This window comes from Electrophorus electricus, chromosome 12 (genome assembly GCF_013358815.1).
Source record: "Electrophorus electricus isolate fEleEle1 chromosome 12, fEleEle1.pri, whole genome shotgun sequence".
NCBI lineage: Eukaryota > Metazoa > Chordata > Actinopteri > Gymnotiformes > Gymnotidae > Electrophorus > Electrophorus electricus.
The window spans coordinates 16000475-16144653 of NC_049546.1; the positions used below are offsets into that span (position 1 = coordinate 16000475).

At 46.1% G+C, this 144179-nt stretch overlaps 3 protein-coding genes across 4 annotated transcripts; 1 reads left to right on the forward strand and 2 right to left on the reverse strand.

Annotated features, from left to right (window-relative positions):
- Nucleotides 1-22214: 22214 nt before the first annotated feature.
- LOC113581450 (GPI ethanolamine phosphate transferase 2-like) lies at nt 22215-56754 on the reverse strand. The gene is made up of 6 exons (XM_035532013.1): nt 56169-56754; nt 50474-50892; nt 42580-42771; nt 28257-28572; nt 26394-26557; nt 22215-22434 (listed from the first exon to the last, which is right to left on the reverse strand). Exons 1-6 carry the CDS (start codon nt 56427-56429, stop codon nt 22215-22217), a joined length of 1572 nt encoding a protein of 523 aa, XP_035387906.1. The 5' UTR covers nt 56430-56754.
- Nucleotides 56755-56762: 8 nt separating this feature from the next.
- On the reverse strand, nt 56763-89140 carry LOC113581496 (GPI ethanolamine phosphate transferase 2-like). Its single transcript, XM_027016675.2, has 7 exons — nt 88441-89140; nt 88070-88275; nt 79308-79517; nt 78700-78888; nt 72521-72659; nt 70907-71119; nt 56763-59630 (listed from the first exon to the last, which is right to left on the reverse strand). Exons 1-7 carry the CDS (start codon nt 88592-88594, stop codon nt 59380-59382), a joined length of 1362 nt encoding a protein of 453 aa, XP_026872476.2. The 5' UTR covers nt 88595-89140; the 3' UTR covers nt 56763-59379.
- Nucleotides 88443-99014, forward strand: hmmr (hyaluronan-mediated motility receptor (RHAMM)). Of its 2 annotated transcripts, none has more exons than XM_035532012.1 (19): nt 88443-88525; nt 91417-91512; nt 91641-91720; nt 91852-91929; nt 92939-93127; nt 93280-93366; nt 93656-93767; nt 94117-94182; nt 94254-94327; nt 94417-94487; nt 94582-94949; nt 95053-95201; nt 95736-95950; nt 96090-96206; nt 96289-96447; nt 96560-96820; nt 97659-97731; nt 97850-98026; nt 98165-99014. In XM_035532012.1, the coding sequence occupies exons 1-19, from the start codon at nt 88483-88485 to the stop codon at nt 98354-98356; spliced, it is 2607 nt and encodes an 868-aa protein (XP_035387905.1). In that variant the 5' UTR covers nt 88443-88482; the 3' UTR covers nt 98357-99014. The 2 variants fall into 2 exon arrangements, with proteins under 2 accessions (XP_035387905.1, XP_035387904.1); XM_035532011.1 differs by lacking the exon at nt 88443-88525 and adding an exon at nt 90664-90797.
- Nucleotides 99015-144179: the final 45165 nt, after the last annotated feature.

Below are 144179 nucleotides of genomic sequence, written 5' to 3' on the forward strand. Positions count from 1 at the left end.
TGTTGTACTGGAAAGCAGATGAAAATATCTTTCCATTTTGAATGCAAATTAGTAAATACTGACTGCCCCTCCTATTTTGCTAAGTTGGATCTTGGGTGAAATGTTTTTCCAATACCTGCTAGCTGCGTTAACCTTGTAGCTACAGTGCAAAGCAAAGAAAGGAAGACTAGACTCTACATTTGTGGTAGCTGTAAAATTGTAATTTTTTTCCCACCAGCTTTTTTGGAACAATTACTTTCAAGCAGTAAATAATCTCCCCTTGTATAGTTACTAGGTAGTAATGTATTAGATAAGAAGATTAACTTATTTTAATACTAAGGGAGAAGCACTTTGAAACTAACGCAAGGAATTTGTTTACTTCTTTAATGTAACCGAACTAGCTAAATAAGTTGCTTGCAAGGACAGTGGTACTCTTTAAAGGATGCATTTTTGCTTCTGTGTAAAATGCATGGCTGAACAAGGTTGTCTGCTAGCTAGCGTTAAGTGGTTATAACAGGAGCCTATTCACAGTAGTAGCGTATGCAAATAATACACTGATCCAGCTCTCAAGCAATGTCAAAAAAAAAGTGACACTCAGAGGCTTATAAAAACAGAGAATGTTTTAGGTAGAGATTCCACATTTTCTCAGATTTGCTGCAGTATATTGATGGTATAAAATAATTCAAAATACTGGAAAAAGCCATTTCACAATCTAGTCCTTTTAACATGTATTAAGACTCGCTTTGTAAAATGTAAAATCCTCACTACAAACTAAGTTCCATGCAACAATCTATTTACCAAGGAGTATTTTTTTTTCTGAAAACAAGCAAAAAGGCAAATAAATGAAAAGGAGTCTTCTGATTTTTAAAAAATATCTATGACTGCCAGGTCTTCAAAAGCTTCAAAACACATCGAAGTACTACAAGGACATTACTTTCCTAACCGATACCCATATGTAACCCTCACAGTATGAAACAATTTATGCCTTTCCATGCGCACATACAAAAAATTAGATCATCATCAGATTAAGACAGTAACCCGATTACTGAATTTTTCATGTAAACACCCTAATTGGGTTGTCTTAGTTGAAATTAACATACACAGCTCTGGAAAATATTAAGAGACAACTCCAGATTTCCATATCTACATGGAGGGCATCCATTCAGTTCCAGTGTATGTTGAATTCCAACACAGGCTCCCCTCATTCAACTTAATGAGGTAATGATTAGGTGATCAACACTTGATCTCAAACACTTGTAAATACTTAAACCAGAGAAAATGATTTAGCTGTGGGCCCTTAATTTTTTCTAGAGCTGTATTAATCCCAGAAACAGGCCTGCATTTCTTGTAATTATTTCCAATTCACTGTGACTTAATACTTTAAGGACGTTCCTTTGGTACTGTCCATTTAATGTTGCCACCCATCCAGTTTTCACCGGGACAGTCCGGTTTTTATGCTGTATGTGTGTCACTTCCTCCTCCCACTGGCAAGTTTAGGCCAATCAAAAGTCGATGTCAAATACAAAGTACGTATGGAAGACACATTAGTGGTGTACCATTTTGGTTTGTTGAAAAGGTGGCAACCCTATGCTTTATTATTATTATTATTATGTTACATTTATATAGTGCCTTTCTCAAACTCAAGGACACTTTACAGTCCGATATCAGCTTTTACAATCACTCACACACCAGTGAGAAGCGGCAACCAATTTGCGCACACAGCGTACTCTCAACTGGAAACCACCAGGCCCCTGGGGGACTGCACTGGTTGCAGGGTACGGGGAGGACGTCAAGACCAGGACAGAACACCAACAATCACTGGACACACACACACACAGACACACACACATATCTATATATACTTACACATAGGTTGCATTCATACAGGACAATTTAGAGCATCCGATCAACTTAACCTCATTGCCAGGATCTGACCCAGAACCAGCTGTTACACTGAACAAACAGGATAAGCACAGGACAGCAGAGTGAGTGAATTTCCCTGCTTCACTAGGAATTCTGTTATTTAGCATACCCATTTCATTTAACTTCCTTCCCAAAACCAAACTATTAAAAACGCTGTTTAAAGTGGGATTACTCAAAGAATTTGCAAACAAATATAAACACCGAAACTGAACTATCATCTAAATTTGTTCTTTTGTCAGTCAGATAATCATGTATCTATATAAACCTACTGATTTTCACTGTCTGAAGCACTATCTGAAGGCAGCAGTGAGTCGACTCAGAGATCGCAAGCCCAAAACGCAGCGAGTGTAGTTTGTTGTGTTGCGGTAGGAGCAAAATGAAGAGAAGAAATTTATTTATGTCAAAATGTATTCTTGTACTCTCATATCGGATTCGAGGTCTTTGAGATGAGAAGCAATTCTGGTTAATGATAGACAGCTGTGAGGAGACAATAGGTTGCTAGGCGACAGCATGTCGAACAGGTACGTCAGGCCGGTATGAATGAGTAGAGAAGTCGTGGCACTGAAGAGATAGATGGAGAAAGAGAGTGAACGAGAGCAAGGGAGAGGGAGAGAGGGAGAGACAGAGAGAACATCCAGACCCTACCTATTCACTGTTCGAATAGCAATGTAGCAGGGAAGGGAAAATGGTGTTTGGGCTGTGAGTTGAAGGGGTCAGGAAGACAGCTTCATGAGAGCTAATGACAGGCAATTTCACACAGTTCCCTGCAGACTGATGGTGACTTGGAGCTCACCAATGCTCAAGATGCTAAGAGCAGCTTTCAGACATTTTTCTACTTATGTATTAAGAAGAGACTTTAAAAATAACTACTGGAGTCAATAAGGCCCAAATAAATAAGTAAACACCCCCCCCCCCCCACCCACCCACCAATGCATTTTGATCCCAGACACAGCGCGGTTTTTGGAGCTGTGCTGCGACCCAGACATCTGTCACGAGGGGGACGTTTTCTGCTTCCTGCTATTACACCGCGTTCCAGGCTGCCTTGGGTCAAAATGCATCCATCAACCCAACCTCTTAAAGCTGCTAAAGATAATGCTAATGCGCACCATACGTACCGACAATCCCAACGTTCCAAGCCCTTACTTCCCAAGGCAGGGCCCTGTCCTACCGAGATGGAGGTGACGCCAAGCCTGTGCCTGATAACCTCCTTGGCCTCTGTTCACGTATTACGTGCGTTATGCGCAATGTTCACGCCTGCTCTTATGTAGGTTATTATGCGCTCGGTAGCAGGGGTTATGCAGGCCATGGATTGTGCTGCGAGATGTCACACAGGTTACTTGCTGGGCCGTCCAATGGAGGATGGGATCCCCAAGGTTTCTTCCTCAGCTCTGCCCAGGGAGTTTTCCCTTGCCATTATCACCTCTGGCTTGCTCATTAGTGATCTGGACCCATACATTTATAAAGCTGCTTTGTGACAGCGTATGTTGATAAAAGCACTATATAAATAAATCTGCCTTTGACTTTAGAATTTCGGGGGAATTTAGTCCACCTGAAAAGGATTTAAACCACAGCTGAGTGTACTATAGTTACAGTAGACAAGATTTCATCAAAGTTCTTAAAACTGCACACATTTAAGTGCATTAGTTGAGATGCCAGGATTTCAGCTTGCTCATTCTGTAGTACAGCTAGTGTCAAAAAGAAATCTCACCATTGCGCAAAGTCATATAATACATAAGTGTGTTGTCAGCAGGCTGTTGCATGTTAAGCAACGCAGCACACCGGTTTGATCCCACTCTCATCGGCAGCAACGACGGAGTTATTTATTCTGAGAAAGCCAGCGCGTTCGCGCAGTTTTATAGCGAAACCAGGTCCGTTAAAAGCAGTACGTAAGCGATTACTAAATCGGTGTCAATAGCGGCCTGATTGGACTCGCCAAAAGTAAATGTGTCTGTACATTAGCACGACTAATTGTATGAGTTTTGAAATGAGCCGTTGACGGTAAAGTGTTTTGGAAAATGAATTTACGTGAAACGTAGCATAGGTAATGTTACACGAAAACTAAAAGATGCAGTGAAAAGGAACAAATTGTGGGTATGATCAGCTGCTTAAAATGGATAGGCATATTATGTTGATGCATGAAAAGACACATTGCTTGCGTCTGGGCAAACAGACACGCAACTCATTCTGCATTTAGGAAATCCATCATCTCTACTCAAGGTTAGGCTATATACTGTGGTGGGCAGTAAGGCAGTGGCAATTTTCAGCTTTTCAGTGGCAATTTGAATCGTTACGTATGAAATCACCTCAAAGAATTCTATAAAGAAAATGGCCCTGCAATTTAATTCCCACAAAGGTTATGGCCAATCAAAATCTACAGAAACCCCCACAACTTGATGGTTGTGATGATTTTACTCGTCCTTCCCCATTCTCATCGTCATCAATAGCATCATCATCATCATCATCATCATCATTATAATTCTCATTAAAACAACCATGCTTATGATTCTGTAATACCACTAAATTGTAACTACATACATAAACCTAGTTGTTGCTATACTGTGATCTTAATTTTTGGTACATACAATGAATACCAAGAGATCTGTGATGAACAGTACCAGAGCTCAACAGTGCCCATACTGAAATATCTTATTTTAAACATGCAACAGTAACATAGCATAAACCTGTGTAAATCCTGGCCTGCGTAAAATGGAGCTCCATAGTCAGGAATCCACTCTAATACAAATGCAAGCAAAGCTTTCTGTTGCAGTGCGAAACGTACACGTTCACGGAAGGGATAAAACGCCTCTGCAAGGTTGGTACTGTATATACAGTAAATGCATGCCATGCATACATAAGATGCTGCAGGTATAGTGGGGCTGGCAACGTGCCAAAGAAGCCTGACTCTGTCTGGGAGGGGCGTGGAACAAAGGCACCACCGTCCTTCAGCGTGGGAGAGTGGAACGTAAAGGAGGCTCCGGTTTTTAAAGAGCAAGACTGCGCAACTGACACTGTAGCGCTCTGTTCCTTTCCCCTAGATGCTGTGTTATGCACTAGGGGTCATGACATTTGATGACCTCTCACACCAACCCTGTAGCTGCCCAGGGAAACACCAGGGTCATGGGTTCAGTTCACAGAGTGTGCACTTACTGTCAAGATGATAAAAATATACAGAGGAGGCCACTCTGGAGAAGAGTGTCACCTGTATGCTGGAAAGGTGAGAGTCAAAGCTGGTGAGCCATCATGTGTTTTCACCTTCATTATTTTTGCATTTAAATGAATTTCTATGAAGATTAAAACAATAGCTTTTCTTTTTGCATATAAAAGTACATTAATCCTTGTAGACCAGTGTAAAAAGAGAAAAAAACAAAAAAACAAAAAACCCCCAGCTTTTTATCTGTGTGGGTCCTGGGAGAATAGCCCTGGAAACCGGGGTCATGGGCCCACTTTGAGTGCCTTCCCCTGGTGACGCAGTATGAAGTGTGATGCCAAAGAAACGAGGGCTCCGGGTATCAGTACACAATGCACAGCACTGGGCCAGAGCGTTCTCTTCACAGCAGAATAAATCCCAACTCTCTCTTGCTCAATTTATCTTAGGGGGCTTCACCTCAACTGGAACGAAGGCTCCTGACATCAGTGTGTGGAGCGCCCTACATTCGGGCCCCTACGGACCCCTCTTCACCTCGCCACCTGCTGTATCCCGGACCAAAGTTCAGCCCGTAATCCCTTGCGATTATGGGAGGCCGAGTTATAATGACAAAGCGCTCTTTAGATCCTGTTTAGTGTGGTAATTCCCTCCTCTGTTTGGCTGCTGTACAAGCTTCAATGCCCCACGGGAAGGAGAGGGGTTATCACAGACTTGTATGAGAGGAAACCCATTCAATTATTCCTGTCCGCTGGACAGAGGCGAGCGTGTGCGTGCGTGCTTGCAAAAGCGTGCGCGCACACGCACGCGCACACACACACACACACACGCGCGCACACACACACACTTCAATATTCCTCTAATTTAGAATAAACCCCAGTCTGCCTTGTCAACCTTTTATTAGTAATACCTTAATCTGGATGTTCAACAGAACATGCGGGTTTACAGACTGAACAATGTAATCAGGTGTGCACTAGGGGTCATGACATTTGGTGACCTTTACACAAGTGCATATATACACACATGCATGCATGTAGATGCATTCTTTTTTTATGAATACATAGATGTAAGGACACTGATGACCACACTATAAAACACAATGACCAACAGACAAAAGCTTTAGTAAAGAGATTTAAGAAACAATAACGACAAACAGTAAAGCATAAATACTAAAATAGACTAGATCTAGTCTATACGTATATAGTCATCTAGCACAACAAACTACACTTATTAAATTTATTAACAAAAATGGCAAACATAACTCCATCAGACCCCATTATGTCTACAAGCCACTAATTACATTAAAAGCAGCAAAAAGACATTTAACTGTTCTGTGCTTTGATATAGAAAACATCTGAGTATTACAGAGTTAAATGTCAGTAAATTGGCCATTAATCAATGAACAACCCATCACTCAGCCTTTTTTGCTGTAACACACACACACACACACACACTTGCTCATTCTTAGAATTTCTTATTACTATCAAAATGTCATTTAGTTAACACAGATAAACTACAAATATAAATACTATGAGACAGTTTGAGCAGCCTCCTGCCAACCTATAAGTACTCCTTTACCATTTCAGAGCATCAGTTCTAAGTATTTTAGCAGAAACTAGTCACATCATACATCTTACTTCAATAAATGAAGCCATGTTAAACTCTGAAGAATAATCACTGAAGAAATGAATACAGAATATGATACAAAAAAATAAGTGAATAATAAATAATTAATGTACAAATCGTAAAAGGTGAGATCAATATCTTGACATGCAGGACTGGGGAAACGGTTTTCTTTGGCGGTTGGCATGACCTTTTCTTTAAGAGCAGCTTGGGAAATCATGGCCATTTTGGTCATAAAAGGCCCCGTTTATCACAATTTAATTGAAAAGGAAATTGGGCTGGAAATGAAGCCCACTTTTGCTGAAACGCTCTATTCGAGTAAAAGTTGAGTGAGATTTGTATGTGTGAGTGAGAGACACAGGGGAGAAGGACAATGAGAGAAAAGTGAGAGGCAAAGAAAGAGAGTCATACACACAGAGAGAGAGAGAGAGAGAGAGAGAGAGAGAGAGAAGTAAAAGGTGACTTGAGAATTCAACGGAGGACCCTTATGTAGGTACAGGCTTTCCAACAGGTGCAGTGAGGCAGTGCGAACAATCAGAATCACTGGCACCTGTAGACCTGTGATGACAGGTCAAAGTAAAACGCAAAACAACACCACCACCAACGACGACAACAACGACAACAACAAAACACCTGTGAGAACAATAAACTTTGTTCATTGTGAGTGGTGTCTGGTGGTCTCTCCTGAGGGGAGAGATCTCTTTCAGAAGAGAAGGACAGTAGGGGAGTGGATGATTGGCTCTGTGTAATGGAGTGCCAGGGTACTAAATGCTTCCGTTTTGCATGTGAATGATGGCCTGTCAGACAGCCCTCTTTAAAAAGGTTAAAGCCATCTTTCCTTATCGAGAAGACTGAGGCAGTTGACTGCCAGAATATGCAGAATGATTATAATGTTGGTTTTTGTCAGCCTGACATTTCTATACACACGCGCGCGCACACACGCACGCACGCACACACACGCACACACACACACACAAATGGCAAATACTGCGCCTACTGCACTTGACAGTGTGTTTTTGTTCACCGAGGACAGCTCTCGTAACAAAGGAGAATGTGTTATCTAACTGCATTCACGTTTCTTCCCCTATTCCTCTCACCAACGCTATTCTCTGGAACTGTAGTCTTATCAGCAAATGACTGCTCACTCCTCTAAATATGTCTCAGCTCATGACTTATGCATACCTACTCGAGGTTATGATGCGAATAAATCCGACTGTTGTCAGGCACTGGGGCATGCCATAAATTAAATATGAACTTACCAATAGTTGGGGGTAATTTGTTTATCATGAAGGTCTGTGGAAGGATTCTCGAACTTTAGTGCTGTGCATTCGCCATGTCTGGATCCCATGTGCAAACAGCGCATAAAGCCCCACTCAGATATTTCTGTTAAACTGCCTGCAGACCAAGGGGTTAGGATGCTTAGTCTAGCGCAAAGGGAGGAGGAGGTGAACTCGAGCTTTTCTGGCAACACGTCTGATTCAACATTTTAAAAGTTCCAGTGGAATCCTGCTTGCTCTGAAATGAACTTGAAACAATAACTCCACAGGTGCCATATCCTAATGTTGGAAGGGAATTTGCTGTAGCATAACCAGTGCAACTAAAAAAAAGATGCCAGCAGCCTTCTAAACAGTAGACCTGCATCTACTTACCCCTTTAATGGGAAAGAAACCCATTACTAATCTAAAGAGAAATTAAATAATCTGCAGTAAGCAAATCTATTTAGGTTTGGGGGATATGAAGCATTTCCTCTGGAAATAAAAGAAAAAGCACATTATTCTTGCATGTAATGTGCCAGGCTGTTTGCCTGTTGCACACTAAATCAGTGTTTCCATGGAACCGATTGTATGTGTTTACATGGACGGTCTGATGATAGAGTCAACACAGCAATCCCCAAGTAAATCCTGCTATCAGCTCCTCCATCACAGAGGTTGAAGTAAATCCCCCTATCGGCGCCTCCGTCACTGCGGGTGAAGTAAATCCCCATCAGCTCCTCCGTCACTGCGGCGGGTCCACCGACCCCCAACGTTCACTTGGCACTCTCGCCCACCCGTAGCTGGTGGGACGACCCTGCCAAAATGTCTCCAAATGAGAAACAAAATGAACAATTAGCATGGCGGGTTCCTCGGGCTCTCTCAGAATCAGCCTACAGAGTGACTGCTACTTGACGCCTTACATGGCTTGATCAATGAGGGATCAAGTCTACACAAAAAGGTTTCTGCTACTTATCTAGAAACTGTATTTTTCTTCAACTCCTGTTAAAAAAAAAAATAAAAAAATCAGCTGAGGTGAGAGTTGCTACCGGAGCAGGTAATAATACTTTGAGAGGTTTGGTAAATTCAGGGCATATAACCGTGACAGCATTATCGAGACGCCCCTACTGGGGGTGGATTTTGTAAGACGACAGCAACGTGCCATTGGTCCCGCCAGCTCCTGCCCTTTTCAAGTAGCTAGTAAAGAGCGAACGGTTGGCATGTTGTGGTCCTCACATCCAGCTGCCCGAAGAGGCTGAATCCACACCGGCGAGAGAGTGTTCTTCATATCCTCGGCTTCGATCGCGGTCTCATAAGCAGCGCGCTCGAACTGCCAAGCCGATTTTCCACGCCGCTGTGAAATCTTTCGGACGCCATCGCACACCGCCGATCTCGGGCTTCTCTGGTGCCGCTTGAATCTAAAACACTATATTGCCAGCGTCGACCTGCTTGAAAGAGACGTCCGAGCGAAATTGGACGTGTACCATGGGCAGGAAGGAGAGCAGGACGCTGCAGTAAAGGCGCAATCTCTCAGGCCTGGTGAAGCACCCTGACATGTAATCAACCCCAACGCCCTGCACAGTGCTGATGCAGGATGCCTGTGGATGGAAGGGCTAGGTCCCCTCATTGCTCCAACTACAAAGGCCTTTTGGTCTCAAAGTGGGAAAAGGGAAGATAAAAAAAAAACCCCCAGTAGGCTTATATTAACGGATCACTCAGACCCAAGGGCCAAGTCCCCCAATTACACACAGTCACAGTCAGGGGAGTAATAAGCTACGCCATTCCCCTGTGCTGACACCTTCTTACAGAGAGGGGCCCGGTGGAAATGACCGGGCTTCATGCAATGCTGCCGCTTAGGCCGGGTGACCGGAACCTCTGCAAAAGGGTGCAGAATCCTCACTCTGGATTTGATCCAGAGCTAGTCTGCTCTGGATTTACACAGAACTGGTCTAGTCTGGATCTATCCAGAGCCGGTCTGCCCTGTGTCTTCCTGTCACCTCAGTGTTACTTACTGCAGTGCAATGGTTTAAGGGGGGCTGATGGTGAGTCAACCTTCAGCAAAGAACCGCTGGAGCAGTAACAAATGGAAATGGAGAGAGGAAGGAGGAAAGAGAGTTGGACTGATGAACGATATCACAGAGAGACAGAGAGAATGAGAGAGAGCAAGAAACCCACCAACACAGCAGGTGGGTTCTGATTGGAAGACAGATACAGCATGTCTCATTTTCAGATCACCCCCCCCGATATACTCAGGCACTGCCGTCAGCCAATGAGACATGGGAACAGGCGAGGCCAATCCAGAAGAGACGGAACATATAATCCCAAAGACAATCAAAGGGTTTCAGGCAAATCGGGTGCATGACATCCGTCGGCTCTCCGGACGCAGACGCTCTGCCGTCTCGCCTTCCATGGTATGGTGGAGGAAGGAGAGTCCATTGGTAAAGACTTCCCACCGCAACTTAGCCCCAGCAAAACCGGGGTGTGGCAGCAAGGGGAGCAAGAAGGCCAGGCTACTCCTTGGGGTCGGCAGGCGAGTTCTGCGCACAGAGAGCATTTCGTATCGTCTCGCGTGGGTGAGCCAGGCCTCGTTTGAGTGCTTCAGGAAGGAGGAGACTTTTTTTTCTCCCGCCCCTCTGTGGTTAGAAGGTGGAAGTGGGAGAACATTCTAGAGGGGCATTAAAAGTGGCACTTGAGATGGCGCATACCAGCGGATTGGCCACCTGTGGAAATCGGCAGCCTCTTGCCATCACAGTGGATGTCCTGTGGAACCGCAGGTGGGGCTCTGCTCCTCTCGAGACCTTGAGTGTGTAGGTGGCTGGCAGTGCGTATTGGACCTTAGTGCGCCCTTAGCAGGACTTCAGCACTATAAATCATATTACAAAACTCAACAAGATCATTTATTCACAGAGCGCACGGAATATAAAAGCAGAGTTTCACCTACTCATATTCATTACACACACAGAGATGGAGAGAGAGAGAGAGAGAGAGAGAGAGAGAGAGAGAGAGAGAGAGAGAGAGAGTAAGTAGTACAAAGATATCCAATACCAGAAGTTGCACAGTGCCTTTCCCATCGTAATCTGTCGTCTAAGGTGTTTCGCTGGTTGTTTGGTTCCGTCTGTCTATTGATTTCGGTTCCTTCCCTTTGAAGAGTTGCTCATCTACCTAGGAGAGTGAGAGAGTGAGTGAGAAACAAAAAAGGGAATAAGACAGAGAGAAGAAAAGCTTGTCCCATTAAGCAGGGAGAGAAAGGGAGACAGACAAGGACTTTGAAACGGGAAGCTGTCTGGAGGGACACTGTGTAATCACATTCCTGTAACGCCGAGAAGTGTCCAGACGTTCTGTCTCTTTAAGGCCCCTGCACATAACAAACTTACATTCACCACATCTTTTAGGGGCCCTTTAATGTCCATGACTTAAAGGAACCCTTCAACTGCAAAAAACTTCAGCAACAAAAACAAGTCATTGCAGCTAACGGGAAGTAGGCCGAACCTGCAGAAAGCAAGAGCCTGTTCACAAGTCAGCTGCCCCTAATCACCTTTCAGCACAGCGCAGGTTGTGAAGTGACACCAGGTCATCTGCCATGAGCAAATGGGCTTCCAAAGACACCCCCCCCCCCCTTTGCACAATGAAACTGGGCTAATGAGGTCTTTTCCCATTAATATTTGGTTTTGAAAGTGTAGGCAGTTCAAAGAGAACATTGAGCAAACAGCCCCTCAAGTGTCCGCAAACGTGCCACAGCCTCAACACACACGAGGGTAAACCAATAACAGCCGTCGTCTTCTGTGGAAAGGACAACTCATTCTTACCTCGGGAGAAGGTAAGGTGTGTGTGAGAGGGAGCGAGAGAGAGAGAGAGAGCCACAAGCAAAGTATGTTGCAGCTCTGCATATTTAAAAAAAGGGTACTAAAGAAATGACTTCCTTTCTATGACACTGTTAGACACACTATGCTGGCAGGATTCTCTGTTGGTTTATTCATTTATTTCTATAAATCTTTAAGTGTTTTCCTTTTTTTAAAGTTTTGCTTTCTTTTTACATATATCTTTACTTTTGTGTTGCTTTGGCTAAATTGTTCCAATTCACAATCATGCCAATAAAGCATTCTAAAACAAATTGAAATGTCGATCAGGACCCCTGGCACAACACAAGCACAAGACGGCTGCCGAGAACGCACATGCCTGTTTGCGAGGTGTGTGTGTGTGTGTGTGTGGTACATTTGCGAGGCTCATGCGGTGCCACAGCGGATGGGTACAGCGGATCTTCAGCAGGTCCACCGTGACGGGCGTTTCCTGTCTGGTGCAGGGGCCAACCATTGCGCAGGTCAAAATATGACAAAATATGAATGACTTTCCCTCAGTGAAAACACTCACCGTGCGTGTGCTGCCAGTGCTCAAGGAGGACCTGCCACAACGTAATGGTACCGATGGTAAGACTGCTAGTCATTAAAAATATAAGTACTTAAAAAAGCTAGAAAAACCACACCAGTGTTGTAGTCACACACAAACACACGCGTGCACACACTGCACATGCATATACACACACACACACGTGATGTCTTGAGTGTGTTAAACACACTCTTCTCTACAGTACAGCAGCTGGTCCATGGGGCCAGCGAGGGACACAGATGTTTGTTTTGGGCTGCATGACCGTAAGCAACTCTCAGTCCTGTATCTGCAGTAATAAGCCTTTAGAGCACAAGAGACAGTCTCTGTTTGTTTGGGTGTGTGTGAACAGGAACTGGATGGGCAGGCCTTCTATGTGTGTATGTATGTGTGTCGTGTGTGTGTTGGGGGGCTACTGGATGGCAGAGTCCAAGAGCACTGGTAAATAAGACGACTAAACGCAGGTGGATTACACTGCAAACAAGCAATAGGCAGGAGACTCTGTCCACAGAGGCCGTGAATGTCTGAACCAGGAGTGTGGCGAGCTGTGTCGAACTTGAACTTTCAAACCCAAGCCAGACGCCTCAACAGGGGGCTCTCAACAACAAACAGGGAGGTGGCCGTGATTCTCAAAGCCAAGCAGAAACAAAAAAAACCCCGAAAAAGAAAAAGAGGCCCGCTCTATTAAGCAGCGCAGAGAGAACGAGGGAGGGGCAGAGGGGCAGCTTGGAGAGAGCGCAGTGAAAGGTAGAGGATCCCTACAACTCCCCTACTGCGTCGCCCATTAATCAATATCAACCGCAGCCTCCTGTATTTTTAGAACACGATGAGTGTGATTCTCTCTCTCTCTCTCTCGCTCTCTCTCTCTCCCCCTCTCTCCCCCCCTCTCTCTCTCTCCCTCTCTCTCTCTCTCTCTCTCTCTCAGCAGCTTCACTGCGTTCCAGCTGGCATTTGGCTGGCTGCAGCCCCTCACCCCTCTCCTGAAGCCAGGAGGAGGTGGAGGCAGGTGGGGTGCATAGACGAGAGAGAGGGAAGGAGAGAAAGAAAGGGGGATGCGCAGAGGGAGCCGGAGGGATGGAGATGGAGAGGAAGGGAGCGAGAGGGAGAGAAAAAGGGATGGCCAAAGGGAAGGATGGAGAGAACAAAGGATAGAGAGAAAGAGCTGGGCAGAGAGAAAGAAATAGGGATGAGAAGAGTGTGGTATGAAACAAACTCAGCTGGTTTCACAGGCCAGTGCGGCAGAATCCCTCCTCGTGGACCGTGTCGCTCTCTGGCAGGATGGAGCCGGGACGGCGGAGGGAGCCGAGCGTGCCTGCCACGCCTGACGGAGGTCCTCACACGCGAGACGGCGCCGGGCGGCGAGGACAGGGCTATTTTCAGGTTTCGCCGGAGCAGCACTGTCCTGATGCAGCCTCGCCTCTCACTTTGATTGCTTGTCAAGTAAGCGCCCGGACGGGACTACCGCATGGTACGAGAGCGGCTGAGCTCTTCCGGCTGATACGAATCAAGGGACCCGATTTAGGTTTGAATTTGGGAGCAGATTGGGCCTGACACAAAATAATGAGAGAAGGAAAATGGAGGTGAGAGGAAGACACGGCGCACGCACGCACGCACGCAGAACGAGAACGAGAACCGTGTGGAGAGCTTATACTGATGTCTCCTAACAAGCTGCCACTGGCAGACAGGAAGGTGCCGTATGCAGGAAACTGTGTGAACATGCAATGCGCGTGTTTCTAAACACACATTGTACACGTACATACACACAAACACACACAGCCACCTTCAAGCATGCTGTATAACAATGGACCTGGCCTGAGGCACTGTGCCAGCACAACACAATGGTCTCTCTTGTGTCACACCTGTCCTCCCGGGCCAGAGGAATAACTCCATTATACATGCTTGGAGTCCCCGTGCCCTGGCTGTCTCCCACAGCCATCACCTAGGCAAATCACACCCGGCACTACCATCCAAGCCGGACAGATTAGAACTGCGATATCATTTTCATTTTTCAATTCTCCTCCACACTCCATCATACTGGACGTAAAAGGAAATTCTGATGTTACAACTAAGTACAGAATGTCGTCTACGATTTTCAGGCATTTAAATGTATTCTAGGTGAATGCTCTGTTACGCCAGGCACAAGGGAGCTAGCAGATGGTCTGGAGCAGCTCGTACATCAGGCATTTGAATGGGGAGGCTGTCGCTGTTGACTCTGAGAATGTCAAAGGTGAACGCCAGTACAGTGGCGCATCGGAATACGTGATCCGACGATCCAGTGTCTGTTCGGTACATTATTAAGAAGCAATAGCACACTGATGAGCTTAGTGATGTACAGCGATCGAACCAACAACCTGCAGGACCACGCCATCCACCACTGAAGCAGCTGGGTGAATGAATATTATCAATCACGATGTAAATGGCGGTTGAGGGGAACAAGAAGACCATGTGCAGTCAGAGATAAAAAACTGCACGGAACGGTCGTACGGGCAGATGACGAGATGAAGAAGCTGCCTGAGGGTGATGGAACGAGGAAAATGCAGTGATGAAGCAACAGCATCTCTGTTGGGAGACAGAGTGGTATGGACTTGCTTCAGCTTCCATGCTGATGGGACCGCGGGACGGCGACAGCAGGGCGCGTCGGGAAGCAGAAGCATGCTTGCTGCCTGTATTCCGAGCAAGTGCCTAGGAATTCTGCAAGTAGCACTTCACCTTGGGGCAAGATAATGAGTCTCGAGTCAACTGTGGAGCTTTCCGGCAGCAATAAACGTTAGCCGAGTCAATCCACCAGTGTGGAGGGCACAGAGTGTTGTCCCACTTACAGAAGGCCGAAAAACAGGCATCTGCCTTTCAGGGCCTGGCACCGTGCCACCGCAGAAGATTCTCCACTGGGGAAGATTCCCTGGCATGTGGTGATATCGATGGCTTGCAGGCTTCAGGAAGGATCGGCAACCGTTATAATTAAATCACATAGGCTACTAAACATGGTTTTGTTTAGGATTACATTAATTGGTCCAACCATCCTGAAACGGGGAGTGTGTGTTTAAATGAAAGGTCGTGATTCCTGGTTCATCCATCATAGACGCAGAGAGTCAAATCACAGCGGATGTTCTGCTCTAACTGGACCGCTAAGTCAAAACCGCAAAAAGTCGCACCGGTGCCCAAGTACCGGGCTGGGAGTGCACCATATCTGCTTGAAACACCACACCTGCAAACCTGCTCTTTGGTTGCTCCAACAAAACAGGAAGTTTAAAGCTTAGCAGTGCCTCCGAAAAGAGGCATTAAATTCCCATGAAGCACTCCTCAATGCAACACCCCGCTGAGGTCCGTGCTGTTGTACACCAGATGCCAATATCTCTTTTTACTATGTGAGCAGCCAACAAAGCACTTCTGTAAGTCACTTTGGATAAGAGCACACGGCCATAAAGGCAAACATAAACTAACGTGTGGGTGTGATCTTTCATTCACATCTAAATGAATGAAATAACATCCCAACGTCCTACATGGGTTCTTAACAGTGTATAGACAGACAACCGGTCGGGCATACATCACTCTAATGATTAAGGACAGATTATTAGTTGAATTTATCTTTGGAAATAGCATGGGTCAACATATGAAGAAACATAAGTCATTATTAAGAGAGCACGTGCTTCAAGCAGCAGTTTGAAGTGTGTCGGTCTCACTCAACTGTCCTCGCCCACACGGACGCCTCAGCACTGCACCTCGTTAATATGCAGCTGGGAGCGGGTCAGCCCTCGTGTGCACACACGTGCAAGAGCAAGACCTTCACAGGTGCAAATTACTATGGCAGCGCAGGTGGGCAAATCCCAGAGATATAATAAAACATATTTCAGCAAGGGCTATTAAACACGCCGGCCCACAGACGTCGTTACTAAACCCTCCGACATCTCAGCGCATTAACGGCGGAGGAGCTTCACGGTCGGTCGAGAGCTCGCTTTACTGTCAGGAAGAGGAAACGCGAGGCAGGATCAGAAGCGAAGGCCGTAGGTGTGTGTGTGTGTGTGTGTGGGGGGGGGGGGGACCTATGAGAAGCACGTTAGCCGGGCACCTCTCTGCCCAAGGTCAAGGTCAATCGACACATTAGGACGAGGGGCTGCTGTCTTCATGTGGGTGCCGTGGCTCTCGGCCAACAGCGGAGCCACTCGACTCGTTAAAATGGTCAAGAGCACTCCATGCAGAAGAGGACACGGACCCCCTCCCTGCACTCTTCTGCTCTCATTCTACCTGTGAATTACAATGACCACGTCGGTCAGGTCCCTCTTGGCCCGACCGAATGGGAGCTCTTCCGATCCGTCTCTGCTGCCGTCTGGGCCGCCGTTAACCCACCCTGCTGTATGGACGGGGCCGGCAGCACCGGTGCCTCTAGCCGCAGCTCGCGAGGTCCCCCGTTTTAAAACGGATTGTGGGAACACACAGGAAGTCCAACGTGGAGCCATATAACGTCTGAATGAAGCACTTCTTCTCGAGGGCAATTAAGGGTTTGGAAACTGTACTGTTAAACCACTCTGAAGAAATGTTAAACTAAAATATAGCAATTCCATAGGGAGCGTCGCCTTGTTGCAGAATAATTGTCGAATAGAAAGGTAACGCTGTTCTTATGGAGGTCAGTTAATCCACAGGGCTTTCACCTGCTGTCTACGTCTGATTGTCTCTGTAAATGATTGAAAACGACAAAGACGCAGACGTTTGCTGGGGTGGGCGAAACTTCAATCTCAGGAAGTAATAACACATCTCTCTAAGGGAAAAGACCTTATAACAGTGTGACGTGCAGCTTGGGTACTTCAGGCTACACTTTGATGGGGGAAGAAAAAAAAAAAAACTTTCATTCAGGGACAGAAATATGAGACTTGAGTTTCTCGAATAACGAAACTTATGTTTTGATTTGCTTTATTTAAAAGGAGACTACTGCACTGGTTTAGTTTTAAACATTTGATGTATTTATGTCAGGCCATAATAAAAATGTGTTTTAATTAAGCACATGATTGTTAAACTAATGACAAGACATGGGCGAATTTAAGTGCAAGTATATAATCATCTTTGCAATTCAAGAAAGACCTTAAAGATGTGACCTGAACATTCTTACCATTAATAGCCCACTTAGCTGTTTTGTACTTGAAATAGATTTGAAAAAGTGCGATTTAATCACATGCACAGCCGTTCCATGGATCTGCATTGCTCCTGTTGACTGACCTGCACTGCACAAACTACTGTAAGCCCGTCGTCAGCTGGGGTTACCTCATCCGTCTTGGTCGTTAAATGGCTCCACAGAGTAAATGGCTCCGTCCTACGGACGGCCCTCTGAGCGGACGGTCTCGCGCACCGACCCTGATTCTCCTGCTGTGGTCTTTTCGTGCTCCCTCAATCTCCCACCGACTCTTCATTTCTGGTAATTAGAGAACAAAAGCCACACTCGGGTGGAGGCGGTTACTGTATTTGCAGGTCGGAGAGCTGGTGGCCATGAACAGGACCCGGTCGGGAGAAGGGAGAGAACACTAAAGGAGGTCGTATTTTTCTTGCGGTGGCAGATTCATGTGGGAGCAGTTTTCTGCAGGAGCACTCAAATCTTTAACTGCTTCAAAGGGACGAAAGCTAAAGCACTCCCAAAACTTACAAATGTGAGATCAGTCATTTTGAACACGGAGAAATGGAAAAACAACAAACAACCCCCACAACAAAGCACAAAGTAGGATGAAAACAAAAGATCAAATAAAAGTTTAATTAAGACGAAGACTGACAAATAGAAACGCAATATTTTGGAACTATGAGTGGTAACAGAGTAAACAGCAAAGGAATTCAGGTTTGCAATTTAACTCTACGTGTTGTGTCTAGCTAATCATTTGGGTCTGTCTTTTCATTTGCGTCTAGCTGTTATTTCACCTGAGGTATATCATTTCCAACATAAAAGGTTTTTACAGCATTACTCATTGTGAACAGCGCCGGGAGCAGACGAGAGCAGGTGTTTGTAACGCTGCAGACGTTAAAGTAGAAGCAGCAGGACGGGCTCGGAAGTGGAAGCGGGAAGGTTCCGCAGCGCTGGAAACGCCTTCCAGTACTGAACATCATTACGGGACATGACCTCTCCCACAAGACCATGCTGAACGTGGGTGGAAAAACCGGAGCACGAGAGCAGGGTTTGAATGCCGAAATGTCCAGGCAGACCGACCACCTCGCGTCTCCCGCCGCTATGATGGCGGCCCCGCATGCGAGCAAACCGCTAAACGTAGAGACCGGGCCGGGAGGGAGGCCCCCGTGTCAGAGGGAAGAAAGAACACGGGCCCCGCGGCTTCTAAACGAGGCCACGTCTGGCTGCTGGATGCTCCGTTCAGCCGAGCTGCGTCGCAGCCGGCCAATTTGCACGGTAAACTCGGCTAAACGGAAGGATTAAGGCGGGCTGGCTCGGCTGGGTGTGTGTGCGCGCGCGCTCTCCATTCTCCATCCATAGCTGCCCGAGAGTGAAACTTTCGCAATTGGAATCATTTCGAGAAGAAGAAGAAGAAAAAAAGACGTTGCGGCTTTGCCGCACTGACAGTCAGCACTAATACTTTTCTAACCGCCCACACCTTTGCCTCTCAGCTACTCAATCCAAGACGTCACGGGGAGGATGGCAGCTTGTGCACATTAAGCCCCTGAGAATGTCACCTGCTGGCATGAGGAGAAAATGTCTATCTTCAGTAGTGCCATATCTCTCTCTCTCTCTCTCTCTCTCTCTCTCTCCCTCTCTCTCCCCGATCCTGAAGCGAGTGAACAGTAACGAGAGGAGGAGATGGCAGAGGTGGGGGCAGAGATGTGCGTGGGCTTTCAAAATGGAACCAAAAGGTGGATATGCAGCTGAGCGGGACTTCTAAGAACAGGAGCGCGAGAGAGAGAGGGAGGGAGAGAGAGAGAGAGGGAGGGAGAGAGAGAGAGAGAGAGGGCCAAAGACTGATAAGTGAAAAGGGGAGAGGGCCTAAGCAAGCAGTAGGGAAGAGAGACACGGGCCCAGCACCCAGAGAGGAGAAGCAGCTGAGGGAGGAATAAAGCAGCAGAGCACGGAGGCGGGGCAGAGGGAGAAGAAAGGCAGGGAGAGGCGGGAGGTAGTGCGCAGGGGCAGGAGGGGCCCTGGGAGTGCACGCCCGGCGCTAGGTGAGGTGCCACTCTGCTCCAGAGCTGATAAGAGGCTCAGAGAGGCAGTCGGGTCAGGGGTAGGCCCTCCAAGAGGCCGCCCACGGGAGGGGAGGAGTGGGGGCACACAACCAACCATCCACAAACCTGTCTGCACTTAACACTCCCCGAATGTAATGGAGAACCAGGGGGAGGGGGAGGGATGAGCCGATGATGAGAAGAAAAGAGGAGGGAGGGAGTTCACGATCATACGGAGTGAGGGAGCTGGCTCGGCTCGCCTTGCAGGCACCTCTGGCCTTCCTGGCTAGATCAGTGTCGACCTGCAAAGGTGTTCACCTTTCGGTTATGTAAGCGGATACGGAAAGCCAGACAGCGCGTGGGATGGCTTGGCTCCAGCTGGCACACTCCAGGGCATGGTGCACGCCTGCAATTTTTACACTCGTGGTGCTAAATTAATTCAGTTGAAACGGATTTCCAGACAGGAAAGCACAATGGAAACAAACAAGGCAAAAAATAACATGCAAACACCTGTAATAAAGAATGAATTTAAAATCAGAATAATTATAAACAAATAGAAATAAACAGAAACACAACCTCCCTCCATATTAAAACAACAACAACAACAACAACCACCAAAACAAATGTGATCGCATGGTGCAAAGGATAGCTCTTGGTCCTGTCATCTGCAGACTGGTGTGTTTAAGGAACACAAAATCAATGTCAGTGTATCAAGACCACTCTTGGTGAGTGGGCACTTTCTGCGAGTAATAAAACCATAGGTTCATTGGCCCTGAGAGCACATTGCTCTGTGCCACGTAAGACAACCCTGAAAGTTACTTTCAGAAAATCAGTACAGAGCACTCCTTTAATCCTCAGCACAGATAGGGGTTTGGCCTAACCCCATGAACTCATTAGTTCTTTAAAGTGAGACAGACTTACAGGTCACATGAGGCACAACTCTCAAGTACAGTGTGTGTGTGTGTGTGTGTGTGTGTGTGTGTGTATACGCGCACCTAGACGCCCTGTTCCCCGATTCCTCGGGGAGAGCAGTCCATTTGGCAGGGCAGTCGATCAGAAAATCAACCTCTCTCAGCCACTGAAAATGGCTGATAAGCAAAAGAGTGGCCCCCACACACTCCCCCTTCAATCAGCGTTGCAGGGGGGAGACCGGCAGGGGCAGTGTGGTTTCAGGAGTCAGCATGTAATGAACCCCCACACGGTGCACTACTCACACCTCCATGGGTTTAGTAATATAATCAAAAAATGGGAAATATAAATGAATACCCGGCCTGCAGGATCAGTTCCTTTCAGTATGTTCTTTGGTAAAACCACCACAAGGAATCGACAAGACGAACAAAACCATGAAGACATTCAGCATATTTTGAGGAATTTAAGGACAGGCAGTGTAACATTTTGGACAGTCACTGTAGAAACAGCAGATTAAATGTTTACAAGGGATTACTGATCTAAAAAAAAGAAAAAAAAAAAAGCCAAACAGATAAGTTATGAAAGCAATACATATCCCTCGTCACACTCACTGACTGATAATTATTGACATGAGATGGCCCGATACTTGAATACAGCTCCAATTCAAAGATTCAGTCCAAAAAGGCAAGACTTATGAAAATGTACCATTTTACTTTTATAAATAAAACTCAATGAGAAAGAAAAAAAACAAAAACAAAACTTGCTACTAACCCACCCCACCTACTTCGTAAGTAATCACAACTAGATGCTAATTATAAGGAAAATAGTCCCCATTTCATTCTAAGCAATCAGCACTCAGACTGTCAAAGGGCTGATTTTAACCTATTTTAAATGCATAGCTTTAGGCGGAGAAGATTTATCTGCTGTGACGCATTCGCTCTCCAAGTTCTCTGGAGATCTTGCCTTGGCTCGAGAGTTCAGGAGAATGGGAACGCCACGAAGACAGATCAATACCAAGATGCATCACTTAAGCTCTGAGGGTTAGAATGATGTACCAAGGATCTTCACTATAATTCTATCCTCATTCTCTCTTATATCTTTGAAGTATAAGAGAAAAGTAATCAAAGAAACTAAATGCAGTACTAAAGGGCAAATGTTTTTTCTACATGGTCTACCTGCATTGTTGATAAGTCAAACCACCTCTGCATAGATAGTCCAGGAAAAATAAAAGTGAGAAAACAGATTGCTGGTGATCGAGGTTTGGAAACTGATTTAGGAACAATCCATGTTTTCCGCTGATTTTATTTATATTAAAGCATCGCTGGAATTTGTGAACTTCAGTAAGAAATTCAGTGAGTTTCTGATTCCCTCAAGATTTTACCCCAATAAAATATCCCATACTCCTGCAGTACAAAAACAACTCATGAATAGACCTTCTTTATCTTCCCAGAATCTAGCCTGGAGAACTTCCAGAGTCTTCAGTGTTTCATAGTGCAGGATCACATCTCCCTTTTGAGTCTCAAATGTTCGCAGCTTTTAATTTGCAACACGGAGTTCATCATTTGGTGTCTGATTCCCTCATCTCTTTCACTGCTTCATCCATCACTCTCTGTCTCTCTCTCTCTCTCTCTCTCTCTCTCTCTGCCCTTCACTCTCTGTTGAACTGCTCATCACCCCACCCCTCCCCAGTCAACTCTCCATGCTCAGCCTCTTTAACCAGTGTTGATGTCATGTCTTTGCCTGCAATGGCATCTCCGTTGACTCCTGTCCTCTGTACCATGCGTGCTATTGCCCTGTTCCTGGGGCGAGGGGTGGTGGGGTTAGGGTGGGGCTGAGGGTGTTGCATCATTGGGGGGGGGGGGGGGGGGGGGTCACAGGCTACACGCGTGGTCGTGGTCCACAGCGGTGAAGATGAGACACGCCGCCGCGGCGATGAGCACGTGCGTGGCCTCGTACAGTAGCTTGGGCGAGAAGACGCTCCAGATGAAGAGGTGGTAGCGCAGGGCCGTGGTCAGCGCTACATAGAGAGCGGCGGGCACTGAGCGCAGCACGGCCAGGCAGTAGCAGCCGTGAGACAGAGCGCCAGCAGCCCTGGGGCAGGGAGAGGGAGAGAGAGAGAGGTAGGACAGGGAAAGATGGAAGAGACAAAAATGTGGATGTGGAGACATGGGAAAGAAACGAGAAGAGGGAGAGAGATGGAGGAAAAGGAGAAAAACAGCACTTTCATAAATACAGTGTGCGTATACATACTGCAGCTATTACCCACGTTAACCCTGTGTCAGTCACCCCATTTTTTCAAACCGACAACTCCGTTTTTCCTCGCAATAAACGCCATCATCCTGTCCAGACAATGACCCAAGACCTTATTGAGCCCCAGCAGCAGAACACAGGAAGACGGCACCTATCCCAAGAGCCTGCCCCTGTGAGCAAAGCCTGCACCATCACAAGATCGGTCGCTCAAGGCCGAGGGACGGCTTCCACAGGAGCTCAAACTGTGCCCTGCAAAATCACTGCTGTGGCAGATCAACGTTTTATTATTTTTGTCGCATCATCACACTGGGAAACTGATAATGTGGCAGTGGAAATAACCCCAGCATGAAGTTCCTGATGCAATGGACAAGGAATATGCGGCATGCCTACATGCGTGCGGGGGTCCTGGCAGGGTGCGTCTCACGATGGACACGAGCTGCCTGAAAGGCCTCACGTGTCTGAACGGCTCGGTCTTTGAACATGCATTTGTTTGCCCCTGAGACATGTGCCCTGTGGTCAGTACCCCAGAGGGGGATTCCTTCTCGCACAGTGCGGAGGTACCCCGCTTCCCGCCGTTAAGACTTCCGTCACCTTGACTCGACCGACGGCCCAAGTGGGGTTCCGAAGGCCTGCTGAAATATTAGCCTCGACGGCAATTTAAGCACATTTTGAGCTACCAGACTGTTAACTATACACTTAAACTGAGGTTTTACAAGAGCAATGAAACATTTTATTTTGCAAATGTAAATGGTATGGAGGAAGCCCGTGAGTGCCTAAAGGTTTAAGGGTTTATAGTATGTTGTGGACGAGTCCTGGGGCAAGCCACAGAATAGATTACGCCCTTGGTTTAAGATGCACCTAACACACCTGGAGATGTGAGAAGGAAAGGAATCACAAGGTTTGCAGGAATTGAGAGACGGGGGGGGGGGGGGGGGGGGGGGGTTTAGACTTTCTATTTTGCCTCAAACCCCCTTCCAATTGATTGTATTGCCCTGTTGGTTGGTCTGAAAGCTAACTACTATATCAGAATTCTCAGAGTCTGTTCCATCCGCCCTTTCTCTCGTTTGATTGGCAGGAGGCGGACGTGGGTTGTTACAGCTCCTAATTAACCTGTTGCCAAGGCAGCGGTGGCTGCTGGCTCCGCGTGAAGCTGTTCTTCTGCTCCGTGTTGTTTGTGTATGTGCACAGCTGTGACGACCTGCCTCAAACCCTTGCAAATGGTGAAACAGGGCATGGTACGTTCTCCTAGCACCATGTCAACCCCTCTCACCCAGCAGTGCCTCACCTGAAAGGCAGTGACTCACTCCGGAGTGGAGGTACAGCATTCACTGCAGGTTCTGGTAACTGGAACATTACTGTATCTGTTGCCCTATAACTGACCCCCCCCCCAAAAAAAAGCCTCTGCTTGCAAATCTCGCCACCTCTCTCCAATTCTCTCCTGGATAACGGTGGAAACGTTCCTCCCAGATGTGGGAAGGGACCTGTCCCTCTGGGGTTCCAAAAAAAGGAGCGTATCGATCGAAGGCCATTTCCTGGATCTTGTGCATGCACGTGTGCTGGTTGCAAGATGTCTCCTAAAGAACAGGGTACACCGCTGCACTGGCCAGCCTGCCTGCCGCAATGGCGCACAGGGAACCTCTACCGCTTAATGTTTCCAACATCTCCCTCAGGAGGTTTAAAAAAAAAAAAAAAAAAAAATCCAGTAGAGCAAGGTCAAGGGAGTACTTACACATGGTCAAACCCAGTGACTTCTGACGTGATCGGAGTACTTTTTTTAAAAACTGCCAACGGCATCTTCAGACTAGTTATACATTTTCACAGATGTCTATTTTTAAACCGCAGAATAACAGAATGCTCAGATGAGCTCACGTGAACTTCAAGCTACCACTTCTTGTTCCCTGATTAGGACTCCAATTGTCTCAAATTGTTCTCATTAATAGGCACAAAGTGCAGTAGCCTGGATACTAATGACATCACCAATACCAGCAAAAACAATAAAAACAAGTCTCCGTGTTACTGGTTGGTAGATCATTTTCATGATCTAGAAATGGTCATGAAATGTATGACATTCATAGCACATAATGAAGAGATCTCAGAACAAATCAGTGAGAGCTAATAGTCAAATAAGCACGTTTTATTTTATTTTAGCTTACTCTGTAGACGTTTTGTGTGTGTGTGTGTGTGTGTGTGTGTGTGTGTGTGTGTGTGTGTGTGTCTTTAATGGGGTAATCAGCAAGTCCTCCTTCCAAAGCGACATGATGTCCAGCATTTTGTATGACTGGCTGCAGCATCTCTTCTAAGTCCCAGAGGTCAGGACTTCCTTGCCCACAGAACACAATGCACTCAGACTGCATGTCAGAACATTACAGAGCTTTATCCTATAATTACACCATGGAGTGAGACAGTCTGAGACCCGGGAAGGGTTTCCCTATTAGCCATATATTCATATGAAAAGAGAGTGTGTTTGTTTTGAATGAGCTGAAAGGCTGGAGAAGCCCATCTTTGAGGCTCTGATTGGCTGTTTGTATATTTGAAGAGAGCTAATCCCTCACCCCTATTTCCTGGGCACTCAGCTAAATGTCAGATGAGCAGATTTTAACACACAGTTGACCTGTATGATTAAAGAGAAAGAAAACCAAAAAAGTATGTGTGTGCGTGTGTGTGGACGTTATCTAGGCTATTTTGTTATTAAGATATTTCGGTTTCGCCGTTGGCCATACATGTTTATATAGTCAGTGCTTTCCACCACTGACATGCTACAGGATTACATAAACATGCCAGAAAACACAGGTTGAGTGAAACCCAGGCCATTAAATAATTACACAGGCTCCACCGGAATCTGCTGCGGAATTCACAGAGGTTTTGTTCTCAAGCTGGATTTCTCAGTTGCATTTGGAAGGTAAATGATGCGGAAGCATGGCGCCGAGGTCTCATTAGTGAGCCCATCACTACGCTGCATCTCACAGGCATGTTTGGAAAGGCCTGGAATTAAATGCCTACCAGTAATACACCTCCACACGGAAGCTCACCAATCCCTGCTGCAGTCCCAGACTTTAGCGGAGAGCTCATTAATCTTCTTTATCTTTGGGTTTGTGTTGAGTGTATTTGTGGGGCGGTAGGGGGCTGGCTTAATATTCTAATAAGTGTGTGTCTGCGTGTGTGTGTGTGTGTGTGTGTGTGTGTGTGTGTGTGTGTGTGTGTGTGTGTGTGTGTGTGTGTGTGTGAGAGTGTGTGTGTATTTGCAGGGTGGTAGGAGGCTGGTTTAATATTCTGAGTGTGTGTGTGTTTGTGTGTGTGGGGTTGATGCTACTGGCACTACATACCAAAAGTATGGAAGCAAGAAGTGAATGTCTGGACTGAGAACAATGACGTCCCAACTAATCAGTCAGGCAAAAGCAAGGCGTGCTACAGTGAAAGGCCCTGCATGCTCAGTCCCAGATTAGCCACCGATCGCGTACTGGGTTGAGCTTGACCGCACACTCAAAGGCACGATGTCCCCAGCAGTCGCAGAAGAACTTGGAGTGGCAAACCGGTAACAAACCTGCCGCGTCTTCATGTCGGGCTGTCGCAAGCTACACGAGGAGATTGTTATGAAATTTTTTTTTTAATTTAATACAAACAGTCGAGAATCAGAAAGTAGCAGTCAGAAGCTGTGCAGGTTAGTGTTGCTTCCAAACTTTTTTGCCTGGAGTTCGTCTCTCGCACTCGAGGAGCGACACAGTCACACATGCTTCAGTCCGTGTGTGTGTGTGAGTGTGAGACAGCGAGAGAGCGAGCAAGCGCATGTGTGTGTGTTGTACCTGTCCCTCTCGGAGCTGAGGTAGCACATCAGATGGCAGGCCCAAAGTACTGGGCCTGCATACGTGCAGAAGGCAGTGAGGATGACTGCAGGAACCTCCACATAGCTCTCCAGACCCACGAACCCCACCGATATATCCACCGTTGCTATGTTATTGGAATTCCCCTGAGAGCAGATCAAAAAGAGGAAACAGTCGAATATAAGCCTCAAAAACGCCCAAATGTAAGCCTTAGCAAAGGCAGCAAACTGGCAGAAAAGCCACAAAAATTAGGAACTTGGTTAAACTCTGTTCCTCTCCTACATTCCGAGCCGAGGAATGAACGCACTGAAGGAATGTTACACAGGGAGACGATAAGCCTCACAAAAAATGCATAATGCATGTCCCATGCCATTGGGAAGAGCTTGATGTCTGTGAAGAGACTGAAGTGAGTGACAGATTTGTGTGCTTGTTAAAGCGAGGAGAAACCGAAGAAAAAGCGACTTTACCCTTCACTGAATCTCTGTGAAACCGTGTGAAGGAAGACGGATTTCCAGAAGGCATGGCACTGACGGACTGACTGCGAGGTGGCCAGAATTTTTTTTTCACCGCAATCTGTCTTCCACAGCTATCTACAGGAGGACGTATCTGTCACGTCTGTCACGAGTGCCCGTGTTGAGGCAAACAAGATAAAAATGTTAAGGTGCCACACTCACATGCACGCATACAGACACACAGAGAGGTGCTCGTGTGACAAATCCCTGCCCCTCTGTTTTCTTTGTGGTGATTGGCACAGTGATTGATGGACAGGGCCTGGCCCAGCTGAGCTGGGTGAATTTACTCAGTCGACCTCTGCTGACCCTAACCAGGGCTGGACAGCGTGTCTGACAAACGCCGGGAGCAGTGGAACAGATATTTTCACCTCACCTCAGACAAGTGGAGATGGAATGTATAAAGCAATAAAGAAACGCAGAGAGAGAGAGAGAGAGAGAGAGAGAGACAGAGAGACACAGAGAGAGTGTGTGAGACAGAGAGGCCTGTCCTAGGGACACACAGGCCGAGTGGGCGACCTTGTTGGGAGCAGAGTTCCATTCTCCAGACCTGTAATTTCATGCATGGGAAGCCGAAATGATAATTGGCCAGGGCTGCCGCATTCATGGCCCTTATTTAAAGAGCCTGAGCAGAACCCCACGTGACGGGCAGTTGCACGGCCACCACCGTAGCTAGCAGCCTCACACCGGCCACTGTGTCGGAACGAGGGCATCTTCACGCATGACGTGAAGGCTTCCAAGCATGCGCCCCACCTGCATCCCCCACACTGGCCTACGAGATGGAAGTGTTTTAAAGAGGTATGGCTACAAAAGGCGTAACCAGCCACCAAAACAATCCCGATAACACATTTCGGCACATAAAGTGTCTTGCCAGGCATACAGCTGGAGTTACCTGCAGTGCTCTCCGCATGGGCACAATGCTCCATTAGGGCACCACAACTTTGAAGCCAGAGTGTCCCAAGGAGATGCTGCAACACTGTAAATATTGGCTGGCCAGGTCTATGGTTCCACGAAATGGGATTAGTGGTAAGTGGGGGGAAAGTGCATTTGTGGTGTATTTACATGAATAAAGCAACCAAGTAGAGAGCGGGGTCTCTGTGTTGTGGTCTATTCAGAGTGTAACCTGGATTCCTGCTGGTGTGCCTTGGCAAAGTGTCAAATGTCAAGAGAGAGACTCTGCACATCCAGCAGGTCTGCACAGCCTCTAGAATTGACCACAACTCCCGAGGATCTGGGCCTACACGCGGAAATACATAATCTGTACCTGCAGCCACACCCATACACACCCATCCAGACGTAGACATACATGCAGACACACACACACACTTATTCTCACCTGAAAATAGAAGAAGGCCTGCCCGAACCAGTAGTGCATGATGGTGATCTGGGCGGCGTCATAGCGCAGCCTCTCCCAGACAAACTGGACCATGAGCGTCTGCACGAGTAGGCAGCAAGCCAGCGTGGGCAGGTTGTGTGGCCGTAGGAGCAGAGCCACCAGGAGCACCATGCCACTGTACACCTCCCACAACCCCCTGCTCCGCAGGTGCCCGCCGCCACCCGCTGCCGTCACCTGAGAGCACAGTAGGTCCTTCACGCCGGTGAAGAGGATCCCGAGGACGAAGACATAGACGAAGCGTGCCTCGCCTGTTCCTCTTGGGGGGGGAGAAAATGTGGAATTTGCAGTTTTTGAATGTTACTTTTGCTGATCATCATGTAACTACAGTAATGGCTAACAATGGCTTGGGAATTGATTCAGGCAGTTTTCCAATCTCTGACAATGGAAATGATTAAGCAGGGAAAACTCTTGCAAACACACACCCACCCATCAGGCATTCGTGCTGACAGTGCCCTTTTGTCTGAAGGTGTGTCTGGAATGTACCCCTTCAGACCCGTGGGAGTTTGGGGGCAAGCCGGAGCTGACAGCGGCAAGGATGCGCGGTGGTAGAGAGGTCAGCTCAGGCCACACAGGTCAACCACAGAGCACGGACGAACGCATGCGACACATTTACTCAAACACACTGACCCTCCCTATGGTAATGACATGGTACTCCAGCACACTGGACATTAATCAACAGAATAAGGTTAAACGGCAACGGGGGTGGGGGTTCTTTCTACCCTGGGTGAAACGTAGAGAATCCATAGCCCTTTTATGATAGCCCTACATGAGTCAAAGCATATGACATCTGTTAAACGTGTCAGCTGGGGGGTGAGAGATGCTGAAAAACACAGACGCGTCTTCTCTCGGGTTCAACCAAAGCCAGCCATTTGCTCGCCGGAGACTAAGGAAGGTCTGGAATGGAGCAAGTGGAAATGACTGCATTACAGGTGGAGCAGAGCGCTGAGCGTGATCCCCGACATGTGGTGCTGTCCTTGGGATGCAGCTCAGGCACCCCATGGAGGTAAAACGCATTTGCCATCAAGTACTCAACATGTCAATTTTGTAGAAGATTATGTTAATTTCTCCAATTACCTCAAAATGGGGGGTAATGCGTATACAAAAAAATGTCTACGATGCTTTTATGGTACAGCTGGTGTATAAATCCTAAAATAAAAGCTTTCATTCTGCTCAAGTGCTGCACTTTGGCCTTAGAGTCACTGCTCGGTTCCAAACCCGCTGAGCTGCAATGCAGAGGCAAAACAACCACAGCTGTCACTGTCTAATCACGTATAGACTGCAGTGTGAAACACTCAAACACTCAAATTAGTAACTCAAGCATTTCATGAGTTACTCTAAATTGTTATGGCGAAACCAGCATATAGGGCTTTTTTAAAAAACAACAACAAAAAAACCCCCCAAAAAACAGGTTTATGATTCCCCTAATTGCAGTTGTTAATGCTGGGATGAGCAGTTACTGATATAGCATTTATTTAAGCTGCCAGTTCATCCCACCTGATTAATAGCAGTATTAAACATGCAGCATCAGAATACGTTGGTTTTTTCCCCACAGTATAAGTCTTCTGTGACCACAGAAAGAACTCTTCCCCTCTCTCATCCTCCCCTCCATCTCTGTGTGTGCTGTTGGTGTGCCATTAGGTACTACTCTACATCTGCACTAAACTAAACACTCGCTCGGCAACATGTTACCATGACAACACAGCCCCAGCAACAGCTTGGTACCAGGCAGGTGCGCGCAAGGGCTGAAGGGATGAGGTTACGGCGAGTTGAAGGGGCAACACACGGCAACAGAGCAGCAAAAGACAGCAGCACCAAAACAAGCAACGAATGCAAACTTGGTGGGGATGTGGAGCAGGGTACACGATATGGGGATCTCGTACAGGAAATGTACCGGGAAGGACGTGGATCTGATGTCAGAACCGTTTAAGATACATCAAAGACGGGAGACAGCATAGAATTTCTGGTTCAGCATCAGCACTTGGCGTCTTAACCGAGAGGATCGTATGTCGGATCGTGTCTACTCGGGAGTGTGCGGGTCTCTTTATGCCAAAAGTAATTGGACACGGCCGGCCCCACAGGGTCAGGGGTGCTGGCACGGCAACTGCTAAGGAGGCAGCCAGGCACCGGCACAAGGATTTACGGGCTGTGTGATGAAACGCCAAGGTATGCTTTCTCTTCCTGAGCCGGGGGAGCCGGCTGGCGCACTGGTAGGAGCTGAACGGCGCTCGCGCCCTCGCGTGCACATTGGAAAGCAGGTGTTCCGTCATGTTTTATTAATCTGCTCTCACTGCAACTTACTCCCACAGCGACAGGAGGGGGGTGGGGGTGGGGGGCAGAAAGGAGGGGTTGGAGCAGAGATGAAGCAAGAGAAGCAAACAAAATCGGGGGGGGGGTGTAATTTCTCATTGAAAGAAAGTGAAGGAGAGAAAAAGAAAGGCCGCATAGGAGCGGCCCGCTGGGAGATGTTGCGTGACAGCAGGTGTCTGGTGCTCGTTCCAGTGGACTGCTTCAAAGCGCAACGACCTGCCTGTGCCCAGATGAGGTCCTCCGAGGGGTGAAGGGGGCACCGCCTGTGGCATCCAGGGGTACGGAAATGCCACCATGCCATTTCGAGAGGCCTTGGGTTCGGCACGTCAACCGCCCATGCTGGACTCTGCTGAAGTGGACGAGCCGTGGAGGCAGACCTGGGCCTACAACACGTGCCTTGGCTGAAGCGATCGTGGCATGCCTCCTCTAAGGGCCGGGCAGTATAACTTTATTTTACATCGTCACGCCATCTTCAAATAATCTAATGGTGTACAGTACTATGGCGGGAGGGGGTTACTTTCAGTAACAAACGTTTTATTTGAAAAATGGTTCAGAATGTTACAAATGTTTTTGATTTAATTTCTGCTGCTTGCACATCACAATGTGGCAACAGCTGAAATTAAACTTTACAGCTTTAAACAGATAGCCTATACTATTTAGCCATTAGCTACTATAGGTTTAATCTTTCACTGAACAATGTCCACACAGAACAGAAGGAAAAAATTATAGGCCTCAATAGTGAATAAGACAAAGCCTGTGCTAACACGAAATGGCACGAACACAAACAGAAAAATGCTGAAAAATTTAAAAAATGCTGTCCTAGCAGCACAAAAAAACCCAAAACAAAACAAACAAAAAAATCTTATTTTTACACAATTCAAGGTTTTTTCGCCTGAAAAACTAACTGGCTTTGTCAGGCTTGGGCAAGTTCCGCATAACATTTCCTGCTGTGCTGAACAGCCGCTCTGATGGCGAGCTCTTGGCACAAGTTCATGGCCAACTAAGATGTCGCTGAGAAGGGTGTTTCATTTGTTTCCTGCCAGATGAGTAAGCCTAAATGTCTGATGCACTTGAATGTTTTACATGTACTTCCTTTTGTCACTAATTGTGTAGTTTCTGTTGAATTTGTTTGTGTGTTGATTGCAACGTGCCCTTCAGCATGGGAAAGAAGCTACATAAATGTAAGTGTGATGATGATGCTGAAGACGATGCTGATGCTGCTGCTGTTGCTGCTGCTTGGTCCTCTGTGGACATTACAGCTATGCTGGCAGCTGCTTTTTTTCTGGCCAAAGTTGGTTTCTTTTCAGGCGGTCTACATTGCTCCTGCACTCTGAGAGCCACTGCACCCGTCACTGGTTTTGATCGCATATCCAGCATTACCATGCCTGCTTCTAACCAAGCCTTCGTTTTAGCCAAAGAGGTGTGACCAGACTCATAGCCACCAGGGTGTCAAGGGCCGAGAACGAAAGCCTTATGCGGCAATTTCTGCATGTCATCAACACTCTATTTTGCCTCCAGCGTGCCCAGGAGCCCAACGTTTATGGCTTTGTTTGGCGGGACATCATCCGAGGCAGCCAAAAGATCTCCAGTACACAGCTTAAGTATGGAGAGTATAGAGGAGCTGGATATGTGCAGATGTCATATCTGTAAATGCTTTCAGCGCAACACCGATAGTCTGCAGAACATCCGTCTTGTCCTGTCAGGAAGACAGCGCTCCGTCTTTCGTCAGCCAGAACGTGTCGGAGAGCTTGTGTCTGTTTAAGAAACTGCTCCATCATTGCCTGCTTGGAGCTTTATATATATATTAAATGGATCATCAAGAAGCAACAGCCTAAAGAAATCAAGAAGCAAAAAGTAAAGGCTTTTGCCATTGCAGTCCACTCAAGAACGCCAAACAGATTATGGCTGAAACAACTTAACCATGGCCAATGCAGAGGTTCGACAGCAGCTACAACATTGGGTCCATGATTTGTAGTTACAGCTGACAGTTTTCTGTCATCCAGTTACCGTTCTCAGAGTGCATCTCAGTGTTGGCAGCTTTGTGGCTTTCTGGGAAAAAGGTTGCTATTGATACATTTAGAGTGTAATTTCCAGTTGGGTGTGATGAAATGGATGGTCAAAGACCTGTATGGTGTCACGTACACGGACGACCACGTCATTGTCATGAAATTGTCGTCTGTCCTCAAAAAGTATTTTCTTCTAGGCAGCTTGTAATGAAAAACGTGTTTGGATCATGGCTTTTAATAGTGTTTTTTTGTCGTGGTGGAATGATGCCATTTCTTTAGTGAGATATTTTGTAACCGCTAACGTGCACACCTATCCTGCTTTGTCTGTTATAAATTTTGTGGGTCTGATGAAAGCACCCATTAAAAGGTTATTGTGACAATCGTTTTGTGGCTTTTCCAGTGGTGTCTATGTGGCTTTTTGAGGTCAACGGCATCTGTGATTACTTTCTAGATACATGTTTGATATGTTTCCATATTTAACAATGACTGCTTTTAGGCAAATATTACATTTGATGGCTCTCCATTTTCATTTAGAACAAACTGAAAATGGCAGCAATAGCATTTTTTGTTGCTAGCCATTTTGGTTTTCACATTTTTCTTTAAATGTATGATCTCAACAGTGAGCTCCATCCTTCTGTGCTAATGTGGCAGTTTACAAGGTAGATGGAGAACAGAAATTTGGCACTAAAATACCACCAGTTTAAAATACAGAGATACACTGCATTACCTCAATCCCACCTCCTCTATTCTATATAAAGCGCCAGCAAAAGCCATCATTTCAGACATTCCCAAAGGACTGAATCTTTCCAACAGAAAGATTTCACGGTAGTCACCTGAAGAACACAAGCATTATCCTCTCGAAAGGTTAGCCTGTAGATGTTGCTTTAAGCGTAAAAGCCAAATAGTATTATTTTATTTGAACCTTTTTGGTATATTTCTGTATATTATTTTATTCAGACACTAGACAGTAACTACATGAAAGATGGCAATTTATATCTACTTTGTCATTCATCAGTGCTTTCTACTACTGACTAATTCATTCTGATGGATCTCAAGCACTGTCTGCTAGTCTGGTCTCATGTATTACTGTCTGCTGCTGTAGGTGTGCAAAGCCTACTAAAATAATAATGGTGGGAAGGTGTCAGAGTTATGAGAGAGGCGAGTTGCCAGTTATTGAGTCAGATATCAAAATGTCACACGCTAACAAGGGGAATATACCACAGTGAGAGGGACCAAGGGGTTGACTTTCCTTTCTATCAAACATCCTACACAAACAGGATCACACAGGAATCCAACCCAGGTAAATAGACCCATGTCTGTTAGTGCTTTTAATCTAACATGGGTGCGTTTCCCAAAAGCTTCATAACACCAAGTACGTCATTAACTCGATCTTGAGTGTATTAATAAGTCTGTGTTTTACCAAACACTTCCTAACTGAAGTACTATGTAACCTCACTAGAAAGAACACTGAACTGCTACCGAGTGTGAAAAGTGCAATACAAATAAACTTGCCTTGTTTAGCTAGTAAATTATTGACTAATGACTATCCTGGTTATTCACAATATGCTTTATTGGGATGGAATGGAAGATGGTGAGCAAACATTTTCAGCAGTCCACGAGGTTGAGAAGTCACCATCCACGGCACTGCACCATCATATATGAGCTGCCTTAGCCACCTCAGAGATGTTCATTAACATGCACTTGCATAACATGTCCAACGGGTCGGGATTTCTTAACCCAGACCAATATTCGTTTACAATGCCAGGCACATTTTCAGTGCCATGGAAACGCAGTGGATGGCATGCTCATTGTTATACAGACTGCTGTCTTGAAACAACCTACACATGTTGTAAAGGCTTGTTGGTGTGTATGTGATATGCATTCATGAAGACCTGACTGCAGACTCTGCGGACAAGTGACCTGGGAGTGTGCATAAGATAGTGAAGGATGGGGTGTTTGCTGGTGCTGTTCACTGGGCTCTACAGGGTATTCTCTCTGATGGTGCTCACTGGGCGATGCAGAGTATTCTCTCTGGTGGTATTTTTTGGGCGATGCAGGGTATTCTCTGGTGGTGGTCACTGGGTGATGCAGCGCATTCTCTCTGGTGGTATTTACTATGCGATGCAGGGTATTCTGTCTGGTGGTATTTACTGGGTGATGCAGGGTATTCTCCCTGGTGGTATTTACTGTGCAATGCAGGGTATTCTGTCTGGTGGTATTTACTGGGCGATACAAGGTATTCTCTCTGGTGGTGCTCACTGGGCGATGCAGGGTATTTTCTCTGGTGATATTTATTGGGCGATGCAGGGTACTCTCTCTGGTGGTGCTCACTGGATGACACAGGGTATTCTCTCTGGGTGTACCTGATACTTGTGCTGAATCCCCAAACTGCCCCGAGCTGAAGGAAGGTGTTGCATTTTACAACTATACAAAGTCTCTGTGGGTGACGTAAGACAAGTTCACCATTTTCCCAACCCATATAAATTAAAACCATAATTAAAATTGCAATTATAGATCATAAATAATGCAATAATTACTGAGATCAAACTAATATTGCCAATATCAAAAACAGACTGCATGTTGGTCTGTGTTTCTATTTACAGACAGCAACATGCAACATGACCTCAAATGCAGCCTGAGCTTCACAACCCTGTTCTGGCTGCTAGCTATTGCTTTGGGGGTGGGGGGGGGGTGGAAGCGTTTCCTTAAAACAACTATCTAATCATTCCCTGTGAGAGCATGTGATGAGCTGGAATTCATTTCCATCTTTATGAGAAATCTGTATGCATAAAACACTCACAAATGAGGTGTCAGCACAACAAACGCTCGCAGATGAATCAGGATAAAAATAAAAGTGATTTTTTTTTTTCGTGCTATCCTCTTGACGCAGGTGTGCCCGGGACTTTTTAATTACTGCATTCACATGTTTCAAATGCAGCTGATCTAATCCTAAAGTGACGGAAATTAAAATGGCTGCTCGATGAACCCCTTTCCGACTTTTCAGTTTACGGTTCAACAGGCGTGTCCTGGCAAAAACAACGCGATCCCATCATCCTGTGTGTAGCAGTGCTGCCAAAGACAATGTTCAGATTCCCCGAAAGCCCCCTTGAAGGAAAAATAAAGCAGCTCAAGTGTGGGACTCCAGGACTGCCCGAGATCTGAACCCCAAAACATCAGCAATCTTGAACCCATCAAACGAACTCCCACAGGCTGCTTTAGCAGCGCAGGCCGATGCAGGGGAAATGTAATGAGCGCAAAGCACTCAGGACTGCGGCCGGTGCAACTACAGAGGTTGTGTGGGCGGATGCAGTTCAGGTGGGGTCCCAGCAGACGTGGCTCTTGAGCGTTTGCTCGACCGCAGACTCCTACGGGAGACACCACTCTCTTTGTCTTGTGCTCAGATGCGGATTTAAGACTAGGCTTTCACCGACACGTTCAGTCTGAGATTCATATACATTTGCAAAAAGGAAAGCACCAGCCCCTAGTCTGGCTGACCAGAGATGTGCATAGTACAGAGAATGCTGAGAATTCCTGATTTTTTTTTAAACCCAACACACAGCAAAACAGGCAGGTGGGTTGTTACATGTTCACCCATGGTCTTCCTTCACATCACTCGTTTGAACCAGGTTTTCTCCATTCTAAACGTGGCGGAGCACCCCCTAGATTCAGCCGCTCCACTGCCCGAGCCAGCCGCTTTGCTGCGCCCCCCAGCGCCGACACCACAGTGGGGGCCAGAGCATTCAACAATGTACATGAAATAGACTCAACAGGACGCATCTGGGGACCACTACCAACCAATTTTAGTGTGACACTGGTGAAAGAGCAGAAATAAAATACAATGCCTGCTGAGTGACTACAACATCAGTGACTAGATTTTCACACTGCAATTCTATGGAACATCTGATGACTGTATACTAATTTCTATGCATAGACTGAGACTAATTTCTATGCATAGAAATTCAACCATTCCTTTAGAATTTTTGTTTACAAGCAGAAATTTCTTCTAGGTGTAGTTACAATCACATGCTGGGTTTATTTAATTAGCATATATAAAAGACGACCACGGGAAAGAATTTTTTTTTTTTTTGCCCTCCCCCCACCTCCTTTGGAGGACCATATAAATACTGATTTATTTGATAAGTGAATCAAACTGATGCAATACAGAGCAAAATTAACAAAAAACAAACAAAAAATACAAAAAAACCCCAAACCTGAAATATTTAAATATAAAGCAGATACACACACACACACACACACACACACACACACACACGTTATTCAAATGTAAGAAACCATAGACCATAAACCATACATAATATAGTACAGATGAGTATGATTATGATTAAGTGCTTGGTTGGATGTAAAAGGGATTACAAGGCAGTTTTAAAGATACAGGAAGAGTTGAAAAAAAGTCACTATAATTATTGTGATTCTACTTCAAAGTGCAGCTGAGGCCTGTTCTTGTGACAGATGATCTGATAGCAAGTTTAGTTTAGTTTTATAATAGAAAGGCTGTTTTTCCAATTTAATAAAATTATTTTCTTTGCAACTGTTAAACATAATAGTATTACATATATGTATATATCTTTTGAAGGAGTATTTATTATCCGATCATCTTCCAAGAGACAGAGAGAGGCTGGAATGCTGCATCCCAGGAGCAAAGAGTTTACTGGTAACTTCTTTCCAGAAGTGGTTAACTAGTGGCCATGTCTATAGGGTATGGCAATAACTGTCTGTGCTGCTGGTTGTACATTGCATACATGTCTGCATTAGTAAATCCCAATATCAGAATTTTATGCTTGTACTGAATTTCTGCCTATTTGTTTGGATCCGACCTCCCCATTTACTGATATATATTGGCAAATGTATGGTTGAGTTTGTAATACTAATGAGGGAATATCAACTGAAAGTAATGTTTCTGGTATCAGCAAATTTATTTATTTCTTCTGAGAGAGGATGTGGTTTAAGAGGACTGTCAATAATATTTATTTTAGATTATTTTTAGATTTTTAATTTTTAATTTGCAGATATTGTAGAAATTGATTCTTCTTTATGTAGTACTTCTAATTCTAGAAATGTCAAAATTTTGTATTAATTAAAAGATGATCTAAGTAAGTCATTTCCTTTTCTCTCCAATTCTTGAAAAAGACAGTGGTGATTTGTTAATTAGGAAATCTGGGTTATGCCACATGGATGTATATAAACAGGATGTCACATGAGTTTGCTGCTTTATTAGATTTCATTGCTGACATTCTCCATCTTGTCAAATGTTGCATGAGTTTGCTTTGTGTTTTTTTTTGTTTTTTTTTCCAGTAAAACTTTTCATATTATGGTATCCATTTTCTTAAACCATTTGGCAATTGGTTCAATGGAGATCATTGCAAATATAGTTAATTGTTGGTATCATAAATTGGTAAGTTCATTCAGCAATTTAATCATCTTCAACTGTTTTCAACATTGGTATAAAGTATAAAGTGGTATAAAGAAAAGAAGAGAACTTATGAGAGTAACATTCTGGCTCAGCCCATATATGGGTAGAATTTTAGTGCATCAGTCCTGCCCATATATGGGTAGAATTCTAGTGCATCAGTCCCGCCCATATATGGGTAGAATTCTAGTATAGCAGTCCAGCCCATATTTGGGTAATATTGTAGATTTATTTAGTTTATAGAATAGTCAGAGATTTGAGATTATGAATTTATAAGTTGAACTGTTCCTTTAACTAATCTTAAATGGTTTTGAAATGCAATAACACATCGTATGCATATAGACAAACTGTGTGTTGTTTTGGCTTGTAATACATGTTCTGTCATCATTTAATCTTTTGATGGCATCTTATGGTTCTATATATAATGAAGATAATGGAGAGAGTGGACATGCTTGTCTGGTACCACAAAACAAATGAAAGCTCTGGGATGTTGTTGTCAGTTATTACTGATGCTCTGGGTGAGGAGCATAGTGGTTCAATCCAATGTTTGAAAGATTTCCCAACACTGAATATATGTAGTGTATTAAAAAGGAAGTTCCAATTAACCTTGCCAAAGGCTTTTTCTGCATCAAGATACAACACGTGTTTATTTTCCTGAGCATAGTGGATTATGATTAAGACCCATCATGTGTTATTCTAGGATTACCTTCCTTTCATAAGACCAGTTTGATCAGAACATATGAGATATGGTAATACTGTTTCAAGTCTTATTGATAGCGCTTCACTGATCATTTTAAGGTCTGTGTTATTAGTGATAGTGGACACTAACAGGAGCACAGAGCTGGGTCTTTATTTGGTTTGAGTAATAGTGAGATTATTGCTGTGTTCATTTGAAATGAATGTGCTTTTAATGTTATTAACCATAGTGATGAAAAGCAGAGAAAATGAAATATGATCAGCCAGAAACTCAGTTGGACACCCATCTGAGCCTGGAGCTTTATTATTTGTCAACTGGCTGATTGCTTTTTAAAAAATTCTTCCGCATTAAGGGGTAGATGCAAAGCCTCTGCTAGTATCTGGTTTATTTTACAAAGTGACACGTTACTGAAAAAGCTGTTAATATCTTAGTTGTATTTCTGTTTATCTGAATAATTGTAATTGCTGAAAGGATGTATTTTCCTTATTTCTCTTCAGTTTATTTGCTGAATATGTTCGTGTCATAACTGTGACATCTTAGCACCAAGTTTTAATGTTTGCCCAAGATGGGTTATCTTTCATTCCTCCTGTTTTTTGTAACCTGAGTATGACATGACTTTCCAGTTTCCCAAAGAAGTAATGGTGATATTTACAGATAATTACTGCTTTCCAAAAAGGATGTCCACTATTCCTCAAAACATTTATTCAAATGACTGTCTTCAAGCAGAGATGCATTGAAACAGCACCTTTACCTTGTTGTGGGTGTATGCTTATTATAAAGAGTAAAACGAATTGGTGCATGGCTAGGGATGACTACCGTATGAACTGTTGATTTTGAAATATGCGGTATAATAGAGGTACTGGTTAAGAAATACTCAATGCAAGAGAATGTATGATGCACATGAGAAAAATTGGTATATTTTCTGGCAGAAGTGGTGTTCCAGGGTTTTGTTCAACATGTATCTGTCTGAAACAGTGCTGAAGTCACCACCTATAATGATAGCAGAAAGTTTAATAATTTTGGAAAGAAATTATGATAAAATATTGGGTCATCTGTATTTGAGCCATGGAGATTTGCAGTGACTGCCTTCACCATTAATAGTACCATGAAGGATAATAGAGAAGCCTGCTGGGTCAGTTATAATAGCTTTCTGAGTCATTGAGATGTTCTTGTTAATCAAGATTGCTATGCCACTCTCTTTGGAATTATATGAAGATAAATATACTTGAGTAAAGTGTTGGTTTTCTCGTGTTCTGTTTTTAAAAGACGAGTCTCATAATAAACATTCATCAGCTATCATCTATTCATCAACTTGTGAAGATGCGCAAAGAGGAATTCTAACAAAACAAAAACAACAGAATTCACATTCCAGTCCTGATTTCTTGGTGATAACATCAACACATCATTGGTATAGCATCCCACACCACTACAACTGCCATAACCATCCACTTTAAGAGTGCAGTGACATTATATCATTAGTTGCATACCAAGAGCAGCCATGAAGGAGAGAGAAGAGAACCTGCACAACAACTTCCGTGACCTTTTGCTATGCGTGGAGGTCCATCGTTAAGAGTGCAGCACAAAAACGCTGGCTCATAGCACAGGAGTGAATAGGGAGGGGCACAGTTTGGGGCAAGAGCCACAAAGAACGTGAAGATGTCCACCGTATCTAAAATAGTATGAGTTGTTTAAGTTTATTGCACTTTGTGCATCTCTGAATCTTTTGTAAACCTTTCAACTGTTCCGTGATGAAAGTAAAAGACGTAACTCATAGGAACTGAATGCTTCAGTCTAATAAACAGATTAGACCATGAATTTTAATTAGATGTTTTCGACAGACAGGCATCTTGAGACAGCTTTCCCCCACATTTTAACATGTACTCTGTTGAGCCATTTGTTTGACTACCCATGAATGCAGAGACTGTTTGATAGTTAAATAAGTTGATAACAGTGTTTAATTCCTTGAACGGACACGGGGGTCAGAGAAATTGCAAGGAAGGCAGCATGGCTGAATGTGTGCAGGAGCTAAATATCACAGCAAGATACACGGTGAGAGTGTGTCTAAGAAATAAGACTATTATGACTATGATTATTAATTTCTCCCCAGTAAAACACTGCCTTGAGTATCTTGCACGTATAGAAGTGCTAAATGGGAATAAGGGACCAAACAGAGTTGTGCTGCCAAGGATTAAATTTACCTTTTCCACAGAGAAGTTGGTTTCCTGTTTGCTTTGGTTTGTTGTTGCGGATTTCTCAGTGAAAACACAAGTGACTTGTATCGCTCAAGGGACTGAAGTCAGGTTGCAAGAGCACGCATACTTGATTAGTGAAGGAAGTCTAGATGCTACCAGCAGCTGATTATAATGATATAGTACAAAAAGCTTAATAATAAATTCTGAACTTTAAACATAACTCCTTTAAAGTTGAACTCTCAAAAGAAGGAGGTGAAATGAGGTCTCCAGGACAGGATGAACATCAAAAACGGGCTGTTGACTAACATTTCCTTTTTGAGCTTCCCACTTTCAAAAACTCTTCACCTCCCCTCAACTCCAACATCAAATTCCCCTCAAACTGATGTCATATCATACTGCAGTGCACATTCAACCCACATTACACAGCCCAAGCCAAGCAAATAAAATATACAAAAATAACTCAGATCCTCATCAACAAAAAGTCATTGATCACAGAGAGGGAGCATGAGAACGAGAGCAAGAGGGAGAATGAGCAAGCTGCTGGCAGGTCACTGGGCAGAGAGTGTGCTGCAAACATTAACTGAATAGAAAAGCCAGAGGTCAGTGGGTCAACGTAAACAATGTGCCGGGGTGATTAATGAGTGTGCAAGTGGCTTTGTTGGCGTGGGGGGTGGCACTGGTCACTGGTTGGTCATGGAGTGACCCCTCCCCCCCCTCGCCATCTCTCAAGCATGGAGGAGCAGCAAGGAAATGCAGCTAGGCGCACAGCAGGAAGGGCAAAAGGTCAAAGTTTTAATTAGGTGAAAGAAAATGTCAAGGGGATGAGGTGAGGAGTGCTGTTTTGTCTTGTGCGTGAAGTAGGGGCAGGTGTGTGTGTGTGTGTGTGTGTGTGTGTGTGTGTGTGTGTGTGTGTGTGTGTGTGTGTGTGTGTGTGTGCGTGCGCGCATTTAAGTTGTTGAGTGTATGGGTATATCCATTTAAGGCAAAAAAATAGGAAATGCATGGGTCATTACTCTCCCCCTGTGCACGTGTTCATTCAGCCCTATTAAACGACCATCAAATCAAGGCCAGAGAGGAGAAAATTGTCAAGAAGGCGGGTGACAAAAATGCTACAAGAAAAGCGGTTTGGACCAGTGAGGACTGAAGGCAGTGTGAAGGCAATATCCTGGCCTTCTGTCTAAGCCAGCTAGGCCCTACACCAGCAGTAATGATACACTCCAGTCCCAGCTAATCAAAGGGGCATTCTCAGGGTAACGTTACACAGCATGGCCCAACGCAGCGGCTTGGTGAGAGGGAGAGGACGCAGCCTTCAGACCCCTTGCAATGCACCCCAACATCTCACAATCATTAGGATAAGAATCTCTAAACCAAGCAAACTGCAACTCAAGCGCAAGTTCCAGCATTACTCAGCACACATTACAGACAAATGCTAATCATGAGAAGAGCCTGGATGAATGTCATTAGACTATTATGACTATGATTATTAATTAATGAGAAAAATGACCAAAAAAACCCCCCAAAAAACCTTATGAAAGTACCAATGTGTCAAAGGTTATTAATTGGAAGATGTGGCATTGTCTTAAAAACAGCATGTACTTGTCAACAGCTCTTGTTCAAAAGTGTTGAAACTTACTTGGAGATGGATCGGCTCGTGTGTTGCCATGGGAACAGGACGCTACCAACAGCAGCGCGGTAGCTGTAGATTCCCAGGAGACCGAGTGCCAGGGCGATCGTGGACACCAGGGAACAGTGGCGCTGGACCAGTAAGAAGATGAGCAGTAGAGAGAACACAGCCAGCACAGACAGGAAGACCTTATGTTCTCCACTGTGGAGACATCACACACACACACACACACACACACACACACACACACACACACACACACACACACACACACACACACACACACACACACACACACGGTAGTTTGTCCATGGAAGAGAAAAGAGCAGAAGATGCATGACCCCAGTCCTTATCCAGACATGCACATAAAGACCAACTCACAGTTGGCAGTAACGAGGTCAGAACTTGTCTGCAATTCAACTTTAGCCTAGCTGTTTGTGTCTACAACTTAGACATGTTGTCTTTTACTGAGTTTTGATAATCTGGTGTAGTTGGATGCACAAAACCATACATAAAGGAAGCAGGTAGTACATGTACATTCACAGAATTTTGCAGATGCTCTTAGCCAGAGTGACATATAAAAGTGCTTTGTCATTTATTCATAGAATGCATCCTAGCCAATATAGTAGGTGAGAGTCACAGATACCATCGAACTAGAATGCTGTTGAAATACTGGGATCAATGCTGATGCCTGGAAGTGCAAAACACATATAAGCTCTATAACAGACAACAATCAGTGCAATAAACAATACCCTATCATTGGTACTAGAGTTTTAGTTAGTCAACATAGGAGCAGGATCAGTTGTCATTTAAATATCCCACAAATAGATGGGTCTTCCATCTGAGTTTGAAGACTGCTCTCTGGACAGCCACTGGAAGATCGTTCCACCATCTCTGAGCCAGGACAGAGAACAGTCTTGATGCTTGTCTTCCATGAGACTTTAAGAATGACATTTCAAGCCGAGCCGTACTTGAGGTTCGAAGTACTCGAGGTACAGATCAGGCTTTGACCACTGAGGACATCATGTATGGAGGGGCTGGTCCATTTTTGACTTCGTAGGCAACCCAGAGCTGAAACAGAACAGTACTGGAGGAGCATATGGGAGAATGAATCATCTCACAACTCTAGTACTCAGTGATTAAGAGATCTTAGCACCTCAGTAGCCCAGAGCAGAAACCAGTAAGCAGATGTCCAAGAGCGGGTTAGAAACCTGAAGAAGCCCTTGGGCATCCCTGGCCCAGACACGAATCATGTCCACCGGCTAAAGAAACATCTCTGCCCGGTGGACTAGCAGAACAAATGAAACAATTGCGAACAACTAACCCTGATTAACAGAAGGCAATACAATACTGGTCGTGAAGGAAGCCAAAAAAGGTCAAACACCATCCAACTACAGACTGAACCTGCCTATCCAAAACATGGAAGCTTCCATCAGGAATACAAGATGCCAAGCTGAATAATCATACATGCAAGTGCACGAGTGCTGCTCAAAGGTTCAAAGCTCCACCGACTGACAGCTGTTCACCAGAAGCCCCAGAGTAGGCGGGTGTTGTCTGGAACAAAAGCACTGTCTTAAACGACTCAATGCCACATACCTGGATACTCAAATTTCTAGAGTCAACACTACTTTCATTCAGAACACTGGATGACAATTATTGAAGCCAACTCAAAGACAGTTCTGCAGGTCACCATAAAGTGTGTTTGTATGTATGTATAAATACATAAATAAATAAGCAAACAAACAAATCTGTTTGAAGATTCTAGGAGAGTAACCACAGCGTGCTGTAGTAAGAGATTCAAAATTGTAGTAAAAGTACAGAGTTTCCAGAGAAATAGAACGTTTCGGACAGAAGTCCTTCATCAGCTGAGCAAACATTTATTTATTTATTTATATATATATATATATATATATATATATATATATATATATATATATATATATATATATATACATACATATACACACACACACACACACACACACACACACACACACACACACACACACACACACACACACGTGTGTGTGTGTGTGTGCGGATGCACTGTTCCCACTGCTGTTCTGCACAGGCCTGAACCCTCTCAGTAAGTTCATCTATAGGAGGAGTGGGTACACGTAGATGACATTGAGCTATGTGCCAAGACAGAAATAGACATTCACTTACTGATCCACCTAACCAGGATCTACAACAAGGACACAGAATTGCCATTTGGGCTGGAGAAACTGGGCAGCTGATACAAAAAAAGAAAAAAAAGTGATCAGGACAGAGGGAACTAAACTTCCACAAGGTTGTACTGCAGACTTGGAGGACGGCTACAAATTTCTGGAGAGTCTCCAATCACATAGGAACTATATTACAAAGTATAAGATCCATTGTCCAGGGTTAGACAAGAAGCATCCATGAATATGTCCAAGCACTGGTGGCCGAGGAAGAGCTGATAAGGGGCAGAGGACACTGACATAATCCTAACAGCAGCTGCCAGGACTGAAGGACAGAATAGCCGCACTAATCATTGCAGCTCACGATCGAGCACTGAGCATTAGGGCGATCGAAGCTGGAGTGCACCGGAGCAGAGTAAAGATGCAGACTGTGCAGAAGAACCTCTGAGACAAACCAGCAGGAGCAGGACGAAAGATGCTGACAGGGAAAGCATACACTTGTCGCCTGATTCATAAACACTACCCCTGCGTGGTGTGGGAGACGTGGCGGTGTGACCGATACTGCTTGCGCACACAGCATTTGCACCGTGGTGCGGTACAGCGGGCTTCCTGCCAGGAACTGTCGCCATCCTTTTCCCAAATGGCTAAGCAATCAAATCAGTTCCTCAACTTGTGATTGGTCAATTCTTTTTAGCCTATGGAAAATATTCATGTAGCACAAAATTAAAATAGTATAGTTTGAGAACACAGATACTGCATAATTTGTATGAGTGCTGTCATTTGTATTTTTGTATAATTTTCAATGGATTTCATAATTTTTTTTTTTTTACTAACTATGCTTTACTGTGGAAGAGCATCCTAGATGCTGCTCTGAAGCACTGCGAAATTTAGAGGAGCAATCACAGTTCTTTTCTACATGCCGCACTGTTCACATAAACAGCAGCCTGACCTGTTAACATGAGCGCTAAAATGAAACCTTCAACCTTCAACATTGCTCACGCCATGCAGAGGGAATGTGTGAATCTGGCCTGAGAGAGACAGGGATCGTAGGAACATATACATGGTATAACTTCTCAACACCCAACTTGGGGCTGTGACCCCTAAGCTGGAGAAGTGGCTCCAACAGTCCCCAGGAATGATGTCAATCTCAGTGCAGAACGGTGAAATCCTAGGAATAGTTAAAATACTGCACTGCACCCTCAAACTTTGAGGAAAACGACATGACCTCCCACTGGAAGGGTGAGACAGCAATTTATTTATTTATATATAGATAGCAGAACAGTGGTGAGTATCTGCTAGAATGCAGGACAAGTGGGTTCTGTGCAAGTGTCTCAGCCCTGAAGGGAAGCAACTGATGAGTGTGTGTTTGTCAGATCGGAGGCCAGCCAAGTTCAGTGTGTGAGCATGGCTGTGTGTCTGGAGGTTTACCGAGCAGGCTCCAACATGGGGGCCGGTGCACTTTCCACTCATCTCCCACTGCGATGGGGGGGGGAAAGAGAGACAGAGAGAGAGAGTGCGAGAGAGAGAGAGAGAGAGAGGCCCTGTGCTCTTAGAGGGGGAAGGCTGACAGAGCGGTAAAGCAGACAGAAACGCTCCCACAGGAGTCAGTGACCCGGATGACTCCCCTCACCTCCTCAATTCATCTGAGCAGAGACCCACGGAATTCCAACCCTCACTGAGGAGGAGACAGGACTGCCTGGGTTTGTATCTTTTTATTTGCTTATTTTAATAAATAAATCTGGCCTGGAGTACTACTCAGGGTTCCTACACATTTTCCATTTCAAAATTCCACACTTTCTAGACTTTTTGATAGACTTTTGACACCTGAGATTTGACATCTGAGTACAAATAGATGTAAACTAAATATTTATTACGTAAATAAAACTGTTAACATGCATAATGCATCCTGGCTATGTATATTACTGTTCTCTCCATATGTTTGTCTTTTTTTTAAAAACAAGAACTGCAAATGAGTTAAATAATTTATTATTTTCTCGACATCTGTGCATCCTTGCTTATTCAGTGTGTCCATGGAAACGATGATGCACACAGCCGTATGGTTTCCTTATGCAGAAAAGCTTTTCATTTCCGATAACTACATCATGGCAGAACACTACTTAAATGTTCAAACAAGCTTACTGTTTGACTATTTCTGATCCTATGCATATATGCAATTCAAAGGTACTGTTGCATTTTCTTTCAAACCAATAAGGTCATGGATGTCCAGATTCAGTACAGTTCTAAGGCAAATGGGGCAGAGCTATTTTACAAGCTGTGACAGAGACTCCTCTAGAAGCGTGTCCATACTTCTCTATACTGTGTAGGAAACCTGACTGCAACATGTCAGTAACACCTATCAAACTTCAACCTCCTCAGAGAGTGATCGAGAGTGAGAGAATGGGAGAGAGGGAAAGAGCGATAGAGAGAGTATGTGTATGTGAGGGTGCCTGCCAAATGGATTTAGTGAACAGCAGGTATGTGACTTGCAGTACTGGATGTTTTGGTAGTTTATAATTCCAGCCACCTGTGCCAATTCAGGAAGCTCAGAAGATATTTAAAATATCTTAAAAATACTCCACCTTTTTCCAGGTGAATTTTCTTTTGTAGAACTTGGAGTGGAGCTCTTTTGAATTAGCACAACAGTATGGCAGCATTCATCAAATTAGTCTGTTCAAACGATATATCTGGCATCTAGAAACAGGATGGCACCTGCAGATTACTCGACCACGTCTAATACCGAAGGAGTTTGCGATTCATTGCCTGCGAGAAGAGAAATGGTAACTGAGTGCACCATCTCAGAGGGGTGCGTTCACATACGGTCTCCTGTCTCAATGTCGTCTCCTCCATTCACTGTTTCTGTCTCATGAGCAAAGGCAGGCAGGCTCTTGAAACCTCCAGATAAAACCCTGTCCAACACGGTCCTCTATTTGCATTCCTGCAAGATGTCAGCAGGAGCGGTGGGGTGGGGTGGGGTGGGGTGGGGGGGGGTGAGAAAGTCTGTTTCAAAGAAAGCGGTGCCTGATCTGGACGAGTCTCCTACTGGGCAAATGAATTATTCATAATTGCAAAATCCAAACAATAATCAGAATAAGTAAGTTCCAATCAGAGAGAAGGAAGGACAAATTATAGAGGACTTAAACGATTACAAACAGATAAAAAAAAAAAGAAGCAACGATGTCCTAAAATATTCTGCATTTATGATTCAGCCATGATCTAAGAGGCACATGCACACAAATGGACATACAAATGAACGTGCGCGCGCACACACACAGACACACACACACAAAATGCCTGCGATCACATCGCACATGCACCCCAAAAACCAGTTCTCCAGCATTTCAATTACGTCCAGCAGCTCCTCCACTATGAGAGACTGGAACGTTAACATCTGCTCATGATCGGAGGCTCAAGGCCCACTCCTGCTCCTAACGAGAGGAAGCGCTCTGCTTTCTGACCCGACGGTGGCAGCCACGCACAGCCTGGCCTCCTACCCCCACGACCGCGGACACCCCACGCCGAGTGACGGGGAGCTGCCCTTACCGGCCTCCCTATAAACAAGTGTGGATTTGCGATGAGTGGGATCATGGTTATTTATAATCTGCGGTGGTGGGTGACGAGAGAATATGATTTTATTTTGGGTTTTTTTTTGTTCTGGGTATTGAGCTGCATTGTCTGTGGAAAGGGAGCATCACAGACACAAAACTGTCCAGTGGCATTGGGAAAAGTGTGTCCATAGTTTTTTACATGTTTCTGAAGGGGGTGGGGAGGTGTCCGTGTTTATTCTTGTGCAGTTCAACCAAGATCAAAACATGAACAAAAGGCACAGTTTAGCAACAAAATGTCACATTTCCCCCCAAATGTAGTCGAGCAGCCCAGACATGTTTGGTGTCCAGCACTTCCTTTAATACTTTTTGTCAAAGAACTACAAACTACTATCTAGGTAGCAAGTACTGGAAGTCATTTCACCCAAACCCTTTCACAAATGCATGTTGAAATCTTCATTTGCTTGATTCAAACCACATCATGGATCTTTTTTTTTTTCAATTTTAAATTAACAGATTCTAAATAGAATAAAAAATTTAATAAAATGGTATTTGCAATTTTTTGGTCAGAGTTGAACTATTTTGTCATCCACATAACCGCTGGCAAAATATGATTCCACCATTCCAAAATGGTCTCCCCTATAACGTTAAAGCTGCCAGCAATATGGTGCAGGTCTGTTCAGTCTTATAGAATGCAGCAATTCAATGTGCCCTAAACCACACTGGCAAGTCAGTGAGACGCTGAGTGCTAACTGAATGTGCTGTGAAGCATGTGAGGAAATTTATTTAAGGAAAATCTCTTAGGTGGAGTAGCTTCCAATACACGCTAGCTAGATCGGTCCCATAGCTCCACAGGAACGCTAATAAAGTAAACGTCAGGCACCAAACATGTCTCTGCGGTTCGGCTACGTTTGGGTTAAACAGGCAAACTAATTAAATTGTTTTGCCAAACCACTGCTTTAAGGTTTAGAAACTGTTTATCTTAAAATGCCCTCCTCTGAGAAGCTTTGTAAGCTGATAATCCACAGACATCAGAGGGGAATCTCCATTAAAGGCTGCAGCATCACTCCCGGTAATGTTAATGAGCACGGCTGGTCCCCTGTGTGCGGCAGTCTTGACACCTCTCCTCCTTCCTCACTTGAGCTTGAGAGCAGGCAGCTCTTTGGCTATCTGATAGGGTTTGGACAGGGTTAATGGGCCGTAGGGAAGGCTGGCACACACCGGCCTGTACGGCAGCCAAACCGTATGTTAGTGTGCATCCACACACTCGCACATACATGCACACACGCGAACTGTGTGCACACACACACACGCATGTGCACACGCACGCACGCGAGCGCACGCACACACACACACACACACACACACACACACACACACACACACACACACACACACACACACACACACACACACACACAGTAGAGAGCTGGAACAGGCTGAGTTTCAAGGTAGGCTTTCAAGGATTATTAAGTACAGGAAATGTAGGAAAGACAGTAATTTTATGCATCCTTTTCTAAGTTTTCTCAGCGTTTTAAGCCAATTTGTTTTGCTCAAGTTTATCCATTCAGAAATTTAAAAAAAAAATTCTGATCTGAGTGCTGCCCTATGAATTCACCAGGCTTTCATTAGCAAGGCTGGCTTCCCCCCACACTGTAAAAAGATGCTTAATTGAACACAAAGTTCTACCAGGAGTTTTTAGAAGCTTAAACATGAGATCAGATCTGGGCAGTGCGAGACTGTTTGAGGTTACTGTCTAGAGTTTTAAAGCTTCGTTGAGTCCTAAATGAGCGTCAGAGTCTGCTGGGCCATGCAGAGTTTATGTCCAAGCATGGAGCTCGCGAGCTGAACCAAGGCTCGGCCAATTAAAAACGGACTTTGTGGGGCTTTTTAATGAAAGCTGGCTGCCGTCAGAAACAGACGCTGTAAGACTAGATGCAATATGGCATGGCTTATGGGGGGGGATCAGGAGAATGGCACCGCTTCAGGGAAGGCTGTGCGTCACTGTAGGTCAACGGTGCAATTTATAACCACCCACAAAGCCTGGGTACCAGCAAATATGCATGGAGACTTATCCATCGTCAAAAGCTTCTGATGGACATCACCGTGAAAACTCAAATCAATGGAGAGTCACTGAACATGACAACAAATGCATCATCTTGCCGGGAACTACAAGCATGCTAAGGACTTCTCTCTTACTTGTTGAGCCAGTGGCCCAGATCAGGTAGGTGTGCCCACTGAACTCCGGTCTGGTTGAGAGACCTCAGCAGCCGACAGCAAACCAGAGTGAGAAGGGGTGTGGTCAGGGCGAGCCACTTCTCCGCCCCCAAGCTGACGCCCAGCTCGGTTGCAGGGGAGAAAGACGGCCGGAGCGGGTCCCCGTCAGTCGTAGACGGGAGGAGGGAGCTTTCCTCTCTCTCCTCACCCAGGACTCTCCTCTCCTTGAAATACTTCCTGCAGACGTCCTGGAAGACGGCCAGGCACAGGGTGTTGAGCAGGAAGTACCAGGTCTGGTGCTCCTCCTCTATGAAGCTACTGGCACCCAGGCTGAGGGTTTGGCCGACTGTGCCGGTCAGCAGCAAGATATCCAGCTCGGACAGGGTCCAGTCCAAAGAAGACTGCAGAGAAAGAGGGGAGAGCGAGAGAGAAAAGGTAAGTGACAGAGAAAGAACACAGACTAAATTGCTATCATATAAATGCATGCACATGCACGTATACACACGCACAGGCACAAAGGCATGAGTTCACAAATGTGCACACACACATACACAATGGATTTTTGCCAGAGCTAAGGACATGCTGAGAACTAATTAAAGGAAATAATTAATTTATTAACAGAAATAAATGTGTTAAGAGCCTGGAATGCAAGCAAGTGTAAAACTTGATGTCAGTTGAAACCACTAGCCGTGCAAGATGCAGCAGTGTAACCTCACCCTGTCATCTAACCCCACCCAACCCCACCCTACCCTGTCATCTAACCCCTCCCAACCCCACCCTGCCAGCTCACCCTACCCTGGCACCTAACCCCACCCAACCCCACCCTGCCAGCTCACCCTACACCGGCACCTAACCCCACCCGACCTCATTTCTGTGTGATGGCTGCAATGCTTTGATGATACAAATGTGTAAATTTGTCATATCCATAAAGCATATGTCGAACCGAACTGAGTAAGAGTAAGCATGAAAGAGTGCAAGAGTGAGTGAGAATGACAATGGGAAAATGTTAGAACGAGAGTAAGAAAGCGCGAGAATGAGAGTGAAATTAAAAAGTGAAAGAGTAAAATCAAGAGTAAAAGTGAAAGTAAGAGTGAAACAGTAAGAGTACAAGTGAAGGAGTGCAATTGAAAGTGTAAGTGAATGTGCAGGAAAAAAAAAAAAAAGATTAAGAGTGAAAGAGTGAGAGACAAAGACTAAGCTAAGAGGGTTGTGTGGGCGTAAACGCAGACATGAGAGCAGAACACGACTACCGGCTGAAAATGGAGACCACACAGAGGCTGCAGGCACCTTCAGAGTCAACTACCCATACACGCACAGCCCCAGCACAATCATGCCCTCAATCATATGGATCTCCACGAACCAGGGGCTGCCAGGCTGAGCCAGGCTGAGCAATAAAAGGCAGATGAACACACACACACACACACACACACACACACACGTGGGTAATAACGCACCACGTTTACTTGATTACTTTTTTGAATGTATTTTAAGAGTTGTTTTAATAGAGGGTACTTTATACTCTAGCTCGAGTTAATTTGCGATGTCAAAAATTCATCATCGTTCATTCTGTGACATTTAATTATTTTATTTTTTACATTTTGTGTGTTTCGCCACATGTCAAGTGTGATAGGGTGTGTGAACTGATGATCACTGTGTGCCACCGCTTTGCTTCATTAAGTTAGACAATTGGACAATAGACCGACATAATAAACAGTGAACAGGCACATTTTCCAGTGTGGGACTCATTTATGAAAAGTAGCTTGCAATATATTCTTTTCTCTGAGGCTCACGTATCAGTGTATGAAATCGGTGCCCCCTCCTAATGTGCACTATTAATATGAAAGTAAAGTGTGGTCCAACGGGCTTTTAGCAGTCTACTTAGACAGGAGGAGGATTTTATAACCGATTACACTCACATAACCTTATTAGGCTCATGGAAAATCCAAGGAAAGTGGAGCCCCCCCAATGTGGTCAGATTATTACTGGACACTGAAGAGGGATGTTCAACATTGTACACATTATTAACGTAATAACAGCCTTATTTATGAATAAGCAATATATACTTATTGTAAAATTCGCATAAAGCTATGCCTTAGCTATAAATTTAAATGTTGCGCTTGGTGTTGAATGAGTTCTGATGAAATAACTCATTACTTGAATCTTTTCAACAGACACTTTCTTACTTTTACTTAAGTAATAATTTACATGACTACTTTTAAATAATAATTACTCAGGTAGAAGTAAAAGTAACAGTACTTGAGACTTCTACCCACCTCGGCACGCATACAGAGACACATCTTAATTCTTCAGCAGGCTAACAAACGCACTAACAAAAGCTGCGTTCCTAGTGAAAGAGCTAAGAGAACCATACACTCCTACTCAGGACATTACGCACATACCTTATGAGGTTTCGATTAAAAAAGAGCCCATTTACAGAGCGAAAGCCGCTCAGAAAGCTCGGCCATAACTGCTTACAATCGAAGGCTAAATATTTAGATGCACGCAGCCTACAGAAAGGTTCATCTATAGAGTCTATTCATCATGGTTAAATAAGAGCATCACCGCAGCCCTGTGGGACTCTACGCAGTGTCTGTGCTTCACCATGCGCTCTGGGGAAGACTCGTGAGCATATGCTGTTCTGCTTGGTGACAGTGAAACAGCTTCTGGAATCATTATCCTAAGTCATGTACAGAATTCCCACTCCGCATGCACATTCGCACGCACGAACACACAGTAAAACACACACACACACACACACACACACACACACACATACACACACACACGCGCATGCACATACACATACATGCCATCGTGCTTTGTGTGGTAATAAAATGCTAATTAGCCACTCTGTGACTGGGTAGTGACTGGGTCCATCGTGATGGATTCAGTTGTGTGTAGCCACGGCACCAGCTACCTGGAGACCAGGTACACCTTATGGAGGTGACAAAGCCTCCCTGCGGCAACCAACAGTCTGCCATCTATCACCCAAGGCAATGCTGCACAGTGCGTTTAGCCAGGGGGAAAGTGAATTGTGTAACCCAAACTGATGTTTGTGTAAACCCAGCTGGGGGTGGGGGGAGGCGGGGAACGAAAGACAGGAGAGTGACACACTCTCACTCTCTCTCTCTCCCTCCTTACACTCCCCAAAAACATTTGCCTCAAGCGGACTGGATGTGCCCGTTTTGAGGAGATTTGCCTGCAATCGTATCTCTGCCATCCTCTTGCTCCAGTCACCTCTACTGGTTCAGCAGTGAGAACAAGACATTGTGAAGTTCGGGGGGGGGGGGGCACAGCCTCCCTATTTATATGCTAATCCAGCCAGGCGCATGCGGCCAGCGTCAGGACCTCCCCTGCTCCCTCTGACTACAGAAGGCATGCGTTATCAAGGCAGTCAGAGTGCTCGACGCCGCCTTGCCTACATGCCACCAGCGTCTTATCTAGAACGGCGCCTTTGGACGGCCAGAGCGGCCTTGGCGGGCGGAAAAGCTACAAACGGATGTCAGGGATCAAGGTTTGGTTAAAAGCACAAGACGGCGAAGGCCTGGCCGTTTCTCGCTGGCGTTCTTGTCCCCCTCGGCGCCCTGCCTCCCCTCCCCAGGGCAGGAGGGGTTGCTTGTAGACGCACTCTGGCTAGCCCCGAAAATTGGGCAGTGACCTGCTGAGCCAGAGCGTCTCAGTTCACGTGTTCCGGCGTCCAGGATCAGTCGCAGCCATCCTTGCCTCCCTCTTGCGTTTCACCTCCAGCAAGGGTGGAAAACCCGGTTATTAGAAAGCAACATCATTATTAATGAGGACAACTACCCCACTAATTGATCGGGTGGCAAATGATCCCGAAAAATTAAATGCCCCGGCGGAATTCCCCAATGCGGTGTTCTCTTGAACGGTCAACACGCTCAGAATGGACAGGAAAGGCCATCTCATTTGCAGCGAAACAGAACCGAAGCCACAGAAACGTAGCTCGATAAAAGGACTGCACAAGGTCTCTGTTGACCATGTTCAACCAGCCCGTAGCGCGGTGACACTTGGGGATACTTAAAACTACTTCACTATAAAGCTCTAATTAATGCAAGTGTTTTCACTGAGAAAAGTGGCATTCGACACCAGCTTGTACAATCCAATGTCGTCATTCTTCTCAAAGTGGTGCCGTTATTATTGGACTGAAGGAAGCATGCACGAGAGGCTGCATGCGTACGCCCGTCTCCTCACTGATCGACGTCACCGGGCACTTGTGACCGGGTCTGGGCCAGGAAAGAGGAGCCGGCAGTCTCAGCGATGTTCCCGCCAGCTACAGAGCAGACGTGGCCTGAGGCAAGAGACAATGGGCACACTCCAAAGACACGAGCCGGGTCATAAACTAACACATGCAGCATGTGCTTTATTTCAACTCTAATCCCACTTCATTCCAGGTTTTATTTATACTCGGGGCTCTGCATGGTCGCACTCCCTCGCTCTCTTTTTTCTGCTCCTCCTCTTTCTCAGGCTTTTAATATCTCTCCCTCTCGCATGCATGCGTGCGTACACACACACACGCGCGCGCGCACACGACTTTATATCTCCTGATCATCCCAGTTGCACTTACTTTTACTGTCAGCATTTTTGTGTTTTCCTGTAGTGTGCATGTAGGTGTGAGTAACAAAGACAGACAGACAGCTAGAAGGGGTGTGTGTGTGTGTGTGTGTGCGTGCGCGCATGCACCAGCGTGCGCACGCAAACACAAAAGTGAAAGATAAAGAGGTCACTCCTCACCACTGAAGCAGTAATTAGAAGAGCCGGCCTGTTCCCATGTCATTAACTCTGGGAACAGACTTTTTTTTGTAATCTAGTTTAAAAACTCCTTTGCGCACTCGACATGGAAAGGGTAAAACCGTTTCACACCACATGTTCACATGGAATGTTTTCTTTATAAGGGCGGCTTATTCTTGAGGAACAGAGCCATTCATTAATAAGACCCTTGCCTCGGAGAGGCAGCAGAAGAGGTGTTGAGAAAGCTTGGGCTTTTGAAGGAGAAGGGTTCAGAAATGTGGCCCCGCGTAGCAATAAAGTAGCGTGGCTTGCTTTTCATGGCTCGCGGACCAAAAGGTGAACCAATTAGCAGGTGAACCCTCGGCCCTGCACCAGGAGAAGGGGCAGGGTGACGCTGCCCTCTTTCTCATTTCCCCTCACTCGTCTAGAGTTATGGCAGAAAACGGGGTTGCTCATGGCCCTTTCGCTGCTGCGCGAAAACGGGACGCGGTGGGGAGGTTCTGACAGATCGCTCTCCCGGGCCGAGCAGCTCGGCTGAAGCTGGCCAGTGCTTAAACCGTTCCTGGTGCCAAATGGACTTTTTGGGGGCGCGTCAGGTCAGGATCCAGAGTGCCATTAAGCAAAATGGGGGCTTAAAAGTTTCAGCTGAGAAGTTTCAGCTCTGAGACTGACAGAGATGTGACGGATGCGGGTCAGAGTGGGCCTCGATGGCATGTGGGTGGGCACCGGTGGGCCTGATGTCGCCGTGACCAGAAACACTGAGCATTGCCAGCTCATCACGTGCAGCCTTTCCAGCCTGGAGCCTTCAGTTCACGCCTGGGTGGCTGAAGCAAGCGCCTAAGCTGCCCACACGGCCCCCGGTGAACTGATCGGACCGCAGAAGTCGTCGTCCACAAACAACCAACCTCCCCACGGGCCCAGGAGCACTCACCTTGGGTCGCGGATCTCCGGCGAGCCTGAAGCGCTTGCCCGCCATTGCCGCCAGGGAGCAGAGCAGCGCGGCGACGAAGAGGAGCGCGCTGAAGGCCAGTGGCCATGGCAGGGAGCAGAAGTAGCAGTTGGCCTCGGCGGAGGTGCACATGAGCACGTGGGTGGAGCAGGCCAGGAGGCCCAGCAGGCAGAAGGGCAGCGAGAGGCAGGCGGGTGCCAGGGGCACGTCCACGCACGCCGCGCCGCCTAGGGCCTCGGGCATAGCCAGCAGCAGCAGGGCCAGCACCTGCAGCACACAAATGGGGTAAGGGACACTGTTGAACTAGCACATGAAGATCAAGACCGGAGTGAGAGAACACAGGATATATTCAAACATGCCACATAGAATAAAGACCTGCAATCAGCATAGTACAAATCAAATGTTAGCTTTAGTTAATAATGGCAGTGGATCAGCTTGCGTTCCATTCAGTTCACTTCGGCACATTATGGGGTGGCATTTTCTCCTACCTACTTCCAGCGTAATCCGGCTGCCTGAGCCTCGTGGCTGGATGGTATACGCATGGCCTCCTGCCACTCTCCTGCTCCGGTCCGCCGTTAACGTGTGTGTGTGTGTGTGTGTGTGTGTGTGTGTGTGTGTGTGTGTGTGAAGACTGAGCAGATGCACGTGCAATCCCTAAACTGTGAACGTGCTTTACTGGGAGGGACACATCCGCATGTGCTGGAGAAAGAACAACATGCGAGGGAAGCGAATATGCGAAACAACTTCTGATTGGGGATCAGATTCCAACTCTCTCTCACTTACAAGCTGCTGAGTGCTTAAAAGACAGCACTGATCTGGGAGAAAGATTTCCTTATCCCTAGCTGCCGAATGAACTCTGCTCACGTGGGGCCTATCCGTAGAGCATCGACATCTGGAGGACGGGCCACCGCGTCCTTGCCAGTTTCACTCATACTCATACACACACACACAAACACACACACACACACACACACACACACACACACACACACACACACACACACACCCCCTCCCCCCTCATCCTGGCTCTGCTGCGCTCCCTCGTTTGTACTTCCCTTTCTGTGGCTGGGGCACTGCGTTTAACGAACCACCTCAAAGACCTCTGCAATTTTTGCAACGCAGTAAACCTGCCCCCCCCAAAAATAAACACCGCCACCGAAAGAGATGGGTGAGGCCAAGTCGGAATCTCCTGTCAGTGCATGGGCACACACACACACACACACACACACACACACACACACACACATGCGCTGAGCTTTGGCTGAAAACGTGACATCGTTATTAACATAAAACGACAAGGATGGCTTTAGGGCATGTGGCGCCCTGAGCCTTTTAGAGCCTTCCCACACTGTGGATTCCAGAAAGAAAGGGTTTAAATAGGATTGCAAAGTTTCAACATGTTTTGATCCTAAAATGATCAAAAAAACAAGCAGCCGCACCCCCAAACTAACGGCAGTATCCGTCCTTCAGTCTGCCAGCCAGGAATCGACCGAACTGAAACGCCCCAACAGCTGCAGGAGTTTGGTGTTCAGCGTCACGATTTTGTGTGTCATTTCCTCACGCTTTTTTCCCCTCCATCAAATGACCCATTTAAATAATAAAACGCAGATGGAGTGGAGGGAAAACAAAAACCTAAAAATAAAGAAGCATGCCATCAAACGAGTTTTTTTGCTGTTCTGTCGGTCGGGTAAGCAGGGATGTGCGAGCACTGTTGATGCGTGTGACAGACGCCACGTGGGAGCCGCGCCGCGCCGGCCGGATCTCGTGATGCGCATTCTTCCTTTGAGTCGGCGCGAGGCGGCGTTCTTTCGGAAGTTTAACCTCAGGAGGAGGCGGCTGTGACGGCGAAGAGGACGAAGAGACCGATGTTGGATGAGCGGAGCGGCCGCCAAAAAAACAAAAAAGAGCTCCACTGGGCAAATCTGCTGACTTCCGGAACAGCCACGCTTCATTTAACACGATGATTAAACAATGCTGAAACAGAACGTAGCCGCAGGGGGTGTCACCTCAACGCCACCCTCGGGCAAAACACCTTAACAGACCGACGGCTGTGAAAAGAAGCCTTTATAGTGAAAACCGAAGTCCATTTTCTCAAATTACAGGGGCCTTAACTGTTGAAAGTAAAATTTTACCATAACGCTCATTACTGATTATGTTTATTATTGATTATGTGCATGACATTTAAGACGTTCTTACCATGGGAAAATGGAACTTCTCCCAAATTAACCAAGCTTAATATAATAGTCCTAATTTATAATAGTTTTCCCTAATTATCTTGCATTACAGTAATAATTTAGACGTTCATTCTCCAGGTGGCGGATTAAAGGGCTTGACAATCCTGAGCGCTTACTCTCATTTCAGACAGCCACCTTTGACAAAACAAACCATTCTGCAATCCCATAAAGGTGTAATCAATTATTAAAAGACTGCAGTCTACAGTCAGTCAATAAAAGTCAAGGAATGCTGGGCCTACTGGGTCATGTGATCTTCCCAAAATACAGCGGGTTCTCAGGGGGTGCTCGGCTGGCCTCTACTCACTTCGAATAGCCCCGCAAAGTGATTGGGAAAAGGAACCATGCTGATCATAATTAGTGGTAATTATAATGAAATGGTGATGATTAGTTTAATACAGACCAGTGTTAACATGTTAACACTGGTCTAATTCTATGGTTAGCTTTCAACTTTGAGATGGTGAAAAAAAGGTGTTTCGGTCAACCGGCGTGAGGAAAAGTCACAGCCGAGGTCCGATTCTCCAAAGTGGCCATCGAGATGAGTTCGGCGAGTTCTTCAGAGGCCATGAGGAAAGAGGGTCAGACTAAAGACTAATGGAGCACTTAATGACTTGGCTGAAGATTGACTGCGGGTGCAGGGGGCAGGGGGCCCTTCAGGCTAAGGCCGTCTGCTCACCTTGATGCCGCACCAAGCTAATGCCGCGCTCCCCGCGTGCCAAACCACTATGCGGCTCTGACCAAGGAATCTTTGACTGCAGCTGCCGTTTTGCCCAGTTATGCCAATGGACCGTCAACCAGAGGGGGCGAGAATCTGACACCAGCGAACGTCAAGCACGTCTCGGATGTTTTTCAGAACAGGAGGTGCACTGCATATTTTAAGATAACCAGCCGCAGAAACCTCCCTGCCTGCTTTAAGCCGCGATGGAACTTGGGATGAGGAAGAGGACAAGATTAGTCCTGCTTCAAAACGGAGTGCGTGCGCGTGTGCATTGTACCTCTAAGATGAGACCCATGCCTACAATCATGGAGTACATGTCGTATCTGCCTAGCTGCTTGCTGAGAGCCAGGCTCATGGACTGCAGAGCTTCCAGATACTGCTTCAGCACCTTCCTGCCCAAGTTGCCCAGCACCTCGGAAGTGTTGCCTTCCAGATAGAGTTTCATCCAGTTCCCATGGGCCTTCTCTGCCACGCGGAACAGCTCATAGCCATCCTCTGTATCAGACACAAGAGAAAAAGGGGGAGAGAAATTCCCTTAAAGTTCTGAGAGGGATAAAAGAGAAACAAGAGATGAGAAACCTGTAACCAAGTGTAGGTTAATGGCGTACGGCTACCTGTGGGGGCACTGCTGCATTTGGGAGCAGAGAGCCAGGGGACCCTATGAGCACCAACGGATATGCCACCTTCATAAGGCGCACACGTGGCTTGCATGTGGGAGCTGTGTGTTCTATTGCTACAGCCATCAGTGAAGCAAATTTCTACGGCGCTACCATGAGATCTGAAATGATCGTGGGCTAGATCTATTGCTGGAGCATCTGAATACAATGGGAGTGCTTGTACACACACACACACACACACACACAGCTCATTCTCTGCTTTTCAATGCTTCTCCCATTACATCTTTTCAATGTTTTTTGCCATCTCTCCCTGTCTTTCTTCTCTGGCACGCAGGCAAGCACACGCAGTGAGACGGACACGTACATTCTCCGCTCATTCTCTGGGCCATGTAATATTCCCACGTCGCTCTTCTGAATTTCATATTTTCGCCTGGCTTCTCCCAAGCCCTCCTGCTCCTACATCACCTTGGTGTGCTGCCCACGTGAATAATAAGGGCATTATGGTGATGAATGGTGGCTCCCATTATGTTAGCCGAGGGCAGGCGTACCCGCACGAGAGAAGATGCAACAGCCCGCGGTCAGCAGCATGAATCACATGGGCACCGCTCAGCCTGGACAGTCACTATAGACCCTAGCTTTGAGAGTCCACGCTCGGCACATGGCAGGGTGAACGGATGTTTCAGGTCGAGGACCAGTTGCGGGGTTCAAAAAAGTCGGTGACGCTGGCATCCAGCCTTTGAAAGATATTCAAGAGTTTGGCACATTTCACCAACACGTTCACCAATGGGGTATGGAGAAATGCATTAGATTTCAAACATGAATGACTCTCCACAATCACCTAAAGGGCCTCTCAACCTCTTGTTTGTTGGTTGGTTGATCTGTTGCCTCACTAGAGGTTTGACCACCCCCCACCCCCCAACTCTACCCCCGTATCATGCAAACACAGGCTAATTTGCATATCAGTCAGAAGGTCCCTTCTGGTGAAACAGTGGAGCTCTTGAACTTTTGAATAAATACTGCAGCCCCAAATTCATGCCAAAAGTCAATCCTGGGAGACCGACTGAAAGCCAGTGTAAAGCCTCATCCCAAAAAGCAGGGACTGGTTGTGCGACGCTTAGCCAACACAGATGGTGCGTGGCGTGGACAGAGGGCATGGGAGAACTCGCTCTCTGCCCCTGCGCCAGGATGTTCGACTGGCGTGAGTGCGGGCGCTTTTATCTCCATCTCGCGCCCCATCCGCCTGTGGCCACGCCCTCATCTTGAACGCGGGGTCTGCCAGGGCTGGGATTACCTGGACCAGACTGGGCAAAACAAGGGCTAATTTAGACTTCACAGTCCTTCAAAGAGGGGAGATTAGGGGGATGATATAAACAGGGCAGGGGCCAGGCTGGGATTAAACGGCAATAATACATAATCTCAGGTAATGAGGAACTAATTGACAAGGTACAAGGAAAAAAAAGCATTATAGGAATTTGATATGACAATTTGCCAGTGAAATACCCTAAGGTAAATAATACCCTAAATAATATAGAAAATAATATAATCTGTGGAATAATGCAATTTATTACCATCATTGCTATGAATATCCCACTTCTACAGCACTTGCTTTCTAATCCACAGATAAATTTCTGGTTTTGTTAAACATGCAAGTGTATTTCTACATATTCAGTTACTTGTCTATGGTAAAACAATGACAGGCTGTCCTATTAACCATTCTATGCACTAATGCAACAATTATATTAAAAGACACCATGTTGCTGGAGTCCTAGCCTTTATATGTGAAAATATGTAAGGAGCTTCCCTCGCATTGCGGAGTCATCCACCGAGTGTTGATAATGAAAGTTTAATTTCTTGCATTGATCACTGCACAGACTGCAAATGAATGGATTACACAGAAGGCTTTTCTAGAGGGACCTAATGGAATCATTACTGTCCAGCAGGTCTCTCCGGCTCGCTCGCTCTCTTTTGTCTCGCTGGATTACTGCTAATTATTACTGCCTCTGAGGAGTTCTTCTGAATGAATATTTACTGCCTTACCTAAAGGGGGGGGCAGGGGGCCCAGAGAATGATAGAGAGTTAAGCTTGGAGGTACCAATTAAAACCAGAGTGCTCAATCACACATCCAGCTATTCCCTGGTGATCCACATATCTATCTTACTTTCTCATGCATGAGTGCGCACACACACACACTTTTTTCTATCCTCTCAAATCCCTCAGGAACAGAAATAAGTTGCACTGCTGCACCCACTATGGGAAATCGATGCAGCTACACTTTCACTGACCCGCTCAGAAGACCCAACGCCAGTGCTGAAGCTCGTGGTCAGCATGTGGACTCCAAGCCGGGTCAGTGAAAGAAAACAGAAAACTCCATAAATGATATGGTACCATCTGTTGGGTCTGCTGGAGTCTTGTCTGGCTTTCTTGCTGCTGCTTTCTCTGGGAGTCAGTAAATTGAATGGTTCTGTTTTTCTTCATTTGTTTAGTAAGTACTTAAAGGCATTCATTAGTATTCCAAAGTAGCAATATCTTCACTGAGTAGACGTGTCATCTCGGCTGTCCAAAAACTTTCTTACAAGGCTGGAAAAGCTGCTTTTTGAATAATGCATTAGAGAGAGAGAGAGAGGGAGAGAGAGAGAGAGAGAGAGAGAGAGAGAGAGAGAGGAGGGAGTAAGGTGTGTGTGTATGCATGCACAAAACTGTACATGAGAGTGTATTAGTGCGTATGAGTAATGGTGCTGTCTAATTCAGTGTGACAGATTAATGAAGACGTGAGTGAGGATTTAGTTTTATTCATTTCTTTAATAATGGCCTTTCAGTAAAACTGCTGAGCAGGGGAGAGAGGGGCTACTCACCAGGGGCTGCCATCACATACATACATACAGACACACACACACATACAGACACACACACACATACAGACACACACACACATACAGACACACACTTCAAATTGCCCTGTTGGTCAGCAATCTCACCCAAAGGTAGCGAATCATGTATGTGGGTATGCACACACATGTGCTCACACACTGTCTGTCTGTCTGTCTGTCTCCCTCCCTCTCTCTCTAGAAAACATATAAATCACCTCAGTCTATCAGTGTGTCAGGGGGCTTGCTGTTCAACTACCAGCAGAAGTTACAACCTCCACATCCACGGCCCTGGAGATGGAGCCCATAAACCAGGTGATGCCATAAAACATGACGGGATTAGCAGGGAGTCGGCCATGCAGGCAGAACGCAGTGTTTGACCCACTAAATACTATTGAAGTTATTTAAGAGTTACTTAAGTTTTTTTTTTTTTTACACTAATATCAGCATATAGCAGGAGTTGTTGGTTTACTGCGCATATGCCATCTGTAGTACAGTACACTTATGATGTACAGACCGTCAAATAAATATTTGCGTTTCAGTGCCGCAAAAACGCTTTCAAATGCTCCTTAACTGTGCCAATCGATCGACGCCGAATCAAGCTCAAGTCGTTAAGACCTCGCTCTGCAACGAGGCCATTTGTGTGCAGTAACGAGCCCTAATCGCACAATCCCGACAGACCTCCTTATTCGGCTGACCTCAATGGAATGAGAAGCAGGTGAGGGGGGGGGGTAGGCATCTTAAGTGTAGCCCGCCCCGCCTTTCAGCAACTGCCGCAGCAGCTCGATGAGCAGGAAAAGGCGATAATTGGCGTTCTTGCACGGGGGATCCAAGCCTCTCAGCTGTGGCTGCTCTTCACACTGACACTCTCAGACACTCTGACTGAATAAGCTACTGATATTAGTACTTTAGCAAGCCTTTAAAAAGGGGAAGTATTGGAGAAAGGGGGAACAGAAGACCTCGTTGCGGTAATAGAAACACGCCAGCATGCAAAAGGGTTCATTTTTAGAACACAGCTATGCGGGGTGACCTTTAAGGCTTGTCGTTAACCTTCTCGCTTGATTCTTTGCATTTTCTAGTTGGATAGGAGTTAAAAGGGTCCAAGGGTTGAGGGAGATATTCCTTGACCACTCAGGCAATGATATGTTGACACGCTCTCCATCATGCACGCATTCTCCAGCGTGGTGTGGAAATCTCGCATGAGAGCCGACAGGCTTTTTATGTCGCATTCAGAGTTTGGATCAACTGCTTTGATCATGCTTCATCTAAATTCCCCTTTAGAGCAGGCTACGTCTCACATGCACACCCCCACACACCCACCAAAGAACATAATGAACACTCACAGAGGGGATTATACAATCTGTCAAGTTCACATACAGTAGTGAGGAGGCTACATATATATATATATATATATATATATATATATATATATATATATATATATATATATATATATATATATATATATATATATATATATATATATATATACACACACACATACATATATATATATATACATATATATATACATATATATATATATATATATATATGTATGTGTGTGTGTATATATATATATATATATATATATATATATATATATATATATACATATATATATACATATATATATATATATACATATATATATACATATATATATACATATATGTGTGTATATATACATATATATATATATATATATACATATACATATGTATGTGTGTGTGTATATATATATATATATATATATATATTTATATATATATGTGTGTATATATATATATATATATATATATATATATATATATATATACACATACATACATATATATATATATATATATATATATATATATATATATACACACACACATACACACACACACACACACACACACACACACACACACACACACACACTTGTCCCGTTTACATCCACTTTTCTGCCATAAAAGCATATTTTGCCATTCGTGCTTCTCCATCTATGCATAGTGGATGCAACATGCTCGAGTCACGGATGTACATGCTCACGGATGTAACAACACAGTCCAGTGACTCGCAGCCCACAGTTCACTGCAAAAGTATAACCACTGATGAAAAACAGAGTCTGCTCCTCAATTTCATTCTTACAGGAAAAACACACAAAGGCAAGGGCTCAAATCTGTAGCCCCCATCAGTCTTCTGATAAGGTCAGTAGAACCGCTGTCATGTTTAAAAGTTTTTGGGATCATCCCCCAAGCCTAGTTTGTACAGTTACTTAATAACAGGAGAACATGCAGGAAGGAGGGCAGAAACTTGAATGATTATGTCTTCTTTCACAGAGAAGAGAGAGTCTTTAAATGCATTAATCCTTTAATGCCGCATAGTATACAGCCTGCAGCCATGAACAACCGAAAGGGTTGCTTGCGTCAATGGCATTCAAGCTCTATCACATTCTACCAAATACAATTAGAGTCCTTAATCGCAATTAGCCTTAAGTGGTATGCAGTCATTATGTGCTGATTAGGACTAGTGCTTAGCAGAGACGCACACTGATCAAGCCTAGTTCTCACACACAAGGAAAACCCAGCTAGTACTTGTTCAAGATGCATTTAATTTAACATACTTAATATTCACTCAACTGCACTTCAGTAGAAATACCTACAGGTCCACTTGCAGACTGTAGCATAAACATATGTTGGCATGCACAACCATCCTCTGTCTTATTCCTGTCAGTATTCTAGTTCAATGGTATCTTGGTACCAATGGTAACTCTAACCTACTGTACTGGCTAGGATACATTCTATGAGAAAATGGCAAAGAACTTTAGAAAGTCACTAAATGCCAAAAATGTAAATGTTGACTACTACACATGACTACTATGACTACTGAGAGCAAGCACGACACAATGCGCTTGTGTTCTCTGACTGGGGCTTATCCTCTGCCTGTAAGGCAGGCTTTGAGTTGAATAGCTAGCTTTCAATAGCTTGAATAGCTTGCAAGGCTGTCTTGGTTTACATAGGAGTACATTAGTGCACTTTAGGGGACAGGTGTAGTTTCAGGGTGGCTAAGGTGTGAATTATAGGGTTGGGACTAGCAGTTACAAGGCTAGGTCCCATGCTAATAAATTTACAGGCGATCCACTACAGATCTATGTGCTACAGACCTGCATGTCTGTTGTTTAAGTGGATATCCTTCCAGCTTTACCTCTTCCGTGCAATCAACATGTAGACATGATTATTTTATCCAGGCAAAATATCAAATCTTAAAAACTTGACTTCTCATTTCTATACTACTTACTTCTTTTATGTGTTTTAAATACCCAGCTACACCACGGAGACATTATCACACCACAGAAACTGCAATACCAACAGTTTCAGGCCATGGTGGCAGGTGGGCTTTGGAATTGCCAATATACTGTCCAAAATGCACTTTCTCTCAGCCTCAGCTCTGAATCACCCCGGACAACTCGGCTGCTCCAGCTGTTCCATCTTTTGCCTTCTTCTCCCATTCACCCCAGCAGAGTGACAGCGGTGACGGCACAGGTTTTGCTTCTCTCTAGAGACCGGCGTTTCACTCCACCCAGTTCTTCTCACCCTTTCATATCCTCTTTTAAATACAATGTAGCCACTGTATTCTTCTCTACTAAGACAATTTGTCATCATCTTGACTTCTGCTCCTTTCTCCCACTGACTTTAACCTCACCTGTCTCCTCCAACGCACACTGCAAGCAACACGTTCGACCTGATATTCAGCAGGCCTGCCCCAACGCTGGATATCACGGTAACCACCCCCCCCCCCCCACCTCTCAGATCGCAACTTTCTATCCTTCACACTTGCACACTCTTCCTCTCCCTGTCCACAACACTCCTACACATTCATCCTCCACTTGTCGCAACCTTAACTCCATTTCTCCCCCTCCTCTGCTTCAGCTGTCATGACTTCTCTTCCACAACAGGGTTCCTTTTCCTTTCTCTCCTCGGAATCTCCTATAGACACATGCCTCTCTTCAGTCTTTTTCCTCTTCCATTGACCTTAATGTCCACTCTCCTCCAGGCCATTCAGAGTTTCCCCTCCTGATCCTTGGCTGACTGTCCTGTGCAGAAAACTAAGAAAGGTAAATAGAAGGTGGAGGACATCACAACTAAATTCTGATCTTCACGCTTTCCAGTCTCTCTTTTCCAAGTTCTCGTCGGACGTTACAGCTGCAAAAGGTTTCATTCTACAAAGAGAAACTGGAATTATCTGATCCATGCAAGCTCTATCATTTTTTGGCCTTCACAATCCTCCCAACCTCTCTAACCTTAGAGGATTTTAAGATTAAGACTAAACTTCATTGTCATTGGTCAGTACAAGTAAAAGGCAATGAAATGCAGTCTTCACATTTCCCCACTACTTTGGAAGCAGGCTCAACCATTGTACAGTGTTCCTGGAGCTGAGTGTGTTAAGGGCCTTTCTTTTGCAGATATGAGACCCATAACCCAACTACATCCTTCCCACAGGCAGGTTTCTAGCTGCATCTTGGCATGTTTGACCGACATATCATGGATGGGTGTCCACCACCTGAAACCAAATACCAGAAAGAGTTGCTATACATGCCGGGAGTAACTTATCCTTGGAGGAATCTTGACATGTCTTTTGAGAACTCCTTAATCAATCCATCCGAGAATTCAAGAAACTTTGGTCTAACTGTGGATAACCAGTCGTCACTATCAGCTCATGTCACAAACTTGATTCAGACATTCAAGTTTCTCCTCTGCAACATTCAGAGAATTCTCCCTTCTCTTTGTAGGGAGGCCACCCAGGTACTTGTTCAGTTTCTTGTCATTTCTGGCTTGACTACTGCAACTCACTCCTGGTGGGTCTTCCTTTGAGTTCCTATCAGGCCTTTGCAAGTGATCCAGAATGTAACTCCACTACTCATATTCATTTCACTGGCTTATTGTAGCTCATATCAGATGCTTGTATCACATCAAACTATGATGCTTGCCTACAAAGCCAAAAACAGACCTGCCCTATTACTTTGTGCTCCATGTCTGGACTGGCTTGACCCACAATCCTTCAAGATTCATGGAAGACAAGCATCAAGACTCTTCTCCATCCTGGGACTCAGTTGTTGGAATGAACTTCCAATAGCTGCCTTTAAACGTCGAGCAAAGACTCATCTCTGTGAAAATGTCTATATATATCAACAGCACATCAGTAACTTTTTTCCTCCCCTCTGCGAGTCAACCTCCTCAATCCTATAATTAGTTCTCCCACTGGCTGTTTCCCAAGCTTTCTCTTTAGTTCAGATTCTTCCTGTTATATCTTTAATCTTGCGCTTTCCCAACCAAACTCTCTTGATTAATAACTTTCCTCTGTTGGTCTTTGCTTGTTGGATGAGTAGACGGCCCAGTTGGTCATTCCCCTTTCATTTTATTCCTCACTTTTATTAGCTTAGCTGGATACTTTGGTCCCCCACGAATCATCTGGATTAACTGTGGTTAGTTGTATTGTTATGACTGTTTACTATATTTATTCTAGAAAACTCAATACCTCTGGTCAACAGTAGAATCTTAGTCAATGATTTTTTTTATGCACGTTTTCCTATCTCTGTTTACTCAATAGATATAAGTCATTATGTCTGTGAGTCAAGAGTGATAGTCTTACGTTTGGTAGACGAGAAAAAATAATCACATCGAACTGTTGACTGTCATGAGATGAGAGTGAATTATTAAATCATTAATAAATTAAAATTAATACATAATGAATACATTTTCCCTGTTTATTAGGGTGGTGCCCCAATTAACCTCATCAACTGTGACTGACAATTTATTAGTGTTAAAACCGCTACAAAAAGCACATAAATTTAACTTAATCATGCACTTGAAAGAAGAGTTTATATTTGCAACTTGGACGTGGGTGTTGATCATGCAATTTTATCAGGCCCAGCAGTACTGCAGGTGTGTTTAACCTGTGTCAGTGCTACTTTCTGGGTCAGAAACTAACTGCTTTTGAAGAGTTAAAGGATAGCTAACACGAAATGTGCATGGCAAGAAATGGGCTATAGTCTGAAATAGGTAGACGTTTCTAATAAAGGAGATACATACATATACTATGTCATATGTGCTGTCTGAATCTGTAACCCAAACGTATAATCTGTAATCTGGAAGTATAATAATTTGCTGACTGGGAGGTCCCCTGATGAGTCAGAACTCTGTTGAACCTGTCTGTTGGTCACACATGGCAAACAGAGAAGCACTACTGAAAACAAGTCATCTTTGGACAGTAGGTGACAGATGGAAGAGAGCTCGCGGAGCTGAATTAATGCTCTCGGTCCGCCCGCAAGAATGACGAGCGCCGGAGTCAATGGAACACTTAGCTAATGACAGCGTTTTAGCAGGCGGCTGGGCACCCACCGGGCGCGAGCGCTCATGGCCTCCAGAGACAACGGGAGATCCATCTCTCTCACGGCCTGGCAGACGCTGAAGAGCTGAGCGCTTGACTTCTCCTGCCACATCTCATCCGTGACTGGCGAAGCGGAAAAGTCTACAATGTCTGCTTTAATAAAAAAAAATATTTTTTTTTAAAAGGAGAAGAGGAAAGGAAAGCGAGCGCAGGTGAGCCCGCCGTCCTTTTGCACGCACCGCTGCTCGATTTCTTCTGGTAGTTCAGAGCTGCGGCATGCGTGCGCTGGAGCAGCGCTCCATAGCGTCGAGCCAGAGGCAGAGCGCAAATGCGTAGAAATATGGTGTGAACAGCACGTTTGTTTAAATCAATACAACACATTGAAAACTTCTCTCATTTCATTGCTCGTGTACTCATTAATGTGGTAGAGTGAAATAGATGCACGCACATACAGATATGCGTATATACTGTGAGCCTGAACAAATGCATATGTGCGCACGCACACACACACACACACGCGCGCGCGCGCGCCCCCACCCACACACACACCCTGTAAGCCTGAAATCTCAACGCTCTCTGTAGCGAGGGTGACTGGCTGTCTGTGGGAGGTGCTCCATCTGCGTTAAATCAATGAAGCCTTCCAGATAGTTAAAGGGGTGATGTCCGGTTCTTTTATCTTTGCGCCGCTCACCTTAACCTGACGCAGCCCTGTGAAACTGTTCTCAGCCCACAACATAACACGAACGGCATTGCGTGCAAATGTGAGCGGGAGGATCAGCACAAAGCAAAGGCGATAAATGTGCTCTCTCTCTCACACTCACACACACACACACACACACACACACACACACACACACAAACCCAAAGGAAAGAGGTGTGTAAACTTCAGATAGGGGACTATGGACTGCAACAGTGATGCTCCTGTTGTGAACGGATATGATTGAGCTTCATAGCAGGGAGGGGTTGCATGCTCTCTTGCGCGCACACAATACCTGAGCTCCAAGATTGTTAATTCCCAGTTTGTATGGATTTATGGTACCCTAAAGCCAAAACTCACATCTCTGCGCTTGAATACGTCACACCCTGACCATCACCAGGTTCTGGGGAGCCTCCAGAGAAGAAAGACCATAACAGCACTGGACTGAACACTGGGCACGATTTAAGAGGTGTGCGAGTTTGAAAGCTTATGATCAGCGCTTGGCAACCGGAGCCACGCCCCGGCACGTCTCTGCACTCCGCCTGCCTGGCACGAGGGCCTGAGAAGGGCTCACTTTTATGACCGTGCAGTGAAAGAAACGGACACACACACACACCGTACCAATTTCAGCAGCAATTTCCCCTGCAGTCTGGGAGCAGCACCAGTTGCCTGGGCGACCCCTCCGCCCTCTGCTCCTCGGTGCAGGAGAAACGCTTGCACATCCACTCTGACTGGAGTGGGGTCACGCTGGACCCAGTCATCGGTCTGTACATTAAGCACCTGATCTGGTATCTGGTATTCCCATGCAAACCGGCGACCTGCTTAATGACCGAAGGCACGGATGGTAGCTTACAGCACTTCGTCACAATCCGCGATGGTAATGGCTGATATGCTAATGGTGTTATGCAGGGTCCTGCAGCAGGGGCAAGACTTAGTAAGGTAAAAACTAAAAATATCATTTGGGCTCTAATTTCTATGGTCTTATAACAGATGTAAAGTGAGTAGCTGAAAACAGAGCAGCAGCTGTGTGTTACTTACACCTTTCTTCCAGTTTAGCGCCAAGTGCACATGACACATGGCGTCAGCTGGCTGGCACTCAACAGATCAGTACTTGGTATTTGATTGGTTGGGAAAAAACAACAAAAAAACAAATGTGGTATTATATAGAGGTGTTTGCTGGGGTGTGTTAGACTTGTTCTGGGGTGCAAGTTAACTCACGTCTTTGGTAGGTGGGGTTGCTGTCTCGGAGCAGAGAGCTGAGCTGGTGGCCGTTGAGGTGGAGCAGGCGGAGCTGTTCCCGGAGCGGAGCCTGCTCCACCACGGCGGGGAGGAGGCGGCCCACGCTGTTACGTGGGATGGGCAGCGCCAGGGCCAGGGCCAGCGTGGGTGCCAGGTCCACCTGCTCCACGGTGCTGGGCTGGAACGCACCCCCTGCATGGAGGTAGAGACATGTGCATGAGCAGGGGGCAAGGGGAGGCATCAATGCACACGTACGCACCCCGCCCCCCCCCCCCCCCCACACACACACACACACAAAAGAGGAGCAGAAGAAGAATATGCCACATGCCACTCACCCTGTAATAAACACTCATAAATAATAAAGAGTAATAAATAAACAGATCTGAAAATAAAAAAAAAATCACATTTGAAATCTCAGTTGCCAGAGGAACTTCTGGTATAAGAAATCTGACAAAGCCATAAAACTTTAAAATATTCAATTACACTTGCAATATTTAATGCATAAATGCATCTCTGTGCATCTTAGCAGGTCACTTGGCATAGAAGGCAACAGAAAGTAAAAAAAGCTTGATAAGGCATTCTTGAAAAGGCTGCACATACAAAGGCCTTAAGAGGCCTCTAAGTAGCTGTGCGACTCCTGAATGAGTGTGCTTGTATCTGAATGAATGCGGGCACTGAAAGCGAACGTGCACATAATTTCTGAAGATTGGGCAAGAAAAGTAACAATTATCGCATTCAGGCTGACAGCAGGAAGCAGACAGACACATGGCTCGGCCACACGTTTGCCACGGACCGCGAGGAGCGGTAATGAACCACTAGCAAGTTGCACCAAGATGTCAGGCGCTCACACTTGAGGGCGCAAGCAAACTGTGGTGGGTGTGTGTGTGTGTGTGCGCGCGCATGCACGTGCAAGAGAGCGAGAGAGAGAGAGAGAGAGAGAGAGAGTGAGTATTTCACTAAGTTTTCACTAATCACACATTTAGTAACACCTTATGTGCGTCAGCTTATAGCATGCATGTCTACAAAGAGAGGCACTGTCTGAGTGTGTGTGTGCGCGTGGTGTGTGTGTTTACTTTTTTCTGTGCATTTGTAATCGTTAAATGTCCGATTCATTGCAAATGAAGGGGGTGGGTGCGTGAAATGAATGCCTGAACTTAGCAGGCAGGGGACTGGTGAGTGAAGGAGCTGTGTGCCAGAACAGACAATATGCCTGCAAGTCACCACACCATGGCATTAGCACAGGAAGACATGCGTCACCCAGACAGGACAGCCAGGGACAGGGTTTCCTGCTCAATCTGTGCCAGTATGTGAGGGACAGGACATTAACGGCTTCGGCCATATGGCTTGCTTAAGAAGGCACTGGTCTGTTCACACTTGCTGGGTTTCATAGACTACTGTGTGTTCAGCACTTACAGAAGGCCCATAGCTAACGAAATGAATAATTCCTAGACAAAAGCAAAACCAGTGTCAAGTTATCTGAACCGGGGGTGCGCAACACTGTGGGAACGCTACCGATGGCCAGCAGTTGGGGACACTGGCACGCTCTGACTTGCTATAGGTGAGGCAATGAGGGGGATTGGGGGCGAGGCTCACCTTTCCTGGGGAAGGCGAGACTGATGAGGACGAGGGGGGTGCTGACCTCCGGCTCAGACGACCCGCCGTGGCTGCCGGTCTCGGACATGCCGTGGTCGCTGCACAGCACCAGCAGGTCGGGCGGCGCGTCCTCAGACTCCTGCGGGACATTGGAGAGAGCGTGAGAGGGCGTCAGGACGGCGAGCGAGAGGGCACGTTTTGCCAGACGACCACGGCAGCCGTTCGGACACAAGGGAGGGAAGGGTGGGGCAGAGAGTGAGACCGCGCGCGCGCGTGCGAGAGCGAGAGCGAGAGCGAGAGAGAGGGATGAAAAAGAGAAACGGAAGCGCTGAGCCACACTTGCGCCACTCGCACCTGTGGATAAGAGTGCGCTAGCAGAGCGCGCTAGCAGCTGACCTTCCCTGACCTCCACCTACGGCTGACCAATGCCGAGCAGACAGCTAGCCGCACCGCATTCGCCGCCGACCGCAGCGGGAACACCCCGGTTGACACTGCTGCGTGCTCCAGCTCAGCACACATGCGCAGGTGTGTGCGAGGTAGCACCGCTGGAAAAGTGCCAAGCCTGGATGAAGCACAGAAGACGCAACGCAAGTGGTAGCCAACGTGAGCCAGAATTGAGCAACGGCTCACCTTCCCGGACTCACCCTGTTATTTAAAATGGATTTTCCTCAACAACGCTAATGCGTCCAATGACGGATTGCGCCGTCCCTTGTTTGATGGCGCTGTCAAGGTGGTCCGCATCAGGGGTAAAGCCTAAACCTTTTACCGCAGGCTGTGGGCCGTGACCGCTGTCTAAGGTCTCCTCTAGCCTGCCGAAGCATTCCCTGCAGCGAAGTCAGCCATTGGCCTGGCTCGTGCCCCGGAGTGCCCCATTAGGGGCTGTTAGGAGCCGAGATGGATGACTGCCAAGCGGAGTGGGGGGGCTGCTGCTCCACACATCAGGCCCTGCGTCGTGTCCAGGATAAGAAACAGGGCAAAATGGATGAAAAATGGATCACAGCTGATGCAAAAGTACGTGTAAATTCTCTCTGACTCCCTCACTCCCTCCCAGATTTCAGGCAGATCTATAGCATGGGTCTCCAAGGCCTCTCTGTTGTTGCCACGAAAACGCATAGCATGTACATACATAAATATATACATATCCAATGTATGTGTTACTGACTAAATGCTAGGGAGCTGGGAACCCTGAAACCGACAGGACGTAGAGAGTAGAGTGGGTAATGGGCAGTGGATGTCCGTAAGAAGCCGGGACCCACCCACGCTTGCTGCTTGAAATGCCCTGCGCCCTCCCCGCCCCAGTCTGTGGCAGCAGAGTAGAGTAGGACGGCGCTCCGCGAGGGGAGCGAGAGGCGGAAAAGACGGCACAGTCATTCCGCCCACCTTTAGTGAGTGGTAGCAGTCAAAGAGGAAACATGGTAGTGTGTGTGTGCGCGCATGTGGGTTTTCATCCCGGTATATGCGTTAGAGTATTAAAGATAACGATGATTCTGTAAAAAAAACAAACAAAAAAAAACAAAAACAGGTTGTCCACAAAGCACACGGATAATGCTCACACACAGATAGGCAGAAAGGAAGATAAAGAAATAATGTCATTAAAACCCTTATTCCTTCTGATGCAGTGTGGCTTTGAGCGTTCCCGGCGTATTACCGAGCCATTCAGGAAGACTGTGGGTAGCTTCCTGCTGGGGTTTGTTTTCTTTCGGAGAAGCCGACCCCCGAGGCAGTGGGTACACAGCAGAAACACACTTCAATCAGTCACAGTCGCAAAAGGAAAGCTAGAGAAGAATTAGCCAGCGACTACTTGCAGTCTTGTTCGACCCTGACAAATCACAACATGGCACTGCGAGCACTCAAGTCTTTAGGAAGAATAACAGCTTGGCGATTTGAACGCCAAGACCTACAAGCACGCGAACGTTGGCAATCTAGTGTGATGGTGCTGTAAACAATCCAACCCGTCACGTTTACTTCAACATGTCCTCCATCTGTTCACGTGAATGCGGCGTCCAACTGTTTATCGGTCAGCCTGCAGTGCAGAATCGTTTTTATGCCCGCGGTTAAACGAACAGAAGTGCAAGACATTCTGGGCATAGAAAATCACCACTGCAGTGTGCTGCAGATGCATTGTTCTGGGCGGAAAGGGGCCAGGAAGGTGATTCTCCAAGCACTGTAATTACACGCTACACCTTTGCACAGAACTAACGGGGCAGAATCCAGATTGACGACTCCCTTGTACAATTTAGGTTTAAAATGAGATGACAAAAGCCCGTGGACCAAACGCTGGGGATCAGCGTAGCGTTGAAGTCCCCGCACGGTGCAGGGAGGAGTTGTCACAAGGAGGAGGACAGGAACTTGGGAACCCAGGAAGACGTGCAAATCTCGTGATGGTGTGGTTTTAAAGAGACCTTGGAGGGCCACAGATTAAGTGATAATGTGAGGAGGAGGAGGAGAAAGAAACGGAGAACCTGAGAAAGAAGGAACAAGTAAAAACTGAAGGAGACAAGGTCTGAAAGCAGGGAGATAACAGATAAGGCAAAATGAGGACGAGAGAGATATGGAGCAGAGAAACGGAAGCAACAGGAACGAACACGAACACGAACACACACACACACACACACACGAGAAGTGAAAATCCCATTTGTTGATCTTGCTTATACTTCCAAGTCTTTAGGCCCTGAGGAAGGACACAGCCTGATTATGTTCTGCTGTGGTCAAACGTGGTAAAAAATTGAAGAAATCCAAATATTTAACTCATAAATGGTAAATCGTGCAAGATAAACCCATGGGAGGGCACTATTTTTAGCACAGGGTCCACTTCCCGAGAGGATCTAGATAAAACATGGTTTGTTTCTCTGCATCGGCCAAGTACAACGTAGATTTAAGATCTCAGCTGGAAAGGAACAGGTTCGAGAGTTAGAGCTGCCCTTGCGCCGGCAGGGAACTTCCCTAGGGTGTTTTCCTACAGCTTCGTGGAAAACATTTCTTAGGACGCTTCTCTGTGGCTAAGAGAAGAAACATGTTTCCTGTTCAGTCATAAGTGAAGCTCACAGAGTGAATGTCTCACACAGAGACCAAAACCTGAGAAAAACAGGAAAAAAGGCACCAGCTCCGGCACGTCATTCCGTCCATGTAAGAAACACTGAACACTGCATAAAGCAGCTTCAACTACGGAAGAGACAATGAATCAAGGTTGAAGGAATAAGTCACAGGCAGGCTCACCTGTGTATTCAACACTTTGAAAGTGAAAGGTGTTACAAAGCTGTTTGAGCTACAAGAAGAGAAAGCAAGAAGGCATTTTTCAAACATAGAAAAGACATGAAAGTCTACAACTCTTTCTTGGAACAAACAAACAAAGAGAAACAATAAATAAGATTCTGCTACTTGTACAAGCAGTTGGGCCAATACCCTCATAATGAGGTTCATAATCTGGCTTCTTATGTTGGGCTATTTTGGTTGCATAATACTACAGCGCTTTGATACTCCACAGTAAAGAAAGGTGCAGCTGACACCACAAAATGAAAAGAAAGAGCAGAGTCATCAGACTCCAGCAGCTTTTTAGCTGATATGCATGAAAACATGTTAAAATAACCAAAAAGGGGTGGGGGTGTTTTGTGCAGTGCCAGGAGATCTGGTGTCATACGAAACACTCCTGAACCTTATTAATGCAAGTGTGCGGCTAGAGGGAGAAACTGCTACAAAACAAGCAAACAACAACAACAACAACAACAAAAAACAACCTGCCCACAGCCGATCGATCCTACCCTACAATCCGGTCATGTGACGCAGGCAAAAATAGGGCACAGCGGCAAGCCCTGGGGCACAAAACTGGCTTGGGGAGATGGGGTGAGATGGCACTTTAGGAAGTGAGGGCGGACAGATAAACAAACAAACAAAAACAAAAACAAATAAACAAAGGCAGCTTAGTGACAGCAGCTCTCGCTAATTTGCTGATGTGGACTGGCGCACAGCACACATCCCTGTGAGCCACTGCAGCTCTGGGCGAGTGGCCCCACGGCCACACGTGGCACTCGACCGTGGAGAGAGGCAATGTGTGCACGAGCTCCACAGGAAACAGACCCTTTTCCTTCTAATTTTGCGCTCGTCTAACAGCCGTCGGTCATTCCCAGGCCAGTACATTGGGAAGATGACCCTGATTCACCAGCAGTAAGTCTGTCCCTTGTCCTGCCTGTCCCTTGTCTGCTGTTAGGACATGCGTCTCTTGTCTGAACCTCTGCCCCAGGCTGAGAGCACAGGCAATTATCCCCATCGGCAGCTTGGTGTTAAATTGGCCAGCGGTGAACCAGCCTCAGCAAGCAATGCACTAATGGTTCCAGCAGGGCGGCGGAGTGGGACACAGTGGAAAAGGACAAAACACACAGCTCTCTGCAAGCAGGCATGCACACCCACCCACCGGCATTGAAACGAGCATAAAATATCTTCAATGGCAAACACACACACACACACACACACACACACACACACACAGTGTCGATCATGACGAAGGATTGGTGCATGATGGTCTCGCCCTTTCTTCCTGCTGCAGTGGACTGCATCAGAGAGCGGGGCTTATACTGGTCATTTAAGAAGTAGCCATTCATAACTGGCAAAGTCTCTCGTGTGCTCCATTAGGTTTGATCCTTTTGGAAAATGCAGTACTTCAGCGAGATAACAAAAGGCTTCGGATAATGTTTTGTACCACATCCGTCCTCCAACTTCCTCTTACTCTACAGCAGTCTAACAGTTCTCCCTAGTAACAGGGTCTATGCATGGTAGAAAGCTACTGAACAATTTTGAGAGAGATGAGGGGAATGGAGAGATAAAGTGAGCACGGGCACATGAGAAAGAGAAAGAGAGATACATTCACCATCAAGTGCAAAATACCAAGCTGTCTGCATTTGGGACACAACACTACAACACTTCTGCCTCCAAACCAGGACTGGGGCTGTGCTCCCCCCCCCACGCACTCGGAGAAGGACAAGAAAGGAAGGAGGAGGATGCGTTACGGGGGGGGGGAAAAAAAAACAAAACACACAAGCAAGCAGCCCTGCTACTGCATCTGCCTTTGAAAGCATAGAAAAGCTGGTTTGTGGTTAAAAATGCATTAGAACAGAACAGCAGTTATGATTCCGTTAAATAAAACAGGAGCGAAGCGACGCGCTGAGTGCTTCAGATAAACGCATCAAAGCGCGAGATTATGCACACAAAGAGCTGGCAGAGACGGGAGCAGACGCGGCGTGCGGATGCCACAGGAGCGGCACAAGGCGCCAACCTAACTAAATTGTGATGGGGATGACACAGCGTTAAAAGTGCAGAGCGTACGGAGCTGAGGAACGTGAACTTGCAAGCTGGACTGAGCTCGAAAGCCAGCGCCAGTGACCCGAGATCCAAGACTAGCTGAGGGCAGGGTACAGAGGGCTGAGTAAGAATCACTGATAAAAGACTTAAAAAAAGACTTAGCAAAAATACTTTGCTACTTAGTGTCCAAGTAGCAACGTGTACTCTTGAATGACAAGAGCATAAAAGATTCACATGAAGGAGCTGAAATTTGACTTAAGAGGGAAATGCATTAAAAAGAAAAAGAATGAACAGACAGACACACACACACACAAAACTCCATCTGAATCAATTCGCTTAATCAAAACACAATGGTCAGACCAAGTCTCTGATTAACTGAATCAGGCCAAATTTCATTTGCTTGGTTAGACTTTGCGATGAATGGGCATGAGCCCATAGACCAGAGAGAGAGAGAGAGAGAGAGAGAGAGAGAGAGAGAGAGTGAGTGTGAGAGAGAGAGAGAGAGAGAGAGGGTGAGAGAGAGGGAGGGAGAGAGAGAGAGAGAGAGAGAGAGAGGGAGAGAGAGGGAGAGAGAGAGAGAGAGAGGGGGGGAGAGAGAGAGAGAGAGAGAGGGGGAGAGAGGGAGAGAGAGAGAGAGAGGGGGAGAGAGAGAGAGAGAGGGGGAGAGAGAGAGGGGGAGAGAGTGAGAGAGGGAAAGGGAGGGGGAGAGAGAGAGGGAGGGAGGGAGGGGGAGAGAGTGAGAGAGAGAGAGGAAGGGGGAGAGAGTGAGAGAGAGAAAGGGAGGGGGAGAGAGAGAGGGAGAGAGAGAGGGAGAGAGAGAGAGGGGGAGAGAGGGAGAGAGAGAGAGAGAGAGAGAGAAAAGGAACAGGGCAGGGGCTTGGCGCTACCCGTGCTGTGAGAGAGGTGTGTATTTTCTTGATGATGTCATCCATCTCGAGGAGTTTGGGCCCGATGAGGGCGCTGTGGGGTCCGCTGATGTGGCCGATGTGGTCGAGCCCCAGGTAGTGCAGGATCAACACGTCCCAGTCGGCCCTCTTCAGGGTGCTGTCCAAGTGACGCGTCACGTTATTGTCCACCTGAGATGGGACAAGCACCCGGGTTTTATCTGCGTCTAGAGCGAGCGCGGGACACACACATCTACAAAAGCCACAATTATAACTCATGATTGTTCATGAGTTTTCAACCTTTCACAAATGCGCAACTGATAAACTGTATGGAATGATGAAACTAATGGACTAAATTCCAGTTTCGATGTGTCTGCTGCTACTGTTTGTAGGTATGTTATAGAATCAGAAACCACATAAGCAAGTCAGTCTGACCGCACACTTACCTCAAACCATGTACAGTTGAGCAATCCTAAGTATGGCCTGTTGTTTGAGGCAAGTGCAATTTGAAAGATGCAAATCAGTGGCCATTAAGATTGCCTTAATGAGCCTTTAATGAGCATGAACCTAACACCAGGATTACATTATCCCATCGTCTCTCGTTCACTCACCTCGGTGTAGTCTGAGACGAAGAAGGACGTGGTTCCGTCGTGCTCTGTGAAATGCCGTGGGAAGAGCCGCACCCACGTGTCGTCGCCGTAGAAGACAATCCTCTTGCCCGCGTCCTTGGCCTGCCGGATGAGGTTGTCCTCGAGAAGGGCTGGAGAGTTGAGGTTCATCACCACGTCGATGAAGCCCGGAATGCTGCCTGTGGTCAGGGCCTGGCCGGTGACGTACACACAGAGCACGGAGAGCTGACAGTGGGCATGATTTAACATGGCTGCGTCTTACAGGTCTAGTGTTCTTAGAACGCCATTCTTCAAAGCTTCTGTCGTGGAAGCACTCAACGAGGCAAAACGAGGAGCATCGGCGGCAGATGCTTTGATTCGCAAGAGGGACCGTGTTTGCCCTCATGTCAACCGCACGTTACCATCTTCACCCTAGAGGAGGCACCTTCTGGCTCCGCCTGCAGGGTTTGGAAGGCATCAAACAACGGAGGTTTCAGAGTGAATAAACATTGAACAGTAAACAATGAGTCTGTGCGCAGGTTTTTTTTTTGTTTGTTTTGGGTTTTTTTTGCTTGGGTGCAGAAGGCAACAAAAGGCCATGCAGAAAGGAGTGCGTGCCCTCCGAAATGCGTGACGACGCCGGGCTTCCTGCGCGTGCTCATTAGCTCGTTTCCCAGCTAACGAATACGAGTCACTCGGCGTGTGCTAAGGCCCGTCACGACGGCTACTTATTGCTCCTGCTCATTATGTACTTCTCGCTCTTACACGCACGCACGCACTCAAGCATGCGCACACTTATGCGTGCACGGAGCCTGTGATCACGATTCACGGTATAATCATGGTGTTTATTCCGACTCGCTGTGATCTCCCTTAACACCATCTTCTGAGCCAATTAACGTCTCGCAGAGAGAAGTACGAGGCTGAGGTGACAGGGTCTGTGCCGCTCCGTCTGCCTAACGCGCTGCCCTCATCTAGTCGTCTCCTTTCCACGGCCCTGGCTCAGTTTGTCTGCATGTCTCTGTCATTTCCCTGTGCCTTGCTTATGCTCCCATTTGATAAGGTGCAGCCGGGAGACAAAGCTCGCAGAACCCCATGGAAACTTCTGGAACGGCCTGGATTTCGGAACAAAATGGCACTTAAAATGTGAGGCTTTCACATATCTTTCACACAGAGATCTCCGCAAAAGAAATGATAAAGATATTTATCCAGACAGTGTTGTTGCCATGCCTTGCTGTTTATTAGGATTATTATTTATGTTATAGGATGTAAACACCGATACAATACATAATAACAACCTACACCAAACAAACCTCAAACGGAGCCAAAAACTAAGATGCAAGCTAAGGATCTCTTACACTTGTTTTTATGGGTTTACTAATAAAAATAACATCAATAAAAGTAATGTTTGTAGGAGAGGAAACCTCTGCTTCCCAATAAATACACAAAGAAGGAAAATGCTGCTTGCCTCCAAGGTTTCTGTAAACCTTGATCTGAATTCTGCCACTTAGTAGAGAGAATAACGGTTGTTTTGTTGCTAAAGGGTCTAGACGATACCAGTCATAATCAGTGAGGGACCCACTAATTAATTAAGCTGTATCGGGATATCCTATAAACAAATGCCTGTAATCTTAACCTGAAGAGAGACTGGCTCAGGCAACATGACAATGGCCAAAATATGTATTGATATGCATGATGTGATCTGAAGCAGGTCATTCAAGAAGGACATCCGTGAAATATTAATGAATTGAAACAGTACTGTATAGAGGAACACGCAAAACGACTTCTTAAATCACTGCATATGGTTGAGCTTATGAGCAATAAAGGAGGTTCTACTAGTTTATACGTATAAGGCTTTCAGTATTGCATTAATGATTGTAGTTTAAACTGCTTAAATAATTAACTTAAAATGTTTAAGATGTTTTAAGAAGCATCCATGTTTGAATCAAGATAATTCCAAAAGGTTTGCAGTTATGATGATTGTGTCGTTCATCTAGACACTTCGTTTCTCTGAAAGATTGCTCCATGCGCTAGCCTCGCCTCTGCCCCCCCGAGCCTGCCTTTCTCTCGCGCTCTCACCTATGGTGCTCGTCATGTCTGGCCGTCGCACAGTCATTAGTCACACGGTTTCGGCAGATGGGCTAAAGTAGCTACCGCTTCCGCTCCTCTCCTCGCTTAGCGGAGTTACCTGCCCTCTCAGCACTTATTACAATGTCTGCTTCTTGCTGCTGAGGCCCGCAAGATTTCACGGTTGCCACGTAATGGCTTGATCCTGTCATATTTGCTGTGGGGAATTACGAGCAATTAACGCGTCTGCGCTTGTGCTGTGCCACAGCTTTGCGCGTTGGGTCCGGGAACCGCAGGAGAAGGGCGCGTTTGCTTGTACCCAGAACAGCAAGCCAGAAGGGTTCGATAGGGTTTTAACTATGGCTTGCTGGTGCTAGAAGGAGGATGGGAATTTTCCAGAGACCATCGTTACCACAGGAACTGCAAGTGCAATGTTTTAAGCCTCGCAGTGTCGATAGGTGCATCCTTGGGAAAGGCCTGTGGAAGTAACCACTCAAGGGTAAAAATAAATGAAGCCAGTGACATTCCGTTGGGATATCCCAGCTGCTGCTCACTCCTCCCCCAACTTGCGTGCTCTCTGGGGATCCCAGTGCTCGCCTTGCATCCCGTAAAAGGACTTAAAGGGATGAATCGATGCACAAGTGCAGCAATCTGCATTCATTCAGGGTTGCACCAGGCAGGGAGGTTAAATCGAAACTATGTGTCTTTTTACTGCTCACTCTTCCAGTGTTGACATGTCGACACCCTTGATGAAATGCTTGATATGAAAGGAACGGGTCCTGCTCACTGATCAGGAGACTCATACGTATGAGGGTCATACTTTTCCTTTGGGCGGGGGTGGGGGGGGGGGGTGCTTGTTAGCCAGGAAATGTCTTGTAAGCACGTGGCAGACGCTCCCCATGATATCACTGTCTGCACATATGGGAAAGAGACTGGCTCTTCTTTAGTAAGCAATACATTTCCAACTATTTCATCATTACAAGCTAAGCAACCACACAAAGCTCCTTAAGAAAACACACACGTGCACACACAGTCACGGCCAAAACAATCAGGACTGTGGAACGGAAAGTCCTAACTAAAGAATAGCGTAACAGAGCTCAACACTACTGTTTCCCCCTCCCTAATGAACACTACAGTGACGTAAGCACATGCTGCAGTGGGCTGTCTCCACACCACAGCTGCTTGGTAGACCGTAAGGACAAGCCAGTTAACAAATGCCCTCACCACCAAACCCTCCGCCAATTCCGGGTCTGCTGTAGCTCTCTTCAGTGAATCATGACAGGTGCACTGAGGCAAGTGATTAGGCTGCCATATTAATGACGACTAGCCACACACTAACTCCGCAGTGCCCGAGGTGTTCCCTTTGAACTCGACAGGAGGGAAGAAAGTAGTGGCATTTGAACCCTCTTGTCTCACCATTACAAATGCCTGTGCCAATCCTATCCACATTTCACATCAAAATGATCTTGGGTTGGTTTTCATTTACTACAGAAATCCAGACAGAAACTCCCACCAAAAACAGCAAGTCTTTCTTGTGTCTCAGGTCTAGCGTTCGACATAGTTGCCATTAGCTGTTTAAATCTCTTTTTGCTGCAACTTCATTTCCCCCCCCCCCCCCCCCCCTTTTTTTTTGGTCTTTTTTTGTGATCAGGATTCTGCTGTCCCAGGGAATTCAAAGCATTTGCATAGTGAGGTAGGAATAAGAACATGCTTAAGAACAAGGTCTCCAAAGATAAACTTCAGAAAAAAAATCTTCCCAAATGGCACAAACTCCACACCCAACCAAATCCTGTGTGCTGTTTCATCTGTACGGGGCCTTGAATCTCCCATCTTAAAAATCTATATTTTTACTCCTTACTAGGCAAAAACACATCAGCTTGAGTTACAGTGGAGAGCTCCAGTTTTAAATCACCCACGCATGGCCAGCCTGCCTGTCCAGCTGGATAACTTGGAGCTAGGACACTGAAAAAGGATCACTGCCTATTCTTGTAAACTTTTACGAGGTATTGATTGGATCATAAAAGCTGAAAGCAGCCTAATTTCTCTCAGACAAGGGCCCATGGAGGGCAACCTTTTTAGGCTCGTTTCTTTTAGGCCCTAAGCATGTAGGCCTTTGTGCTGATGAAGGACCAGCAGTGCCTCTCCATTAGGCTAAAAGCATGGAACGCACTTTTCCGCCTCACGGGTCTTACCCCCCCCCCCCCCGAGACGTCTGCACCGGCTCCCCAAAACGTCTGGCAGCCTCAGCTGGAGTCTAGAGTGGAGGCGGAGCAGCCGGTGTTTGCGCTGCAGGGAATGTTACGTCAGATTCGGATTCTTGGCATGCAGCTCAATGTCCGCATCAAGACCAGGCCACCAAAGATAGCTATAGGAAAAGGCCTTCGTTCCGACCACACCAGGATAGTCAGTGTGCAACTCTTTAAAAATCCTCGAGCGAAGTTTAGGAGGAATAATGACGCCCCACATTAAGCACTCTTGCTGCACAGATCCATTGCTGCACAGGTCCATTGCACCTAGTATGAAACGAACTCACTGTCACTTGTATTACTGACTGCTTTGCTTCCTTGCATGACAAGCATCAGGACTGCTGATAAGGTAGGTTCTGCCCGCATCTCGCAATGAATTTCACTGGAACTGAGTGGTAGTGTTTCTATTTGCCTCAAGTAGAACACGTCAACAGTGTCCACCTTGTCTTCGTCTTCCACTCGTAACAGCGGTCAAGAGACCATTAGCATGATGTGCTGCTTTAGTTGAGTACTTGTGTGCAGACAGGAGTAAATCGCACCTTTGCATGCATGCTGCTGTCATGGAACGAACCCCATTCTGTGCACCAAAGATTGCGGTCAGGGGGTGATCAGTGAGGAGTGCAATGTTCAGCCCACAGAGAGATAAGTGGAACTTTTTTACGCCGCAAAATGATTGCCAAAGCCTCCCACTCAATTTGTGCATAATTCTGTTCTGCCTTGTCCATGATGTGAAAGTTATTGACCTTTCTTCACCACTAGGAAGCATATGAGAGATGACCCTCACCAATACCATATGGTGATGCATCGCATGGCAACCGGATGCTGTTTTTGATGGTTGTAATGTGTCAGTACCTTGTGTGATGCCTGCTTGTCCTTTGCCATCCTAAATGAAGATTCACATTCTGTAGACCAATACCACTGTGCACCCTTACACAGTATCCAACAGATTCAAGATGTTGCCAGGTTGGGAATTATTTGAGCAAAATAACTAATCAAACCTAAACACAACCTTAACTAAGTAACATTAGATGGGGCTGGTGCCTCAAGGATTGCCCGAACTTTCTCTGGAGATTTGTGCAACCCTGCAGCATCAATTATATGTCCCAACTACTACAAAGAGTCTTTGAAAAAAATCCACTTTTCCTTCTCAACTCTCAAGCCAAAGTCCTTCAAACATCTAAGAAGTGCATCCAAATGTTCAAGGTGTTCAGTACCAGTAAATCCTGTTACCAGATTATCATCCAGGGTAGTGATCGTCAGTTTTTGTGAATTTGTGTCATCTTGCAAAAAAGATGACAGATCTAGGTTGGAACAGATCTAGCTAGCTGAATCACTGCCCTTCTGCCAGAGATGCAAAAAGATCTTCAATCTGTGGAAGTGTGTAATCTTCAACTTGGAGGAAAGATTTTACCGTCACGTTGAAATCACTGCACTGATCCATTTTTCTTTAGTATTATTTAGTATTTTACTTTAGTGGCTTTTCCACATCGCTGAGACCACATTTACCTTCAGCAATTCCCTGAGCTGCTGTGATTCATGCGCTGCAGCCATTTCCACCGCCTTCCTGAACGTCAGCGTGGCCTCCGTTAGCAAGCGCTTTCGTGCAACCACAAGCAAATCTATTGCTGAGTGCATCCTCCAACTGTTTGCCAAACTCACAGTGCTCCGACAATCTTTCAGGCATGGCTACGCATTGCGAAAGGGTTTAACCTGCCTCCTGATTCTGTCTGTTAAAGTGAAACCATTCACTATTTACGAGTAGTTTGGGGGTTAAAGGCTACTGCAATAATGCCTTAATGTCTGTGTAACTTTTGATGCCTGCCTTCTCAAGAGCCACGAGGTTACACAGCAGACCATATGCTTTGCCCCATAACACTGAGTAGCACAGGTACTTTCTTTGCACTCTTCGTACGATTCGCTTCCATAAAGTGCTTGGATCTTTTGACACAGGTTGTTCAATGTTCTGTTTTCATCAAAGGTTTCGATACGGCCAATGATAGCTGCCATGTCGAGTGCCATCTGAAACCATGGTCAGAAATGAAGTCATACACCTCGTCGCCAATTATGTTATGTCTACAATAACGCAATATTTCAAAAAGACAATACGCGGGGTCTACTTTAAATAAATGAAGGACATATGCTGGAGTTGAATTGGGAACTCTACTGAACTATTTGCCCGAGCTACACGAACAATATTCCACCTACTGGTGCATAGAGATAACAGCAAGTGTAAGCAATACACAACAGAGCCCAACTCCAGTTCATCCACACCATTTTCTAGGGTGCATTTGCAACCTGATCATAGTACACAGGAGAGAGAGCAGGGACTCGAGAGTCCTTCAGGCTCAACTCTGATATAGCAAGGGCATGTGCTACAAAAGTCCTGCGACATCCCTATATTGGAGGAGCTGTAAAACAGTTCCTTTCAGATGTGGAGGAAAAGCAGGTTAGGTAGATGCAGAATGAGTGAATTACACAAGTCAGTGGTGTGACTAAGTAAGTTCTACGGCTGGCCACTTCACCACCTGATATGTTAACGTCTGAGCATGACCTAGAAGACGTTAGCAGCTGTGTGCGGCATAAGTGTTTGCAAACAGCCCATAATGGGTCCATCACAGGGCAAAACAACAGGAGTCACGATGGAACGGAGGATGAACTGAAGGCCTATTAGCCTGCGGGCTTGCAACAGCTCAGGAGCCTTAAAGCTTTCTAAGGATATCTTTGGAGAGGACTCTCTAAGGATATCCTTTTGTGTCGTCTTTTTTTGTCAGGAGTGAAGAGGCACGGGTAGTGAACCAGAAAATAAGGTACGGTAGAAAAAAAGAGACGCATCAAAGGCTGGCTCTTGACCAGACACACCATGCTTCCAAATTTAGATTAAATTCCATGTCTGACAAAGGAATAAAAAAAATATATTCCAAAAAGTACAACATTTTGACAAAACCCGTGTGTTCAACCACAGCTATGACAGGCATGGCAAGGAAAAAACACATGGCTTGGCCATAGGTACATCATTTTTAATGAATAGCAATTATACCATTTATGATGCATTATACTGACTACACATGTTCCTATAAATATACTCAGTGAAGACAAATTACAATTCTTAACTGTAATAAATAATTGATCCAATGTAACTGTCCATTTTTAGTCATGTTTAAACCACTTAAGCCACAAGGACACAAGGGTTAATGATGCTATTTTAAAAGCTTCATCTGATTAATGAAGGACCTATAACACGTAATAAATGAAGTGTTATAAATACTATGTTTAACCTATTAATTCCTTTCAATCCAAGTTCTTCCTATTGTACTGGAGCGTTTTTGAGAACTAAGATTGAACGCAATGCATGCCTGGGTTAACTTGCCTCAGAAATTTTTACAAACTGCTTTCATTAAGACTTCAAATACAAAACACTGATAGACAAACAAAATGGTGCGCATGGATAGTATGCCAGTATGCTTAAACCAGATCTTACTGATTCACAGTGATCCCTGTGAGCATATCAGCGCAGGGGCAGTGAAAACCCTCATTACAAACCAGAGGACTCCTAAAACATTCGTCTTTGGCTCCAAGTTCATCTTCCTTTAGTTGTATTCTTTCGAGGCTGCCTGTTTTCTCTTCAAGTACCGACAGCCCCAGGCAAGCACAAAGCCACTTAATGACTGACCCGAAGATGGTTTCCAGGAGACAGTGATTCGGGTTAGTTGGTCGCATCATGCCAGGTAAAAACAGAAAGCACTGCAGTGAAGTGAGTGAGGGAGTTCGAGGGGGGGTGAATTTGGACAGTCCCAGGGTAAAAGAACTCTACTGCCCTCTGCTGGAAAATGACAGATAGGCTGGAACATATAAAGCCAATGTATTTTGTGCACAAGCCTGGGTTTCCCTCTGTAGTGTGGAGCACCCATATACAGTCCATTTCAGTTTTTTCAGTGTCCACTGTAGTATTTTGTTAAATATTTGTTGGGTTGAGTGAACATCCATACCTTCTCTACTTCCCTGTCAGCAGAGAAACCTAAAAGTAAATGCAAGGATAAAAAAAAATCTGGACTGGATAATGCTGGTAAGAGTGGAAATGCGCTGCAATTACCCAGGACAGCATTTCTGCTACAATATATAATAGAATTTACCTTAAATTTTACTAAGTGTATGTTCACCTATAAACAACTGAAGAAGTATCTGAATCATCTGAGAGGCAGCGAGGAGAAAAACAATAAATGTCATAAAAATGCAACATGACTTCCTTACAGCGATTGTCAAACCCATATAAATTAAGTAGAAATTTAGAACAATATCAACCTTTCTATGAGTTGTTCTACATTAAGGCAGGCAGTTCACCTGATGCCATATTGGGGTCTGCTTGGGCAGACAGCTGATGCATGTTTTGATTACTATTTAGGAGCATAAATCAAAAATGGCTGCACGTTAATTAAACACACGTACTCTCAGACTTACCTTAATTCTTGGCATAGTGACAGTAGGGGCCCTGGCTTTGGCTATGAAGCCGTGGGAGGACCCTTCCTCTACGATTTGTCTCGTAAAGGGCATGAACCTCTTCCCGTTGGGGCCGAAAACAAAGTCCTCTCTCAAAGCATCTATCAACATGATCACCACGCGCTTAAATAAAGGGGGAGGGAGCTGGGTTGAGTTTGGCCCGCTTCCTGCAAAAGAAAATCAAAACGCCGGTAAACACACACCGAATACAAGAGATGTAGATGAATTTCATGAGCAGGGTTCCACGTTGGATTATAATTCACCCCATTTCAAGTTAAGACTAATGTGACTTTAGTCAGATGTTTGAGACCATCCCCATAGATGTTCCTTACCCGCCAGCGGTTCGGCCGGCTGATCCGATAGTTTGCTCTTTGATGATAAAGATGACTTCACTGGAACTGGAAAAAATCCTCTCAGGTAAAGGGCAATACCGAGTAACTCAATTATGAGACAAAACAAAGCGAATACCGACGCCTTCAGTCTCATGGTGGACAGCTACGAAAATGCCCAACTAGCAAGCTTCCAGCGTAGCTATAGTTTGCGTTGGTTTTTAATTGTTTTGTGCCTGGTGATGCTAGCTAGCTAACACAAGGTTCACTAACTGGATAAACTCTCAAATTTCTGTCAGTGCAGCGGAGGTGCCGCAACGGCCATTTCATCGTTTGAAGGGCTACTGAATATCTAGTTAACTGACCATATCCTTGTCAGAAACTAGCTAGTTAGTTAGTGACTTTCGAACCAATTCCTAAAGTGTGTCAAGGATATAATAAAGGATATACAGCTGGCGAGCCAGCCTACGTAACCTAGCTAACTGACGTTAATCCTCAACTGTATAGCACTCAAAGTTAGCCAAGTCTCCGGTTACCATGACACTTTACATGTTGGTTTTAAAGAGTCCACAGCCTATTAACCCTTCATGTTGAAAACCATTTTTATCAGTAAAGGTGAACGGAGCGTCTAGTCAATCATATAAATATATATATATATATGACCGGAGCCGCCTCTGGTTCGTGTCTTTCCGTGTTACGGCGAGCAGAGGGCTCCATTCGCGAGCGCGTAAAGGGGCGGAAGTGCGAGGATCGGTGATGCGCGAGCGCCCCCGTTCGGCCAATTTGTGTCAGCACTCGCTGCCTTCGTTTACTAATGCATGTATTTGATTTCTGCTCGTTGTTATCTTAAAGATCGTACTTGTCCGGTTTCATACTGATTACCTTTCTCCTTCCTACTTTTGAACACGGTCTACATGCACTTTATTATTTGCACTGTTTATATATGTGGTGGTAATTATGATTTTATGATTATTCATGATTATATTAGTGATTATTGTTACATGATTATTATGATTATACTGTGCTGGACCACACTAATCCATCCTTGGACTTTGCTCTAGTTTAGTCATTGTTCTGTTTTTGGATTATACTATTCTAGGTCTCTGACCGTGGTTTTGTTTTATGTTGGACTACATTAATCCAGGTCTCTGACCTCATTTTACATTTGCACATAATTGCACTTTACCTTTACCCTACCTCACTAGTTTTGGACTTGTCTTTTTCTTGGACTACATTAATCCAGGTCTCTAGTCTCTTTTATCTTGCGTTTCATTGGTACATTGTTCACACTTTCTCGTCACTCTACTTTATTGTCTTTTTCTCTACATATCTTCTTGTTGTTTATGATTCTGGTTAGATACTAATTATATTTTGTTGGCTTGGTATTTGCAATTTGCTCAGTGACAATATAGTTGAATCTAATCTAATTTGGTGAGATTCTCCTTTTCGTTTGCTCTAAATCATTCTGCATTGGGGTTTGAGGCTTAGTTTCTATTTTACATTAGTAGTAATTTAGAGGTCGTTGATTAAAATGTAGCTTTAGGTCACCACAGTCTGTTGAGCTTCTAGGGAATGTCTATCTATTGTACATACGAACATGAATATTAATGTGAAGTGAAAATTTCTGCATATTATTATTAACAGTAGTAGTAGTTGTAGTAGTAGTAGTAGTAGTAGTAGTAGTATCCTACTAGTAAAATCTCTAACTTTCTGTGGAGAGTCAGTGAAAATCTATGAACAGCTGTTCTGTCTGGACAAATATAGCAAAATTGTAGTGCAGCAAACTCACAGCATATTGATTAGGCTGACATTGGCCTACATTTATTTAAAATCACATGCAAATGTGAACGATCGTGGTCGAGAATCCATGTATCCATAATGTGCACTTTATAAATCAATAGGGAAACGGACTTCAGGTCTTAATTATGCACGTTAGCTAGCTGGCTACTCTTCCGATGTCGAAAACTTGTAAACAGACTTATTCAATTTTAATATTATTTGAAGGTCATCCAGAAACCGATGGGGCGGACGTAGGAGACGCAGCAAGACGAACGGCGGTTTTGATTGGATAAGGCCAGTCACTTAATACAAATTCTGTATAGGCCAGCGTGTTTTCTGATTGGATAAAGCTAGTCGCGTTACACAAGATCTTATTGGTCGGTGTGGTTTTCCTTTGTTTCCATTGGTTGCTATATGAGTTTCAAAATCCAGCGGGTGTCGCTAACGCTGCTGCGTGTTGTCTACTTGTACTCCTCGACGTTTTGGTGCTTATTAAATTCATTCTTTTATTACGTTGCCGCTCTGATTAGAAATCATGTCGTTTCCAAGAGCTCCTCTGAAAAGATTCAATGAACATGTCGGTGAGTATGATGATCGTTGCTGTAGGCAGAAAGTCTGGGTCGTTTTCAAAACAGCGTCCTTTTCGCCACTTTTTGGCCAAATTTGTGGAGCTGCTTAGTTAGCGCTAGCTACATTACACTCAACGCTTGGCCAAGCTGACTAACTCGGAGTCGCTGAAACTGCATCGGAAATGTCCTGGCGTGAGTAGTTATTGTTTATCTTGTTTGGACACTGCTCAACACGAAGCCTTCAAACTATTAGCTAGCTAGCGTCGGTTATGGTACCTAACATGACGACCAGTTTAGTTAGTAGGTTAACTAATAAGTTTATTTCGTTTTGGACAGCTTACTAGTTGGCTAAGTAACGTTAATGCTAGACAGGTTATTTGACCCTGTTGGATCATTTGGATAGCTATGCTAACGTTAAGTAACCAGCTAATATTAGCTAATACGAAGTCAGATTCGCATATGCTAGCCTACCTAGCTAGCCATTTTTTTTAGTTTAGCCATATTGCAATTGATGCCATCCTTGTCTCACGTATTTTTTCTTGCTAGCACAACGTTTCAATGTGTCATTTCAGGCGTGGTAAATGTTTGTTGGCGTTTTGCTAACGAGACGACTGTAAATATTCCTTAACAGGCTGTGCTCCTCCACCCGGTACCTACGAAGTGAAGCCGGGCGACGTAAAAGGGGCCGTTTCGTTTCACAAGGCAGAGCGCTTCAAGTCCAAGAAATGTGAGAAGGACTGATGGTCTAGTTGACTTTGTCTTTACCATAATAGTTTCACTTTATTTCGTGTGTGTCTGTAGCTGTGTTGCTATCTGTTCCTCTTACTCATATGTCTACCTACCCCCCTGCTCTAGCTACATTACCACCACCACCTTCACCCTCAAAGGACACATGGATGTCTCCAGTGCGCAGGACTCTGTCGGTGGATGGCTTGGTGAGTGCTCTGTCTGTTCGATGTTTAAGATGTCTGCTTGGAATAATATAAGTGCATGCACTTTGCGCTTTGCCCTACTGTACACATCATTTTTTTTCTTTCTTTTTTTTTTCTTTTTTTTCCCCGCACAGTCCGTTGGTTCAAGCTCGAGGAAAGACAAAAGCTGTGGGAGTGTAGGGGCGATGCATCAGAAACTGCTGGAGAAAGAGGTATACACGCACCTTTTCTGTGTTAGAAGTAGAATTAAAATTGTGAGCTCACCAAAAGACAGGTGTTGAATTATCTAGCACTGCTGACACCTACAATATACAAATGAACTATTACTGTTTACTGGGGTATCATTTCTGAATGACAAGAATGCATTCAGAATTCTGCTGTTTTTTGCTTGTCTACCACGTATTTCATGCAAAGCTACATTTACACACATATAAAACCATGTGCTGGTCTCAACAGGGTTCAACAGTAACTATTGCCCAGGGCAAATAAAATGCGACGTCTGTACATCAGCACGAAAAATTGCTTGCCTGGTTGGGCCCGTTCATGTTGGGGTGGGGCCACAGTGTGTCAACAATGTAACTGATGCCAAACTCAATTCGCTTAAATATGTAATCCCTCATAATACAAAAAAATGCGCATCCAGTCAAAACAAACCAATGATAAATTCTAGCTGTTAACAAATGACATCAGAACGAGGTGTTCAGGAATGCGGCGCAAATTCAAAGCAAAGCGAGTCCGCAGCTTCGTTGTGTCGATTTTGACCCCTCTGCACCCGACACGTTCTGTGGGGTTTGTAAGGAATATCCTGACAAGGAAGATATGGCTCTTTTTTGTCTGAACTACAAATTTTAGAAACCGCTCCACAAATCTGTCACCGAGTGTATAGTGGTGCAAAAAGCCGCTAGCACATCTGGAATACTTTAAATACATTTTAACTATAATTAACTTGTCTGCTTATTTGTATGTGAATAAGACTTTAAAATTAAAAGATTTTTTTCAGGATAGTAGAAATTTGGTTGGGAGATGGAGAATTTTTCAGTCACCCACCTGACTGTGCAAGCCGGTGGAAAAAAGTTAATGCTGAACCCTGCGCAATATGTAATGTTGGAATTCTGCCCAACACTGCAGCGTTTTATGCAACATATTTACAAGCGTTTGCACCGTGTGCTCTAGCTCTGCAGTAGTTTCTTTAAACCTTGTCCGTCTTGCGGAACTTCGCAGATCCGGTTGCTGGTTCAGCAAAGGGGGGAGCAGGACCGCAGGCTTCTAGCGATGGAGGAGGAGGTTAAGAGGCTCGGGTCCAAACTGCTGGCTGCTGTGCGGGAGAAGACTGGGCTCGCCGCCAGCACGGCGACTCTGGAAAGGCAGCTCTCCGAGCTGAAGAAAACCAACGAGTTCCTGAAGTCCAAGGTCGGGTCTCTCCGTTAAACGGACGTGCCGTATTTCAGTCCGTTCTGGCTTCAGCCGTGAGGGCCATTAAGCTGTTCGCTGGCTGCACCTGTTCTCTTGTTGCTGCTGTTTTTAAACTTTTGTTTGTTTTTATTACACGTGAACGCACGCAGGTCTCCACGGACACCACAAAGAAGAAAATCGGCTCACTCTCGATGGAGCTGATGGAGGCGAGGAACAAACTAGACGCTAAAGACAAGGTGGGATAACCATGCTTGGACAGGCAACGGTTATTTTTGCGTTCTGCAGTAATGCAACAGTCAATGCCTGTACGTGTACATTTAGAGCATTTGGCTGATGCGGTTATACAAAGCGACTTGCAATTATAACTGAATACAACTTGAACAGTTAAGGGTCTTGCTCAGGGGTCCAACAGTTGCAGCCTTGCAGTGGTGGGACTTGAACTGGCAACCTTCTCATTTACTAATCACCCTCCTAGCCACCAATGCCCCGTGTAGCCGCCACCCTGACATCTGGCTTTTCTCACAGGAACTGAGCTTCCTGCAGATCAATTTGGAAGGCAAAGTGAAGGTGCTGGAGACAGATCTCGAGGCCTCTAAGGCAAATCTTGGTGCCCTCCAGGAGAGGAACAAGGATATCGGTGAGCATCAGTTTTTCTTTGATTTGTGCTTTTGGAGGATTTTACAGTACATAATTAGGCTCTCGGAGATCACCAGGGAAGCAGCAGCCTACCTATAGCTTCTATGTGAGTGAAAGGGGTGGGATTCTGAAACTGGACTGCAAAGTGCACAAACCCCAAACCGAATGCGTCATGTTTCACAGGGAACAGTGTTCGTGGATATTTTCTTGCGTGAGCTAATGATATTTAGCGTTCGCCCATGGTGGTGTTCACGTTTAATGAGAGGTGGCCATAACAATGCAAGTCTGCACAATTTGGATCTGTAAATGGACACGGTCCTCATGTCTAGCATTGATTTACTGTTCTGCAGAGAACCTTCGGAAAGAGACCAAAGCTCAAAACGAAGAACTCGAGGAAGAAGTGGACAAGCTGCACGGTAGGACATGTCTGGGCTGTCCCACGGTCGATATCCAGCGTTCTCACTGTTTTCTGTTTTTCCTTTTTTAGTTGTCATACAGGAGCTGAGGGAGGAGATCAAGGCTCTGCAGAACTACCTCGATGCTGCGAACGAGGAGCTCCAGGTATTGATTCGGTTCGTAACGCATGGCAGTCTAACACGACTGACCAATGCCGCGTGTTCGGCTGATTCGTTTACGTGACTCTTTCTAAGGATCTGAAGGGGAAGCTGCATGACGAGACTGCAACGGAGCGCCGCGTCTCTGAGTCTCAAGAGAAACTCTGGTAAGAGTTTGCTTTTCTTTAAGCTCCAGTTTTTGATGGGGTGGAGAGCCCCCAACACCACCACCACCACCATTTTGCCTTCCATCTGGCACAGCGAGGTGGAGCAGAACCTGGAGCGGTGCACGGCAGAACTGCACGCCTGCCGAAGCTCCCTCACAGAAAAGGAGGAGGAACTGCAGCGACGGCAGGAGGATCTGGCCGAGTGCCGGGGCGTCCTCGGCGAGCGGGAGGAGGAGCTGGAGGTGTGTCGGCGCGAGGCAGAGGTCTCCCGGGCGGCACTGGCCAAGCTGGAGGAGGCTGAGCGGCAGGGTGCCCAGGAGCTTCAGGAGGCCCGCGCCACCGCGCGGCTTCAGGAGCAGGAGCTGGCCCGTGTCAGGGAGGTGCTGAGGAGGACGGAGGAGGAGCTGGACCAGCGCGTGGCTCACATGGGCGAACGCTGCCTGGCTTTGGAGAGTGAGAAATGTGAGCTTGTAACGCACCCTGCCCACTGAGTCTTTTTGGTCTAACGCCTGCGGGGCTGTCCTGTTTTAATGTCGTGCGTGCGTGCGTGCGTGTGTGTAAGCAGCGAGGACACAGGAGGAAGGCCTGAGGAGAGTGCAGGAGCTACTGGATAATATCAGCTCTCTGGAGGAGAGCAGGATGACTGAGAGGGAGGCCCATAAACAGCTGAAGGAGAGGCATGCTACTCTTGCTGAACAGCTGGAGGAGGAGAAGGTAACACTCTTTCTCCCTTTATGCAGATTTACTACTATAATTAGCAGAACTGCGTTCTGTTATCTGTTTAGCATTAGCATATTGTAAACATGGCCTTAACCAACTTTATAATAATTCAAGATAATATTCTAAATAAAGTTTCATTGCATATTTTATATACATTTTAAATTTTATATATGTGTGTGTGTGTGTGTGTGTGTGTGTGTGTGTGTGTGTAATTAATTATATTTTCTTTTTTTTTTTTTAATATTTCCTGTCAGAAGTTAAGGTGGTATGATTTGCTGGCTCAGGTCATGACATGGGATTTTATATATATAAAAAAAATTTTATCCAAATGCTGGTTTGATTAAATATTTTCTAGTGATCTCATTGCTCATATATTTTGAGCTGTCTCGTAAACCTTGGCCGTGATCTAGCAGGAATTCTGTTTGATCGCACGCTGTAAAACTCGCCAACTTGGCATTGAGTGTGAGTGGTGGCTCCTCTGATCTCATGCGGCTCCTGCCCCTCTGATCTGAGCCATGTCCTCTGCAGTCTCGCATCGAGACCCTGACCCGCGCGATGGCGGGCATGAGGGACCATATGGAGGCCGAGAGGAAGCAGCTGGAAGGGGAGCTGGAGGAGGTGCTGGACGAGGTGTCTCGACTTGAGGAGCAGGAACGTCTCCACCAGGAGGCCATCCAGCACCTGAGAGAGGAGAACACCACACTGGAGGAGATTGTGAAGAGCGACCGCACAGAGCTGGAGAGGTGGGGGCCGGAAGGGTGGGGGAGAGGGTGGTGCTCAGGCATTTGAGGCTGGCGGGATTGCGGAGTGAGATTTTGGCTTCCCGTGTCTTGGCTTACCGGTCGTTTCCCTGCCGTGACGTGACGTCATCCCCCTCTTAAGGCGGGACGCAGAGATGAAGAGCATGGAAGGGGCGCACGCGGAGGCTACGAGGAAGATCCAGGAGGAGCACGGCAGCTCGCTGGGGAAGATCGGAGAACTGGCCATCGAGTTGGAGAGGTAAGCACCGCACGCCAACCGGCCCAGCCGCTCACCGGAAGCGAGACGTGCCCTTGAGCCTTCCTCCCTCCGTCCCTCCCAGCGGCAGACGGGCTCTGAGCGAGTTGAAGGAGCAGACGGAGGCGCAGCGGCAGCAGCTGCAGGAGGAGGTGGGCCGCCTCGGTCGGCAGCTGCTGGAGGAGCGGGAGAAACTCCGCCTCCAGCAGCAGACGCAGGACAAGGAGCGTGAAGAGTACGCCAGGTGAGGCTTCACACCTGTCCGCTCATAAAAGCCTAACCCAGACACCACCTTTATACCCCAGGGGGTCTAGGGAGGGTGGATCAAAGCGGTTTGAATGTGTCTTCGACTCCAGAATGTTGCTGGAAGCCCAAACCAAGCTGGCCCAGAGCGAGGAGGAGGCCCGGCGCACCGCAGAGGCTCACGGCCTCGAGCGGAGCCGCTTGCAGGGGGAGGTGGAGCAGGAGCGGGAGGAGTTGCAGCGGGGGCTGGAGCAGCTGCAGCAGGCCCGGCAGAAGAGGCAGTCGGCCGAGGGCGGGGCACGGGAGTGGCTTCTGCAGGAGGTGGAGCGGGAGCGGCGGGGCTTCAGCCTGCGTCCGGCGGAAGCGGAGCAGAGGTGAGGGCTCCGCGGACACGCTCCAGCCAACCCAGGGGAGTCGGCGGTCCAAATTCCGTCCGGTTAAATTAATGCACTGTCCGGATTTAATTGAATCCGGAAGCTGAAATGTGATTAGGGTCTGGTTTTCCCCAGAAGCCTTGGAACCTGAACGTTCTCAGGATTGTTTATTTTAACTGTTCCAATGAGTCAAGAAGTGAGCGGGACATTGCCACACAAAGCCAACGTGTAGGTAGACACCCCCCCCCCCCTCCCCAGTGTTAGATTGCTCCTCTCATCTCTTTGTAGGTTCTCTATTATCCTATATAAGGTTCAGCTCATGCGGTTCAGGTTCCTCTGTCGTAAAATGGTTCAGCTGAGCAATAAATAGGATGATTCTTGTTGCCTAGGCACATGCTTTGCAATCTTGTTTTGCGAGAAATTTATTTTGTGCCAAACCAGTTTTTGCAGTATATAATTGGAGCTTTGAAAAGTCTCGGCAGAATCAAACCATTTGCGCAAGCTTTTCAGAGAGTCTGGCTTTCAAGGATTCCTTAAGGTCACTTTGCCTGCTGCGCTCAAGGTGATTTTTATACTCTTCTATTTATCCGTGTCCTTTGTGCTCTAAAGTTGTTTGTGGCGTGGGAGAGGAGACAGGTTCACGTTTGCCCAGCTGGTCATGACATACCCACTCATTAGCTCAACTCACTGATGTGAAAACGCAGTTACTATTGTTTTTTGGCAAAGGACTGGAAAATAAATGAAAGGTAGTTACTCTCAGTTTAAAAACTCGTTTTCTGTCACTGTTTAAGCTAAAGTTGCAGTTCAGTTAGTGATGTGCGTTCCTACCTGTCTACAGCGCGTCTAACGCCGACACCAAGCACTGGAGACGCTTGTATGAAGAGCTGTTCGCTAAAGTCAAACCCTTCCAGGTGAGCTTACGTCCCGTGGCCGAGACGCCACCCTCCAATCCGTGCAGTCTTCTGTGGGCGTGCCTCCGCTCCTTAAGGTTTCCGCTCATTGGCGTTGTCCGTTGCCTGTTCTCCACAGGAGCAGCTGGACGGCTTCGCAGCCGAGCGGGACGCCCTGCTGAGCGAGAAGGGCTCCACGCAGGCGGAGCTCAGCAAGCTGGCCGACGCCTACGCCAACCTTCTGGGCCACCAGAACCAGCGGCAGAAGATCAAGCACATGGTCAAGCTCAAGGAGGACAACCTGGGACTCAAGCAGGTCAGAACGCGCCCGCCAGCAGGCGCAGTGCCGCGGTTACCCGCCGCGTGTCCTCATCCTGTGTGTGTGTGTGTGTGTGTGTGTGTGTGTGTGTGTGTGTGTGTGTGTGTGTGTGTGTGTGTGTGTGTGTGTGTGTAGGAGGTGTCCAAGCTGAGGGCCCAGGTGGGGAAACAGCAGCGGGAGTTGGAGCAGCTCCGCTCCAGTCACGGGCCACGCAAGTTCGATCCCAGCAAGGCCTTCAAGCACGAGCTCAAGGAGAACCACCAGCCTGACAAACACAGGCTCAAAGAACCACCAGCCAATCGCAGTTCTCCGATAGGGCGAGTATAGAGACGCTGGTAAAGTTAGCAGTTCTTGGATAGTAATTTGCTGAGAAATGACCACTTAAACAATTAGTTAGCGTCTTAACCGCCACAGTCCTTGTGCCCAGAGTTTTCTAGTGCTAATGGACATCTGAAATTGTTGATGGTAATGTGTGTTAAACTGAAAATCTAGTTTGACTTCATTGGAAAGAACATTTAGAAGGTAAAGGATGGCGAATGATTTTTCCGTGATATTTAAAGGCGCAAGTTGTGGTAATATAGATCCTGTTCAGAGTTCTTATTCTGCTCTACCAAGACTAAAATATGTTAAACACCACACTCTTTAGTTACTGTGGGCTTGGGGGCCCATCAGTCCTTTAACTTTAGCATCAGTGATGCATAAATAGGACTGAGGTGTGTGTGTGTGGGTTTTTTTTTTTTTTTTTAATTTTTATTTTAATATAATACAAAAACTTTTTTTGCATTCTCCTACATTTATTGAATTTGATTCAATTTTTAACCTTTTGATCAGCTTAAGTCTCAGTCCAAGTTAAATTCTATTTGCGTGTATTCATTTAATTATTGGTTACCTTTCAACTTTTAACACAGATTTATTTTATCTTATTTGTTAGTGATTTATTAAATTGAACACTGACTTGTTTGTGTGTAACAAATAAAAATTAATAAGTCTGCTTTTATAAAGTTTCTCACGTTGCCCTTAATATTTGACAACTTTTGCGAAAGGACAGCCAAAGTTAAAATGGCTATAGAACTTGCAGAAGGCATAAGATTTCATGTCCAGACCTCAAATCTAAAATCCGGGATTTTAGAATCACATACTATTCCCAGTCCTTGAAGTCCATATCACCTTTCCAACTCTTCCTGTACCAGCGAGTCTTGTGGGATGTCAGGATGTGACCAGTTAACTACTAGTCATTACAAAGTCTGGGACCCAGCTTTGGATTTGAGGTCTGGAACAGAATCCATCGGCGTAAGGCTTTGTAAATCCACAAGTAAGCCGGCTTTAAGGCTTTTTCTGCACTGGCGCCCAACAGAGGGCACTAACGTATCGTAGCTCACAAGCCTACACGTGCAGCAGCACCTGGGGTTTTAAGGTACTGGCTCAGGGCGCACTTGGGGGTTTGCTTTTCCACGTAAACCTGCCCTTCACTCGCTGGCTTGGCTTCTCATACACGTGAAATCCTGGAGTAAATTATGCACTCGAGGGCAAAAAAATTTGCGCTGTGTGTTGTGGTTATTCACAGGCAAAGGTTGCTACTGTTCTGTGATCAGTGGCCTTTCTGCCCTGCCGTTCTGAAGAGGTGTTCAGCTGCACCTGCAGATGGTTAAAAGGGTGGGCCCTGTGGCAGCGCATCACTTTAAGCTTCGCCTTATTCAGTGGGCCTCTTTAACCATGTTTTGATCCACAACTGTCTTTAAGAAAACAGCTAGGGGGCAGTATTTCTCGTTCATTATTTATTTTTTGTTTAGTACCAATTAAAGATTCCTAAATACATTGAAAAACTGACTCCGTATTTTGGAGTTACCCATGTGAACTGGACAGAAACGGCGACCAAACAAGATTAAGCCGCTGCTAAATGGCAAACGGGCCGGAGCCGGCAGCGTGAGACGAGGGGTCAGGGGTGGCAGCAGTAGCGTAGGGGCTGCCCCCTCCCCAATGACCGGGAGCAGTCCAGGGCAGCTTGCAGTTACAGATTTAGCCTTTAATCAAGTCTCGGTCATAACATGGTACCTGAAGCTCACCTGGTAGAGCAGGTGCAACTAGCACCATGGTCATGATGTCAAATCCTGTGACCGTGAACACCACCCAAGCTTGCTCTCCTCCATGTCCGACTGCTTTGTTTATCTTTAATATGGGAGCAGTGATTTACCGACAGCGCAACCCACAGTGTAAAAATGGCAGCCTGGTGATTTGACACTCAGCCGAGACAGCAGAGGTGAAAAATGCTCGGGGCATTGGACCAGGTCCTGGTGTCCAATATAGTTCCTGTCGCGTGGATCTTCGTGGCGTCAGCGAAAAACCAAAAGTTGCAGGGCTTTTAAAAAAAAAAAAAAAAAAAAAAAAAAAAAAGTTCATCTCGCTAAGTGGTGTTTAGGTGCGCGTTGAGCGGATGGAATCTGCTTGGCAGAAATCTGGATGTGATTCACGGGTTGAGGGTGCATAACCCCAACCCTAAATGTCCAGCGCTCATCTCTGTTGCATGAACTAACTAATTTATTTGGTTTATAGCAAGTGTATTTTAGAGACTGGAGCATACACGCGTAAACCAAATTTGGCTTCCTTTTGCAGTCAGGGAAGCTGCGTTCGTGGTAACCTAACAGGAAGCCGGAGCGAGCTCGCTTCTAAGTTGAGCTGGTCACAATTACTATAAATGGGTTCTTTATAAAGTTACCTTAAATTAATTGGTTTCCTCCCAATAGATGATGAAAGGTACTTTTGCCATGATGCCTCTTGAGTTTGGAGGTCCGAGTTCGGACCGATTTACAGAGGCGTTACAAAGGCATCAGTGTGAGCCGCAGGGGAAGCGGTCGCGTTCTGATTCCCTACAGCAGACCTTTTTAGCATGCAATGTTTTACTATCGCCTTTTAGCACATCGGAACATCAAATGGGGATCTACAGCCTGCAGTAAAGCCCCGGTCATCCCTTTAATCCAACCCGTTAGGCCGCTCATATGACCCTGATGCCCTAGATCTGCTGCCTTGGCTTGGCAGAGCCACTGAATAAAAGAGGTTTTCCTAGCAATGTATTCCAAGGTCACATCCTTAGTTAGTTATTATCTTTTAAACAGCAAAGTAATCAGACTACATTTGCGAATACAGTACGATTCATTATGAGATTGTTTAGTGCAATGATCAGTATAGGTAAAGCTCTTAGCAGCATGTTGACGAACCCTTTTGAAACATGGAATAGGACAGTTTTGCAGCACTTTCCTTGTGCGTTTCCGACTCTGTGTTTTCTGCCTAGTTTGATTTCCCCTCTTTTCCCGCTTAGCAGGAGAGGACGCTGTGGTCAGGCATGCCCAAATTGCTTTTTGGCGCTCTCGACCTGCCAAGCGAGTGGACGCGCATAAGGACGCCTGCCTTTTTCCCCCTGCCGCTGCTGGCCTGAGTGTCTGTCAGCCTCTGGGCCTCTGACAGGCTCTCTCCACATCCGCGCCTGCCCTGTCCAAGCGGTGACAGCCCGCACGCCACCACCGGCTTACATCCTGACCTCTCCCTTGGCCCGCCTTCCCTCAAATGTTAATACGCCCAAGTCTACGTTGGCACTTCTCTGTCCTTTTTTTTTGTAAAATTATTTATTTTTTATGGTGCACATCTCGCTGAATACTAAAAGAGTGTCTCATAAAGCTGTGACCCGCTCTGAAATGGCTTGTTAAATTGTCTTTTGTCTGCGCTTCGTTCTCTACCTACAGTCCTGATGTCACGCGGGTGTGATGAATGCTATTGGGAGTGATGGAGGGCGGTGAGGGGAAGCGCTGGACAGTTGAGGAAAATGGCTGTGTGTTTTTACATTTATTTATTTTTTTGATGTGACAAATCTCCATGGAAAAGACAAGGGGGGGTGGGACACATGCATGACTCCGTTTTATTCCTTTACACGGAAAAGGGGATTTTGAAAATGGGGCGTAATTGCCCTCTCAGTCCCAAACCTGGCGAGGTAGAAAGGGAAAGTAAATCACCCAAACTGAGCTGTTGTCTCATTTTCCTATTGCCAAGTGATCAAGTTTGACTGATGTTGGTGTTAAAAGTATTTTCTTCCCCTGAGAATTATTCACATTTGCCTCCAGAGCTTCACAGCTCCACTCGCTCCCACCCTCCCTTTGAGGCTGGGGGAGGCTAGTCCCCATCGAACCGCGCAGGCGTGGCTGAGCGCGTGCTTCCGTGTGAACGAGCCGGGCCCTTCGAGTTCTCACTGAGCTGTCTGCACCCCCGTTATCCTCGCGATGCTCTGTGTGTTTTGGCCAGGACGGCGCCACATCGTTTTCTCTCCGGTGGAAGGGAGCGAGCACGGACGCCACCGCGTGATCCTGCACGTCTTTGCTCCTCCTGGAACGGCGTGGACGAGTTGCTTCTCCTGAATGCCGTCCCCCGCAAGCCCTGCAGTTGCTAGGATATGTCCAGCAAGGGGCGGTGGGGGGGGGGGGGGGGGGGCGTTATTTATTTTATTCTATTTCGCTTTTCACGTTATCGAGCAGCCAGGAGTGTAATGATTCTGACGGGGTAAGGAAGGCCGCTAGCCAGGCGAGGGGGGGGAGGGTTTGGGATTAATCGATGTGCACGTGGCGTCTCAGCTGGGCATGCCGCAGGGGCCGATCGATCTGGGCGGACCGGCCCTATGGGGACCCCCTGCGTGCGCTCCGTCTCGGGACCGTACGCACTGCGCGGCCTACGGAGCCTGCCCCCGCTGCCTGAAGACAGGCTGGGGTCACGCGAGTTTCTGCTGGCCTGTCGGCTAGTGGGAGTTTGATGACATGGTAAAGCGTGGTGTGGATCAGAGGTCGGGGCGGATCATTAGCGTTGAACGAAGCCTTCTGGTGCTCTGGGCCCTTAGGGACCTGATCTGGGGTCGCTCGTGTGGGAATACAGAACCCAAGATCTGGAGCAGATGGTCCTTTCCTGTGCACTGAAGAGTCTCAGGTGGATACCTAACAAGTTGCGTCACTGTACAGCTATCCAGAATGCCAATATTAATGCCAACTTCACCTTTAATATGAGTCTGCAAATAATGTTCATACTCTGTACCCTCACCATCAACTTTGTTAATAACACCTGCCTTGTACCTACACTCAGTCACCTCTTGGCTTGGACCAACCCAGGACCGAGCTGTCAGGATCAGAAGAATAAGGAAGCGGTTGTAACTATTCTTTTGGCCTCCCGCACCCGTGTGTGCGCATTCTGTGGGTGTTCCAGAAATACATGGGACGAATTTTCGACACCTGCAATTTTGTCACTTGCAGTGGAGAATAAAATCTGATTATTGTATTTCTTTTTTGCCTGCACGAATGCTGCTGCTCTGTATAGCGGCGCGGGCGAATGCCTTTGTCGACATTCTTTTAGCTTTATTTTCAGCTGCTGAACGTGGGCCGCGCCATGCTGGGTCAGTCAATGGTGATCATTTGTTTGCTGATGTATAATGTGACCAACACAAAAGCCCGTGCTTCAGTGGACTGTCGATGCTGCCCGAGGTCTTTGATGTGCTGATGAGAGCCACTGTGTAACAGTAGCAAGGCTCTGATGATTTCCCCTCCTCCACCCCCCCCCCCGTCCTTGCGTTTCAAATCTTCGCCGTAGGAGGTCAGACCGAACGCTGAAGCAAACTTCACCGAAGGCGTAACGCATGCTTTCATTATCCCTCTGCGCTACAGACGGCCTTTGTTTTAATGTCATTATTTTAAATTGGTAAGAGGGGATTTGGCCCGCGACACCTGTGGGGCTCCTGAGTCCTGCTGTTTGCTAATTTCTCAAATTAAATCCATTTGCCACTTACACTATGACTGGGCTTGCCAAGGGTAAGAAACAGGAAGAGGGTGTTCGCTGCTAGCTTGAGTTTTGACCTAGCCTAAAGTTGCGTCCTTCCGAAAACAATCATGTGCTTTACAGTTTAATCAAAGACACGAACACAAATCAAACAAGTTATTATCTTAATGCTAATTTGAGAGTCCTAAGTTACACCTGGACAATGCGCACACATCCTTTATTAATAGCCGTCATCAAACCATTAGTGTGCCCACCACCTAGACTGATGTAGGTTGGAGTGGAGGGTAGGTGGGGTTGACATCAAGTGTAAGCAGGAAGATCAAAGCCGGCATTCCTGACAATCCGCCGTCCTGGTGGCAGTCTGCCCCACGCCGCTGGTCCCCCCCCCCCGTCTCCACGGTTAGCCCGGCTTCATTTAGGTAAATGAGCTTTACAGTTGGCAGGTGTGCTTCCTGACTTTCTTTCTTGCAAGGTAATGAGAGCTTGACTACTCCTCTTAAGAGATGGACTTTGATATTAAAATCCACACACGCCAACGTGCACAGAATTAGATGAGACACGTACCGGCCTTGTCCCTCTGATCTCGCCATAGAACGCTAGTAGGTGCTTTTTTTTTTTTTTTTTTTAACATCCATGCTGTGATGTGCAGTTATGCTGATTTGCTTGTGTGCGGTGCCCTATGTCCGATACTGGTTTATTGCACCAGGGGCTCATTGATGCAGCCTGTGCTTGACCAGATATGGTCATCTGGAAATAATATTTCCAGATGAATACTATTCCTCTAGAACACAAACATTGTGTGTGTGTGTGTGTCTGTTTGTGTTTGTGCACACACAGAGCTCCAGTGGTGTGCAGCATTGTTCAGCACAGCAGGTACAGGGCTCTTCACCTCACTAGCTGTGTCCATTTCCCATTTCATGTCACTTCTTTTTAAACTGTGGAGTAAACAGCACCTTGTATTTAATAATATTTATGTATTGTCTTTATTAGTGCAGCAAGCTCACTAATGGCCTGTATGCTTTTACCAAAAAACCTCCAGATCTTTGTCAGAGTGACAGGTTTCGTTGAGAACCTAGTTGTGCCATCTTAAGGATTTTCATGCTTGGCAGGTTGACAGACATTTAGCAGCACAGCTCCGTATGTCAGCTGAGTTCTATGAGTTCCTCTCCATTACCGGTTTTGTCATCCAAGCGTGCTGGTAAACTAGAACCAGACAGAACGTAAACCATTTTTGCGTCCCAGTGGCAATCACCCTTCTTAACAAACCACCAATAACAAATAAGCAGGACTAAACTTTCCTGAAAGTAGAGGTATTACATGTGGTCTCAGTGTTTGCATTGTATTGTCACAATATTGTATGTTATATGTTCATGCCGTCTTCTGCCAAGGTGCTCCTGTGTACTGAGGACTTTTGCCAAGTAAAGTGATTCTGGATCTGACTCTGATGGTACTCTTAAAAAAAGATGTATGTCATTTGGTTTCTTCCAGCATTATCCAAGGATTCGCTCATCTACAGTAAATTCAGAAAATATTCACACCTTGATGCACACTTTATTGTCTCGTGGGCTTGATTTGGACTGGATCTAATCACATTTTACCCATCAATCAATTCTTAATCACCCATAATGAAGGGAAAACATTTTAGAGAGTTTTGAAAATTAAATAAAAATCACAAGCTGAAACCATTTGGACCCTTTGTTGTGGACCTACAAATTGTGGTCAGGTGCATTCTGCTTGCTTTTAATTATCCCTGTGATGTGGCCAGAGCTCATTTGGAATCCACCTGTTGCAATGTGAATTGATTTTTCATAGTTTGGAAAGGCTCACACCTGGGTCTGTAATGGGTCATAATTTACCCAGCGCTGTCCAAGGAACTCTGCGGATGTCCGCGATCAGACTATGGAGAGACAAAGATCAGGACAAAGACCTAAAACATTTTTAAAATATAAGAAACTTGCCCTAAACGTGAACCTTTCTAGAGCTGGCTGTCTCGTCATGTCTGGTAACTAGCGCGAGAAGGGCCTTGGTCAGTTAGCTGAAATAAAGAACCCAATAGTATCTCTCGAACAGCTCCAAATGTCCTATGGCACAGACAATTCTTTCTTTGGCTCTCAATTAGTCGGTCCTTTATGGCAGAGGGGTAAGATAAAAACCACTGTTGAGAAAAAGGCATATGACAGCCCTCTTGGATTTGGTTAAATGACATGTAAAAGACCTGCAACAAGTGGACAAAGGTTCTCTGGTCCAGTGATCTGAAATGTGGGTTCTTTGGGCAGAAGAGCAAATGCTGTCAGGTGAAAAACGCACAGCATTTCAACTGGATCATTCTTACAGTGGCTGAATCATGCTTCTTAGCACCTGGGACAGGGAGACAATGCATGAATTCGGCTGAATATAGGAACATCCTTACAGAGAACGTCCTCCAGACTGCAGCGGCATTTTGCCATCCAACATGGCTGTAACCTGAAGTACTCAGTCAGAATGACACTGGAGTGACTTTGGGGCAAATCTCTGGATGTCCTTGAGCGGCAGAGCCAAAGCTCCGACTTAAATCCGATCAAGCATCTGCAGAGGGACCTGAGGTTCCAGGCTGACGGAGCAATGACAAACTGTCCAAATCCAGGTATGCAAAACTTGTAAAGACATATCGCAAAAGATTTGCAGCTGTAAAGGAGCTTCTGCAAAGCATTAAATAAATAATTCTTTCTGAATTCACTGTATGTAAGGGCAGTATTCTGAAATTACATTGCTAGGTGCTTAATTGTCTTTGGAAACAAGTAAATTTGTCTGCTGGTCCAATTGAGTAATGGCCAGTGCCTTGGCTCCATTGGCATAGAAGCTGCTAAGGACTAAAGTTGGGAGGGAGAGAAAGGCAGGGAGACGTCTCTCCCTGAACATGCCCAGGCTCTAGCTGATTCCAGGGACTTGGATCCAGGTCAGTCAAGGCCATAATTCCTAATCTTGTCGACTACCAGGTCTGCCTGCTGTAATGCTCTCATATCCTCATCAATACAGTGACGCCAGTTTTCTTTGACCTTTTTGTAACAAATGGTAGAGAAGCTGCAATTTTAAACGATTTTAAGCACCTCACCTTGGATATGGTTCCACACTGTGTCAGAAACATTACTGTAGCATCCAGTCCTACAGGGAACATCACCACCCACCTCCAAGGCCCAGCTACAGTAAAAGTAATGAAGTAAGACCTCATAACAAAACACTTCACTCTTTTTAGAATGACCACCCTAAAAAGAAGCTTTGCATTGTTTAGCAGAGCAAAAAGTGGGGGGGTGGGGGGTGGACTAATTTGTTCTGATTTAAGCTTCTGGGGCTGAAATATAAAAATTAAAAAACTCAGAATAAGCTGCAGCATACCTTTCATCCACGCCATTTAAAAGGACCTTCTGATTTATGAAAAGATTCTGTACAATGGGTGCTTTACTGTGCTTTATTAATATTTTTTAGTTTATGAAATTGGATGAAAGGGGTCACGGTAGCCATTAACCAGATTAATGGTCTGTGTTGGGTAAAGAAGATGCAATAAACCTAAAAGTTAATGCAGGCGTCGCTGCAGAAATGGCTGATGAGAAAGCAAGCCGGAAAGGCAACTAATAGATATAATTCAGTAGGGTAATGTCTGATAACTACAGACAAGACGGATATCGCTCGGCAATATTATGGAGTGTGGAGTGGTGCGGGCACATTTATGTACATTATTTATGCCCCGTAATGAACACCATAATGAAAAGTGGACACGGCGATAAATATGAAACAGCGATAGTTCCTTCTTGATAATAATCAGAGCAGTTAACGTGTCCCGCTGAAGTGCCATCGGCCTGGCGCTTTCCCTTCTTCGCGCAAAGTAAATTTCGGGTTAAAACATACGATTTAATCATAGATATGGCTCGGAGGGAAAGAGGTGGTCCGAGGTAGCAAATAAACTGCCTCCTCCATCAAGCAAGCAGATGAAAAGTAGTTTACACTCACTTAATGGTTGAGGAATGTTGAAAGCCCTCGTTCGCAGGTCATTTATAAATATGCGCCTTTCGGAGATAATGACTTGGCCGCGCAAATGGGTAGAATTAGCCTCCCATAGATCGCTCAATCACCATTCATCTAGTTTGGTTTCTCTCACTCTGCGTCCTGGCCGTTCTTAAGCTTGCACACTCGTAAAACGCAAAAAATGGGGAGGTGTTATAAATATGAAGTGATGTAGCGGCGCTAGGTGGGCCCCCTCCGCCTGCTGGCGGTGCATCAGCAGTGTATTTAGACAGATGGCTGAAGTTTGTGTGGTTTTTAGCTCAGGAGGCTTTACAAATCTGTCTGTAGGGGAGGTGTTTGTTAGCCTTTCTCCGAATGTCATTCTAATGTATGTGTGTTTGTGCGCTCGGGTTTGCTTCCTTTTGTGTGTGCGTGCGTGCGTGCGCGCGTGCGTGTGCGGGAGTACCAGAATGTGCCGCCTGCTGCCTCACTGTGATAAACTGCCATTACTGAGCTGCTTGTCAGCCAGAGGTGATCTATTAGTGTCGGCCCCTGTCCTCAGCTCCATATCAAGGCCCATCTAGGCCCGCTCGAGCATCCTCTGTCCTGGTCTCCTAGCCGGAGCCCTGCCTGGAGTCTCGCTCCGGCCTTATGTTCAGTTTTCTTTTTTGCTAGATCATGTCCACATTGTTTCCCAACACCATTTCTCGCTACACTATACCGAATAAGCACATCTGGCTTCAAACGATTACATCCTTCTCATATAATACACATTTGCAATGCTTTGCATACTCATTAGACGTTTTTTAAAAAAAATAATAATAATAATTTATTTTTACACAATTCCTATGGAATATATCGTAGTATATGCCTACCCCTGGTGTGTGTGCATCTGATGGGTAGTGGGAACAGGTAGATTGTGTTACATAGATCTTGGGTTCGGGCACCCCAGACGCCGGTTCTCGTTCCCCTGCAGCTGTTTCCATCATTCTGACACACGGAGGTGTTGAAAGCTGGGCGATTTCGAGGTTACAGTCCCATCCTTCCATTTCCAGGAGCGCGTCTTTAAAGCGACAGCGTCCTGGTTGCTCACAAAGCTAGGAAAACAATAAAAGCTCCGTACCCAGCCTCACCAACGACGCGAATAGAACCCACAGACCCGATTAGCGCCTTGTACTGGGTGAAACATTCATAGGGAATTCGTTTGGAAATTGCAAATAACTCTTCACGTTGCGAGACAGACTATGCTAAGAATAGTGCAGTGGAGCGGCTACACCGGCAGCTTCTTCTGGTGTTTCTAGTGGAAAATGTCTGCCAGCCAAAGTGCTTTTGAAGAGTTAATCCTTGGCCATGCTGAGCCCAAGACCAGGAATGCGCTGTAAAAGCACGTTCCCACGACCGTAACAGCCTGTATCACCGAGTTAAGAGTTATTCCTGGAAAATTGGTGTTTATAAACCAGCCAGCGCTTTGTTTGCACTTGTTCTTTTGTATTCAATCGCGGACCTAAATGAACGTCGTTTTGTTTCACTTGTATATAGCTGGAATGACAACGAAAAGCCTCTTGAATAATATAGTGTTTGTATTCTGACACGCTGGCATTCACATTAAATACGTGACGGTCGTTTCGCTTGCGCAGTATAGCTTTTCCATAGTGAATCCTACCATTTGGCACTAGGTAACACCTCACTCTGCTTAGATCTCTAGTGCAGTTGCTCATGATTAGCCGACTGGCCTGTCACCAGTAGGTGGCAGTATTGCACTGCAGTCGCATCTGTGCTCCTTAAACCAAGAGCGTTGATGTATTTGTTAAGAAAATGTTGAGTGGAGTTTAGCGTATTGGCTGCATTCTGCACTGGCTTGCCACCAGTCCCAGACAGATAGATATATATGGATCTGTGACGAGCAAACCAATGAGAGATACCAAAAGGATCAATATTTATAGGGCGGTAATGGTCTTTGAATAGAGAGTGGAATTTCTCTTTCGATAGGAAAAGCAGTTGCCTTTATACACAAGGTAGTTCTGAAGCTGATCGTTAGTCACCTTCCTCCTCTGTTTTGTTGGACTTTTTTTTCTTTTGTTTATTGTTGTTTTATGTCTGCACATGACTAATGAATGAAAATGAACATCTGTTTGTTAGTTCTTGTACCATTGCGTAGCAATGAAAAAAATGTTTAAGTAATTTAAATGAACAAGCTCAAGCCGGTTTGCAAAGTTGTGTGTGTGTGTGTGTGTGTGTGTGTGTATTTTAAGAAATGCGCATATTAAGGGGGCGCTCTTAATTTCATTTGTTTCCTATAATCACCTTTCTGAACCTCTCAAGCTGAGCACAATTACCATGGACTGTTAAATAGATCGTTCAATTGAATTAAAATTAATATTCTCCAATTAAATGTTGTAAGGTTAACTAACTCTGAATGTTGAGGAGACAGTCCAGTATGATTACTGAAGTCCCACTGATTACTCTCTGCAAAAAGGTCCTATATATGCCCCGAAATAGAGTAGAAAATTATATGTGAATACCTTTAGGGAAATGATAAGTAGAAATGTCCCAATTTAATGAATCTATTGTGTGAATGGACAGAAATTAATTATACTCCTAAATATTGCGTATTGAAAATGACAAAGAAATTAAAAGAAAAGCAATCAGGTGGAGTAGTGAAACTGGCTTAATTGCAGTTTAAAAGGATTTCTAAGGAAAACTTCATTAATCAAACAGAGCAATAAGAAAGTAGTTTCTGGTCGTTAATTAGTTTATTCTGTAATTGGTAATAAAAGTATTATAAGAGACTGGGGGAAATCCAGTTGAGTTGTTTTTTTCTTTAAGTTGTATAGGCTGGTGTGCATGCTTATAGCGTGCTTGAATAACACTAGATTATTTAGAACAAAAATCTGGTACTTGTCGGCCTTGGTACTGCAATAGGAAAACAAGTAATTAGTAGCTGTGTTATGTGTCATGGATTTACATTCACACATGTTATACATTGTTGCACTATAATAGTGACGAAAGAATGGAAGGGTCCCCCCCCCCCCCATCACACTGCACTTTCTCTCTCTCTCAGCAGTTTTTTGTGCTGAAACTTAACTGAAATTTAATGGGAGTTCTGAGTTCTGAGTTCTGCCTGCAATCATGTGGAGTGAATGAGTGGGCTTGTCACCAGTGGACCATTGAAGACGCGTTATGGCGTACAGGCTCACGCTGGGCCCTGGAACAGACCCAGACTCATTACCGCGCGGATGGGACCATCGCGGCACTGAGGCAGGGCAGCGTAGCTCTGCTCTCCATAAAGGGTTCTTAATGAACCTTCGACAAGCCAACGCAGAGCGGGCACTGGCTGATGGCTACCTACCTTTTGGGTAGTTAGGGAGAATATGCCGGCCCCCCCACCCCCAGCCCACCATGCCGGCCAGCCGGCCGCCGTCCGCTCGGTCTGGAGCACGCCGAGGTCGAACAGGAAGTGGCAGAGCTTGGTTGATGGCATATGCACAGGGGCAGTGGGGCAAAGAAGATACTGATGGATGGGTTCCTTCCTCCCTGCATCTTTAACTCACTCTCTGTCTCTGTTTTCTCTTGTCAGACCTTCCACCCTTCCTCTTCTCGCTGGCGGGGTGTTAAATATGTATAGGGATGCTGTCTGTGGCGATTCGTGGGAGAGCCTGGGTTGGCAGGGGCAGAGATGGAGAGAGAGATCGGGAGAGAGAGAGAGAGAGAGAGAGAGAGAGATTATTCTCAAGCGTGCGTTGATTTGCAGCTGCGTCTGCTCTCCAAGGGCACTCCACATCTCTGTGTCATCAACCTTCTCGCTCCACCAGCTGTTTACACTGCTGCTGCTGTTCTGGATCGTTTTGAATCATTAGTCCCCTTTCACCTAACCCCACAGGCCTCGGCAGAGGAAACTCATTTAGTGCCGTGACCTGCCGTTCCCTCCCCACACCTTTAAGAGTAAAGAGTTGGTAGACGCACACGGTCGCCCGCGTTGACTGTGAATCGACTTCGAAAGTCATGCTTGTAGGTAGCCATGTGTCTCAGGCTCAGGCAGGTTTAATGGGCAACAAAAGGGAGGTAACGTTAGCCTAGTGTTTGCTTGTTCCCATGATGCAGAGAGGCAGGTGTGGGCAGGGTCTCGCCATGAGTTGTGTGTGTGTGTGTGTGTGTGTGTGTGTGTGAGAGAGAGACGGTACAAAGATGAAAGCAGATCCAACCGCAGCCGCTCACAGATACGGCGGCAAAAGGGAAAAAAAGGTGACATCCTGGAAGAGGAAAAAAAAATTGTAATTATCTGAATTTTGTTTAAAACTGTGGGATGGAAAGAGTGCATTTCCATGGCTGCCCAGGAACCCTTTCGGGATGACGTGTGGCTCCGGGCACTGAACCTCTCCGAGCTGAAGCCATTTCTATTCCCTGCCCCTCATTTTCACCTTTCACATCCTTCCCGCACGCACTTCCTCTGCGTTCCTTGGTGTGACAGTTGCATTCCCTAAACAAATATTTTTCCCCGCATGACTTGCATGAGTTTTTAAAGGACTTTTTTTTTTTTCTTGTTTTAACTCATTTCACTCATTTTACATGGTTGTTTACAAAGAGTAAAAGCTTTTTTTTTCGTGCATTGTTATTTGTTTTTCTGTCAAACTTGATCAAATCAAATGCTATTTTAAAAGCTGCAAGTATGCATTGGCTAACTTGGTCTATCCTTTGGTGTGGGGTGTGTGGTGTACGTATCTGTGTTTGCGGTGGAGCTGAAGACCAAGTTCAGTGAGAGGAGGAGATGAGTCAGCATGGGGGGAATGTTGGATCTGGGAGAGGACATGGCAAATCAGAGCTGTAATCAGTGCTCATTACCTAATTAGCTAGTAGAGCCTACATCAGTGTTCCTTACTAAGAGGAGGCAGAAACACACACACACACACAAACACACACACACACAAACCCATTTTGCTGTGGTCATAATACAATTTGGACTTTGTTCCATTTCCCACTGTAATTGGGGAACACTTACAGTGGTTAATTAGGATGCAGAATTCTGGAGAGCAGCAGGTTTCCGGACGGTTTTGGGTCCCATGAGGGGCCGGGTCTTGCCGCGGCCGCAACCTGTTGGAGCGGCTGCTGATTAGAGTTGGACACCCGGCCAGCTGCAGCCCCAGTTAATGAGAGATGATCAATGAAAATGCACGGATGAGATTTATTGAACAAATGCCATAACATAGGATTTATTTAGCAAGAACTTTTGGAACCTGAGACCAATGCATCATCCTGGGGTGCCAGAAACTGATGCCAAGTTGGATGTAAATGTGTGGGATTTTTTTGAGTGTTAAATGTTTTGTTCTGACTGTTGTTAGAATTGGATATCTTGCACTCACACAAGTATGCATGTGTAGTGTGGTGTGGTTGTTTGTGTTTGGGTGACTGGGTGTATGTCTTTGTGGGAGAGAGAGAGAGAGAGAGAGAGAGAGATTGCATATGTAAGAGAGGAAATCCCATCCATTTGCTGTGGTTGAAAGTGCTGAATCTCAGGCCCATGCCCACTGCATGCAGTATGAGCCTCTGTGGCTGAAATGCGCACATCCCACTCTACCACAGAGTAAATCTCCTAAGAGTAAATTGATGGTTGACCTTGTGATCTTTCTGCCACGCCCAATCAAACACAGTTCTCCCACTAATATTGATGAGTAAAGATGTGCGCTGTCGATCTCCAGCAGTACCCTTAGACAGCAAACACGGATTTGGTATTCAGTGAGGCATGGTGCGTTAGCGTTGCCGTGATGGCCATCGGACTGAACAAGGTGGATAATAAGGTGTCCGGCATTCGCCGGGATTTTTGTGCTAATGATGTCTGTAAACTTCACCATATTTTTTCCCTGTCAGCATTCCGTCGTAACCCTGGTACTTCTTCCATCCCAGTCGGAATACTTACAGCAGAAGCGGGAAAGTGAATGAGCTGTAAAATATGTCCGGTCGCCGGGGTAATGAGAAGGTGTGCCAGGCATCCGACTCCGTTACCACGGATACGCAGAGCCGGGGGTGGATTTGTTCCTCTGAGGTGCACAAGCACAAATGGCCGTGCTCCTGCCTTGTCCGCACCGATCCCCCTTAGCATATCTGCATGGTGGCGGACGGGAGATTAACGCGCCTGGTTGAGCTTTCGAATATTTCCTCTCCATAGAGTTCTGAAGGTCAGACAGACACGCTTTGTGTTAGCCGATTCTGGCTTTGTGCTGACCATGTGTCTGGTCCCAAGACCTCCTAGGATAAAGAAACCCGTCACATTTAACCTGTGGGAGAAAAAAAACATCTTTCCCTGCAACTATAAGCACAGAACCTGTTTTTACCATGTAACATCCCGGCCACAAGTGTTAATGGAAAATTGCGCTCATTACTGTGTTAAACGTGTCACTTAAAGGCGGACCTTTTGTCTGTCGAATAAGACCCCGTTGAGTAAGTGTGTTGATGGGAGATGTGCGCAAGAGAGCTCTTCATTCTGGAACTTGGGAAGCATTTATGGAAATGAGGCTCTGAATTCACTGGCCCTCTGATCTCAACGAGCAAGCAAACACAATGAGATGAGCTCCGTGGCGAGCAAATGCAGACGACTGCTTCCTTAAATCACATCTGACTGTACAATTGATCTTGTTCCCCGTAATAGCGGCCCGCTGACGGCCGAGAAAAGGGGCGAGAGGCGAGTTACCTGAGAGACTGCCCACCTCAATTTACTCCTACACGAGGAACTCAGTGCTGCTTCTTTTTGGTAATGTGGGGAATAGTCTGAATGTCGCAAATGCACCTCACGGTTTATTCGGTATCACTGTGAGTTGCTTTCGGCGTAATACTGGAGGAACTTTTGTGCCTTACGCACGTTGGCCAAGGATTACAGGGGTTGAAATACTGTTCCTGCGGGAAGGTCTGTTAATCATTTCCTTATAAAGACTGTTTTTTTTTGGCTTGTTGGATGTTTATGATCTGGATCATTTATGATTTGATTATCAGCGCTATATCTACTCTCCCCTGCGTCTCCGAGCGGAAAAAAAGCAATATTATCTTTGGAGCGCTCATCTGTGTTGCTCTGTGCTCTTGGGTTTTCTTATGCTCATTTTCAATGTCGCTCTCACTCTCATTAGCTTTTCTTTTTGCGCATGGGCCACCCGCCTGTCTGTTGGCAGGTCTGCGTAATGCTCTCTTCATGTAGGCTTCTCATTCCGCTGTCTAACTCCCACTAAGTGGTGGCGGCAAGGCTGGTTATTACTCAGAGCTGCAATCTCACTTGCTCCGTCTCTATGATAAATTGTTTGTCACTTTTGGAACCTCCTGAAATGCCATGCGTCGCAAAGCCTCCGCTAAGCTCCGAAATGTTTTTCTCCACTCGGATGGAATTATAGGCCCTTGGGTAATCGCATGCTGGTAATGTTCGACTTTGTGTTCGAATTGAACAGCCCGGGGTGTGTTGGCCCCGCCCAACTTACTGATCAGCAATCAGGTGCGCCACGGTTGTCTACCGTCCCATCAGGAATCCCCCCCCCCCACCAGCTGAGGCCTTCCAGACACTCAAAGAACCTTCTGGGAAATGTGGTTGGATTAACCGTCTTCCACTATTGGTGGTCCTGGTGTTGTTGGTGCTTCGCAAACTGACTGGCTTTACGGTGATCTGCTGGTGAGTGCTGGTGATGTTCCAAGTCCTACCGTGCTGCAGTAGGGGGTCGCTCAGCATTTCAGCTTTTATTACTTTGTTTCTCACCTTCTGTGGATTTCTTATTCATGTTCCACACTGGCTGCTCTGTGCAAATATAATTAAGTCCCATCATAACCAAAACCCCAACTGGGGTGTGCGTGCACGCGCGCGCGCGCGTGTGTGATAGGCCCTACTGTTTACTCAAGCGTTGTGTTTAAGATGATGCGCAATGGATAGCTCAGTGCCCGCTGAATTGAAACGGAGGCGCTCCGTGACTGGTCTTTGTTAACCGGATTGTGCAGCGGTGCTTTTGGCACTGTGGGCGGTCCTTGTCCTGCCTGCTCCACGTTGGGACAGAGAGCGTGTGGTAAACGAGCCCCTTGGCTACAAGGCAAAGGGGCCGACTCGCCCCGCCCCCTGGCCCCCCCAACTCTACCCCGAGACCACCTACCTCATCCTGTTGCCCTTCAACAGTGCTCTGGTGACCCAGATAGACGCCTGCAACATCTGGACGTGTGCGCGATAGGTGCATTAGGAAAACGAGACATATTTTGATAGTGAGGACATTTTTCTAGGGTCTTTAATAGCTGATAGTTTGGTTCCAACTCTCTTAAAAAATACCGAAGGAGTGAAACATTCTGGTTATTAGGGTTAAAAGTTGAGTAAAGTATATTTAGCTGCAGTAGTATGTAATTTAATAGAAAACCTTTGTAAAGACAGCGATAAGTGTGCATGTGTGTACTAAGGAGTTGAGAAACTCCTTTTAATGATTGACTGGAGAGAGAGAGAGAGAGAGAGTGTGTGTGTGTGTGTGTGTGTGTGTGTGTGTGTGAGACAGAGAGAGTGAGAAGAAGAGGAAGAGAGAGAGTTCGTTCCCTAATTGGGCTCTTGCTGCTGCGTGTTTAATATGCTTATGCAGCTGAGCTGAGTCTTGCTGATGACTCGGAGTGGGTGCTTTCGCTAATGATGCTCATTCCAGAGCAATAAGCAGAGGTAGCGCTGACGTAACCCTGCGGCCAGGGAAGATGTATGTAACTGTGTGTGTGTGTGTGTGTGTGTGTTTGTGTGTGTGCGCGCGCTTTCAGTCCTGAAAGACTGACGGATCAGACGAGCGGACCATCTGACAGATAAGCAGAAAGACAACATGATGCGTGGAGTCAGGGTTTTCTATCTCAGATGCATTTGCCATGCTGAGACATGCTAGTCATAGCACCTGGCATCTAATCTCTCTGTGAAGAGGCTTTTTTTTTTTTTTTTTTTTTGGAATACAAAACAGAATCTGTTTAGGCTCTTTAGAAAAGATGAGGCGCCGTATGGGATCTCTGAGTCGTTACAGACCCATCTTTTGGAGGGGACCCTTTTGTCGTGTCAGCCGAGGGCGTGTGCACACACCCCAGTACAGGAGTGAGCTGAGAGAAGGTGGCGAGCTCTTCTCGGGACGAACGGAACGGCCGAGTGCGCCAACCCCTGGGCCCGACATCCACTGGCTAGCCGCGAGCGCGGCTAAGCCGCCTGTGATGACTCAATGCCATCAGCTGCTGCCTCCCCCTGAAATGCTCCACCAAATTAGACACTTCACACACACTTTCACCTCCTTGATGGTAATGGCCTCCTAGCTCAGCTGGGCCCATCATGGTAGGGAGGACGCGTCTGGAACAGATGGACTCTTCAGGAGGGTGCTTCTGCTCCCCTGTCTCTCTCTCTCTCTCTCTCTCTCTCTCTGTGCCTGTCTTACATTAGGGCACAGTGTTTGGAAACCTCACTGGAAATTGCCTGTTCGCTAGACAAACAGCGCACGGGCAGACTGCTGGTTAAACATGGGCACTGAGGCATAGATTACAGCAGGCCTGCTAAACGTTGATGGATCTAAGCAGAAAGGGGAGGACCGCGCAAACTGCCATAGCCATTGGCCAGAGACTTTGAACGAAAGCAAAGCTAGGGTTAGTTTTTTTGAATACCATTCATTCACAGGGACACACAAGTGCTGAATCCCAGATCAGCTACGTGCTTGCAACTACTGAGCTGAAGCAGGCACTGAGTTGTGATCAGACTTTATCGTTAGAAGGCAACTTTATTCATTTTATGTTGTTAGCTTGCCATGCAGTCTGGACAAGATGGACTGGCTTTCTGTGTCTTGGTTTCCTTTCAAGGTTTCTCGCTCTAGAGATTAGAGTTTTGCCTTTTGCCTGCTCATTAGGGGCCTGGACCTGGATTCTCAGTAAAGCTGACTTCTGTAAAGGCACTTTGTGTTTGTGTTGATGACAAACACCTTTTGTAAAAATGGAAATACAAAGAAATTCTTGACTGGACTGAATTTTGCTCATCATCGATACTGTGGGTCTTCATCTGAATTTATTCAGTTAATTGTTTCTCTAATCAGTAATCTCTAATTAGTAATTAGTCAGAGCTGATTAAAACTAAATGATATATACATTTACATTATATATATATATATATATATATATATATATATATATATATATATATATATATATATATATATATAATTATAAAAACATCTCTCAAATGCTCAAAATAATCACGTTCCCTGGGAATTGAGCATAACTTGGTGTTGCTAGCACTTTACTGTACCCTCTCCTTGTGAGCTACAGTAGTTCAGCTTCTGTAATTATGGTGGCAGGCCTTAAAACTCAAGAATGAAAAGGATAGACTTTCAACAGGCTAATTCCCCGTGGCAGGTGTACGGATTGGCAGTTAGGTCAAGCTCAGCTTTTACAGTTCTCCTGAGGTCGTTGCTGTGTGGGTGAGCGTTTGCATCAGATCTAGCAGTGGTCCAGGCTGTTAACTGAAGTTGTTAAAAAGAAGTTTAAAACCTCTGTGGGGCTAAATCACCTGCTTTACAAGCCCTCCACTGCAGGACAACATCGGGTTCGATCGGGCTCTTTGTAATTGCTTCCACTGAAGGAAAAGTAGCACAATTAAGCACCTCCGGCTGATGTAATGCGTTGCGCGTGGCATGCCAATTTTCAATCGATAGACTTATTAAAACATAGCGCGTCTTTTAGTGCCAGCGCCATCTCCGGACGCTCCTGTCCGGACGATACCACAGGACAGGAGGCACGGCCTCGCTTGTGCCGGCCCCCCGTGTTTGCGCTCGTTTGCGTAGGCGATAACGGCGCGCCCCTTAATGCGGCGCCCCCGACCGGCTCACGCGGGGTAAACTTTCCCTGGCAGAGAGAGCGTCTCAAACTCTCTGGGTGAAGAGGAAGAGGAAGAGGAAGAGAAAGAGGAAGAGAGATGTTTATAGGGTGGCGGGCGAGCCAGAGCTGTCAGAGGCTACGCTCCGGCATGGTTTATTGATCTTCTGGCACGGCGCACGTCCGTCTGAGTGTGGATGCGCGCAGAATCCAAAACGGATCGCGTGTGCCGCGGAGGGGAAGCTACTTTTGGAGTGGCTCTATCAACCCCCCCAGTAACATGGTTATCTACCGGCCAACGCTGTGCGTCTGCAACCGCGATGGGTGACAAGCCTTCTGCCAAGGGCCCGGGAGGGCAGGTGATCTGATTGAAGGAGAGAGAGGGGCAGAGCCGATGGGATTAGCGCACGTGACGCCTCGCTCGGATAAGGCCGACTGAGGTGCCCGTCATGGTTTCATTTGGTAGTGTTGCTCCCTTTCCTCCTGCGCTCGCAGGTGCTGGACGGAAGGCGATATCCCGTTTGCTTCGTGACAGCGGCATGCTGGGAGCTAAAATGACAGAGGCCCACGGTAGCGCTCGCGCGGAGCCCCCCGCCCTTCTCCAGCGCCGCTAGCCGGCGGGCCCGTCCACCTCGCGCGGCTCCGGAAGCCATTCAGACCTGGCAATTTAAGGGAGAAAATTTCCCAAAGTGCTCGGAAGCGGAGGGGAGTCGGGAGGGAGAGGAAAAAAAAGATGGCGGGAGCCCAGCGTTTGATTTGTGGAGCGTCGTGGGGGATGGGGATAATTTTTAGGGGAGAGGAACGTGGCAGAACGTGGCAGATGGCTTTGTTTGGGAGACGGCGGCGCTCCAGGTGGTTCCGTGTGAAGAGGGAGAGTTTGGCGGGCAGAACAATGCAGGCGTCGCGGCGTACCTGTGAGAGACAGCCCCTGGCTTCCATCTTTCACTCCGATTCTCGGAATAAAGCTGTCGGAAGCTCGGAGACAAAAGAAACGGCACCCAAGAGCTGCAATCATATGGAAGAATGAGGCAGATGCCAGTGTCTGTGGTTGGACATGTATGTGGCTTTGGTCGTTAATTGAATCTCCTGTTAGCTCTCTTTGAACCTGACCACCAACATGGTTCCACCACTGTCCTGGGTGTTCCTGGGCTTGCGGAGTTTGTCCCTGTTGAGCAAATGACTTTTAATTTTTATTTATTTATTTTTTCACATTTGTGATAGCTGCCAGCGTTTCTGTCATACGTATCATGCTTCTTCTTCTTCTTCTTTCAGTAAATATGCATTGTACAGGACAGTCTAGGGACTTATAGATTACACAGTATACAAGCCTCTGTCCCAGAACTCACTGGACACTAAAGACGGGTCACTACTGAGAGCAGGTCACACTGACAAGTGTTTATGATGTGCATATTTTAATTTTTTTTCATATTTAGCACTTTATGTGGGGGGGGGAAAAGGCAACCTCCCTAAAAAACTATGCTAAAACTATTTATAGAGCACTTCTGTATAACTTTGAACTGTTTGATGTCCTTTGAGCGTTGGCGTAATATTTTGGTTGCCATTCGATCACAGCGGTCCCCGTAGCGATTAAAAAGTAGTGCTTTGTATTACTTTGACTGGATCCTTTTTTCTCGTGCTCATCCATCAGTAATTTACGGTGGGATTTGCAGCCCTGCCTCATGTAATTGTCTTCCTATTAATCAGACAGACGGTGTGAAATTGATCTAAATAAAGCTAATGATGTCATCCAGTCACCATAAACACGGGCAGGCGGGCTCACCCATAAAGCTGTCTGACGGCCTCATCTTTCTTCGATTTAGTCACGCGAAGCGGTGGCCAGAGAGATGAGCTATGGCTCGCAAATTCTTTCGGGGAGGAGGTTTGGCACGGAAATAAACTACTAATTACATCAGATTAAACCGATATCACTCTCATGCAACACCGTTTTTTTGGGGGGGTCAAAATCTTCAGATTTTCATTCATCATTGATTAAAATGCAAAACGGTATCTTTATGTGGTTAACGGTCGCCATTTTCAAAATGGACCACTTCTCCCTCCTTATGTTGGAAACCCTGGCAGGACCGTGGGTCTGATTAGGCTTTGATGTTGTATGCTGTTAGCCGTGATGAATGAGTGGTGATTTGGAAATACTGCACTAATGATCTCTCCAGCATAATTGCGCTAACCCATAGGGCTCTGTGTCATTTGGAACTATCTATCGAATATGCATGGCTTTATGATTGAATCTGGCCATGCTGCATTATGAAGCAGCACAATGGAAATTACATTCCTGCTATAAAAACGTTGGGGATGCCAACCGTGGTCATTCGGATTAATATCCCTGGCTGATATATAAAAAAAACAAAAAAAAAACCACACACACACACACACAACACACACGCAAAAAAACAAAAAGAATGCTTTCTCATTATATGTGATAGACTCCAGATTTGAAATAGATACCCTATGCATTATGCAAGCTAATTACCTTCTCCCAGAGCCTATGGCCGCAACCTTAGACTAAGTAAACACACTTTAAAGGGCAGCTAAGGGCACACTGCGGCACTCTGTTTTTACTCACGCCCTTCGGAGTGCCTCGGCTATCTGGCGACTCGGGTGTGTGTCCAACTCCGAAAAAAACCATCGCTGCGCATAATCTCGTGACTCTCTGCAACAGCGGCCTTATTGCATCGCCGCTGGCGGACTGAACGGCTGGGACTAGGGTATGATTTTACTTCCCCCTCCTGACATGGCGACATATGTCACAGCACGCAAGACCCCGTTGTCTTGCACTGTAGGCAGAACCTGAGCCCAGATGGTTATTGCTCCGGAAAGTGGTCTTTGGAGGAATTTTGAATAGAGTTGCTAGGTAGCAGCTTAAAAGCAGAGGAGTGAATAAGCTAAATTAGGCTCAAGCTCATTTTTATATTTTTCTCAAGTACATGCAGTACTCACTTTTCTTTTTGGTTGGAAACACCTACCTTTTGGTCGATAGTCCCTGGTCACTTTTCTACCTACGCTTGTCTTATCGGTTCATTTAATAGCTGTTCAGCTACAGACTGTAACACAGCTACAGACTGTGATCTGTCGTCATGCTTAGCTCCTCGGGCACCTTTGACCCCCGCTCCTCGCTGGCCGACGCTCGCCCGACAATACATGGGTGGCGTAGCGTCACGGTAGCAGCATGGTAAGCAGGTGCCGTGCTGGCCTGAGTGCATCAGGCACGGATGGGTTGCAGGGACTTTCGGACGTGCTGGCGCCGGTCGTGGGTGGAGAACGGAATCCAGCAAACGGGTGTCCCGTGATCCGAAACTAATCACGAATGAAGACTTGGTAGGAAGGTTCACAAAACAGCACGATAACAGATGGACTGTGGGCAGCAGCATGCCTGCAAGGAGTTTTTAATAAATAGATTTTCCTAATGAAGTGGACGGTGAAGTGTTTTACAGGCTTGCAGGATCCCCGAGTCTATCTGGAGTGTTATTCTTATACTTCACTCTGTATTTGTAATGTTAAAATGTCACGAGATCTCCAGAGAGAGACACCGATTACCTCGATTAACATGTTTCTTCTGCTGCAGTCTCGATTTGTCTTCGCGCCGGTCCTGTATCCGCTGGGGCGGGGTTGGCACTGCCTTTTGTATTCACCGAGGTGCTTTTCACTTAACGGAAAGGTGAACTCCAGGTATCCTTCCACACAAAGGCTGCCTTTAGGGAGGGAGTGCAGTCGCTTTTTTTTTTTTTTGCCGCGGTCACATCGACACTGCCCGCCCCACCTGCGACTGTCAGTTTGGCATTGACCGGGCTTAATTACGGGAAATGGAGCCCAGAAAATGTGAGCTCATGGGGGGAAGGGGGTGGGAGGGGTGATTAGAAAGGGGGCCTGGGTGATTTACGAGCTCCACCGCGGCAGGCTGGGCGGTGTCGGCAAGCCGAATCCCTTTTGCCGAAGACTGGCACAGCCTCTGCGCCTTCAGGACGGTAGCTTTTGCACGCATGTACATCTATGTGTGCATGCACATACAGCACCTCATAACGCCTCACATTCCAATCACGTCTGCTTAACAAACACACTGCCCTATCACACCGACACATTCGAGCACTTCCTGTTGATGACTCTTAGCACTTGTTTCTGTGCTTCCTGCGTCTCTCGCGCTCTCTCACACGTACGCGCGCGCGCGCGCACGCACACACACACACACACACACACACACGTTTTTTCACCATAAGTATCCCTTAGCCTGAGTTCTTGTTTTTGTTTGTTTTTAATGCGCCTAACTGTTTTCTCTCACTGTAAGCCCCTGTGCTGGCTCCAGTACCGCCTGCTTCCGACAGAATTGACTGCCAGAATTCCAAATGCACGTGGCTTTTTCCATTTTTTTTCCCTTCCATAATTGTTATATCTTGTCTGTGTGCCGTTTGGCCATGTTTCCTTTGCTTTTCTTTTTAAACAACGTTCCTTACACAACACCGTGCCATGCTATGAAACCCCCCCCCAGTACAAGCAGGTTCTCAGGCCTCCTACCTTTCGGTCGGCCAGTACGAACGTGTCGTGTCTCTCTCTTTTCTTTGCTACAGAGGCGACTTTGAGCGAAGGGTCCGGTTCAAGGGCTCGACATAAAAAGAGCAGGCACGCAAAAGGCGCCGGCGCTGGGGGCGTCTTCATCGCCCCGTACGTCACCCCGCGCTCGACTTGGGGTCGGCCGCTCCCTCCAGACTTCACAGGCAGCAAAGGTCTGTACCCTCGCTGACATTTCCCTCTTTATTGAAATTCTGCTCCCCCGAGACAGGGCTGAGACGACACCCCCACGCCTCGCCCTGGCCGACGCCTCTGAGAGCCGAGGTCCGATGCCCGCTCGGACCCCGCGCCCGGACTTCACATCCAACGACGACGGCGGCGAAGAGATAAGTTCAGAGTTGGAGCACGGAGGGTATGAAGCAGTTGAAAGGGTTCCCCCCCCGGAGAGGGCTGTGTCTGGGTAATGGAAGTCCGCGGTATGGGGAAAGATCACTGCGCGTTAGTGGGGCCTCAGTGAAGGATGGCGGGTAGGTTGCAGGCCCATCTATAATTTAGATGAGACAGTGATTGAGAGGTAATTGCGCCCTCCGCTGGGTGTCCGTAGTCAACTAAGGAAATGAGCAGGGCTGTTTTTTTCCGTGAAGAGAGATTTACTGTGAGCACCAGAGACTCCTCACCCCCCCCCTCCCCCCCCCCCGTCCAGAGCACAGTCAGGAGGACAGAGAGGAAGAATTATGAGGAAGATAGAGGAAGAGAGACATGCTGTTTGCTGCAGTTGCCAGTGAGTGTCACTTGGAAGCAGAAAGCCCCTCTGTCGCAGCAGGGATCTCACACACACACACACACACACACACTTCATTCTACTGCAGTTCCATCACCCACAAACTTGAGAGCACATAGTGCTTCTAAACTGTCCCTAAAACAGCCCCTCACACGCACGAATATCCCAACCAGCGAATAGTTAGCGTAAAGCCTTGATGAGGGGGGTATTTATGGTTTCGAGCGGGTAGGAGGAGGGAATCACTCCGGCCGCCCTGCCTTGCCGGCGCTGTCCGGTGCTGAACCGAGCCGACGACGTGAACTGAGGTGAACTCTGGTGCACTGGGCTGGGCTACAAATGCTGCTCCCCGCTCGCGCTCCCCCTCCGAGCAGAGGAGAAGACGGAGAGCAAAGAGCAGGAGCCGCACTCCACTCTGCTGCCTCCGAGCCGACGCCGCGAGAAGGGAGAGGAGAGGGCATTCAGGTAGGACCCTGGAGGGATTGGGCCGGGCGGGCCGCCAGAGTACGAGCCTGGCTCTTGCAGCCGGCTACACACGAGGCATGCGCTCGTTTCTGGGGAAATCTGAACCGCTCCGAGCTTTGCGACCCCGCGGGACGGACGAACGCTTGCTTCCTCGCGCGCGCCTTGCAGGTGCCCCCGTGTGGGCTCGAGCCTAATGACTCATGAAGTCCAAAGCCACACGCGACCTGTCATTGTTACTGCGAAATGGTATGTGCAGGGCTGCGCGCATGCGCGCACGCGTACATGCGTGTGCAGGCATACGTGTGTAGGCATGCGCGTGCGTGCGTGCGTGGACGTGCATGCTCGCGTGTAGGCACGCGTGCGAGTGCCCTTGTTCTACTCCGGTGTTTGTTTCTGTCAGCGGGAAACTTGGGAGTCGTCTTTTCTGCCAGTTAAACATGTCGAAATGGGCTTCTAGGTGGACGCAAGGTTGAGAGGGAGCCTGATTGAAACTATTCAATAGTAAATTACAGAGGGGATCTGGGGGCTTTGGCTCACTAACCCCCCCCCAACCTCTTCGCCCCCCCCCCCCCCCCCCCCCGCCCCCCCAAGGTGAATGAAACCGCACTTGATCTGTGCCTATTGAAACGGAACACCATTGGCGGGCGAGGCGTTTGGTGGAGAGCGAACACAAGCGTGGCCAAGTTTCTCAGACTCGTCGGAGAAAGGCCAGCGATGGAGGCTTGGCTCCTGTGCCGTCCGCTCCCCGCAGATGTGATGACGTGCCGCGATTCTCACGCGCGGCTCATTTGTTTGTTCTCTGCTCGATGGTGATGGCGTAAGAGATGCAGCACGTCATCTGTTCATTAGGTATTAAGTAATAGTTAAGATGTGAATCCAGTTTTATAAGTTTTCCTTCTTGCTATAGTTACCTTCATGGCAAAAAACCCCAAAAAAACAAATTGCAGTGTGTTTTTTGAAGACCATGCTTTAAATTCTTTTATTATGTCTGAAATTCAGCTGGGTGAATAAATTGAAGCTGCCGTTGTCCCCTTCGATTTGCTTTTAAAATAAATCTTTTTTTTCTTCTTCTGTAAATCGGTGTATCAGTTTCTGTAGGCAGTCAGGATGAAGAGCTGGATATTGAATCCCTTATGTTATTGATTTCGACAGCAACGAACCACAGAAAAGACTTTGCAGTATGTAGCAGTATGTTGCCTCTGCCATGTGTCTTATGCCATTGCTTGTTCTCTCTCTCTCTCTCTCTCTCTCTCTCTCTCTCTCTCTCTCTCTCTCTCTCTCTCTCTGGCTCTGTCCATTTCCATCACGCTCTTTCTGTTTCCCAGCACAAGTGTCCATGCTAATGAAAGAACTGCTCGAGTCAGCAGTTGTTTAAATACTGATATGCTCGACGCTGGAGTGACACATTGAAAACTGGCCATTTGGGTAAATATTGATATTATGTGTAACAGCTTTTGATGTCTGTTCCAAAAAAACAGAAGCTGGGTCCCCGTGCTGACATTCTTCGACAAACACTGTTGCTTCCATGGTGACATAAACAGAGATTTCCAGACCAGGAGGTACATATAGCATAGAATCATCACTGACATTCAAATTGGTTAAAAAAAACCCCAACAACAAAACCCAAAAAACAACACTACCAGCTATCTCCTGAGGTCTTTCTGAGTTGTTTTCTTTCAGCTTCTCTGTCGTCTACAGATTTTGCTCTGTGAGACAACGCAATATGGTAAAAGTGAAGAGGCAGTAAATTGTGTTCTTGGAGACATATTACCCCCCCCCCCCCCCCCCCCTCCGCCCCAGTAAAAAGTAAAACGAAAAGACTGCATTTCACAGGGAGCTTTTTTGACAGGGCTGGCACCGGTGTGGTCGTCTCGCATGGGCTTTACTCTGAGTCATCTGCCCTAAACTAGCGTGTACAATCTGTATACTTTGTTTGAAATGTCTCCGCACATGCAACGAGTTGCCATTCAAACTAGACTTTCCTTTTTGGTTAATTTGGTAAATTTGAGTGCAGTAAGACCCGATTTCAACTGTAGCCAAAGTGCTTATTGTGTTCAGAGGGAGAAAACGCGAGGGCCGTGTGTGCCGGGACTTCGAGTACACCCTCTCTGGCCGTCCACGACAGGTAGATGACAGGGGATGGTGGGAACGTGTTTTCAGCAGTTCATGTCTCTATACACAATAAATGGCCGTCAGCCTCTTCTAACAAATTTAATTCTGCACCACATCTCATGTTAAAATTTCCATCTGCACCGAGCACACGCCCTTTGTCGCGTCCTTTTTATATCATCTGTGTTTCGAGCTGACCTGTGCTCTTTAATGTGGCACAGATCTAACATAGCATGACTTCACTTTTCTAATCCGGTCCTTCTTTGTGAGTTCCTCCTCACTGATTATGGAGGTCTTAGATCCTCTCCCGAGGGACCCGAGTCAGAGGTGAGGAGCTGTATTTCTCCGTATAGACCCAGACAAAGGAAGTGCAGTGCTGGCATTTTCTCTCCTCAGCTCCTGCTCTGGAGGGACGCGGGTCCGGAACGTTAGGCTCTTTATCGCACAGGGATACGCGGGCGCGAGCGTTTGGAACATCCGCGCTCTGCAGCAGCACGAGGAAACGCACCACGACGCGACGCAAAGGCCACGATCGAGCGTTCCATGATCTGCAATGAGAACTGGGATGAAACCAAAAGGGGAGGAAGTAGAGACAAAAGGCCGATAGAGGGGAAGAGCGAGAAGGAAGAAGGAATAGGAAATGGGAAAAAGTGTGTGCATATTAAGAAGTATGTATCTCAATTTTCCATTATCCGTTTCTCTATATCCGTTTCTCTATATACTCTGTTTTGGGCTTCACCTGACAGATTTCTAACATGTTACTGGAAATTTTATGATATTTTCTAGATATACTCTTTTTTTTCTCCCGAGATGACCTTGCTTGGATTTGCCAACACCGCTTTACAAATACATATAAATACATACTCTAGCTGTGGACCCAGGGTCTAAATAGACAGAAGCCAGTCCTTTCAGTGGAAGCTCATAATACGAACTAACCTGATTGCTGAACTGTGTTACACACACATGGGAGTAGTAGTAGTAGTTTGTGTGTGTGCGTGTGTGTGTGTGTGTGTGTGTGTGCGTGCTTTATTACCTCATGTAGAAGCTCTCAGGGGATTCCTGTGTCATCTTTCAGGTGTCCTAAAGTAAACAGGAGGAAATCTTCTTCTTAGCTGAGAGCTACTGATGTGTGTCTCCCATTGTGTGTCTGATGGCCTGGGATTTTGCGAAGAGACCAACTGAAGAGCCAAGCAAAATCGCTCGGTTCTTTTTTATCGAACATGTTCGACTGAAGAAAGGGAGTCTGTTCGATTTCTGTCATTGTGCAAGTCAACGGAGAAGCACTGCGAATAATCTGAATGGGCTCCCGGTGTGTGTAACGCTCACGTCGAGCCCTTTTTTTTCTGATACTATAAACCGAGGGAGGCGCCGGTCGGGAGGAGCGGCACAGCTGGGAGAAGCACAGATTCTTCTGTCTCATTGTGAAACGTAAAGAGGGACCCTAAAGTTTTACCATGGCGCTAAAATGGCCACCTGCTTTCTCTTTTGTCTCCTGAGGAAATGCTAGAATGCCTACTTTGGCTGTCACAGCAGATCTTGGTTTATAAAAGCCTTTTGTGTAAAGGTATTTATTTACCTACCTTTTTGTTCACTCTAGAGAAACAGGTGCTGTATTAACGGCGGCTGTACTTTTTTATGACCGTTCTTAAATATCGGCCTTTAGGAACTGCAAAATCATCAGTGAGTCATTTTGTAATTAGCCTCAAAACACTGAAGCTTCGATGTCCGTAGACCGGGACCATGGTTCTACTTTTCTGAAGTTATCAGAGATCCAGAGATCCAGTGATCCACTTCATGCCCAAGCATCTTTCCTCCTGTATCATTCTAGTAGGTGAAACATTTGCACTTGGATTTGGAGGGCAGTTTTTGGTCATGAATTCACTCTTCTCTCCCGAGCTTGTGCCGAACAAACCAGAAAGTCCTGACTCATGTTTTCAAACCCCAGCCAATAAACGTGCCTCGTGCCCTCCAGAAACACCTTTAAGACCTTAAGCTGCGCAGTCAGACTCCCCCTATGACAACTGGACATTGACGTAGGTAAAGCTGTGGTGGAAAAGACAATTAAATACTGCAAGGAGAACTTTATAGCTGGAGGTGATATATTTTCATGTCCTTAGGTGGGTGGAAGCTAAGTTGGGAAGTTTTGAGTTTTTACTATTATCTCATAAATGAACAAATTCATACTGCCTTTCGTGGCCTCTTTTCGGCCTATTTACATATTCCATATGGCGATCGGTCTCGAGTCCGGTCGGACATCTTTATGCACGTGTGCCGGACACCGGTGCCGGTTAGCCGTTTTTAATTAACGCGGGCGCCGTGTCCGGACATAGTGCAAGGAGACTGCGGAATGAATGCGGTTCATTAAACCCCAGCCTCATTGCCTTCTTTCCGCCCTCCTCAGACGCTAAGTCTTGGGCGCTTGACAACACTTCTGAGCTGTTTAATTAAGTCTGCTGGGTTTGCATCGACAGGCCCCCGAATTATATGCGCCTCTCCCCGGCCTTGCGTCATCCGCTCTGACGGCTGTTAATTGCCAGAGGTTTAACTGGAAGTTGTTCCGTAATTGCGTCAGGGTCCATGAGCCTCCGCTCGGCCCTCCGGACTTGTGTATTACACATCCCCATCCCTGCAGGTATATTAAGCGGTCAGTGTTTTAGCGAATCCATCAGGGCCTTATTGACGCGCCGCGTCTACATCAGAAAAGCGGAGTGGGCCAGTGTTTATCTATCAGTGCCTGACAAGCCTGGGCAGGCTCCTCCCGGCTTAATGCATGCCGCTAGCTCTGACCTTTTTAACGTTATTATAGTCCTATTGACAATACCATTAATGTCATATCTCCCTGTGCTTCTCCCTGCAGCTCTTTAATGACTCCGCTCCTGAAGACTTCTGCCACGACCCCGCCTCCCACTGCCCCCCCCCCCCCCCACTCCTTTCCGCATGACTGACTTTTATGCTTTGTTATTTATGGCTCAGCAGAGACAAGAGAGCAAAAAGAGTTTCATAATCGAATTGATTTGATTGGGATCTGGCTGGAAAGCTTTACTTTAGTGTCTGCCGGCTTTTTAGATTAGCGGGAGAGAAGAGAACATCAAAAAATAAATAAATCAATCGAGCAGAAATAACGTTTATTTGAAGTGACCCCAAACTTGCTAGTGGAATTGGGCACAATTCATCCAATTAATTAATTCATTAATTAATTCATTAATTCATTAATCAAGATGAATTATGTGTGGTTGAATTAGTGGTTATTTCTTTGAAGCTTAATTTGTTTATTTGCATTTGTGTGCACGCGTTTCTATGTGTGTGTACTGATCCTGTGTGCGTCCCACATTTACCAAGAACTAGTGAAATTAATTAATTAATTAATTATCAGAAATGGAACTTCAGTGGACAAGTAATACAAAATCTTAGTTTCGTGTGGCACAAAAATGAATTTTCTTTGCGCGTTCCACCATATCTCCACGTACCTCTTATACATGACCTGTTTTACTTTGTCTTATCGCTACCCCTCTTATACTTGCTGTGCTGCTCGATACAGCCTGTTTATCAGGGGACCAACCTTAGAATTCTCCACACACACGCCTCGGTGTGGAACATCCAGCACCATGGACAGCGGACAGCGCCACGGCTGTGCCATTAACCTTCCTTTTTTATAACGTGCCGTTCATGGTCATATCCCCCAGGAGTTGGTCCCCTCTTTAAAGCCCAGCCTCGGAAGTGCCCCCCCCCCACCCGGAGAGAGAGGCGCTGAATTATGGGCTGGATTGTCACCGGGCGAGGGGAGAGGCGGGATTGATTCCCAGAAATCATCAGAATCCCGCGTCGGCCTATCGAGCGCACTCATCCGTTTCCCTGACATGATTGTTCCTCCCTTGTTACTTTATGTTCTAATCAATCAGCTATGAGTAAAATGGCAATTACAGCAACCATCGATACAAGCAACAGAGAGAGCAAGAATTATAGGACATAACATTACTGCAAATTGCCATTAAAGTTTCCCTCTTTCAGATGTGTGGGGGGGAATGTAATGGATAATAATCAGGGATATAATTCTTGATGGATTAAGCAGTATTTCACATTTAATTGCTGCTAACAAACTGGGTGCTTGTGATGAAGCGTGCAACCCAACGCTTCTCACATTTCAGGTGTTTTTGTTTGTTTAGAGAAACGCTGTTGAATATTTGAATATGCGCTGTGGAAGAATGTCCTGATGTGCCGCAAAGTTAGAAAAGAATTGCAGCTGCTGAGGAGCACTGAAACTTTAGAGATGGCATTGTAACTGTTCTGCAAATCTTCAGATTCAGCGGAGACACTACAGGTGTTCTCAACGTGAATGAGTCTGAATGACTGAATTTCATTGGCTTTGTACTGTGCAGCAACAGAAATGCATCTAAGATGTCAAATGAATAATTCTACAAATGTACTGATAGTGCAAATAAAAATCTCAGATATTTTGGGTTGGTATTTGATTTCAAGTCATATTTAGTAGACGGATGTTTCAGACATAGCTCTGTCCGATTAGAAGACACCATCGTAATACATTCTAATCTATCTAGGAGTTTTGTAGGACTTTGATCTTGAGTCGATAGTAATCACAGAGCTATAGATGCTATCCTAAGAGTTAAGCATTATGAATGAAAGCGTTCAGACAGATATTCCGACTGCACCCCCACAAACCACAGATAAATGAAACATTAGCAAACAAACACTGGATTATTTGGAGATACTACTTAATATCAGCTCATATCCAGTTGTTTTTATAAAAAAGATGGGGATATAGCTATGAGCCGGTGAGTCTCGTGCATTTTATAAATGCCATGCTGAGGCTGGGAGCCAATTTTTACCCAACAAATGTGTTAAATCTCACTGTACGTAAGCACAGAATTTGATAGGAAGCAGCTCTTCCAGCCTATATACTCTGAGACGAAAAAGGGGACACCAGGTGTTCTTACCAAGTAAAAGTATGACATGGATATGGACTGCTGCATGTTGCATCCCTTAAAGAGTTTTTAACTGGCGATTTTCTTCTGATTATGAAGACTAATGAACAGCGCTTTGTCCGGAAACCACCGAAAGCCGTTCCTATTACCTTTGAGTGAGTTTGCCGTACAGATGCATTTCACATGAGCAAATGAGGACGCACGCCTTCAAATGAACTGGTTAGTAAGTCCAACAGACAGCAGAGTGATGGTATGTTCTGACCAGAGTGAGAGGCATTTAATGACCATGTAGTTTCTGCAGGGTTTTAAATTACACTTCATCCACTGGCCTAACGTAGGCTGAACAATGTAGGCTACCAAACATTCATAAATTAGCTTTGAAATCCACACAGAGAATGTAGCAGTCTGTTATGATTGTGTCCGGACTTTCCGCGCGTTCCTTTATACATCGGGAAAAAGTAGGATAGCATAAGAGGAGCATGTCTGAACTCGTGACTCTGGTGTAGTTGTGCAAAGGGAGATTATAGGCTGCTGTGGGATAAGGACTTTTTTTTGGTCTACACCATTCTAATCAGCATTGTTACTTCTTAGTTACTTCGTAGTTGTGTTTACTCTTTTAGAATAAAACTATGTCAGAGTCCATTGCTGATCATTTAATTATATAGAAAATAAAAGTGTTGCAAGGGGAACCTACTGTGCATTGCTGACTCTATGGAACGCCGTCATTTTTTATCTGGAGGTAGGTAGAACTCTCTTGGGCATTCCAGCCGAACAAATAGGCAAACCGAATGCAAAACAAGTGCTCCACGCTGCAAAACGGATTAGCAATGAAGTTACAGACAAAACAATACCCAGTTGGCTCCGATATCCATATGAAATTAAAGAATGGGTGGCTCTAATTTGCGCAGAACGGCTGCCGTGTAATAACGGTGCAGCGTGGAGAACGTGGACGTTCAGGTGAGTCGCTGTCCCCCGAGATTCCGCAGGGCCGGTAAGGAAAGCTCTGCCCCAGGCCCAGCGTCCCACTCCGCACTTCTCCCAGGTGCTCCTGCGTGCGCTCTGACTCTGCACACCTGCAGTCTCCTGGCGGGGCCCGAGCAGCTACTTCATCAAAATCAGATGCAGGAGCAGTGGAGGAGATTCCCCACAGGAAAACACAGCTGAACCCTAAATAGCAATCAATCCCACCCCCCCATCCCCCAAGTCCGATGCATGCTAACAGAAGGGAAAGGGGACCAAGGCTTTGTTCAGACGGGCGGCCTTCGGCATGGATGCCTATAAACCGGTTTCCTGCGGGGTCCATATTCAAGAGAATATGGACCCCGCAGGAAACCGGTTTATAGGCATCCATGCAGGTGCATTCACAAACCTCTTTTCGGAAATGCGGACATGGAGCCGATCGATGAAAACTACTACGGAGCTTCATCACTGTATTTGAGGCCCACAGGTCAAGCCAGCTCACGTAAATGTCAGCGTGCTGACCGGCACACCGTCCGTTATTGAGAGAGATGGTGCATTTGTAGCTAACTTAGCAGTTAACATGGAGTCTGACAGGGTGGCGATCACGTATGGCCACAATCTGGGACTCTCCTTATAGAGAGCGAATGTAGTGCAGAAAGAGACGCATGTTCAGCATCTAAGGGCTCATGGGCTGATCAGGCAGTGCTCTTAAAGTGAGGGCGCATCTCTGATTAGCGTCTCTGGCTGATTGGTTTTTAACCTGCGGGTCAAGCAGCGTGGAACTTTGCGTCAAACTGCCCCTCCCCTCTGCCCCGGCAGCTCTGGCTTTTCTCAAATTCATAAACGAAAGACGCTTGCACGGTAATACGCAGCCGTCGGATCCCTGAGGCGCAGCTGTGTCGCCAACAGAGCTTGAGGTTTGCATGGCGAGTGAAGGACTACGGAGCTGGCTAGCCTTGAAAATATACATATCAGGATATTATTCCACAAAACAACAGCTCTGAGAATTGGTCTTATTGAACAATATGAAATGGTGGCTGGTTTTTATGATATTCTGTGATCTGCAACCCAATGATAATCATACTGTTTCAAGGTTTAATTGCTCTGAAAATCATGTATAATTACCATATTAAGGGGAAAACGGATAACGTTAACGCTACAGTATCCCTGACTACCACATGGCAGTACAACACAGGCACAGTATGTCTTCTTTGTTTGGTAACTTGCTGGTTTTTGAAAACCATGGTAGAAGCAGGCAGTAACGATCTGAAGTTGTTTTGCCCAGTTAAGAGGACAAAGTCGAACTGTGGGTGTATTTCTTATAAATCAGTAGGGTAGGGTGGCAAAATTATGTTGGTGTGCAATAGATACTTTTTAATAATTGCATGATGATGCCAAAAAACGGTTTCATTTTGGTCCATGGTAGGAAATGTTCATACCTTCTCACCTCTATATAGGATGTATAAGCATGTGCTACAGGCTTTGAGTAAACTGTCCGTTTGTGCTGTGCCACGGTGCAGAGCAGAAAGCTGAGGAGAGCTACAGAAGATCCGTCACCCCCCTGCTGGGAACCTGGGAAATCTCCTCCTCATATCCTCCCCTTATCTTGAGCTCGTCCCCTGGGATCCATTGCCCACCGCTGTACCTCTTCAAAGACCGATGACTCCAAACGTGGCGCTATTTTTAAAGAAAACGTTCTTTATTTCCTTTTCTCTTTTCCCGTTCCTCTTCCCAATCCCCATTCTCTCGTGATCCCCACAAGCCAGAAGGGTCAGGCTGCCACTGCTGACTCACTCAGCTTTCACAAAGACCCAGAGGCGTTTTGTATTTTGGGGCATCAAAGCAGGTTTACCTCCAAAGCTGTCTCTCGCTGTAAGGAATTCTCTGCGTTCTATGTGAACGTTCGGATGTAAGAAGAACGGTGTTCGTGTGTGTGTTCATCAAAGGCAGGTTTCACCTCCATTTTTTTTCCCGCACATCCTAAGTGATGCCACACTCTTTTCTGTTGAATTTTGTCTAACTCTTACAAACGTCTTCTTCCCGACCGCCTCACTGATGAAACAGAAAATGATGTTCTACTTATCCTAAATGCAGTCGACCAGCCAAAACATGTCTAGAGTCTAGCTAGGGAAGCACGCACACTTTCCCAATTTTTTATTGCGAATTAACCCTTTGGCGTCTGGATGGACGATGCCATAATCACCAAGAACATCTGTCACCAGTTGGTGTCTGTGTCAGAGCTGTGAATTACTCCTCCAGCATCACTCCGTCTGAGCAAACATCACTGAGACATGACGAATACAGATACCTAGTTACAGTGGGGGAGGGGGGGGGTCGTCTTAGGGGTGGCAACGGAAAAGGTCAGTTGGCAGCATGTCATAGGGAGGTAGATGCCCGTACGCTGGAATTTTACTGAGATTAATCTGTCGCACGGTGACAGTGCTGCTTCTAAAAGGTCACCCATGGCAACAAGATGTGTGGGCTGGCCAGCTCCTGAAGTGTATCGAATCTGACCACTGGCTGGCCAGACCTCTGGTACGTACAGCATCCTAAAGGTCATTTCGCTCAGGTTTTCTCCACAACTGACTGCCCCGCAGGTGTAAATCCCTCCTCTTTACCTGCCGACGGGCTCGGGCGGTGTTTTTGTAAAGGCGCGTAAACCGCCCTCGTTGCGAAAAAAAAGAGCTCTGACGAGTCTGTCGAGCCGTCGCTGGGTCAAACAGGAAAGCCGGTTACTACCGAAATAATACCGTTCAGCGCCGCACGGGTTTTTCATTTCTCCGTTATTTGATAAGACGTCGGGAGCGTGTCGGCGAGGCGCTGACATGCGGAATGTCGACAGAATGCTGCATAATGCAATATAATCTCCGTCACGCGCCGCCGTGCTGGTTAGAGTCGTCGATCGGTGCCGGGCGATGGCGCTCGCGGAAAGGAGCGCCGTTTCTCAGCACTGCTGTGGGAGGCTGGCAGCTGCAGAACTGTTTAAGATCTAACAGTGTTTCAGGCTCCCGGAGCAGTTGTAAGCGGCGCTGACAGTGTGTCTGAACGCAGGCGAGAGGAGCTTGCAGGTTCATCACAGGTGTCATTTCTCTCAGCTTTTAGTCTGCTGTCAGGCGTGATAAATTAGTCAGAAAAAAAGCTAAACAGGCTTTAAAAAGGCTAAGAAAAACACATTTTACAATAAAGCACAATGCGTTCACGTGAGATGTTCTTTTCCCTGAGCATTATCTCTCAAGATCAGATTGAACCCAGCATTCTGATAAAATCACAATTTTTGCTTTTGACTTTTGTTAGGAATTTTAATTTGTTGGGAACATTGCCCACGGGTAAAGTGCATTTCCTTCTAACTTTGAAGGTTTATTTCAATTCTGCGAACTGCACAGTGCGCCAGCGTAATCCCAGGAAATCTAATTAGCCGGGTGCCAATGAGCACAAACGTTCGGCTGTAGCCAGGAGGATCTCACCTTTTTGGAAATAAATGCCGAAGAAAAAGGAAGAGAAGGAAAGAAACTCCCGAGAAGGGAGAGAAGAAGGGGCGCGATCAGCCGCCTGATTAGCACGAGGGCTCCTTGTGTGCGTAGGCAGGGGAAGGCGGGGCCTACGAGGCTCTTGAGAGCAGGCACAAGCAGCCACGTGAATGTGAAAAGGGTTCGCAGGCCTGTTTAAAGATGTGCTTTATGGGCTTGAGGACCTCAGGAAGGAAGTCCATTAGGGATCGTTGTTTATCCCGGCGAGCGTCATTACACCCGGAATAAACCCGGCTTCCTGCGGCCAGCGGACCCAGGAAAAATCTCTCCTCTTTCAGTCATGCTGCTTAAAAAAAAAAACCCTCCCCCCTCCCAATATCCACTCTGCCTCTAATGGGAGTTCATGCACTGACTTGGCTGTTTGCGGGGTTTCTTAGCTATCGGTGTCTGATGAGGAGCGCTATCTGTGGGGCCGGTAACACAGATGGATGGGGAGAGCAACAGGATGGATTGTGCCAGCAGAATCATGCTGCCGTTCAGACTCGTAGTACAGGAGGGCCTGCGAAATAGTAATAAAAAAGGTTTTAGATGTGAAGTACTTAAAGCAGTGCTGCAGGTGGTATGAGTAATTTTACAGCACCCTGAGCTCACCGCCGCAAATTGCTTTGACATGGGACAGTTAGGAGTCAGGATCGGGTTGTCCAGGACAATAAAATAATTTAATCAGGGGGATGTTGGGGAGATGTGATGGGCTTTGTGTATATCTGTTGGAGTGTGTTTGTGTGGGGGGTGGGGGTGGTTTGGTGGCTTAAACAACCATCGTGACCAACTCGGGGACTCCCCAGTCATGGATAAAAGAAGTAACTAGAAGTAACTGAAACCAAAACAGATATCTGAAGTAAACGAGATACTACTGAGCCAAGTACATGTGAGACAGATTCCAGGTAGAAAGTTCGTTGTGGAGTTCTTCATGAGATTAAATTTTCCAAAACCATTCCTGACTGTTTCGCCCATTCCCAAATGGAGCTATAAGCCCTGTGTTCCTACCCAAAGTCCACAATTTGGTGATGTCAAGTCCTCGCTCAACAAGTTCTGTTTTAAGGAATGAAAAGAGTTTTTACTATCCATGATTCTTTATTGTACCTGACAACAACCAACAAATCATCAAAGATACTATTTCTAATTACTTAACAACTAATAATCCTTAATAACTAATAATAAATAATAAATAGAGAAATGCATTTAACGCCACATTTGAATATTTTCTTCTCTGCCACGAAGCTCTGACTGCTTGGCACAAAAGCATGCACTCTGATTGGTCCTCAGCATGGTCCTCGCTGAAGGGCGCAGACGGGAAGCTCATGGGCACCCCTTTGATCTCCAGAATGAGAAACGGGACACCCTGTGGCCCCGCAGTCCTTATGTGCACATGTATTTTTCGGGACGATGCCCTGATCAGAAGATGCAGCGGTACGTATGAGGTTCTGCTGGCGGCTTCAGTCCGAATTTATTCCCTTTATGGCCTCTACTTTCTTATTGAAGAGGTCTGAAGAGTTATTGCTACTGAGGACTGGAGGAATCTAAAAATAATTAATAGCCTGATCATTTTTTAATCTAGATACTGTATTAAATAATAATCCAGTATGGTTCTTATGGTTTTCTATCAAGCCTGAAAATGAAGATGATCTGTCAGGAGCTTGACGAAAGCTAATGAGAGATTCTCTCCATGGCTGCTGAGATTTTCAGCTTATTTTTCTGCAATGTTTGCTCACGCTGTCGGGAGATTTGTTTGAGGGCCCGTAATCGGTCACCGTACCAAGGGATGAATAATTAAAGCGCATGCTTCCCGCGAAAACATCCAGAACCAGAGTTTCTATTCATCTGCAATTCAAATCAGACGAGACGGTGATCAGATACAGCTTTGTTCACTAGGGACCAAAAGTACCTTGTCAACATCGATGCCAAATGTCAATAGCAGATCAGGGGATTTCGACTCCAGGGTCCAGGATGGACATCGAGGTCACTCCATTAACTGCGAAACTGCTGAAATCAACCTTACCGGTGCTTTTCAGGAGAAAAACAGAGATTAGGTAAGAACACGGAATGTCCTTGGAGGAAATAATAGTAGCATTCCTAAAGTAGTAGCATTCCTACAGCTGAATCTAAGTGTCCTCTTTTAGGTACGTTTTTTTTTTTTAAATGATAAAATCCGTTAGATGGAATTATTAGTTAAAGAAATGAAATGTCTTATTGATCCCTTGTTGTGGCCTTTTGTAGTGACAAGTAATTGAAAGAGATTCCAACCTTTTTCTGTCTCAAAGGAGCAGGTGCTATTCTTGGAATTCTGAGCTATTAGGAGCAATTTTCTCTGTTTGGTCTTTGTGGGTGAGTTGACGACCAGAGAATTTTACAGTTCAGCACACATGGAAACAAATGTACTCTGGATTTTGGTATGTTTAACGCCTTCATATGTGAGAGAGGAGTGTGAGTCAGGAATGATACTACCATACCCAGCTACTTCACCCACTGACAGATGGTGATCAGTGGATAAACACCTCTCCTGTCTCTATTTCTTTCTCTCTCTCTCTCTCCCTCCCTCTCTCCCTCCCTCCATCCCAACTGAACTCTGTACAGACAAGGCCAGAGTAGACCAGATCAATTTGCTGCACTTTATCCTATTATTAAAATCTAGCCTGGGGGTAGACTGAGCTGATTTTAAAGAAAGGGAGAGAAAGAATGAAAGAGAGAGAGAGAGAGAGAGAGAGAGAGAGAGAGAGAGAGAGAGAGAGAGAGAGAGAGAGAAGGTAAGGGAGAGAGGTGTAAGAAACAGGGGGCCTTTAAAAGGCATTAAGTGACACAGTCTCATAATGACAGGCTGCGGTGCCTGACTCATCGGCGTGATAAAAAAAACCCTAATAACGAATTTACTTTTCCAATTGTGTTATTTAAATGTGGACTGACTGGGTCTTGGCAGCGTAAACAGAGCGTCTTTAATAAGCCCGGACAGAACGTGTGATAGAGACAATTGCGCGGGGTATGGAAAGCACTTCATCACTGCCACATTTGGGCAGAATTCAATTTTCAGACGCCGTCCGCGCCTCCCGTTATCTGCTTCTCCCAGCAACCGGCTGCGTGGCAGATAGCGATAGCAATAATGCTGCTCCGAAAGAGAGCGAGGGAGAGTCCGGTGAGGGAATCACGGGCACTACATGGCACGAGCCAAGGAGGCGGATCGGGATCCGCCGCGCGCTCTCCACGGCCTGTCAAACGGGCGTGATTGATCACCGTGGCCGCCCCGCCCCGCTCCCGTCACGATTACATATTTACAGTTCTGCCGCTCGCAGTCCCACCCGCGTTAAATGCCAACGCCACACCACGGGCCATAGACGAAACGACAATCCCCCCACGAACCAAAGGCTGTCGCGCTGTAGCCAAATCCGCAAACCACCGCGTTCCCTGCTGATCTGCGTGGGCTCATGGCTATCGCTTTTGTGCTGTTTTGGCGCCCTTCCTCAGGACAAAGGATCGGAATACGGCTACATTTGCCCACAGGCTGCCACTATGTCATCGATACGTGCATAAGCATGTCCTATTCAACGTTTACCACAAAGGCACCAACATTAGAAGTATTTTAAGAATCGGATCAGTTCGATCAGCTCATCTGCACTCATCGATGTAAATGGCGGTTTCCCCCTCGCCGCCTCGATGGGGCGAAGCGGCTCTAATGCTGACGGAGAAACTAAAAAGTAGTTCAGGTAACACACTGCAGCAGCAGCAGTACTGGTGACATTTTGTAATATGAGAGAGAGAGAGAGAGCTCATTCCAATCCGGTTGTGTTTGGAGATGGCCCCCAGGCTGTGCTCTCTTAAGCATACTCAAAGACAGAAGGGGATCATATCTGGGACTAAGCTGCTCTGTGGGAGTGATGGATGTGTTTGAAATTTTCACCTGTTTGAGATTTTCACCTTTGACTAGCCCCCCCCCCTCCCCCCTATTGTGAGTAAGAGTGTAAGTCACCTTGATGGGACTCAGCAGCGTTGCGCGCTCTTTCCGAAACCACAGCATTCAGACGCACATCTTGTTCCATAAAGAAACTCCTCAGAAACTCCACATCTGTCATAGTTTCACACAGCATTGCCTTTTAAAAACAGTCCACTTCATCTCGATGTACTGTGTGACAAGTCCTTCCGTCGCCATTTCAGTGTGCGGGATTTGAAGTGTCAGGAGCTGGTGCCCGTATCCCGATGGTTTCTGGAAAACAGATCTAATTTTTATTTGTTATTCCGAGAAACATAAAGAGAGGCCGGTCTAATCTGATCTCAGCTCGCTTTTAAAGAAACTAAGCTTATCTCGCCTCGGTTGTAAAGAAAGCAATACGAGCTTGCTCTGTCAATGCTATTCTTCCCCAGTCTCCTACCAAAAAGATCAATGGTCTGAATTGCAATGTCCCGCGATCAACAAACAGGCAATAATTTGCGAGCGGATTAGGAAAGAGCCCAATCTTTGGAAAATTTGGAAGTTTTTTTTTTTCTTTTTTCCCATGCGCTGGATAAAACTGATTTTCAATTCATTTTGGGGAAGAAGAATAACATCTACAGAGGACATTCGGTTTCTTTCTTTCCCTCAAATCCGCCTGGATAAAAGCTGGAAATTAAGAGAAGGCAAGTCTTTCAGGCAACTTCAATTATTTCCTCTCAAGACTGAAACAATTTGAGCGGCTATTCAGAGCCAGCACAAATGGAATAGATTAATAATGTCTCTTTTCTACCCGCCAAGACTAGTTATTTCCAGTGAACTTTTGCGCAGCGGCGAGTTGTTGCCGGGCTACCTGGAAGCGCATTCCTAATTACCTAAAAAGCGGGTGCTGCCGCGGCGTGGAGCAGAACTGAGAGCAGAACCGAGCGGAGGTTCCTCACTGTGCGCTGCCAGAGAAAATGTTCGGAATAACGACTAGCCAGAGTTAGTCTCTCTGTAATTACAGCAATCGGAAAGTGGCGCTCTGAAAGTTCACGCATGGCGCGCTATATATATATATATATATATATATATTTGAATTCTGGTCTGAATTAAAATGGACAATTAGGATCAATAATTCTTAATTGAATTATTATAGTTTCCTTCTTGCGCTTCACATATTCATATACGTACAGAGCAAGAACCAGCTTCCCGTGTTGAAGGAATCTTTTTTAACAGTTAGCAGCGGTTCTGAGGCATCTCATTTAACTAATAGTTTTTATCTGCTGATAATTACCTTATACTGCGACTAACCCACTGAAGACTCCAGCTTTCCTGCCACTTTGTGGGCGTAGAGAGAAACCGACAGAAGGGAGGGAACGCCAGAGGGATTTGGGAGATAAAAAGGAAAGCGAGAAAAAGATGTTTATGTCTGTATTTAATATTTGCTTGGCCCAGGCTGCAGCCTTTGAAAGCAATTTGGAAAGCGGTAAAGAACCGTGGCTACAATGTAATCCTGATGAAATTATAGTTAGATGAACGCGGAGCAGGTGCAAGAACGCTGAGTGAGGGTAAGATAAGCACTGCCATTTGCTGTAATAACACAGTACAGGCCTGGAATTTTGCTACAGCTGAATCGTGTGTGTGTGTGTGTGTGTGTGTGTGTGTGTGTGTGTGTCAGTGTGTTTGTGTGTGTGTTTGTGTGTGTTCAAGTGTGACAGTATTTATAATGAAATATTGAAGGAAGTGCTGATATTTCAACAAAAGGTACGATCTAATTCTTTTGCTCTTCTCAAATCACACTTGTGGGGACCAAAATTCTCCAAAGTATTGCCATCTGCTGGACAAACTGGTAAAGTGCACCTTGAAAAGTTCAAGTTGGCAGACTGTGGCGCGCCAGAGCAATTAGCAGCGATAGCGGCGTGTTAATACATCTGATGATATAATCCCTTTTTGTTTGTCAATGAGAGAACATTTGTGTGCATACGTACAGTTATGCATAAATATGCATGCATGCATCAAGCAATTTCCTTGGTAATGGTGGAGCAATTTATTTATTTATTTTTGGTTCACGCAATCCTGCACAGACTCTGCTTCACTCACATTTAAGCTGCTCTGTTTGGCTCCTTGGGTTTTCTCCATGAAAATAACAGATGAGCATTGCTTTTAGGGACTATCGATTCCATGCTTTTATGGCATTACATCCGTGGACCTGCTCAGGTTTAGTAAGCGGTTGGGGGAGGGTGAGCCTGTTAGCTGGATTGGGTCAGAGTCCAGCGTCTCCTACTGGCTTGCTGAAGATTGCAGACACCAAGATACGATACGAGCCTTTATATTTCCATAAGGATTTACAGAAACTACTGTAGAATTAAAATGTTCACAAATGCACTGTTTAAAGTACAGAATCATACATGGTGGATTTTGGTCGACATGGCAGTACTGTAAATTATATTCTATGTAAATGTTCTTTTTGCCCCTTGGTAACCAATTGGTCGTTTTGAAATGCGGCGACAAACTATTTGAGTGACTTCACTGTCCAGAGTTTACTTTACAGAGTTTGAGAGGCGTGCTACACAAGCAAGATTTTAAAAAATAAAAATTTCAAAGTGGAATTAACTAGTAAACAAAGCCTTTAAATAAAGTCTTGCCTTCCTACCTGAGTGAGGCCTTACAGGTGGGCAGCCATCCCTTACCAAAGGACATCCAGCTTTTTAGGAACAGCTGGTCACTTAATTTGCCGAGAACCCCCCCCCCCCCCAACACACACTCCATTTCTCTCTCTCTGTCTCTCTGTCACCTCTCTTTTCATGGATTTTGTAAATTTTTCCATTGTTTAGGTTCCTATTTCTCGTATTAATTTTCTTGGTCCTCAGAGACTGGTTCTGGCACTAAAATAAAAACCCTCTGCTCTATACCACAGCACTCTCTCCACTCACATCAGAAGGAGCTGGACCCATTTGCTACAATCCCAAAATTTGTCGTCAGACAAAAAGCAAAAGAAAATATAAAGGTTAATTCCTGGGCCATCAATGGTAAATTAACCATAATTTTTGAAGGTTCTCTGTACAAGCTAATGGAAGGTATGATAAGTATAATAAAATGACAGTGATATTGGGCAGATTCTTTGTGGACATCTATTTACATCTGTGCTTTTATTAAGGGGGATACTGATCACATGTGGTGAGTTGTCTTATGCACTGCATGTAGCACTTTATAATTTACTGATGCCAGTCACATCATATTACACACACACACACACACACACACACACACACACACACACACACACACGATGCAATCACTTATTTCTGCTCTGAAAATTATATGAAGTTTCAGTTGTGTGCTCTCATTTATTTATATTACATTTCAGCACAGAAAAAAAATCTCTCCTTCTCTCTCTCTCTCTCTCTCGCTCTCTCTCTCTCTCTCTCTCTCTCGCTCTCTCTCTCTCTCTCTCTCTCTCTCTCTCTCTCTCCCTCCCCCCACTTGACTGGAGTGCACTGATGGCCCAGAACACCTGAGTTTGTTATTACCCAATCTGATTAGTAGGCAGTGTGGGGTTAGCGCAATTTGGTGATGGCAGGCTGTTCCATTAGCAAAATGGAGAATATGGAAATGTTTTCTTCCTTCACCCCCCGCCCCCCCACCTCGCCCCACTTTAGCCATGATCCGCCTCAGTCCAAACACACTCCTTTAAACACTTCGAATCTTCCAAACTTTTTTTTTTTTTTTTTTTTGCCTTTTTAAGATGTTTCTAATTTTTTTTTGGCCTATTTTATTTTATTTTTGATTGCCAGCCCTTTTCTAATGGAAGGAAATAAAAGAATTGCAATTTCTGTCCATTTATTTCTATGGCGCAAGTGTGCCACTCCTCACCATTAATGGCTGTTCAGTGTGAATGAAATGAGCAATGATTGCAATGATTGCTCATTAGAGCCAACCTGTATGTTAGCCACTTCTCCTCGAATTCTCTGCCCTTTCTCTGAATGCTACCATTAACCTTTAAGCGTGGCTTCTAACCCCAAATTGCAGCTCGGCCGTCCTGTCTTCCCTGCCCGTTACCATGGCGAGGAGTATGTATGGCACTGTAATTACGAATCAGAATATTTGACGTGGCCTGAAGTACCTGTTTTTGTTCCTTGTTCACAATGTCAGATTTGAATGCCGCATTTGGGGAGTTTAGGGCTTCGGGTGCGCATAGCTAGTTAACAGCCCCCTGAACAGAACTCCTAGCGTGAGCTTATAGGCCGTCGGTGCAAACCGCTTCATGTCTGAAGATTGTTGACTTCTGTACACTTTCACACATACAAAGAAAAAGCAAAAATGTCACTTATGGCCTTCTGCTGCTTCTTCTTTTGCTTCT

Excerpts from the sequence above, each read along its gene's own strand:
- LOC113581450 (XM_035532013.1), bottom strand. The coding sequence starts at position 56,429 with ATGCCCGAGGCCCTAGGCGGCGCGGCGTGCGTGGACGTGCCCCTGGCA. Across the intron at positions 50,893-56,168 it reads CCGGAGATCCGCGACCCAAG|TCTTCTTTGGACTGGACCCT; the intron begins GTGAGTGCTCCT and ends CTTTCTCTGCAG. Across the intron at positions 42,772-50,473 it reads CTGGGCCACTGGCTCAACAA|TGGAGAACATAAGGTCTTCC; the intron begins GTAAGAGAGAAG and ends ATGTCTCCACAG.
- LOC113581496 (XM_027016675.2), bottom strand. The coding sequence starts at position 88,594 with ATGAGACTGAAGGCGTCGGTATTCGCTTTGTTTTGTCTCATAATTGAG. Across the intron at positions 79,518-88,069 it reads TCACTATGCCAAGAATTAAG|GCCCTGACCACAGGCAGCAT; the intron begins GTAAGTCTGAGA and ends GTCACCGGCCAG. Across the intron at positions 71,120-72,520 it reads TCTCGCCTTCCCCAGGAAAG|GGGGTGCGTTCCAGCCCAGC; the intron begins GTGAGCCTCGCC and ends ACCTCCATGCAG.
- hmmr (XM_035532011.1), top strand. The coding sequence starts at position 90,752 with ATGTCGTTTCCAAGAGCTCCTCTGAAAAGATTCAATGAACATGTCG. Across the intron at positions 94,488-94,581 it reads GAGTCTCAAGAGAAACTCTG|CGAGGTGGAGCAGAACCTGG; the intron begins GTAAGAGTTTGC and ends CATCTGGCACAG. Across the intron at positions 96,821-97,658 it reads CCGGCGGAAGCGGAGCAGAG|CGCGTCTAACGCCGACACCA; the intron begins GTGAGGGCTCCG and ends ACCTGTCTACAG.